General features: G+C 41.4%; 1 protein-coding gene across 4 annotated transcripts; it reads right to left on the bottom strand.

The window, feature by feature from the left end:
* Nucleotides 1-17,423: 17,423 nt before the first annotated feature.
* CTDSPL (CTD small phosphatase like) lies at nt 17,424-100,638 on the bottom strand. 4 transcript variants are annotated; one of them, XR_004588390.3, is made up of 9 exons: nt 99,261-100,230; nt 57,926-58,080; nt 55,502-55,534; nt 50,677-50,778; nt 45,495-45,551; nt 41,253-41,345; nt 37,660-37,845; nt 35,810-36,182; nt 21,883-22,319 (listed from the first exon to the last, which is right to left on the bottom strand). XR_004588390.3 is itself a non-coding variant. In XM_034401655.3 (8 exons), the coding sequence occupies exons 1-8, from the start codon at nt 99,334-99,336 to the stop codon at nt 22,194-22,196; spliced, it is 828 nt and encodes a 275-aa protein (XP_034257546.1). In that variant the 5' UTR covers nt 99,337-100,638; the 3' UTR covers nt 17,424-22,193. The 4 variants fall into 4 exon arrangements, 3 of the variants coding, with proteins under 3 accessions (XP_034257546.1, XP_034257547.1, XP_034257548.1); XM_034401655.3 differs by lacking the exon at nt 35,810-36,182 and having other exon boundaries at nt 17,424-22,319; nt 99,261-100,638; XM_034401657.3 differs by lacking the exons at nt 21,883-22,319; nt 35,810-36,182 and adding an exon at nt 23,479-24,399.
* Between the last annotated feature and the right edge of the window lie 26,374 nt (nt 100,639-127,012).

The following is a 127,012-nucleotide window of genomic DNA, read 5'->3' as shown; positions in this document are numbered from 1 at the left end:
GACAGAGATGATAGATAGATGATAGATAGAAGACAGAGATGATACATAGATAGATACTGCACAGATAGATTGTGGACCATATAGATTTTCTCCATGACAATTCTATGCAGGAGAAATATTGGAAATCAAGTTGTATGTTCCTTTCTATAGGGCAGAGAGAATTATAGATAGTCCATGACTTACAACTGTAATGGAGCTATTATAATTGTGATGGTCATAAAACAGGTCAGTCATGTGACCGGCTTGATTTTACCACCTTTTTTGCAGTGGTCACTAAGTGAACCACTGGAGCTCTTAAGAGAACAGTGCGTGGCCCAGCTGGTTGACTGGTTTCATGCCTAAGGCAGGACTAAAACTCACAGTCTCATGGTGATTGGTTCAAAGTAACCCTGCTGGCTTTCATGCCTAAAACGGGACTAGAACTCACAGTCTCCTGATTTCTAGTGCAGTACTTTCATTGGAATTGTTGCTATTTTTTTTTTAAAGAATCTGGCTCCTGACACATTATAATTTAGCATTCTTGAGGGATATTTTAAGGCTGTAATTTAGGGGTTGGGGTTTTAGAGTTGGGCAAGGCCCACAGACTAATCTCCCTCCCCCCCATTTCTTCTCTTCCCTTTTTCACTCTTCCCCCCCCCATCTCTTCTGTCTCTACCAGTCTATTGATGAGAAAAAGCCAATATTTCTTTTTTATTTATGTATAAAATTTAGAGTCTACCCATCCAGCTCCATAACGACATGGATGGCTTACAGTATTAAAAAGGCATAAAACAGGAAAGCAATTTTTAAAATTTAATTCAGTCGTGTCTGATTTATTTTTTAAGTTTATTTATTTATTATAATTATATGCTTCCTGTCGCACTCTGATCATTCATTCTGCTAAGATTCTGGTTCCTGGAGACTGCTTGGAGGTTTTTCAGAAGCGGTTTGGCATTGCCTGCTTCCTAGGGCTGAGAGGAAGTGACTGGCCCAAGATCACCCAGCAGCCTTTCATGCCTAAAGCATGACTAGAACTCACCGTCTCCTGGTGATTGGCCCAAAATCACCCAGCCGATTTTCATGCCTAAAGCATGACTAGAACTCACTATCTCCCAGTTTCTAGTCTGATACCCTAACTCTGTGACGGCGAACCTATGGCACGCGTGCCACAAGTGGCACATATAGTCATATCGGTGGGCACACGAGCTCAGCTCCGGTGTGCACGTGCACATTGGCTAGCTGATTTTTGGGCCTTTTGGGCCCACTGGAAGTCAGTGGATGGGCCTTTTCCGGTCTCTGGAGGGCCTCCAGGGGGGTGGGGAAGGCCGTTTTTGCCCTCCCCAGGCTCCTAGAAAGTCTCTAGAGCTGGGGAGAGAGAAAAATGAGCCTAGCGGGCCCACTGGGCCATCATGTGCCAAAAGCGGGGGTTTTGTGGGGGGTTGCACACATAGAATTATGGGTGTGGCACACATGTGACACACACCGCACACTCCCCCCAGGTTTGGCACGCGATGGCAAAAAGGTTAGCCATGACTGCCCAAATCGCTATACCAAAGTGGCTCCTAGTGCATGCATGGGAGTCTGTTTATAAAGAACAGGAGCTCAGGACTGTTTGTGACCCTGACTTTGATGGAACCACCAGGTTTTCAAAAAACATCTTAAGTGTGATCAAAGATGGGAGCCATATGAATCTTGGTGGAGATGCTGTTCCAGCTGTGACCGAGAAGATCTCCTTCTTAGGTTGCAATAGTTCAGGGGTCTCCAATCTTGGCCACTTTAAGCCTGGCGGACTTCAACTCCCAGAATTCTGGGAGTTGAAGTCCGCCAGGCTTAAAGTTGCCATGGTTGGAGACCCCTGCAATAGATGATATTGTTTTATCAAAGGACTTTTGAGTGGACCCAGCCTGATCATACATAAAGAATAGAATGGAATAACAGAGTTGGAAGGGACCTTGGAGGTCTTCTAGTCCAACCCTCTATCCAGGCAGGAAACCCTACACCACTTCAAGAGGCACAGAGCTCTTCCTTAAAATTACCTACCAACTATTACCCCCAATTTGAGGGCTTCCAGATATGTGAGAGCATCTCTGGTGAAGAACAGTTGCTCCGCCCTATTGATACCTTGGTGTCTCCTCCAGGAGTAGAGGTAGTCCTTGATTTACGATCGATCAACCATTCAAATTTCTGACAGACCAACCACAAAGATGATTAGAGGACTGATGGCTAAAACACCAGTTGCAGGAACAGGGTATGTCTAGTCTGTTAGATCCGGCGCAGGGAAAAGAAGACTGGACCAGCTCGATACATTAGCAACTTTTATTCATTACAAAGTAACGAGTCAAGACTGCTGGCGCGCTGCCGGAGCTCTCCTTATATTCGCTCCCGGCAGACGCACCGCCCCTTGACAGGGATTCAAATCTCCCGCCCGATGGCTGGCAGCCAATCAGGGCGGATGTCCTTATAAGGACATAACACTCCTCCCCCCTTAGTCCGAAATGTCAATCTCATTCACAAACGTTACGTAGTCGCGCAGGTACGCCGGACGCCTCGGCACCCTAGCTGACCTGCGCAGTCTCACTTCTCCTCCGTCTCCGGCCTGGAAGGACGGGGCTCTTTCGTCTCCTGGTTCCCTCTCCGGAACCGGGCTCGGTTCGGCTGTCGAGTGAGCGGGGCCACCCCCAGCGCCTCCGGCCAGACCGCAGACCTTGGATCACTGGTCCTGGTGGTCTTCCTCCTGTCCTGTGGATCTCTCGCCTCGCCTCGGCTGCTCGGTTCCGACCCGGGAAGAGCGTCTGAGTCTCGGTAAGTCCATTGCTTGCTCCTCCCTGGTCTCCCGGGCGCTGTGGTTCGGTCTCGGTCCGGCTTGCTGCTGCTCGGGTGGCGGTTCCGCTCGGTTCGGGTGGTGCTGGTTCTCGTTGTTGTTGTTGTGCCGTCCGACCTCGCAGGGGTGGCGTTGGTCCCCTCGGTTGGGCTGGTGTCGGTCTACCTTGTCTGGCTGGCGTCGGTCTACCTTGTCTGGCTGGCGGTGGTCGACCTGGTCGGGGTGTTGTTGCGGCGCTACCTCCGCGGGGCGGCGGAGGTCTCCCCTGCCGGGGTGGTGCAGGTCTCCCTGGCCGGGTTGTTGTCGGCTTCCCCTTCCCCCTAGTCCCTGGTCTACCGTTGGTTGGTGCCTGGGGCCATCCTGGTCGGGGTGTCGTTTCTTGGCTGTCTCTTGTGATGGGCGGGGGTCCCCCACGTCGGTGAGTTGTGTGCCACCCTCGCCCGTGGGTCGTAGGTTGCCCGTCTTGGCTGGGTCCCGGTCTACTCGCCTTGAACTGCAGTCTCCCTGGCTGGGCTGGCATGGGCTGCTGTAACTGGTGGGGTGCGTTGCTCCTCCTCTGGGCAGGTCCCGGTCTACCTGCGGGCTGGGTTGGTGGTCCCTGGCCTTGCTGTGCCCGGTGCCCATCTGGCTGGGTTGTTGTTGCCATCCTCTGTGCGGTTGGCCCCGGTCTACCTCGCTGGGCTGCCGGCGTGACAGCATCTGGTAGTGGGCTGGGCCGACCTTGACGGGGTGGTGCTGCTCTGCCTCGCAGGGGTGCGGTAGGCCTACCTCGTCGGGGTGTCGTAGGCCTACCTCGCCGGGTTGTTGTAGGCCTACCGGGTCTGGGTGTGGTAGGCCTACCCCGCTGGGGTGTTGGAGGTCTACCTCATCGGGGTGTTGTAGGCCTCCCTCGTCAGGCTGGTTTTCATGCGCTCCCCCCCACCTTTTTCGGAGTTGGTCGATGTGACGTCTCGCGAACTGTCCATCTTCCAACTCGACGATGTAGGATTTGGGGCCGGTTGTGCTGGCAATCTTCCCCTTCAGCCACTTAGGAGAGCCGCTGAAATTCAGCGCGAAAATTGAATCTCCGTTGCTGAAGGCGCGAAGCGGGCGGCTGGCGGTTGCGGTCACTTCCGGGCTGTATTGGGGATGCAGCCGGTCCAAGGGTGACCTCAACCTTCTGCCCATCAACAGTTCGGCCGGGCTCTTGTGGGTGGTGGCGTGTGGCGTGATGTGCTGGGTGAGGAGGAAATTGTCTATGCGCTCTTGCCAGTCCCCCGGGCCCATCTTGGTGAGGGCCTCTTTGGTCAGTCGGACCATGCGTTCCGCTTGTCCGTTTCCGGCCGGCCTGTAAGGGGCGGACAGGGCGTGGCGGATGCCCAGTCCCGCCAGGAAGGACTCCATGGCCAAGGATGTGAGCTGGGGGCCGTTGTCTGAGACCAGCACATCCGGTAGACCATGAGTGGCGAAGAGACGGCGCAGGGCTCGGATCGTCGCGTCCGTTGTGGTAGATGCCATGGGCACCACCTCGAGCCATTTGGAGAAGGCATCTACCACGATGAGGAGGTGTCACCCCTGCATCGGACCCGCGAAGTCAATGTGGACCCTCGACCAGGGGTTGCTGGGGGTCTCCCACTTCGCGACCTCGGATTGCGGCGGCGCTGGGCGAACTTCTTGGCACGGGTCACATCTGGAGACCCATTGTTCAATGTCTTTGTCCATGGAGGGCCACCAGACATAACTCCGTGCCAGTGCCTTCATGCGGACGATGCCCGGGTGCCCCTTGTGCAAGGTCTCCAACGTTTGCCGTTGCAGAGTGCTTGGAATCAGCACCCTGTCTCCCCATAGCAGACAGCCCTTCATGGTGGACAGCTCCTCCTGTTTCCTGGCGAACGGGCTGAACCTTTCCTCTGGCTTTCCCGATGGCCACCCTCTGAGGATCCAGGATTTCACTTTGCGGAGTGTGGGGTCCTTTTGGGTGTGGACGGCCACATCTGCGGATGACACCGGGCAGCTGGCGTCGTCATCAATGTGCAGTAGGTGGAGCGTGGGGGCTGGGTCTTCGACCGGCTTCTTCGACGGGCATCTGCTGAGGGCATCAGCGTTTCCAATGGCTGTGCCTGGCTGGTGCACGAGCCTATAGGAGTAGCCAGCTAGGAAGATTGCCCATCTCGTCATTCTTGGGGACATGAAGGTCGGGGTTGGTTGGTCGCCTGCGAGGAGTCCCAGGAGAGGCTTGTGGTCTGTGACTATGGTGAAGCTTCTTCCGTAGAGGTATTCGTGGAAGCGCTTCACTCCAGCCACGATGGCCAGGGCTTCTTTGTCCAGCTGGCTATAGTTCCGTTCTGCGCCGGACATAGTCTTTGAGAAGTACGCGATTGGGGCTTCCGAGCCATTGGGCAGTTCGTGGCTGAGGACTGCCCCCACCCCGTAAGGCGACGCGTCGCAGGTCAGTCTGATGGGGAGCGTCTCGCTGTACTGAATGAGGACGCTTTTGGACGTCAATAGTCCTTTGATGGCCCGGAATGCCGCTTCCTCTTCCTGGCCCCACTTCCAGGAAGCCGATTTTCCCAGCAGGCGGTGGAGTGGCTCAGCAACTGTGGCTTTCTGTTTTAAGAAAATGGCGTAAAAGTTGAGCAACCCAAGGAAAGCCTGAAGCTCCGTTTTGTTTTTTGGGCTTGGAGCTTCATGGATTGCTTCCACTTTTGATTTGGTGGGGTGGATGCCTGTGCTATCAATGAGGAAGCCCAGGAACTCGACTTCCTGTACCCCTATGATGCACTTGTCCCGCCTGACCCTCAAACCCTTGGCCTTGAACCGCTGCAGGACAAGCCTGAGCCTTTCAAGGAGTTGGGTTCTTGAGTCACCGGAGATGAGCACATCATCGAAGTAAGGCACCACCCCTGGAACGCCTTGGAGAAGGCGTTCCATCATGGATTGGAAGATGCCAGGGGCAGCGCTGACTCCAAATTGGAGGCGGTTGCATTTAAATGCCCCCCTGTGTGTGACAATTGTTTGAGCCTCCGCCGTTTTGTCATCCACTGGCAGTTGCTGGTAAGCCTGGGCCAGGTCCAGTTTCGCGAAAATTGCTCCAGATCCCAGGGAATGCAGCAGATGTTGCACCACTGGGACTGGGTATGCGCTCTGTGCCAACGCCTTGTTGATGGTACAACGGTAGTCAGCACAGATGCGCACAGACCCATCATGCTTCAGTGGGGTCACAATGGGGGTCTCCCATGAGGCATGATCGATCGGTTCCAGGACGCCCTGGGCGATCAGCTTATCCAGCTGCTCGTCTACTTTGGGCCGCAGGGCAAATGGAACTCGGCGGGGCTTGAGCCTGATTGGGGTGATTCCCTTGTCCAGATTAAAGGAGATTGGCCTCCCCACAAATTTCCCCAGCTTACCATCGAAGACTTCTTTGAACTCTTCGATGATGGAGTCGAGTTCGTCCCTGCGGATCTCGTGGATGCCCTGAAGTGAAAGTCCCAGCGGCTTGAACCACTCCACACCCAACAGGTTCGGTCGGCTGTGCTGTACAATGGTGATGGGTAGCTTTCCGTTGAAGTCGTTGTACTTCACCCGGATTGTGGCTCTGCCTAGGATTTCAATGGGATTCCCGTTGAAGTCCATGAGTCTCGCCTTCGGGTTTTTCAGCTGGGTCCTTTTGTATGCCGGGTTCAGCTGCTGTAGGTGCTGCCAGTCCATGATGGAGTAGGCGGATCCAGAGTCTACCTCCATCTTGCATGGTGACCCCTCTGCTAGCAGCGTCACGTGGAACTTCGTGGTTCCCTCGTCGCTTTTGTGAGCAATGGTGGTGGTCTGGTGCACCGTTCTGTTGCGGGGATATTCCTCCTCCCCGCGCCGGGACTGGTTTGAGGACCGTTTGGATGTCCTCTGGTTATCTTTGCGATTTTCCCGGAATCGTGGTCTGGGTGGTTCCGGGGCTGGATCTGTGGCTCTGCAGGCCTCTGCGATGTGGCCCCTCTTCAGGCATCGGCGGCAGGTCGCGTCCCTCCATCTGCAGTTTGCCCTGGGGTGGTCGCCTCTGCAGCTGCCGCATCGCTCTCCCCGGTCGCCATGCTGTGGGTTTTCCCACCTGGGGGGGCGGGACACCTTGTGGACGGCCATTTCCTCATCAGACTCGGATTGAGTGGTTGCCTCGTCTGATGAGGTCGGGCCCGACTTGTGGATCTTATGGATCCCCCTTGCTTTTACCATCGCGGCGGCTGCTTGCTCAGACGTTTCAGCCGCCGTTGCCTCGTCGAGGACATCTTTGAGCGGAATCCTCTTCCGGCTGAGGAACTTCTTCTGCAGCCCCACATCTCGCATTCCAAACACAATGCGGTCCCGGATGGCATTGTCCACATTGTCGAACTCGCAGTTGGCAGCGATTTGGCGAAGCGCTGCCACGAATTCCTTGATGGATTCACCTTCCCGCTGGTTTCTTTGCTGGAAGGTGAACCTGTTTGCGATGGGGGTGCCTGTAGGTGCGTAGTGCTCCTGTAGGACTTCTTGCAGGTCGTTCCAGGACATCTCCTCGATGTCCCTGGGTGCCACGAGGTCAATCGCCATCTCCAGAACGTCCGATCCGCAATGAGCCAGGAAAAGGGCTCTTTTTCTCTCCTCATCGAGGTTCTGGTATCCATTGCCTCTCAGGAACTGCCGGAATCGGACCATGTATGACCTCCACTTCTCCCGGGATGGGTCGAACGGGTTCAGCGCGGTCATCGGGGCTTGCGGGGTAGCCATTCTGTAAGATCGCTGTGGTGTGGTGATTTGTTCGGTGGGCGATCGTGCCAAGAGTCTTGTGAAGGTTCTTCTCTCTAGTCCTTCGTCGCCAGTGTTAGATCCGGCGCAGGGAAAAGAAGACTGGACCAGCTCGATACATTAGCAACTTTTATTCATTACAAAGTAACGAGTCAAGACTGCTGGCGCGCTGCCGGAGCTCTCCTTATATTCGCTCCCGGCAGACGCACCGCCCCTTGACAGGGATTCAAATCTCCCGCCCGATGGCTGGCAGCCAATCAGGGCGGATGTCCTTATAAGGACATAACAAGTCTAATGAAAATAAAGGCTAGAGATGACATGATAGCAGTCTTCCAGTATCTGAGGGGCTGCCCCAAAGAAGAGGGAGGTCAACCTATTCTCCAAAGCATCTGAAGGAAGGACAAGAAGCGAAGGATGGAAACTGATCAAGGAGAGAAGCAACCTTGAACTAAGGAGAAATTTCCTGACAGGCAGAACAATTAACCAGTGGAAGGTTATTATATGGCCTTCAGAAGTTCTACGTCAGTGATGGCTAATCTTTTTTGCCATTGTGTGCCAAAAGCTGGGGGAGTGCAGGATAATTGCGCGCGCACGTGCCCAAACCCATAATTCTATGTGCCCTGCCACTCCGTCCCCCATGCTCCCCTAGCTTTTGACATGTGATGGCACGGTGGGCACGGTAGGCCTGTTTTTTGCCCTGCCCAGCGGCTTTCTAGGAGTCTGGGGAGGGCGAAAACAGCCTTCCCCACCCCACCGGAGGCCCTCTTGAGGCTGGAAACAGCCCGTTTGCCGACTTCCGGTGGGCCCAGAAGGCCCAAAAATCAGCTGGCCAGCTTGCACATGTACGGTAGAGCTGAGCTAGGGCAACGCTCGCATGCCCACCAATATGGCTCCGCGTGCCACAGTGCCACAGGTTCGCCATTACGGTTCTAGGTGCTCCATCGTTGGAGATTTTAAAGAAAAGATTTGGGCGGCCATTTGCCCAGAATGCTATTGAGGCTCCTGCTTGAGCAATGGGTTGGACCAGAAGACCTCCAAGGTTCCTTCCAATGGTTATTCTGCTATACCACCGAGTAGGACCTTGATTCAAAGTTTCAATGGTTGAACTTCTCCCACAGTCATAAAACCACACTTTAGTGCTCAGGAATTAGGCCGTATTTATGGTCCGTTTGTGGGCCTGTGTGTCACCTGACCATGTTTGATGACAGTTTTGTTGAAAACTGGCGTTTGCTTCTAGTTGTGGGCAAAACAGTGTCCATAGAGAACTATTGGTTTGCTTAATAACCGTCACCAAATAGGCCATAACATCAGATTGGACACATATCTTGATAGTACAGTGGTTTAATGCACCGTTATTAACACAGCTGCCTGCAATTTCTGCTGGTTCGAATCTCTTCAAGGCTCAAGGTTGACTCAGCCTTCCATCCTTTCTAAGGTAGGTTAAATGAGGACCCAGTTTGTGGGGGCAATAAGCTTTGTATAAAATATACAAAAGGATGAAGGCTATTGCTTAACGCATTGTAAGCCGCCCTGAGTCTCCGGAGAAGGGCGGCATATAAATAAAATTAAATATATATATATATATATATATCTTCCCGCTTGGATTACTGCAATTCCCTCTACATGGGCCTGCCCCTGGGATGCACCCGGAGACTCCAGCTGATCCAGAATGCAGCTGCACGGGTTGTTACGGGAGCCCCTCGTTACTCCCATATAACACCCCTCCTGCGTGAGTGCACTGGTTACCAGTGGTTCTCCGGGTCCGCTTCAAGGTGCTAGTCCTCACCTATAAGGCCCTTCATGACTTAGGTCCAGGATATTTGCATGACCTTCTCCTGCCTGCCTCTCACCGTCCTGTTCGCTCACATAGGGCCGCTCTCCTCAGGGTTCCGACGGCGAGCCAACGTCACCTTGCTGTGCCCAGGGGTAGGGCGTTCTCTGTGGGTGCTCCCACCCTCTGGAATGAATTACCTACCGAGCTCCGGACGGCTCCTGATCTCCGCTCCTTCCATCAGGACTTGAAGACTTGGCTTTTCAAACAAATAGGCTGAGACTGATTCCGGGCTTTATTATTTACTATTAATTAATTATTTAGATTAAATTATGATTTTGTTGTACTTGTTTCTTAACTTGTGTTCGCCGCCGAGTCCTTCGGGAGAATGGCAGCATATAAATACATGTAATAAATAAATAAATATCTGATGAACTTTATGACCATTACGAGTTATCACCATGATGGGCAAGTTGTATTTCAGTCATAAATTGAGGACCACCCTCGATAATTTTTCTAGTGAGAGTTCTCACGATGGCCTTCTTATATTATCCTTTATATTATAGGATAATTAATAGGATAATATAATAGGATAATATATTATCCTATTATAATATATGTGTGAGTGCATTACAAAATGTCAGCTCTCAAATTTTATAATTATCATTTCAATTTATATGGACATCCAGCTCATCTAAGTGACCCTGGGTGGCCCACAGCTTTTCTTGCCACAGTTGTTAAGCAAATCACTGCAGTTGTTGAATTAGTAACATGGTCGTTAAGCGAATCTGGCTTCTCCATTGACTTTGCTTGTCAGGAGGTCGCAAAAGAGGATCACGTGACCCCTGGTCTCTGCATCTGTCATAAGTACCGTATTTCTCGGAGTATAAGACGCACCTTTTTCCCCCCTAAAAGGGAGTGAAAATTTAGGTGCGTCTTATACACCGAATGTAGCCCCACCCACCCACTGGCCCCCACCTTTTGGCCTCTGCCTCGCAGCAGTTACCTCCTTGCAAGCAAACAGCAAGAAAAAACAGCTCCTTTCAGCTTCAGCACAGCCTAATTAGCACAAGTTGATTGGATTGGCCTCCCGATTTTCAGCTGTTTTGCTCTCAGCTGTTTTGTGCAGGGCTCTGCTGCTTGCTGCAAGGAGGTAAATTGCTGGAGCTGATTTTTTTTTCCCTTATGCTAATCAAGCTATGCTGAAAACGAAAATGAAAGTATACTCCGAAAAATACGGTACATGCCAGTTGCCGAGCATCCGAATTTTGATCACGTGGCCATAGGGAGGCTGCAAGGATCATAAATGTGAAAAACAGTCATGTCACTTTTTCAGGTGCCATCGCAACTTTGAATGGTCACTAAATAATTGGTTGTAATTCAAGGACTACATGTACAACACATTGTTGACATTGATAAGATCTGTACAGATCGTTCTCAACTTACAACAGTTCATTTAGTGTCCATTCAAAGTTACGATGGCACTGAAAAAAGGGGTTTATGACCGTTGTTTCACACTTACGACCGTTGCAGCATCCCCAGGGTCACGTGATCAAAATTCAGGCGCTGATTCATATTTATGACGGTTGCAGTGTCTCAGGGTTACGTGATCATCTTTTGTGACAAGCAAAGTCAATGGGAAAACCAGATTCACTTAACAACTATTTTTACTCATTTAAGAATTGCAGTGATTAACTTAACTGTGGCAAGAAAGGTCGTAAAATGGAGCAAAATTCACGTAACCAATATCTCACTTAGCAACAGAAATGTTGGGCTCAATTGACATCGTAAGTCGAGAACTACCTATATAACCCTATGGACAAATCTCCTAGGGTTGAGAGCTGTGGTTAGAATGCAGTATTGCAGGCTAACTCTGCCCACTGCCAGCAGTTCGATCCTGACCGGCTCAAGGTTGACTCGGCCTTCCATCCTTCCAAGGTGGGTAAAATGAGGACCCAGATTGTTGGGGTCAATAGGCTGACTCTGTAAGCTGCTTAGAGAGGGCTGTGAAGCGGTATATAAGTCTAAGTGCTCTTGCTGTTTTTATTACTTCACATCTGTTTCCATTCTTTATTCAGGCCACGATTGGCACCTGGGGAAGGTCAAAGGTGAGATGGATTCTCAAGCCAGATCTCATCTTTTATTGTACGATGCTGGTTGTGGTCAGCTCTCTCACAATTAAGGACAATGCACATCATTATAAACCTTGGAATTTTTCCAGCAGGGTAGAATTGCAGATTTACCTGTTTGTCCTTCTTGGGTGGTGGCCTATTAAAAGCTGATAGTCTGTACAGGAAATGTTTACGAATCAATGGAGGGTGGAAAGAAAAGAAGGAGAAAAAAAAAAAACATTGGCAGGAACATTTACAAAAACCATGCCAAGTTTTTGCTAGAGATTTGGTTGCAGAAATGCTTCCTGGTTACTCTATTTACAAATAGGGTGGGGAAGGAAACAAGGCATTGAAGGAAAGAATTATGCTCAGGAGTGAAAAAGCCCTAGAACCAGCAGAAAGGGGGACGGGTAGAAAACTATTAGGTCTGCAAATACTGGGCTAAAAATAGAAAATTAAAGAAAGGCTTTGCATTATTTCGAGTCAACTTCAAGTGACTGATTTGAACGATCCAATCGGTGTAATATTCTAACCAAGCTGATGAATCAGATCGGACTTGAAGATAAGTTGGGTACGTGCAAAAAAAAATATATACCCCACCTCTGTGTTTCTCAAACCTGACAACTTTTAAGATGAATGGACTTCAATTCCCAGAATTCCAGCATCTAAAACATCCTTAAGGATCCAAAAGATTCAGCGACCAAAGATGACGAAACAGAAACCGCAGCTGGGATGTGTCCACAGATCTGAACTTAGGAAGGTTGTGGTTTTTCCTGCAACACTCAATGGAAGTAAAAGAATTGAAGAAGCAGGATGGAAAAACTTTTTAGACTCAGGTGCTGGAAGAAGACTCTTGAGAATACCATGGACAGCCAAGAAAACAAAACAAATGGCTCAACAGAACAACTCAGTTCAGGTTTTCTCCTCCAAGGACCATATGGACACGTCATGTAAAGAGCCAGCTTCCTGGAGAAGTCCCTAATAATGGAAAAAAAAGTGGAAGGGAAAGAAAAATGGCCAACAGCAAGGTAGATAAATCAGAGTGGCATTGGGGGCACTGCTGGAGCATCTGAAAGACCAATTTTGGGCCTGATCCAGAGGTGGGTTTCAGCAGGTTCTGACCAGTTCTGGAGAACCGGTAGCGGAAATTTTGAGTAATTTGGAGAACTGGTAGTAAAAATTCTGACTGGCTCTGCCCCCATCTATTCTCTGCCTCCCAAGTCCCAGCTGATCAGGAAGAAATGGGGATTTTGCAGTATCTTTCCCCTGGAGTGGGGAGGGAATGGAGATTTTGCAGTATCTTTCCCCTGCCACGCCCACCAAGCCACGCCCACAGGACCGGTAGTATAAATTTTTGAAACCCACAACTGGCCTGACCCTTCTAGAGAAGATTGTCACTTCCAGTTTAAGAAGACTTAACCAACGAGACCAAAAAATACATCAGATTCTGATGTTCAACCGGTTTAAGAAACCTTGCCACTTTTTGCTTAGTTGTATGGGGTTAAGTTCTACAAAGAGATCTTGCAGTTTAAAGACATGAGTCCAAAAAAGGCATGAGCCTTGGTGGCGCAGTGGACTAAAAACTGCTGTTAAAGTAGCAGTTAGCTGCCAGCTGCCTGCAATTACTGCGAGTTCAAATCTCACCAGGCTCAAGGTTGACTCAGCCTTCCATCCTTCCGAGGTAGGTAAAATGAGGACCCGGTTTGTGGGGGCAATAAGCTGACTTTGTATAAAATAGAATACTGCTCAGGGGGGGCCAAAAAATCCCTACTGAGCAGGTATAAACAAAAGTATGAAGGCTATTGCTTAACGCATTGTAAGCCGCCCTGAGTCTCCGGATAAGGGTGGCATATAAATAGAACAAATAAATAAATAAATAAATAAATAAATAAATAAATAAATAATAATAATAATAATAATAATAATAATAATAATAATAATAATAATAATAATAATAATAATAATAATTTTATTTCTATACCGCCCTTCTCCCGAAGGACTCAGGGCGGTGTACAGCCTATTTAAAAACACAAAAAACACGACAACAATTTAAAATTTAAAATCATTAAATAATTAGGCTCCAATTAAAATCCCAGAAATTTAAAATACCCCAATTTAAAACGTTATGTTAGTAACCCTGCCTGGCGGAACAACAGGGTCTTCAGAGCGCAGCGAAACACCCGGAGGTCGGAAATCTTTCGTATTTCGGGGGGCAGTTCATTCCACAGGGCTGGAGCTCCCACAGAGAAGGCCCTCCCCCTGGGTGTCGCCAGCCGACATAACTTGGCTGATGGCACCCGGAGGAGACCCTCTCTGTGGGAGCGGACTGGTCGGTGGGAGGCTATTGGTGGCAGAAGTCGGTCCCGAAGGTACCCGGGTCCTATGCCATGGAGCGCTTTAAAGGTGGTAACCAACACCTTGAATCGCACCCGGAAGACCACTGGGAGCCAGTGCAGCTCGCGCAGGAGGGGTGTCACGTGGGCGCAACGGGTTGCACCCATAACCACCCGCGCGGCCGCATTCTGGACCAGTTGGAGCCTCCGAGTGCTCTTCAAGGGGAACCCCATGTAGCCCCAGACAACATTTACCCCCAAATAAATGTTGTCTGACATAGAGGGTGCTGTCTTGAGACTTAAAAGTGAAGGGGATTACAGGTAGACTTTGGCATGACAACAATTGAGCCCAAAATTAATTAAGCAAGCAAGACAGTTGCTGAGTTTTGTCCCATTTTACAACTTTTGTTGTTGTTGTTAAGTGAATCACTGCAGTCGTTAAATTAGTAACACTAATTGCTAAGCGAATCTGGCTTCCCCATTGACTTTGCTTGTCAGAAGGTCACAAAAGGGGATTTCACGACCCTGGGATGTTGCAACCGTCATAAATATGGGTCAGTTGCCTGAATTTTGGTCACGTGGCCATGGGGATTTTGCAACGGTTGTTAAAATGTGAAAAACAGTCATGTCACTTTTTCAAGTGACGTAACTTTGAACGGTCACTAATCAGATAGTTATAAGTCAAGGACTACCTATAAAATAGAATTTAAATCAAAGTGAATTTGGAGGTACAAGGCAGGTGAAGGTTACTGCAAAATCCCCATTTCCTCCCGATCAACTGGGACTCGGGAGGCAGAGAATAGATGGGGGTGGGGCCAGTCAGAATTTTTACTACCGGTTCTTCAAACTACTCAAAATTTCCGCTACCGGTTCTCCAGAACTGGTCAGAACCTGCTGAAACCCACCTCTGCTTCCAGTCCTATGATTCTAAGTGCTACCTAATTCTTTTACCTGATTCTACTAAGCACCTAAGGTCAATCCAAGGCTAAATGTGGTATGTGATAATATTTCCAGAGGAAACCACCCAAATGTTTTAATATATTGCAATAAAAATAATTTTTAATTTTAATATTAATTTTATATGCCCCCTTTTATTTTCACTAATAAAGCGAATTCCATGCAAAAAACAGGAATAAGTCCAACACCAGGCTGCCTCTTGAAGCATTGTATGTTAAAATAGGCATTAATACATTTCTGTTAACATTTGAAATTATGTGCCAGAACAAGCTTGAGCTTGGCTACTTCCTGGTTTTCTTCTTTTTTTTTTTTGACTGGAATCAATTTATTTTTTTTAAGTGGCAGGTTTTCAGCATATCTGCTCGAATGCCTAGTGCAGTGATGGTGAACCTATGCCACGTGTGCTGGAAATGGCACACAGAGCCATCTCTCCGGGCACACCAGCCATTGTCTGTTGCTCCTTTGGGTTCTGGCATGCACATGCACACTGGTCAGCTGATTTTCGTGTGCGCAGAAGCACCAGAAACTGGAAGACCAGGTGACTGGCATGCATGCACATTCACACACTGGAAACCGGAAGCTCAGCTTTCTAGGACGCACAAGCGTGCCGGGGAACTGCTCTTCTGGTTTCAGGTGCTCCCACATGTGCGCACTGGGAAGCTGCTCTTCCAATTTTTGGTGTTCCCTCACGTGTGTGCATTCACTCCCGTTTCGGCATTCGGTTCCGAAAAAGTTTGCTAACACTAGCCTAGTGCGTATGCGCTGCATGCAACTCTACCATCCTGCGGTGGGCCCTGGGAAGAGATACAAGAGGGGAAGAAAAGGCGATCAGCCATTCCCACCACACATGAAAACCCCATCACATCCTGGATGGTCGGGAGGAAGATGGGGGAGGAAGGGGCTGCAGATACGGGAAGGGGGAGGGGTCAAAGCTTGTGCTTCCATTGGGGTCAGAGGTTAAAAGTAGTTGCTGCCATCCTCTGCCCAGACCATCTTTGGACGCTGCTTCTGGTGTTCCCTCCGGTCCTCGCGGGATTTGCGATGGTGGTGCTGCTGGCGTTGGCGACAATGGTGCCGCCGGGTTCTGTGGGACCATCTGGGTTTTGTGCAGAGGACTTTGGGGTTCTCCCACAGGCCGTTGACGTGACATTTGATGGTGGGCATATGTCTGGTTTTCTTCTGTTCTTAGTGCTTTCAAGAACAAAGGTTGCAGAAAGAGTAAGTTAAAGGCAAATACTTCACTAGAAAACTGTAGACTAGAGAGTGGCGACATATATACAGGGATGTCGTCATACAAGTTTAGCCATGGCTGGAAAAAAGCATAGATGGCTGCTAATCCAGTGGGTTTTTATCTTCAACCTTCTGATGTTGCATTTCCTGTTCAAAAATTACTAGCTCGACTCTGCCATCTTGTGGCCGGAAAAATTGGTACATTAATGAGAATTTAGTGATCTCATCAAGACTCTTTCTCCAACAAACCATTCCCCACCCTCTAACACAGAGGTCTCCAGACTTGGCAACTTTTAAGACTTGTGAACTTCAACTCCCAGAATTCCTCCCTGCTGGCTGAGGAATCCTGGGAGCTGAAGTCCACAAGTCTTAAAAGTTGACGGGTTTGAGCACCCTTGGTCTAATATAACCAGCGGTCGGTTTCACATATTCTTACCACCTGTTCACGTGCGTGCACGCTCGCTTCACGGACGTGTCTTCTGCGCATGTGCTTTGCTTGCGGGTGTGCCTTCCACGCATGTGCCTGGCCTCGAAAATGTAGCTAAATAGGATGGTATTATGCCGGGGCGTGGGCTGGCCCACCAGCAGTCGCAGCTACCGGTTTGCTTGAACCGGCTGAATACCACCTCTGAATATAACATAGGGGTATAGTTTTCTGGATTTTCCCCTCCGATATAAACAGGTTTGTTTCATTGCAACATTCCTTCTCTGGTGGATGCAAATTCTGGAGGATCCCTTTACAGGATGAAATCATATTTGAATGAAAAATTCCATGCAAATTAGGAATATACTGTGTTTTTTGTTTTTGATGTTTTTATTCACAATCCTTTTAGAAAGCTGACCTTTCTTTAGAATGTTATTTAGCCCATCCTGAATTAATCTAAGCACTCATTCAAAGGGTGCTCCAACTTAGCTTTTGCTAAGACACTGCTTTGCTTAAATAAGGAGCATTTTGGGCAAAATTGCCTTATGGTTTTAAGCAATAACTGTTAAAATTGTGGTTATGTCTAAAAAATCAGTAGCCTGATTTTTTTGTTTTGTTTCGTTGGTCTATTTCTGGGTGTTCAGGAAACATGTGGAATAGCCTAAGCACTTTCTGGATGTGGGCAGATTTTATCTCCCAGAATTCTTCAGTTAACATGCCTTTGCAGAGAATTCTGGGAGTTGAAGTTCACACATCGGGAAGTGGCCCAGTTTGGACAAACTTTGATTTAAACAGTGGGAAACTGTTTTGTCCTTTTAAAAAGGAAAGTGATTTTTTCAAAACTGCAGAACATTCCTCTCAATGCCTCCATACATAACTGTCCAGATTCCCTTTTTTTAAAAAACGTATTTTAATTTTTCACAGTAAAAAGCCTCAATACCCCACCCCCATTAAACCTGGTTATTAATTTCTTTGCTTCCCTCCCTAAATCCTCCCATGGTTAAATCTGTTTTTTTCAAGAACTATGGCATTGTTCAACGCAGAGAAGTGTGTAAACAGTTCCTTTATTAGATTAACAAACAGTTCACCCATTGCTTGTGATCTTTTCATAGTTCCCAGAAATAAAATAGAAAAAAAAATAGTCAGCTTTTATTTATTTTGCATAGGTAGCTGATAGGATTTCAAGCCATTTTTCAATCCCAACTTGCCTTCCCAAAGTAACTTTTGCAGCACATGTAAATCAGAGGCAAAAACATTCGATTTACAATAGGACTGTGCGGTTTGGTGTTTTATTATTATTTTAAAAAACAGATCTATAGAGCAATTTTTTTCATTTTGGAAAATATATATAGACTACAGCTTTTTTTTTTTTTACACTGATATTTCCAAGGTCTTTTGAGATTGGAATTTCCACATTTTCATCATCAATGATGCCAGGAATAGAGACTGCACACACCACAAATTAAACAACTCTAGAGGTGGAGCGATTTGTCAATTAAAAACTTTCCTTGCTGTTTTTTTTTTTTTAAGTTACAGTACAAAAAGTTGAGCAAGAAGGAACAACTGTGCACCTTATTTTCTTGACTGTTTCCCTCCCATCCCTTTCCAGTTTTGGTAAAATATATTGCTGGACACAGCCAGTATTTGTCGGTTTAACTATTGTGGATATTTATTTATTGGTATCCAGGGCATTCTGCTTTCCAATTTGAGATTAAAATTAGAAGGTTAAGTGAATTAGACTAAGTACAATGAAATACATAATGGATGTAACAACTCTGCAGAGCTGTCAGTGTTTAGAAGACGTGTGCCAGGCCTCTCATTCTGCCCTGTGTAAGTTACTCACTGAGTAACTTTATCAAGCAAGAGGAAAGACTGAGTGGATAAAATTCTCCCATGATACCCAATGACTCCGTGGTGTTTATGAGTGCAAAGAAAACTGAAGGGAAGGGAAAGGAAGGGAAGAAAAGGGGGAAAGGGAAGGGTGTGAGAGAGGAAAAGGGAGGGAGGAATAAAGGAGGGAAGAGGAAGGGAGGAGTGGGAAAGGAAAGGAAGAGTGTGAGAAGAAGGAAAATGGAGGGAGAGAGGAATAAAAGAGGGAAGGGGAAGGGAGGAGTGGAAAAGGAAAGGACGGGTGTGAGAGGAAGGAAGGAAGGAAGGAAGGAAGGAAGGAAGGAAGGAAGGAAGGAAGGAAGGAAGGGAATTTCATATTCTAGGAACCCTTCAAGTGCTGGTGCTGCATCATGCCCATTTCTAAATTCCCCCCCCCCCAAAAAAATCTCCCAACATACAACTGACAACAGAACTTCTCAAGAGGAAAGCAGAAGTTAAAGTTCAGGGTTCTGGATCAGGGATAAGGGATTAAAGATGGCCGCAACCGTAGGACTGAAGCCCTGCCCCTTTTTACTTGCATTATCAACTTTTTTTGACTCCGCCCCTACCTGCCTTGTGTAAAAGAGTTTGAAAGTAACTGATTGGACAGGTTAATGGATCACTGAAGTGGACAAAAGCTGGTTTTATTCCTCTTATGTGTAACTGATCACAGATCAGTCTCAAAACCAGGACAATAGTTCTGAGGAATTTCTAAGCACCTTGAATATGGCTGTAAGTTGCTTCATAAACAATTCCCCAAAATTGTATTGTCTCAGAAAATCCAGCGCAAACAGAAGTAGTGCCTACATTTTAAAACAGGTTTTCTTTGGCCTTCCATGAATAACATCCTGTATTCTCAGGACTATATGAATATGAGGAGCTTCAGAATGAAATTGTGCCCAAGTAAGGAAAAGGCACCAGATTGTTATAACTATGATTTTCCAAAAACTGATCAATTTCCACATCCCACAATTTATTAGAATTGGGACCCCCACTGGAAGTTCTGTTGTCTGTTGGATGTGGGATTCCCATCATGTTACAAGACATTTTTCATAATCAACATTCATTCACAGACATTTAAGGCAACTGGATAGAGAGGAAAAAAAAACCCACTGATTTTATAAAAAAGCGAAGTCAAACAAAACGGCCTGTGTTATGCACAAACTGATCGCATAAAACTGTCAAAGACACACATTATTAGTAAGGGCAAGATATGATGGAAACTGGTTGTTGGGAAGTTCAAAATATTCAAGATGAGCCAGAAAAAACACTGCAATTTTTCTTCAACTTAATACCAACCATTGCCATCGTATTTGCCCCTGTTACAACCTGAATTCTTTTTCCCTGCAGACTGTATCTGAGGCTCAGAAAGCCAGAAATACAGTAGAAAAAAAATACTGCTTAGAGAACACGCTTTGGCAGTATAAATGCTCCACTATTTTGAACTCAAATACCCAAATTAAAGATCTCACTAAAATTAAGCTCAAATAAAACTTCAAACAAACAAAAGAAAGAAGGAAAGAAAGAAAAAAGCAAAGGAAATCACCAACACTCCAGATGTTATTATTCTGAAAATATCAGATTCTTAGCAGACACGACGTACAATTAAAAGAAGAACCTTCAGTAAATCAAATGAAGATATATGCAGAGGCAATCCTTTGGGGTTCATATAGGACTGTCTTGCTTATACAATACTGGTAGAGCTCTCCAAACACTGATTAAAAATCCCTTCGATGATGTCAAATATCTGGTTTTTGGCTTTTTCGTTTTACTGTGCCTCCGATCACCTGTTTTCTGCCTATGGATGTTGGCCTGAATGCTCACTCCAAAAAGAGGGGCCCATCTATTTCTTAGCTGATTCTTTTTTGTTTGTTTGTTTTTTGTAACCTTTGTAACAAATTCAACTAAAACTAGGCAAAGGCAAGGAGCAAGAACCTGTAATTTCAGCATCTGAGAGGTGTTTTTTTTACTGGGATAAGCACCAAATGTTTTAAAGACAGTTCTTGTCCACTATGGCTAATTTGAGCATTTCAAAGGGCTTCGGTTGGTGTAAAAAAGAATAAAAATGAATTTACAAGGAAGATGGAAATATACGACTGAAATGCACCCTCTTATAGAGGTCCAAAAGAGAGAGAGAGAGAGAGAAACAAACAAACACAGAGAAGACCAACATTCTTGATATTTACACAATGTTTCCCTCCAAGGATGAAAAAAAAAATGCATACATCTAAACAATAGAGAATGATTTGATGACCTTGACCAAAAAAAAAAAATAAAAAATAAAAAAAAGAATACCCAGAATGGTGCAATTGTGCTTTCTCTCAGACCAATTTACTTAACAGGGTTGTGGTTTTTAGAAAAAGATCAACCCTTGTTCTATACTAAGAAATAAAATAAAAATACTAAAAAAATTTCACTCCAACAACCCAATTTTCCCTAAACGCTGTTAATTCTAAGGATCGCCACACAACAACTGTAGATCAGTTTAGAAAGAAAAAGAAGAATCAAATGTTCCATCATAGAAATAAAGTACAGAACTAACATCCCTATTTTTCTTTTTTTTTTTAACAAAAATGGAAGAAGCATGAAAGGAAGAAAAATTCCATTGTGGAAACACCGGTGACAACCCCGAATTAAATATATATATATATTAATTGATTAAGACGTGACTGCGTTGGCCAGAAACTAAGGATGTAAAGGGCTTTTGAAATTCCAGTAGCAGAGGCACAGCGGCAAAGAACAGTATAACAGCCAAAGTTCAGTTCCATTTGGTGAGCCTTCGTTAGCAGCAATTAAGAGGAAAAACAAAAATACAGGGCACAATAAAAATAAAAATATAAAGGGAAATGTCTCCCACCAGGGCCATGGAAAGGAAGGAGGGTTATGGGAAGAAACTTCGCTTTCCCTGGGACTTTAGAGCATCGTTTGCAATACCTCACTATAAATATTTCACGCTGAACAAATACACTCATTGTCTTCTATGCTTTCTCTCTATTTTATCCCTGACCTCAGAAACACCTGGCAGTTGTGCGTTAGCAAACACAATCAAAGACTCTTCTTGAAGGGAATGTGGACTTGCAAGGGAGGGCACTTCCCATTCCATTTTGCTATATTCCATTTAAAAAAAAAATGCAGATATGCCCTAATCTAAGTGCAAAACATCATCCAAATTAGTAAGGGAGCTGCATCTCCAACTTAGATATTACCCCATTTACTTCTACCTATTGGTATGGGGCTTCAAATGCGGTACAAAATATAGCCATTGATATTTTAAGGAAAGTAACAACCTTCCCCAAATTTCTTCTTTGATTCCGTAGTTTTAAGTTGCTCTATAAAAAAAAAAAAAAGTCTCCCAACTCTTTGTCTCTTTTTCTTCTTCAAGCATTTAAACAATACAAGACTGAAAGATTCTGGAAATACCTCTTGTACAAAAGTGATTTTTTTTTTTTGTTGTAAATCTTAAAACAACATTCAAAAAGGCACTTCATCCTGGAAGAAATTAAGTTCAGAGTCAGGTCAACTGCTCTAATGAAGCAGGGCAGGGTGGGAAAAAACACTCTGCATAGCAGGATGAGCTGGGAGCGGGGGGGGGGGGAATGAGGGGGAATGACTTGACTGAAGTTAACACCAAGCGTTCATATTTTTTTCTTTCTTTTTTTTTTTTTGGCATGTTTCAAGGGGAAAAAAAAAAAGCAGAATTTGTAAAACGCGCCTGTTTTACGAAATGCTTTAAGCGTCCCATTCAAAATAGCTTCTTTTTCATGATTTTTGTTTTGCGAAGTAATCCGTTCACCTCACGGAGCACTAGTCAATCTCATGATTTAGAAGCCCTGGGTCGCGATTGTCTTTTATGGCAGAGGGAAGGTCAGAAGCATTTTGAAGGTTTATCCAGAGCAGTCTCTGAGAGATGCTTCGGGTGATGCAACAGGACAGGTGTTCAGGGGACTAACTACCTGTTACACAGTTTATGGAGCATGGTGTAGACTTCCTCTTCTCTGCTTAACCCTTCGAAGAAAGGAATAAGGTCTAACAATTCTGTGTCTGTCATGTCGTCAAACCAGGATTGAACAGGCACCTGAAATTAAAAAAACAACAACACCCCAACATCTTAGTATTATTCATAAAGTAATAATTCTGCAGTTGTAGGTTACTTGAATCTTTAAGAAATCTTTAAGAAACGCCCTAGGACCGTGATGGCGAATCTGTGGCTCTGTGTGCCAAGCTGTCGCCCAGCTCAGCTTCACTGTGCACGTGTGCGCACCTCCTGCCAGCCAGCTGATTTTTGGGTCTCTGGCATGGGGGCGGGATGCATGCAGGAGACATGCACGCATGTGCAGGGGGTCGCATACACATGCGTGGGGACGGGGAGAGCGCAGGGGGAGCGGCAGCCCCCCCGTACCAAAATGGGCTGCAGGGGAAGGGGTGCGGCACGCCCCCGTGGCCCATTTTTGGTCCCAGAAGGCTTCAGGGAGGCCTGCTAGACCCAAAACAGGCCACGGGAGGTCGCACGCGTATGTGCAGATGGTGGTGGAGCATGGGGGAGTTGCACGCGCATGCGCGGGGGGAGAGTGGGGGGCCTTGCATTATGGGTGTGGGCACATGTGTGCATGACTCCCCCCCACACTCCCCGCTTTTGGCACCTGACAGCAAAAAGGTTAGCCATTACTGCCCTAGGAAAAGACTGATTGACTTATACAAGCCCAACTGAACATGGTATGGGGAGCCCTGGACTTACGACCATTTGTTTAGTGACCATGCGAAGTTACAATGGCACTGAAAAAAGCGACATGATCGTTTTTCACACTTAAGACTGTTGCAGCATCCTCATGGTCAGGTGATCAAAATTTGGATACTTGGGGGAGGAGGAGCTTGGCGTCGCGATGAAACGGATGGGAGATTCTGGTGCTCCAGGATTGCCGCCAAAAGCCCCACTGCTGGACAGTCCTTTTTGGACCCCCCAGTCTAGTTTTGACTGTGGTAGTGGAGGGCACATCCTGACGATCCCAGGGACACCGCAAAGTCCCTGGTTGATCCAGGAGAAGCCCTTTTTCTCGCAGCGGGGTGGCAGCCATTGCGGCTGCTGAAGTTGGGACAGCTCCGGAAGAGAAAGAAGGACAGTGAGCCAATGTGGTGAGAGAGCTTTAATTTAAATCAATACAAAGAACAACCTGATGAGAAGTGACAAGAGAATTGGAGACTAAAAGAAATTAAGTGGCGAATTTAACTGGGAATTGTTTTTTTTTTTTTTTACCCAAATCATTTAATTTGATGGACTTTAAAGTTTAGTTTTTTTATTGAAAGAGAATGATAAATTAAAAGGCTAATATTGGTAATCCTTTGTGCCTTTTCTTTTTAAAATAATTTTTTTGAGATTGAAGCCTTTCCTCTTTTTTCTGATGATTGTTTAAACCTTATATTTTAATATTTTTCTGACAAAGAAGCTTTGGATTATAAATTGTAGGAAAGACAGGGGAGTGTGTAGTGCTGCCATCTGCTGGAAAAGAAACTTTGTTGCTTATGTTTATATAAGTAACAAATTGAGAGATATATTGTTGCCATAATTTAAGGACTTTGAACTTCTTGGTTGATAAAGAGTGTTGTGAGAACATCTGAACAAGCTGGAACTATCTGTATTATTTACCCAGGTGTTCCTCGTGGATTCATTTGAAGTAGGAGTCTAGAAATATTACCGAAGAAATTGGAACTTCTTTTGGCAGTTTTTTTCTTTTGGCTTGGCTAAGTGATAACTCTCCACATGCTTTCCGTGCATAAATATGTTTGATGGATTTTCCTTTTTTTTTGTTATTTCTATATAACTGAGTTGGATTAAGGCATTTAAGAGCCTGAAGATTGACTGTCGATTTTTGATTTCGATTTTTTCTTTATTTTAGCTTTGGTTGACTTTTCTTTTCTTTTCATCCCTTTTTTCTTTTTTACTTTTTGCTCGTTAATGGATTAGGGTTTTGAAGAAACTGAAGAGTTGTTTTATCTTTTTTTCCTCTTTCTTCTTATTTTTTCTTATTTGTCACTTTTTTGGCTTGGTTTTGGTCTTTGCTGACCACCAGATAGAATAAGCAGAAGTCGCGACAGTGGGATCTTCTTCAACTATGCCCTCCTCATCACCATCTGGAGGTCAACGAACAATTCAGGCGATGCTTCAGCAAGAGAAAGAGAAAGAGAAAGATATGTCGATACAATTGATTCTTCAAACAGTCCAAAGGATGGAACAACAACTACTCAAGACAGATGAAAAAGTGGTCAACATTCAACAAACAATGCTGAAATATGAAGAAAGACCGCAAAAGCTAGAGAAAAAGGACGAGCAAAAGAAGGAAAAAATCAAAGATATAGATAATAGACTGGGAGAAATTGAACGAGATAGGAGTGAACTAATTGGATGGGAAATAGACAAATCAGAATTTTATCTTAGATTTCAAAATGTGGAAGAAGAAAAGGGAGAGAATCTGGCAGATATCATGACAGAAATGCTGGCTGAAGCATTAGAAATCACTAAGGAGAAGATGATGGATGGCATGGATGAGATATATCGAGTGTATACTAGATATGCAATGCGTAATAAACTGCCACGAGAAGTACATATAAGATTTACCAAGAAATCAATTAAAGCACAAATTCTCCAGGTGGTTAGAGAAAAACTGAAATATAAGGAGAAAGAAGTGGTGGTTTTGAAACAAATACCAAGAAAAGTGAGATAGATGAGAAGAGAATATCAATTTCTGACTAAAATATTACTTCAAAAAGGTGTAAATTACAGATGGTTGGTACCAGAAGGGTTAATTTTAATGTGGCAACTTCAAAGATATAGACTGGATACAATTGACAAAGCGCAAGCTTTCTATGAAAAATTTCTTAAAGAGAAGGAAGTCGAAATGGAAGCGGAAACTCAAACAACAGTAGTGCCAGTAGAATTTAGAGAAGAGGAGTTGGCAATGATTGAAGCAGCAGAAGGTGCAGTAGGAGGGATTGTGGAATACAAGGAACAACGTGAAGTAAGTTCAACTAGAACAATAAAACCTACATATAAAGTATGAATATGGAAGAAAGAAAATTAATTTCAATAAATATAAATGGACTTAACTCAGTTGTTAAAAGAAAGGTCTTTCACGGACTTTCGGTGGCTCCGCAGGCGCCAGCGGTCGCTCCTTTGGGAGCACTAGCCCCATGATTTCGTTAAGCCGCTAGAACAGCGAAAATCAGCTGTCTAGCAGCTTGGAAACTTTCCCCTCGGGAAAAGAGGGGAAAGAGAGCAGCTGGGTGCGGGTAGAGCTCCCCAAGAGCTCCAGGAAAAATCCTGGAGCTCGAAGGCTGAGAGCTCCCCAGGAACCTGGTAGAGCTCTGAATCCGGGACATGTCTGCTTTATGCAGAACAAGACGCCGCGACCATCCCTGCAAGCAACTTCTTAACAACATTTGGATTAAAAGCAGGCAGAGCAAAGACAGGAGACATTATAACTGCAAGTACCAAACTTTAACTCCAGCTGAATATTGTTTCTTTCTGGGTCTGATGAGAATGGGAAAAAGTTGAAAGAAAATGGCACCGGCTTGTTAAGGGCGTGGAAAGCGAAAGTTAAAGAAGAAAGTGCTTGTTAACTCGTTAAAGCTGTCAGCGCCGTTTAAATCTAATGGACATTGTTTTAAAGAATTGTTTTAAAGAATTAAGACTCTGGGACTAAAAGAATAAAGTATTGACTTACTAATAAACCATATTATTGGTTAAAAATCAAGATTAAAATATTTACTGACTTACTGGGTTGGTTGTTGAAAATTTGGGAATGGCTTCAAAGCAGACAAAAACAGGCATTCCAAAAAGTACTGGAAGTTCTCCTGCTCAAATCCCTAAATTGCAGTCTTTGTTGGCCCCAGTGGAAGGCCATACAAGCACAAGCACAAATGCAAACACAAGTATTGACACTGGAGGCTCTCCAAGGTGCCTTAAAGGTACAAGCCTCTGAATTGCAAGAAAAAATCACATCTGCATTTAAAGATGTCTCTGAGGAAATGGCAGCAATTAAGGACCTAATCCAAACCCATAATCAAGAAATAAGAGAAGACATTGTGGAAGCATTTCAGGGTTTGGTGGGTCCATTGTACATCGTTGGAGGAAAAGGTTGAAGAAATTAATCAATCTAATGTGAATTTGGAGGTTAAAGTGGATGAAGCTCAAATCAAGATCGACAAGACAGAGGCAGAACTTACAATGACACAATACAGGGCGATGGAATTTGCTTTGAGGGTAAGAGGTTTGAAAGAAAATAATCAGGAAAATTTGAAAGAGATTTTTGCAGAAACTCTTGCACAGTTAACTGGAGAGTCCAAAGCAGAGTGTGACTGGCAAATTGATAAAATTTATCATGTTAACTCATGGATTGCCAGGCAAAGACAACTACCAAGAGATATTGTGATCTACTTTGTTACCAGGAAGATAAGAAATGGAATCTTACAGGCTTCTTACAAAAACAAACTACAAGTGGCAGGACAGGAGGTTGCAGTATTCAAGGAAATTCCCCCTAAAATGTTGAGAGCTAAAAAAGACTATGCATTTTTAGTGGATGAATTGAGAAATCGTCAGATACAGTATAGATGGGAGGTTCCAGCCGGATTAGTGGTGAATTATTCAGGAGAACGATATCGTCTCAATACAATTTGGAAGGCAAGAGATTTTTATGTCAATGTATACAATGGATACCCACCATCTCCAGGAGCCAGAAAAAGAAAAGAAGCAGGAGACGCTAGAAAGGAAGGTTTGCAAGCACAAGCCCAGGGAGGGGCTTGGAGTACCCAAGAAGAATTAGTGCAACTTTCGGGGGCTGTGCAAGCCTTGGAGCTATTTGAAAAAACAGAAGAAGCCCAAGAACAAAGACAAACACGAGCGGCAACTAAACGAAAGGAACAAGAATTAAAGATGCAACAAACCCAGATAACAACCCAAGGACGTACAAACATAAATACAGAAGCCATGGGAGGGGCAAGACCGAAGAAGAAATTCCAGAAGGATTTCCAGTCGGTGCTCAAAAGGCTTCAGGGGGCCAAAGATGGCAACTAGATTTTTAACTTGGAATGTCAATGGCTTAAACTCACCGCAAAAAAGGAAGAAAATATTTCACTATTTGAAACAATTTAAAAATGATGTAATTTGTTTGCAAGAAACACATATTAAGGCAAATGACCAAAATATTTGATAAATGCGGGACTGGGAACACATTTTGTGGCATCTGCTCCAGAGAAGAAAAATGGTATAGTTATATATCTAAAGAAAGACTTAATGGCTAAATTAATTGAAGCAGACCTGCAAGGTAGATACATTGCAATTGAATTATTAATCGAAGGAAAGAAAGTACTTTTAGTGGGAGTATATGCACCCAATCAACAACAAGACAAATTTTATGTTGCTACATACAAAATTGATAAACTGGGACTATAAATCTTGTATAAAGTTGGGTGACTGGAACAGAGTATTGGACACTAGAATGGACAAGAAGAGACTTTTGCAAAATATTCAAATGCGAGCAAGATTGCCTAAATCCTTTTTTGACATGATGGAGGATATGGAGCTGAGAGACATTTGGCGTGAACAGAACTTTAAAGAACAAGACTTTACATTTTTTTCAGATAGGCACCAATCTTTTTCTAGAATTGATTTTATATTAATTACAAATGATTTCCTTTCTAGGGTGAAGAAGATGAAGATATGTCCAAGAACTCTAATAGATCATAATCTGGTGTGGATGGAATTGGAACATGGAGAAGTGTCTAGGAGATCTTGGCGATTAAATGAAAATTTATTTAGATACGAGGGAAATGTGATAGAATGTAAAAAATTAATGAAAGAATTCTTTGTTTTAAATATGCATAAGGAAACATCCATGGAAATGGTTTGGGATGCAAGCAAAGCATATATGAGAGGTGTCTTAATAAATTTGAATAATGCATATAGACGTAGACAGGGGAAAAAATGGAGGGAATTAGAAGAGGAAATAAAGAAGAAAGAGCAGGTGCTAATAAATAACCCAGATGATAAGAAAACAAAAGAAGCAATTACCTTACTGCGAGGGCAGTTTAATATGTTGATATCAGATCAGGTTACAACTAATTTGCAATTTGCTAAACATAATACCTTTTGTAATGCAAATAAGCCAGGTAGATGGTTAGCATATATGTTGAGGAAAAAACAAAAGTCTCGTACTATAGAGAAAATAGACTATAAAGATAAAGAGGTATCCCAACAGAATATGATTAAAAAGGCTTTTTTAGAGTTTTATACGAGATTGTACGCTGATGATAAAATACAAGGTATAGATATAGATAGATACCTGGAGAAGAATACTCTTACAGTTACAGATGAGCAAAGGGAAAGATTGAATCAACCGATATCCGAGGAGGAAATTCTACTGGCAATTAAGCAGTTAAAAGTTGGTAAGGCCCCTGGTACAGACGGATTGACAGTGGCTTATTCCAAAAATTTACAATTGGAAATGGTAGAACCCCTTAGGGAATTATTCACTAGAATACAATTGGGAGGAGGGGTACCACTATCTTGGAGAACAGCCTTTATTTCTCTGATTCTGAAGGAAGATCAAGACCATACCCAGCCAAAAAATTATAGGCCTATATCATTACTTAATACAGACCATAAGATTTTTTCTAAAATATTAGCAAATAGGTTAATGTCAGTTATGCAACAAATGATCCATAACAACCAATCTGGTTTTATACATGGGAGACAAATGAAAAATAATGTAAGGCAAATTGTTAATATATTGGAGTATTTGGAAAGGAACAATCAAGTCCCTGCGGTGCTTATATTTTTGGATGCAGAAAAAGCGTTTGATCGATTGAACTGGCAATTTTTATTGAAAATGGTACAGAAGTTGCAGTTTGGAGAATGTTTTATAAAATCTATTAAGGCAATATATCAGGAACAGACAGCGCAAATAATAATTAATGGTAGTTTAACAGAAACTTTTAAAATAGAAAAAGGAACAAGACAGGGTTGTCCCCTGTCCCCATTACTGTTTATTTTAATGTTGGAATTATTGTTGAACAAAATACGTGACTCTGATAAGATACGGGGAATTAAGATTAGGCATCATGACTACAGATTACGAGCATTTGCAGACGACTTGGTTGTAACCTTAACTCATCCAGTGAAATCAGATACAGGTTTAATGGAGATAATTAATCACTATGGTCAAGTATCTGGGTTTAAAATAAATATTGGGAAAACAAAGATGATAACTAAAAATATGACAATAAATCAAAAAGAAGAATTAGAAAGAGTAACAGGATGTGAGATAGTTAAAAAGGTTAATATTTAGGAGTTTATATTACACCTTCAAATGGGAAATTATATAAGTATAATTATGAATTGTTATGGCTTAAAATACAGAGAGAGATGGAAAATGGAAATGTAATTGGAAAAAATTACAACTGTCTTTGTTGGGTAGAATAGCAGTAGTAAAAATGAATGTTTTGCCTAAGTTTTTATTCCTTTTTCAAATGATACCAATACTTAAAAAGGATGCGAACTTGGAAGAATGGCAGAAGGGCATTAATAATTTTGTTTGGGCAGGGAAGAAACCAAGGATTAAATTAAAAATAATGCAAGACATACGTGAAAGAGGAGGTTTGAAAATGCCCAACTTAAAATTATACTATGAAGCAGCTGTTTTATCAGCAATTAGTGATTGGATTAATTTAACAAATGAAAGAATATTGAATATAGAAGGATATGATTTGGTTTACGGCTGGCATGCTTACTTAGTGTATGACAAGAAGGTTGATAGGACTTTTAAAAGTCATATATTAAGGAATGCTTTATTGCGTGTCTGGAAGAAATATAAATATAAATTAAATGACAAGATACCTATACGGACAGTACCCAGACACGCGATAGAGAATATAAGTATAGAACAAAGACAGGATGTAATTACATATAAAGAAATTCTTAATACAGAAAGAGGTATATTAAAGTTAAAGCCCTTGAGGGTATTAAAGGAAGAAAGGGTAATCCAAACTTGGTTTCAGTATGTACAATTACAAGCTAGATGGAGAAAAGATCAGAATATTGGTATCATACAAAGTGAAGAAAATTTGGTAAAACAAATTAGAGACCAGAGTCAAATGCATATAAAAAGGTTGTATAATATATTGATAGAAACAGACTCGGAAACAGAGATAGTTAAGGATTGTATGATAAATTGGGCACAAAACTTTGAACAATGATGGAAACATGGGAAAAGATATGAGTAAGAAATGTAAAATTTACACAAGCGCAAAACTTGAGAGAAAACTTTTACAAAATGTTTTATAGATGGCATTTAGATCCCAAAAAGTAAGCTTGTATGTATCCGAATTTACAAACTAAATGTTGGAGATGTGATTGTGATGACGCTACTTATTTTCATGTATGGTGGACTTGTAAAAAGGTTAAAGCATTCTGGATAAAAAATTGGTGGATTATTCAAAATATTCTTAAAAAGAGGATAAAGTTTACTCCACAGTTATTTTTGTTGGGTATAATCACGGATTGTACGGTTATAGAGACTAATTTGATCCTGAATTTAATAACTGCAGCAAGATTGTTGGTGGCGCAGTATTGGAAGAAGGACGATTTGCCTACTATTCAAGAATGGATATTAAAAGTAGCAAACTTAGCAGAGATGGCAAAGATCTCAGCGTATTTGAAGGACTATTCAAATGAGAAATATATGATAGAATGGAGAAGATGGATAGATTATATTCAAAGTAAATATCGGACTAAAAAATTTCAAATAGTTTATGAATAGAGAGATGTTATTATGTATTCAAATTTAGTTTGGTAAATGGGGAGTTAAAATATTAGAGGGATGTAAGAGGTTATAATTAATTAAACTATGTTAGATTATGATTGTTGAATGTTATACCCTGTATTTTGCTCTGGGAAGTAGGGAGGGGGGTGGGTGGGAGGGGGAGGGTTGGGGAGGGTGGAGGGAAGGGGGGGATAAATACGTAAACTTTTTAAAACTTTTCAATAAAAAAAAGGTTTTTCACAAATTAGAGAAATTAAAATTTGATATAATTTGTCTACAAGAAGTACACATTAAAAAGCAATATGAACAATTATTGATACAACCAAAACTTGGGAGAACCTTTTTATCACTGCCACAATGTAAAAAGAGAGGAGTGGTTTTATATATTAGAAATGCAATACCAGCTGAGCAAATATATGCAGATGCAGAAGGTAGAATTCTGATGGTGGAGATAATTGGTAATAATATGAAAATTCTTTTGGTAGCAATATATGCTCCAAACAACAATCAAAGTGACTGTTATAGAAAACTGCATATGAAAATAATTGAAATGGAATATGCCAATATATGTATGATGGGTGATTTTAATGGAATGGATGAAAACCTGGACTATAAAACACACAAAATAGTAAGACATAGTAGAAAGATATTACCGAATTCCTTTTTTAAGATGACAGAGGAAATAAATGTAAAAGATGCATGGAGAAATAGAAATGGAAAAAATAGACAATATACTTTCTATTCTGACAGGCATTCATCTTGGTCTAGGTTAGACATGATATGGACAACAATGGAATTGATTTTGAATATAGAACAAGCAGAAATAGAAACAAACATATGGGCAGACCACAATCCTGTGATAGCTACTTAGAAAGGATGAAAAAGAAAATCTAGATGGACTCTAAATAATACAATATTAAAAGAGAAAGACTTTGTACAGAAAATGGAGAGAGAGTTGGCTTTTTTTTTTCAAGGAGAATAAGAAAGAAGACACATTGGCACAAAATCTTTGGGACACAATGAAGGCCTATGCGAGAGGCTTAATAATGGATTATACAAGTAAAAGAAATTCGAAGAAAAGACACCTAAAATATTGACAGATGACTGTAAAAGATTTGAAAAGGAACTCCAGAAATGTCCACATAAGAAAGATGTAAAAGTGAAAATGGATATAATAAAGCATAAAATGGACTTACTGGAGAAAGAATTAGCCCAAAAAATTAGAAGCACTAAACAGAACTATTTTGAAAATGCGAATAAACCAGGAAGATGCCTAGCATATAAGTTGAAAAAAGAAAGAGAATCAAGAAAAATAACACAATTAATTGATGATCAAGGGCAAAGTAAATTTGGAAATAAAGAGATGGGAAAAATAATGCAGGAATATTATAGGCAACTTTATAAGAGAGAGAAGATAGAGGAGGAAAATGTGACAAGATACTTACAAAAAGCAAAATTACCTTGGATTCCCAAAGACATTGAGGAGATGTTAGAGGGGAATATAACGATGATGGAGTTAACAGAAGCAATTAAGAAACAAAAGAATGGAAAGGCACCAGGGCCAGATGGTCTACCTGCAAAATATTATAGGATACTACAAGAATCTTTAAGTCTCCCATTACTTGAAGTTATGAATGAAGTGATGATGAAGAAGAAAGTACCCAAGTCATGGACTGAGGTGTATATCACATTGATCCACAAAGAAGATACAGACCCACAACAAATCAAAAACTATAGGCCTATATCCCTACTAAATTCAGACTATAAAATTTTTGCTTCAATATTGGCAGAAAGACTTAAGAGATACTTAAATAATTTTATACACACAGATCAAAATGGATTTCTTCCAAAAAGACAGATTAGAGACAATATTAGAATAATTCTGGATACTTTAGAATACTATGAAGCGCATCCTGAAAAGCAGATGGTTTTGATATTCTTAGATGCACAAAAAGCTTTTGACAATGTAAATTGGCGATTTATGACGCTCCAAATGGAAGAGATGGGCTTTGGTAGGAAAATTATTCAAGCAATAGAAGTTATATATTATAAGCAAACGGCAAAAGTAATGATAAATGGAGAATTTACTGATTCTATTGAGATAGAAAAAGGTACTAGACAAGGATGCCCACTGTCCCCACTGTTGTTTATATTGACATTAGAAGTTTTAAATAGAAATATTAGAGCAGAAAACGACATAAAAGGCATCAAAATTCGAAAAGAAGAATATAAATTGCAAGCATTTGCAGATGGTGTGATTTTTATTATTGAAGAACCACTAATATCAATAAATAAACTGATAGAGAATATTGGAGAGTTTGGGAATGTAGCCGGTTTGAAAATTAATAAAGACAAAACAAAGATTTTGACTAAAAATATGTTGATAAAGCAAGAAGAACTGATGGAGATATCAAAGATGCAGGTCACAAACAAGGTAAAATATTTGGGGATATATTTGACTGCAAGATGTAGTACACTTAAAGAAAATAATTACAATAAGCTTAAGCAACAGATAGGGACAAACTTGGCGAAATGGGGAAATTTGCAGCTTTCTTTGATTGGTAGGATCTCAACTATTAAGATGAATATTTTGCCTAGAATTTTGTATCTATTCCAGACAATTCCAATTAGATTGGGTAAAGAATTTTTTGAAGATTTGAATAAAATGATGTTGAAATATATTTGGCAGGGAAAGAAGGTGAGGATAAAATTAAAGTTGTTACAAGATGCTAAAATGAGGGGAGGTTTTGGTTTACCTAATTGGGAACTTTATTATCAAGCAACAAGCCTGATGTGGATTAAAGAATGGATAACTTTGAGAAATACTAGATTATTGAATTTAGGAGGAGATGATTTGTTGATGGGATGGCATGCTTCTTTATGGTATAAAGGAATAAAAATACAAGGGTATTTTAGAAGACATCAGATACGGGAAGCTTTATTATTGAATTGGGAGAAGATTAAAAAACATTATTTGAAGATTCCAGTCTGGGTATCTACAATTGAAGCATTTTCATATTCCGTAGTATTTAAAAACGAACAAATTGTCAGATATAGTGAATTAATGGATGAAAAGGGTGAACTTAAATTAAAGCAAGAACTAGAAGAACAGGGTTGTAAAATGGATTCGTTTTCATATTTGCAAATACGTTCTAGATATGAAGAAGATCTTAAACAAGAAGGTTTCTACAATGTTTTGACTAATTTAGATAAAATTTTAATGGGTTCTAATGACTATGTAATTAAAAAATTATATGGTTAGAGGTAAAATTGGAAGAACAAGTTAAAGAATCAATGATAGCATGGGGAAAAATTTTGGTCATGGTATTGATTTAGAGAAATGGCAAAAATTGTGGTCGCAAAATTATAAAATGACAACATCTAGAGCATATAAGGAGAATTTGTATAAGATGTTTTACAGGTGGCACCTACTCCCGACGAGGATAGCCAGAATGTTCAAGAATAAATCGGAGAAATGTTGGAAGTGTCATCAGACTCCAGGATCATATTACCATATGTGGTGGACATGTGTAGAAGCTAAGAGATATTGGACTAAGATACACACGTGGTTGGAAAAAATGATAAAGAGACATATTGACTTTAAACCAGAGAAATTACAGGGATCTTACCAGAGACATACAATAGAGAATTGCAATATTTAATTGTGAATGTTTTAACAGCGGCTAGAATTGTATTTGCTAAAAATTGGAAAGGAGAGAAGATACCTACTGATGATGAAGTTATTAAGAAAATTATGGACTGTGCTGAAATGGGTAAATTGACATTTGAAATTGGAGAACAGGAAGATAAACAATATTATCTGATATGGGATTTGTTTTATCAGTGGATAGATAATAAAACATGGAGATGAAATATGAAATATGAAGTTGATGTAAAGATAAAATATGTGAAGTTCTTTTTTATGAGTAATAAGTTTTTATATATTGGTACTTTGAAGATGGGATTAAGCACAAAAGAATGCTAACCGATCGACACACTGTCTGTAATTGTTTGGAATGATGATGGTTTTATGTTTTGTTGGTTTTAAAATAAAAAAAAATTCAAAAAAAAATTGGATACTTGGGCATCTTACTCATATTTATGACCAATGCAGTGTCCTAGGGTCATCTGATCACCTTTTGTGATCTTCTGACAAGCAAAGTCAATGGGGAAGTCATTCATTTAACAATCCTGCTACTAGCTTAACAACTGCAGTGATTCACTTAACACCTGTCCTGTTTAACAGTGGAAAACATGGGCTGAATTGTGGTTGTATGTTGAGGAAAGTCTCTCTCTCACACACAGAAGCTCCAGTCATGATGTTCCAGACAAAGCTAAGGAGCCACTTGCATTATTCGAATTTTGTATTTTATTCATCTACTCCTTTCCCATTTTTATTAATTTTAGAAATAATTCAAGGTGACAAACGTATCCAGAACACCCTCCTGCTCTGAATTTCCTCACAACAACTCTGTGAGGTGGGTTGGGATGAGAGAAAGGGACTGGCCCAAAGTCATCCAGCCGGCTTTCATGCCTAAAGTGGGACTAGAACTCACCATCTCCTGATGATTGACCCAAAGTCACCCAGCTGATTTTCACACCTAAGGCAGGACTAGAACTTACCATCTCCTGGTGATTGGCCCAAAGTCACCCAGCTGATTTCACGCCTAAGGCAGGACTAGAACTCCCCATCTCCTGGTGATTGGCCCAAAGTCACCCAGCTGATTTTCATGCCTAAGGCGGGACTAGAACTTACCATCTCCTGTTGATTGAGGCTTTTGTGCATGAGGCGGGACTAGAACTCATTGTCTTCTGGTGATTGGCCAAAAGTTACCCAGCTGGCTTTCATGCCTAAGGTGGGACTAGAACTCATCGTCTTCTGCTTTGTAAACTGCTGTCTTAAACATAGACGAAACTGGCTCTCACGATGGAGTGTGCGTGTTTGCTCATTGCATAGGTTATTTTGGAAGAGGTCAGCCAAAGAGCGTGTTCTCGCTGAGTTTGGTTGTTTGCTTGCAGAGGTTTCATTACCCAATTAGGTAACAGCATCAACTATCTTATTCCTGTCCCTTTCTAGACAGATGCTTCTTTCAGGGTGGGCATCTACCCAGCATCACTGGATTTTCTTCCTTTGGTTAACAGATGTTTTGTTATGCTTTTTAGGGGTCACGTATATAATTTGGCATTTGAAGTTTTATTTTATTAAATTTTGAAACCACACCTATCTATATCACAGAAGGACTCTGGGCAGTGCAGAAATAAAATATTAAAAGATACAAAATTTAAAAAGGAGAGGATAAATTAAAAATAAATGTGTTTATTTTTAAGGGGGCTTTCAGGGTGCTAACCAGCTCTAGAGCTGTGTGCTCTCAAGACCCAAGCAAGGTCAAAGAGCCATGTTTTTACAGCTTCCCAGAATGTCAGGAGAGTGGAGGCCCACCTCACTTCTGGGGAGAGAATGTTCAACAGGGTGGGGGCAACAGCATAGAAGGCTCTCTTCTTTAATTCATGAATTTAATTCATGGTTTCTTTGGTAAATGACCAAAGGGTTATAATCCTCTAATGGCAGATTCCCAAATTTCTTACTAAACTAACACTCTGGCATCTATTCCCTCTTTGTAAAAAAAAAAAAAAAAAAAGTCAACAAATATCTCTCTAGACAAAACAAAAAGCAAAAATACTTCCATATATTGCAAATTGTTTAAAAAGACTCTTGAGAGTCCCTTGGATTACAAGGAGATCCAACCAGTCAATCCTAAAGGAAATAAATCTTGACTGCTCTTTAGAAAGACAGATCTTGAAACTGAAGCTCAAATACTTTGGCCACTAAAGTAGTCCATGATGTTTGGAAAAATAGAAGGCAAAAGGAGAAGGGAACAGTAGAGGATGAGATGGTTAGATAGTGTCATCAACACAATGAACACAAATTTGGGTAAACTCCAGGAGACAGAATAGAATAACAGAGTTGGAAGGGACATTACAGGTCATCTAATATAACCCACTGCTCAGACAGGAAATCCTATACCATTTCAGAGAAATGGCTGTCCAATCTCTTCTTAAAAATCTCTAGTGTTGGAGCATTTACTATTTCTGGAGGCAAGTTGTTCCACTGGTTAATTGTTCCCACCATTTGGAAATGTCTCCTTAGTCCTAGGTTGCTTCTCTCCTTGATTAATTTCCACCTGTTGCTTCTTGTCCTGCCTTTAGGTGCTTTGGAGAATAGCTTGGCTCCCTCTTCTTTGTGGCAGCCCCTCAGATATTGGAAGACTGCTATCATGTCACCCCTAGTCCGTCTTTTCATCCAACTAGACATACCCAGTTCCTGCAACCATTCTTTTATGTTTTTACCTCCAGCCCCCTGATCATCTTTGTTGCTCTTCTCCGCACTTTTTCTAGAGTCTCAACATCTTTTTTACATCGTGGTGACCAAAACTGGATGTTGTATTCCAAGTGTGGTCTTACCAAGGCCTTATAGAGTGGTATCAACACTTCATGTGTTAGTGGGAAGACAGTGAAGGACAAGGGGGACCTGGCATGCTGTGCTCCATGGAGTCAGACACAACTTAATGACTGAACCACCACAAAATTGAGATCAAAATTACTTACAGCATTTTCAGGATGGAAGATGTAAGATGCAGGAGAATTGTCTACGATGACGACTTTGCTCAATTCTCGTCCAAGCCGGCTAAGATCTTTCACATAATTTCCTCTGTGGAAAACACAGGATTCCCGGAAGAGTCGAGCCGTAAACACACCCCAACGGTCCAACAAATCTGCCACTGGATCCGCGTACTTTTGAATATTTTTTTTTTTTTAATAAAAGAAAAGGGGTTACGGTTAAGAAATGAGAGAACGTTTCTGTCCCCGTGAAAACTAAATGAATACTTTTATATACAAATATTAAATAAGCCCCAATGAAGAAGTAAAGATAAAACCATGATGACAGTGTGGCTAACTGCTTTCCTTGGATGTGACGTAAAGCTTCCAGAAGTCAAAAATGATGGCAGGCTTTGGGTTAAAGAGTTCTGTTTAGTCTGGTGGAAATGGTTCAAGCTTAGGGTAAGAGGTCTTCCTAGGAACTAAGCACTAAGAGAAGCCCCAGAAAATTGAGGATTAAACACACAAAAATACAAGTCGTCCTCAACTTGCGACCAAAATTCAGCCCAAAATTTCTGTTGTTAAATGAGACATTTGTTAAGTGAGTTTTGCCCCATTTTAGAATCTTTCTTGCCACATTTGTTAAGTGAATCCCTGCAGTTGTTAACTTAGTAACACGTTTGTTAAGTGAATCTGGCTTCCCCCTTGACTTTGCTTGTCAGAAGGTTGCAAAAGGGGATCACATGGCCCCAGGACACTGTGAACGTCATAAATATGAACCAGTTGCCAAGGGTCTGAATTTTGATCACATCATTATGGGGATGCTGCAAAGGTTGTTTTTTTTTTTCACCCTTTGAAAATGTTTGCTTCTTTTCCAACTGCAGAGGCTTCTTAAATGAGAAGCAAAACGTTTTTAAAGGAAAAAAAAAGAAACCAAGGCAGTCTAGTTGCTTTTTGAAAAAGCATCTTTGGGATTTGGTTCAAGTCTAATTCCAAAGACATCATCAAAAGGAACCAGCTTCGTCTAGATCAAAATCAAAATGGCATTTTGTCTGTGTGATATGAAGTACAATTGGAAAGTCTCATTTTTGGAAAGTGCAGGTAACCGTGACAAAAGTAGCAAGTATGCTTTAGAACAGTGATGGCTAACCTTTTTGCCATCGCGTGCCAGGAGCTGGGGGAGTGAGAGGGGGGAGGGTGTTGCACGTGTGCCCATACCCATAATTCTATGCACCCCGCCCCTGTGCGCACGACCCTCCCACCCCCAGCTCCGGGCATGTGATGGCGCGGTGGGCCCGTTTTTCTCTCTCCCCAGGCTTCAGAGCCTTCCTAGGAGTCTGGGGAGGGCGAAAACAGCCTCCCCACCCCCCAGAAGCCCTCCGGAGGCTGAAAACAGCCTGTTTGGCGACTTCTGGTGGGACCGGAAGGTCTGTTTTTTTGCTCTCCACAGGCCCCAGAACCTTTCTAGGATCTGGGGAGGGCGAAAACGGCCTTCCCCACATCCCCAGAGTCTCTCTAGAGGCCAAAAACAGCCCGTTTGCCAACTTCCAGTCCCACTGGAGCTGAGCTCGCGTGCCCATAGGTTCGCCATCACGGCTTTAGTGTTTAAATCAATTCTTCATGAAGGAACACAGTATATGAAGTTGTAAATTTCCTAAATATATTCTGCTATAAAAATAGTCCTTGATTTACAACAGTTTGTTTAGTGACTATGCAAAGTTACAATGGCACTGAAAAAAAGTGACTTATGACCATTTTGCACATTGTGGTATCCCCATGGTCCATGACCAAAATTCATATGCCGGACAACTGACATATATGGCTGTAGTGTCTGGGGTGTGTGTGTGTCATGTGATCCCTTTTGCAACCTTCTGACAAAAAATGTTAATGGGGAAGCCAGATTCACTTAACAGTCGTGTTACTAACTTAACAACCCGTGATTCTTCACTTAACAACTGTGGCAAGAAAAATGGAGCACTCTCTTAACAAATGTCTCACTTAGCATCAGAAAGTTTGGGCTCAATTGTGGTCGTAAATTGAGGACTACCTGTATTAGACTAGAAATTGAACAAACCAAGACTTAAACTATTGTAATTTTATAATAATCCTGTTTTAATTTGAAAACTGTGTATCTTGTAATTTTCTGCACTGCACAGAATTTCAGAGCACAGATTAGACAAAGTTCTAATTTCACTGCAATGCCAAAGTACGATGGTTTCAAACGGCACAGAAATTTTTCAATGAAAATGTGGAAGGCTAATGAACTTGTCTTGATTTTTTGTCTTCCTTCTCAAGCCTGCTGAATCTCCCTGGAAAAAGGAAGAATATTAAAGCTGCTTTAATGCTGAAGCTCGGGGTTTTGTTGCCACCTGAAATATTTGAACTCTGGATTCTCTGCCAGCACCACTCCTGGTGTGAACTAAATATCATATTTAGATGAAAAATTTGTAAAAAGGCCTCCTGCAAAGTTTCTTGCAGCTGCTCGGAAAGTTATCTCTGGATATATGCACAGCTGTTTTGCCTAGTTGGTGATCTGTTCTGTGTAGGCACAGCCTTGCTTGTAATGTTTTTTAAAAATCCAGAATAGGAATAATTTTGATGAAGCGTCCTTGTATGGAAGCCCCTCTTGTAAACAAGAGCCACTTGTCAACTTATTTGTGAGGATATTCTATTCCACTGGCTTAATGCACCTTCCTAATTTCTCCACTGCTATCCAAGTGTGTGCACAATAATGATTTTATCCTTTGCAAAAGCAGACAGAGCTTTTCTGCTATCACAGGTACAGACAACACTGGAAACACCACAAGACTAAAACATTTATGGTGGAAGTCACTAAAAGCACTACGACTTCTAATTCAAGGATACAACGAAGTATTGGTCCCCTTCCTTCCTGTTTAGGAACATCCCAAGTCCACAAAGACAGATAACGTCAGCAGAATTTGCATTATATATACATATATACATATATATATATAAAATTTGCTGTGTACGTTTTGACCTGCTTGAAGACTCTACTATTAATTGCCCATACATCGATCTAACAGTGCAGCAGATCTGCTTAATCTGTCCCAGTTTAAGGATAATACATTATGTAATAAGCTATTTTTCTCTCTAACACCCCCCCCCATACATACATAACCATGGTAACTAAAAAAAGCCTCCCATATTGGCATCAGGAGCAATCCAGGAAGGCTGAGTTATGAGACGAGCCCATATGTGATACGGTTACCATGGGAACACTTACCCACACATTAGCAGGCAAAAGTACACGTTGCCAGATAAAGAAAGCAGAAGGGAAAAAAAGGGGTGGGAAGGAGATGAAGATGAAGATAATTATTTTCTCCTTATTTGATATGCCAAAAAAAAAGAAAGAAAGAAAGAAAAAGGACCCCAACTTTCCTTCTAGGAGATTTGGGTAAAGGAAGAAAACTCAATTATTAATGTTCACCAAATGCCCGTTTCTTCAGAAATGCTGGACAGCTGACCCAGCTAAGCCAATGTAACAAAATTAACCAGGGTGAGTGTGTGTTGTGTCCAACTTTGGAATACCTGAAATGAGACAAGATTGTGAGAATAAGAGACGCACAGATTGCACAACTTACTTTTGCTAGGCTGGCTGTGAATAGCACACATTCAAAAAGGTCTCCCATTCTCTGAAGAAATTTGTCCACATGTGGCCGTTTTAACACATAAACCTGGAGGTAGAGAAAGAAGGCAGGCACTGAGATTCAAGAATGAGCAAACAGCTGAACTTCATGATCCTGGAGAATCAATTTATATTTTGATAAAAACAAGAAGTGAAGTGAAGTCTAGCTGGATCGTTACAAAGACCTAGCTAGTGCAGTTTTGTTCCTGTATAAATTGGTGAGGCAGTCCAGGAAAGACAGTATAAACTTAAAGGAATGCAATTTTAAAATTAAAGGATTGTTATCAGGTATATGTTACCTATGATACTAACTTAAGAACTTTTATTCGTCTGCAAAAAGAATGAATGGATTCAATGCTCTCTTTTTCCTCTACAAAAAGAGGAAGGATTCTGTTCTGTTCTGAAAATGAAAAGGGACTCCTATTTTATTTTGTTTAGTTTTCAAAATGGCAAAATCCCTGATTTGTGAATGGAATGGATTTTCATGGATTTTACTAGTAAAGCTGTTGGTAGGATTGTAGCTAAGATACTTAAGTAAATAATTATAGCTAATGCAATAAAACCTATCCATACTAACTCAAGAAATGTTGTTCCTGCCACATAATTATTGAACACAGAAATACAGCTAGTCCTCAACTTACAACCTTAACTGGGCTGAAAAGTTTTTGTTCCTAAGCAAGGCAGTTGGTTAGGTGACTTTTGCCCCATTTTATGACCTTTTTTTGCCACAATTGTCACGTGAATCCCTGCAGCTGTTAAAGTGAATCCTATGGCAATTTAGCAAATCCAGCTTCCTGCACTGACTTTGCTTGTTGGAAGCTGGTTGGGAAGTTTACAGATGATGATCACATGACCCTGGGACACTGCAACTGTCATAAACACATCCGTTGTGAAGTGTCTGAATTTTGATCATGTGACCATGGGGATGTTGCAGCAGTCATTAAGTAAGAAAAGGTCATAAGTCACATCTTTCCATGCTGGTGTAACTTCAAAGAGTCACTAAACGAATGGTTGCAAGCAGTGGTGCCATTCAGCCGGTTCTATCCAGTTCGGGTGAACCGGTAGTGGCGGCTACGAGAGGCTCCACCCACCCACCGGATCATTTTTGACGCTCTGTGGATGCCATTTGCAAACCGGTAGCGAAGGTAAATGAATACCAGCCCTGGTTGTAAGTCAAGGTCTACCTGTACTGACTCAAGGCAGAGGTAGAATAGAATAGAATAGAAATAGAAGAATAGAAATAGAAGAATAGAATAGAATAGAATAGAATAGAATAGAATGGAATGGAATGGAAGGGAAGGGAAGGGAAGGGAAGGGAAGAGAAGAAGAAAAGAGGAAGGGGAAGGGGAAGGGGAAGGGAAGAGAAGAAACGAGGAAAGGGAAGGGAAGAAGAAAAGAGAAGAAGAGAGGAAGGGGAAGGGAAGGGAAAGGAAGAGAAGAGAAGAAAAGAGAAGAAAAGAGGAAGGGAAGGGAAGGGAAGAGAAGAAAAGCGGAAGGGGAAGGGGAAGACAAGAGAAGAGAAGAGAAGAGAAGAGAAGAGAAGAGAAGAGAAGAGAAGAGAAGAGAAGAGAAAGGGAAGAGAAGAGAAGAGAAGAGAAGAGAAGAGAAGAGAAGAGAAGAGAAGAGAAGAGAAGGGGAAGGGAAAACAAGACAATATTGTTACTAAATTGTACAATAGAAGAGAGAGACAAACATTGTAAGTATTGTGTCAGCATGTAGTTTGGTTTTGTATGTGTTTAATTGACTTTTTTAACTGGAGGTAATCTACTCTTGAATTACGACATCTTTGGTTGCAGGCCGTCTTTTTAGAAATGTGCGAAGAAGACATGTGGACTTGGGACTTCCCAGCATCCTCTTTATCGTGTTGTGGCTACGTCCCGGTGCAAGTACTCAAGGATAGGCCATTGAGATTGTACACAGCCTATCCTGGATTACTTGAACCGGGTCGCAGCCCCTCCTGGAAAGGCACGCCAAGAAGGCTGTTCTTTAGAAAAAGAATAGATTAGATGCAAAACATCATCACCTACTAAAACCATGCGCAACTGTTCACAGTTTATCATAGTTTTACACACACTCTTAGCTATTTCTAAACGAGAAAAAAAGTTAAAACAGTTTGCAAGTACAGATAGTCCTCAATTTACAACAGTTCATTTAGCGACCATTCAAAGTTACAACTGCACTGAAAAAATTAATTTAGGACTGTTTTTCTCAGTTACGGCCTTTGCAGCATCCCCATTATCATGTGATCAAAATTTGGACGCTTGGCAACTGACTCATATTTATGACAGTTGCAGTGTCCAGGGATTACGTGATTGCCTTTTGTGACCTGACAAGCAAAGTCAATGGAGAAACCAGATTCACTTAACAAATGTGTTACTAAGTTAACAACTGCAGTGATTCACTTAACAACTATGGCGAGAAAGGTTGTAAAATGGGGCAAAACTCATTTAACAAATGTCTCACTTAACAACAGAAATTTTGGGCTCAATTTTGGTTGCAAGTTGAGGACTACTTTCCTTCATAAGTTGTTGCAGTCATTTGAGTAAACGTGACCTGGTCCGATTTTACGACAGTGGTTAAGCGAATTCAGATTCTCCAAAAGGTTTTTTTCTGGGTATATTTTGCTGGAAACAAAGAATCACATGATTGCAGGATGCTGCAACTGGTTGTAAATGCGAACCAGTTGCCAAGTGCCCAAATTGAGATCACATGACCATGGCAGTTATGAGACTGTGATCGTTTCAAGTGCAAAATCAGGTCATAAGTGAGTTATTTTGTGTGGCTGTTGGAACTTCAAACTGTCATTAAAGGTCATAAATTGAGGATTTTCTTTTTCACCACTTTTTCAATATTTTCTTTTTTTCACCATCTATATTAAATATAAGATAATACACATATGTATTTGCATGTTCAATTAAGTGCAACTCTCATTCAAGTGATGAAACTGTAGCAGTTTCTCCTGCTTAAGCAGGGGGCTGGACTAGAAGACCTCCAAGGTCCCTTCCAGCTCATTCATTCTATTCTGTTTCTCTTCTATAATGTAGTTTATTATCTTATATATACTCCTTGCTCCAAATTAGAATCTCAAAGCATTTTCAATCAGAAGGATGCTCTGTCCGAATACAATTTTTAATGGTAACTAAATATATTCAATGCATTGTCCTTGAGGAAGCTAATTTTTTCTTTTATTTCTCATAGAGTTAAAAAGACTAGTTTTAGATAGAATACTATGTGCTTGGTACTGAATTTTGATTTTTAAAAATCAAGATTCATCTTTGACCCTCTATTTAAAGACACCCATCATGGTTGTTGAAAAGAAGGGTTAAGAATTTTGGATTGTACCACCCAAAAATATTTAATGGAGCAAGAAGGAAAGGAGATTTTTGAACTGAACTGAAATCCATAATTGTCCTATACTTCAGAAGGCTGTCAGAAAGCCATACAGGAAGTCCTCAACTTACAATTACAACTGAGCCCAAAATTCATGTTACTTAAAAAAACGTTTGTGAAGGGAATTTTGCCCCATTTTACAACCTTTCTTGCCACAGTTGTTATGTGAATCACTGCACTTTTTAAGTTAGTAACACGGTTGTGAAGTGCACCATTGATTTTGGTTGCCAGAAGATCACAAAAAGGGATCACATGACCTTGGCACACTGCAACCATCACAAAAATGAACCAGTTACCAAAGTCTCCAAATGTTGACCATGTGACCATGGTTGTAAGTGCGAAAAATGGTAATAAATCATTTTTTTCAGTGTTGTTGTAACTTTGAATGGTCACTAAATGAACTGTTGTAAGTTGGAGACTACCTATATATAAATTCATCCTTTTTTGATGCATGTATCTGAAAAATTGGACTTTTAGCACGTAGAACTGACATCTGACCCTCCGGAAGTTATCATGGACAGCAGGTAAGTTATCTGGATAAGACTATCACAAGAAGACTAGGCAACAAAATATCCTTATGTGTTGAACCAATTATTGTTACCGTTTAAAGTAACACTTTTTACTATCTTATTGTCAGTTTGAACTGAAATAGCTTTCAAGTTGAAACTCTGCAGTCCCCCAATCTCACTAATTTTAATCTGTCCGTTAACTCCAAAACTTCATCTTTTGCCAAGCTAATCTGACCATGGTAGACAGGTGCAAAGCTATTTGCCACCTCCATCTAAAAAATGCAAATAGTACTTCTTACCTGATGTATAGTTCCATCAATTTCAACAGGAACGATGAAATCAGCATTACTAATTGGCTAGAAAAGTGAAAACAAAATGATCTTTAAAAAAAGAATCATTTGTAGTCTGCAGTGTGAAGAAACGTAACAAAATCACAACATAGCCCACCTGGCATTAATCTGCATCAACTGGCAGGAATAGGTTCTTTTACACTTACCAAAGAGATTGGGATTATCCTATTCATACATTGAAGAGAGGCATTCCAATGTTTTGCTAAGATGTATTTGTATAATACAGGAATTATACAGATTTCTACAATACAGACATAACAGTTGGCAACATAGGAGCCTGGATAGCTCAACAGACAGACCTCTGTAATTTAACACCAGCTGTCTGCAATTAAAGTAAGATCGAATCTCCCCAGGCTCAAGGTTGACTCAGCCTTCCATCCTTTCTAAGGTAGGTAAATTGAGGACCCAGTTTGTGGGGGCAATAAGCTGACTGTATAAATATACAAAAGTATTTAAGGCTATTGCTTAACGCACTGTAAGCCGCCCTGAGTCCCCCGAGAAGTGCGGCATATAAATCAAATATAAATCAAATATAAATAAAAAACATGTTTTTTTGAAAAAAAAACCCAACAAAGAAGGGTTATTAAAAGTTGGAGCAGACTGTACCTTCCTTCAAGCAAAAGAGAGATCCCCCCCCCGAATAAACTGAGAAAAGGCATATCCCACACCTGTCACACTCCCAACAGAATTAGTTACTAGGAAAAAAACCCAATTCTTTGCTATAGGACCATGATAGCAAACCTATGGTACGTGTGCCATAGGTGGCACGTGTAGCCATATCGGTGGGCACGCGAGCTCAGCTATGGCACGCATGTCAGCATGCCACTTGATTTTCGGGCCTTCTGGGCCCACCAGAAGTAGGGAAACAGTCCGCTTCCTTCCACCGGAGGCTCTTGAGGAGTGGTGGTGAAGGCCCGTTTTTCTCTCTCCCCAGGCTCCAGAGCCTTTCTAGGACAACTTCCGGTGGGAGCGGAGGCCAGTAAACAGGCCATTTCCAGCTTCCGGAGGGCCTCGGGGGGGGGGGGAATGGGAAAGGCCGGTTTCACCTTCCCCAAGCTCCTAGAAAGGCTCTGGAGCCCGGGGAGAGAGAAAAACGGGCCTACCGCGCCATCGTGTGCCAGGAGCGGGGGAGTGGGAGGGTCGCATGTGCAGGGCGCATAGAATTATGGGTGTGGGCATGCATGTGCGTGACCCCCCTCTCCCCCCTTCGCTCCTGGCACGCGATGGCAAAAAGGTTAGCCATGACTGCTATAGGAAATCCTGGCGTTAAGAGAAAGACTCCAGCCTCTAGTAGTTCAATGTGAGCTAATGGATCTCTTTGGGGTTAATGTCTTTAAAAAAAAAAAAAAAAATCTCCGCCAAGGACTCCTTTCCCTTTTCAAAAAGGGAATTCTGAGCAGGCAGCCCTCACTGGCAACATTACCAGGGAAAAAAAAAAAAAGCAGATTGCATCAGCTCTTCCTGGGACTTGTCCAGAGAAAAAGCAGCTGGCGGATAGGCAGCCTTTGACTGAATGTGTTCCTTTTCTCCAAGAGTACAAGGGTATTTTGGAAACAATCTCAAAAGATTTCCCCCCTGAATTTTAAAGGGGAATACAACCCTTTTCCCACAGGAGGATTTTTAACAACTCTGACATTCATCTGTTAAAAAAGATGGCGAGTCTAAAATGAAATTCCCAGGCTGGTACAAACAGTCCTTGACTTACGACCACAATTGAGCCCGGAGTTTCCGTAGCTAAGCGAAACAGCTGTAAAGTGAGTTTTGTCCCATTTTGCAATCTTTCTTGCCACAGTTGTTAAGTGAATCACTGCGGTTGCTAAGTTAGTAAAACGGTTGTTAAGTGAATCTGGCTTTCCCTCATTGACTTTGCTTGTAAGGTCGCAAAAGGGGATCACGTGACCCGGTGGACACTGCGACCGTCATACATAGGAACCAGTTGCCAAGCTTCTGAATTTTGATCACGTGACAATGGGAATGCCGCAATGGTCGTTAAGTGTGAAAACGGTCATAGGTCACTTTTTGTCAGTGCTGCTGTAACTTTGAACGGTCACTAAACGAACTGTTGTAAGTCAAGGACCACCTGTACTTACATACAACAAAATGCAGCAAGAATGGTTTGCAACACCTTTGAGAATACAACAGGAGAATGTCGTTTTCAAATTTTTCCTTAAGAACTTAGGAGACGGAAGAAAAGAGAAACCTAAAATGTTTCCTGCCCTCTTAATGGTTTTATCAACAGACATGTTGTTTCACTATCCAAAGTCTGAAGAAATCGCCTCTCTTATCTAGTTGTAGCCTGCCTTTATTGTGTTTACAAATAACTCAAGGTAGCAAACATATCCAACAACAATCCTTTGAGGTGGGCTGGGCTGAGAGAGAGAGATTGGCCCAAAGACACCCAGTAGGAGTTCATGGCTAAGGTGGGACTGGAACTCACCGTCTCCTATTGATTGGCCCAAAGTCACCCAACTAGCTTTCATACTTAAAGCGGGACCAGAACTCCCAATCTCCCATTTCTATCCTGGTGCCTTAACCACTGGACCAAAATATCTCTCAATGGAAGACCAGGCCGAAAAGCTGTTTCAGAACAGCCTTGCTTGGGGTTATGCACCAATCACCTCATGCACCTCATTTAACAATACTAACTGGGGTGGGAAACTATTTTATCAGTAGGACATACATGAAGCTGTGATGATACGCATTATCAAAGATTGCAGACATTCAGAAAATTTAAATGGGGGTGGTTGGAAAAGGGCATACTGCTTTTCACTGGCATATATGCCATAATATGCAACCTGATAGGATTTGCATTTATTTATTTATTTATTTATTTATTTATTTATTTATTTATTTATTTATTTATTTATTTATTTATTTATTTATTTATTTATTTATTTATTTATTTATTTAAAATTTGATTTATATGCTGCCCTTCTCCGGAGACTCAGGGCGGCGTACAATGCGTTAAGCAATAGCCTTCATTCTTTTGTATAAGTCAGCTTATTGCCCCCACAAACTGGTCCTCAATTTATCTACCTTAGAAAGGATGGAAGGCTGAGTCAACCTTGAGCCTTGGAGAGATTCGAACCAGCAGTAATTGCAGGCAGCTGTGTTAATAACAGGGTGCTTAGACCACTGTACTATCAAGGCTTAATATTTTGGCAACTTAATATCCTACAGATAGTCCTTTGACATCCATTTATTTAGTGTTCAAAGTTATAACAGCACTGAATGAGGGGGGACTTAACAAAATAACAAGAGTTGGAAGGGACCTTGGAGATCTTCTAGTCTAACCCCCTGCTCAGGCAGGAAACCCTATACCCGTGGTGGCAAACCTATGGAACACATGCCACAGGTGGCACATGGAGCCATATCTGTGGGCACGCAAGCGTTGCCCTAGCTTAACTCCAGTGCGCATGTGCGTGCCAGCCAACTGATTTTCGGGCCTTCCTGATCCACCAGAAGTCAGGAAACGGGCTGTTTCCAGCCTCCAGTGGGATGGGGAAGGCTGTTTTCGCCCTCCCCAGGCTCCTAGAAAGCCTCTGGAGCCTGGGGAGGGTGAAAAACGGGCCTACCGGGCCCGTGTGCCAAAAGCAGGGGGAGTGCAGGGGGGTTGCGCGCACATGCTTTGGGGGGGCGGGGTGCATTGAATTATGGGTGTGGGCACGCAGGTGCGCTCCCCCCGCTTTTGGCACGCGACGACAAAATGGTTAGCCATCACTGCCCTATACCATTCAGACAAGTGGCTGTCCAATTTCTTTTTGAAAGCCTCCAGTATTGGAGCAGCCACAACTTCTGGTGGCAGGTTGTTCCAGTGGTTAATTGTCCACATTGTTAGGAATGTTCTCCTTAGTTTCCAGGTTGCTTCTCTCCTTGATTAGTTTCCATCCATTATTCCTTCTTCTGGCCTTCAGGTGCTTTGGAGAATAGTTTGACTCCCTTCTTCTTCTCCCTCCCCTGAGATATTGGAAGACTGCTATCATGTCACCCCAGTCCTTCTTTTCATTAAACTACACACATTCAATTCCAGCAACTGTTCTTTGTATGTTTTAGCTTCCAGTCTACTAATCATTTCTGTTCATTTTCATTTTCATGAGGACAACCAGTCCAGTGGGGGGTTGCTACTGGTTCGCCCCGGATCGTGTGAACCGGTAGCGGCGGTGGCAGGAGGCTCCCCCAACCCACCCGGATGCTTCTGCGCATAAGCTTCTGTACATGCACAGAAGTGTCAGCTGCGGGTCCGTGAGCGAATCGGTAGCAACGGGTTTTGAAACCCGCCCCTCAACCAGTCCTCATAGTTGTGGCCACTGCAGTTCCCCTGAGGTCATACAGTATGATCACAATTCAGATGCTTAGCAACTGATTTGGAATTATGACAATGCTATGTCGTGCAGTCATGTGACTGCCATTTGCAATCTTCACTGCCGGCTTCTAACAAGCAAAATCAAAGGGGGAAGGAAGTTGCAATTGGCCCTTGATTATGTGATGATATAACCCTGTGTGATTTGCCTAATGAAACTGCTACATTTTGCGGCTACGTCGCTTAGTGACAGAATTCCTCATCCCAATTACCGCTGATAAGCGAGAACTACATGAATTTAAATTAACCCCCTGTAATAAACTTATTTTGTTACTTATTTAAACTCTTGTTTCCACTGTTGGTGAATCGGATACATAAATTATATTATACTGTTACAAAGAAATTAATTCAAGATGAGTATTTTTTCAATAAGAATTGTAACTGGCAGTAGCTAAATTGTTTTAGGAAAGAAGGAAATAAGTACATGTAATGTTTTATACAGTGTGAAGTACTACACCCAAATATTCCACTTAATCAAAGCTGTTTCTGCTGCCCTCCTTGGAAATTAACACGTGCACACATATTGCTTGGATTCTTAATTAACGTTTCTTTCATTTGATTAAGAGAAAGCAACATGTTTTGAGGCGGTCTTATGGATATTTATATACATGGCTATATAAACCACTAACTATCATGGCCATTCATGAGCAAGGTTACCATGACAGCAAAGACATTCTAAGATTTAGAAAGGACATCGGAAAAAGAAGATATGCCTGTTCTCTTTCATGTATTTATCAGAAGGTTATAAGAAATAATGAACAGCATACATACCTTAAAGGAACTATGCACTAATGTTTCATCAAGATCAATGACCACGCATTTCTTCCCGTAATCAGATATTGTCATTTCTGGCAAGAGGTATTTAGCTGGTGGCTAAACAGAGGGGGGAAAAAAAGAGCACCTTCAAAATGTTAGGAATTTCCAAGATAAACCTAACGATTGGGGAAAACTAATATAGTCATAATTAAATTATTTATGCCTTGCTGGACAAATACCTGGAACCACATTTTCTTTTGCATGGATTATAAAGGATTTCAATGATATAGGTAGTCCTTGATTTACAACAGTTCATTTAGTGACTGTTTGAAGTTACAACAGCACTGAAAAAAAGTGACTTATGACCGTTTTTCACACTTAATGGCCATTGCAGCATCCCCATAATCATGTGAACAAAATTCAGATGCTTGGCACCTGACTCGTATTTATGACGGTTGCAGTGTCCTGGTGTGTGTGTGTGTGTGTGTGTGTGTGTGTGTCACATGATCACCTTTCTTACAATATGGAACCCAGATTCACCTAACAACTATGTGACTAACTTAACAACTGCAGTGATTCACTTAGCAATAGGAAGATCATAAAATGGGGCAAAATTCACTTAATAACTAACTCAGAAATCTGGAGCTCAGTTGTGGTCATAAGTCAGGGACTGCCTGCATTCCCCCAAATTAGCATTTCTGTCTACTATGAAAGATCCCTGGAATAAACAGAGGGAGAGATCTGAAATGGAAGAGCAAAATCTTTCCACAATAGTCTCAAGATAAGGCATTCTTTTAAAATCTAGCAGACTTGTATTGTAAATAATTAAAATACTAAAACAGAAGTTCATGATGGTTTTTCCCCCTCACAATTTGACTGAATTGGCAATCCTGTGTGTGTGTGTGTCATTTGAGAGAGCAATATCAGTAATTGACAAAATGGCTTCCGTGTGGTTATGGCCAATCACAAAACAATAATTTTACAGGCAAGAGATCCAAGCAGGTTCAGAGATCAAGGCACTTGATTAATAAATTCAGTGCAAAGCAAAAGTGAGGTCTGAACCAAGACAGATGTCACAAATTTTCCCTCATGTGAGAGCCAGTTAACAAAAATACAGACTGACAAATGTCAGGAAAACACAGTAATGTAGCAGCCACTCACGGACTGCCTGTACCACAATTGAGCACCAAAATTTATGTTATTAAATGAGAAATTTGTTAAGTCAATTTTGCCCCATTTGTTAAGTGAATCACTGTGGTTGTTGAATAAGTGACACGGTTGTTAAGTGAATAGGGTTTCCACACTGACTTTGCTTGTCAGAAAGTCTCAAAAGGGGATGACATGACTCCAGGACACTGCAACCGTCATAAATGTGAGTCAGTTGTCAAGCATCCGAATGTAAATTATGTGACCATGGGGATGCTGCAACGGGCATAAGCATGAAAAATGGTTATGTCACTTTTTTTTGGTACCGTTGTAACTTCAAACGTCACTAAACGAACTGTTGTAAGTAGAAGACTATCTGTATATTCTGCTCAACATACTGTATGTTCAAGAAAACCAAAACAAAAAATAAAAGAACAAAATACACAGAACATAAAACAAAAAAAGAATTTTACTTTAGTAATGTATGTCCTGGCCTGCTTCCTTATTTTAAGACTGGACTGGGAAAACCCACAATTCTTGTTTTTTTAAGAATCCTTCTGGCTCAAATGAAGCAATCTTATGAACCCAGATGGTTCTGGATATTGAACCCACCAGATTCCCAGAAAGAAAATATTTTTAAGTGAGGAGGAGGGGCCATCAAGAGATCATACTATGCACACACATTTGGAACTCCCCTAAATTGAAATCATATAGGTTGGTAATATTAGCCATACAGGGTATAACAGAGACTCTCATTAAATTATTTGTTTCTTTAAAAAACATGGTCACGTCTGATTTTGACAAGGAGACCAATATCATAGATTGTGACTACATTGTTTTATTTTGTTTTTCACATACAGACTAGGGAGTAGTCCTTGACTTATGGCCGGTTGCTTAGCAACCATTCAAAGTTCTGACTGACCTACCTTGGGGGGTTACTTATGACCCGGTTTCAAAATTCTGACAGTTGCCCGCATGGTCATGTGACAGCACTTACAGCTGCTTGCAGCATCCTGTAGTCACATAACCGTGTTTTATGACAGTTTTGTTAAAAACCAGCATTTATTTCTGGTTTTCAGCAAAACGTCCCCCCTAGAGAACCAATGATTCATTTAGAACTGAGGATTTGCCTAACCACCACAAAAAAGGTCATTAAAATCATAACATAACCTGTTTTACGACCATCCCAAGTTATGACTGTGAAAGCCAGGCTCTACTGCAGTCACAACTCGAGGATTACCTGTAATTACAGTATCTATAGGATCTATTAATTATAGTCCTAGGCTGCATTAACAGAGGGATAGAATCAAGATTGAAATGTTAATACTGCTTCATAATGCTTTGGCAAGACCACCCTTGGAATACTGCACCCAATTTATAAAAAAGATGTTGAGACTCTGGAAAAGAATGCAGAGAAGAGCAACAAAGATGTTTGGGGGCTGGAGGCTAAAACGTATGAAGAAGAGTTTCAGGAATTGGGTATGTCTAGTCTTAATGAAAAGAAGGACCAACCAACGGTGACATAATAGCAATCTTCCAATATTTGAGGAACTGCCACATAGAACTTATTCTCCAAAGCACCTGAAGGCAGGACAAGAAGCAATGGGTGGAAACCAATCAAGGAGAGAAGTCACCTAGAACTAAAAAGAAATTTCCTAACAGTCAGAACAATTAATCAGTGGAACAACTTGCCTCCAGAAGTTATAAATACTCCAACACTGGAAGTTTTTAAGAAGAGACTGGACAAACATTGTCTGAAATGGTATAGGGTTTCCTGCCTGAGCACGGGGTTGAACTAGAAGACCTCCAAGGAGCATTCCAACTCTATTGTTCTGTTATTTGTAGCCTTGTAGACTACCAATAAACTGGCACTGCAGACTTCTCTGAGCAATATTTTTATTCCTGTTTTCGTGCCTCAACATTGTCAGTCCCTAAACATTGCTGGGTATAACAGGCTTCTTTGTCCTGTAAAAACCCTTTGACTTTTAAACAGAGTATACAAAAACAGGAACATGCCAATGAGGTCAGTTGATCAAATGAGAAATATAAACAGAGACACAGACACAAAATCACACTAAGTATTATTACCGCTTTATAAATTCCACACCTGGAATACTGCATCCAGTTTTGGTCACCATACTACAAAAAAGATGTTGAGACTTTGGAAAACGTGCAAAGAGGAGCAACTAAGATGATTAAGGGCCTGGAGACTAAAAGTTGCAGGAACTGAGTTTGGCCAGTCTAGAGAAAAGAAGGACTAGGGGTGACATGATAGCAGTCTTCCAGTATTTGAGGGGCTGCCACAAAGAAGACGGGGTCAAGTTCTTTTCCAAAGCACCAGAAGGCAAGAGAAGAAACAATGGATGGAAGCTAATCAAGGAAAGAATAATCTAGAACTAAGGAGAAATTTCCTGACAGTGAGAACAATTAATCACTTGAATGATTTGCCTTCAGAAGTTGTGAGTGCTTCAACATCGGAAGACTTTAAGAAGAGACCGAACAGCCACTTTTCTCAAATGGTATAACGATTCTTGCCTTGAGCAGGGGGTTGGACTAGAAGACCTCCAATGTCCCTTCCAGTTCTATTCTGATTGACTGATATACTGATCACTTTCTTAACCTTCCTTTGGCTTTCTCATGATTTTGCAAGAGGGTTACTTACTTCTACTCTGGGGTGACCATTTTTGTATGGGGAATGAAATCCATGAAAACGTAAATTGCTGCATTACACATCATGGAATTAAAATGATATGTAAGTTAAAAGACACAGAGAGCTTGTGTATGATGTAATGATTAAGAGCCTGGTTTGATCCTGGTATGATCCAAATTCTAATCCACTTTAACCCCATCTGTGATTATGGGCCACCCACTCTCTCTCAGTCTAACCTATTTTGCAAGGTTGCGGTGGGGGAGAAAAAAAATAGATTTTTTTTGTATGCCACTTCGAACTCCTGAGGCAAATCTGATGAATAAGTATCCCCTTAATAAACGTAGGTGCAGACTCCATATTCCTCTTATTACAATTATGTACAGGTAGTCCTCGACATACGACCACAATTGAGCCCCAAATTTCTGTTTTTAAGTGAGACATTTGTTAGGTGAGTTTCGCCCCATTTTACAACCTTTCTTGCCACAGTTGCTATGTGAATCAGTGCAGTTGTTCAGTTAGTAACACAGTTGTGAAGTGACTCTGGCTTCCCTGTTGACTTTGCTTGTCAGAAGGTTGCAAAAGGAGATCACATGATCCTGGGACACTGCAACTGTCATAAATATGAGCCAGTTGTCAAGCATCTGAATTGACGCCTAAAAATGACAGGAATGAGTGGGAATGAAAACCCTAACTTTTTAAACATGTTCCAATGATTAAAAGGAAAAAAAGAAAGTACACTTTCCTACTCCACTTTCTTTTTTGTGGGGTGTTGAACTGATGATAAAAATGGTTGTTTCACAAAAATCTACCATGAACTCAAGTATTGCCAGCTCGTGAAAGTGAATCAACAAATAGTGGAATATATGCTTTCTGTGGGTTGTGGTTACTAAGATATGGTTTTGTGAGGTGCCCAACTCTATCGTAGTTCCACATTTCTAAGATCTTGTCAGAAGGCAACACGCACACACACAAATACAGACCATCTGAACCCAAATCAAGAACATTAAAAGAAACTGAACATAAAAAGAATAAAAAAATACATACACTTGGAATGGGAATGACCTGCATCTGGTCACCCTGGGGGGAAAAAAATCGTTGTAAGAGTGTAATATTTCAAAACAGTAGAACATAAAATAAACCGACATGTCAGATTTAATAAATAAAGACGTTCCAACTCAAACTCGAAAAAGAATTTAAGAAATTGGTTAAATTAAGAAAAGTAAATACTGTGTCAACAAAAATTATCAAGGAACTGTTACTAGAAATTTTGATATTTTCAACAGATATTACAAAAAGGGGCACAAAGCTTTTTTTTCAGCCTTGATGTGATGGTATTGCCATGCTGGACAATTTTGCTCTGCTGCTTATTCAATATAAATATTGTTCTGGTATGATATCATTACCAGAACAATATTTATCTATAAATTATTATTGTAATTAGCAATGAAATTCTAAGCTTTCCTTAGGTTCAGTACTAAGCTTAAATTTTTATTTTATTTATTTATTAATTTATCCAATTTATTGGCCGCCCATCTTATCACAATAGGACTTGGATCCAGTTATAGTCATACTTAAGAGAACATCCACTGCAGCCAATCCTTGTATTTCAAATCAATAGATTTTACTTGCATGATTTAATACATTAATACAATAATATATTATTAAATTCAGGGAGAACCAATTACGTATTTCAAAGTGAAGTGATGACTGCTTATTTTAATAGCCAGATAGAGATAGGTTAAAAATATAGTGATTATCTTTATGTACCATCGAATCAATCTACCTCATGGTAGTTTACAATGGAAATAAAACCAAGAATACAATAAAATCAATTTCCATTTAAAATTAATAAAGCAATAAAGCAATCTCAGCAGGATAATAAAATAATAACTTTAATATACATGGCAGCAAATTATACTGTAACTCTTAGCCATCTTCTGGAAGGAGGCTAACAGAAGTGACGACTAGGTTTTTGGGGGTATGTTGTTCCACAGGATGAGGTACATGAGAGAGATATGGGTCATTTTGGGGAGGGGGGGGGACACTGTTATCTTCAATGGGGAACACTAAACATCTTCATCTGAGATAAGGGTCAGTTCTACTTGGAGAAAGCAATCCAGAAGGTACCTAGCACTCACAATACAAGTGTAATAAAACTGGAACAGCTCTTACCCACTGGCATGTGGGAAGCTGTGTTTTGCACCAACTGCAAATTTCTACATAGTTTTCAAGGGCAGCCCTGTGCTACAGTAGTCTAACCTAGTAGTGAGGAAGGAATGACTTAGGACTTCCTGCTGCAGATAGGATCATAGCTAGCATACCCAAAGATGCTTTTTCAAAAGGCAACAGGACTTTACTTTCCCTTGAAGACATTTCACTTCTCATCCAAGAAGCTTGTTCAGTTCTGAATGAATGAATGGTAGAGGATGAAAGGATTTATATTCCTTGCAGTCTTCTAGTCAACATTAGTACTCTTTCTGAGAGTCATTGAGGTCACTTTCGTTCTCCACCATTCAATCAGAACTGAAGAAGCTTCTTGGATGAGAAGCAAAATGTCTTCAAGGAAAAACAAAGAAAGTCCAGTTGCCTCTTGAAAAAGCACCTTTGGGACAACTGTGGCCTGAATGACTGAGAATCTCCATTGACATATAGCTAGCATACATGCCCTAACAATGACATCTATGGCAAATACAGTAAATTCTCAAGCTGTGGATTTGATCCTTCAGAGAAATTGCTACCATAAGAAGAGTCAGAACTGGAATAGCGAGAAAACCAGATGACAAGATGATTTCTCTCGGAGGTTTCATGGAAATATTAAAAAAGTAGGAATGATGGAACTATGGACCACACAAAGGGGCATCCATAGGGCAGATCTTCCACCCACCACCACCCCCGGTACAGTCCAAGTGGTGAAACCACTGTAAAAATGCATCTCCAGAATTGAGAAAGATACCATGATGGTATCAAACACCGATAGGAGAGGAAGTGGCACCATTGAGGGGCTTACAATTTCATTCAGAAAATGGCAAAGGTCATCCAATAGAGTTACCAGTGGCGTTTTCATTCCATGCCAAGCTTAAAACTCAATGGAAAAGTGTCTTCTGCTTCCCCCAGAGAACTGTCATTGAAGTTGAAATGAAATTCCAGGCTGCATTAGTAGAGGGATAGAATCAAGTTCCACCATCTTGTCAACAATAAAGAGGAGGTTTGGGATGGCGTGGTGTCTTACGTAACTTTCCAGGGAAAGCGTTTTCAGAGGATACACTATACCAATGCTTTGACCGTTTTTCAGATTTATTTAAGGCCATTAAGAGGAAAAGAATTAAGTCTTGTTTCCAGTGATTCTCAATAGGGGTTCGGTACCTTATCTGATATGAACTAGGTGGCAATTTATAACTGCGGATTTACTCATATAAGGCTGCACCTTCCCACCCAAAATTCACCCTATTAAAAAAAAAAAAACCTTACCTTTTGAAGCCCGCCATTTTCTTCCACCAATGGAGGAAGGACACTGGTGCTGTTAGGAGATGGCGTCTCAACATTGTAGTCACGAAAGCAGCAGAATAAAGTGCTGAAGATGCTTCTGCTCCTCTGCTTTTTCAAACTGAGATTACATTGGGACACTGTAAAGAAATGAAATATTGCGTTGTAAATGGATTTTTTTAAAAAAATGCCTGTTGTTTCACACAGAACACAGGTAGGTAACTCTAATGTTATAGTATTGACTTTTTTTTTTTAAAAAAAAATCCTCCATTATTTCTAGCAAATTACTATACAAGTAGTCCTCAACTTACGACTGGTTGCTTAGAGACCGTTCAAAGTTCTAACGGACATTCCCAAAAGTACTTATGATCCAATTCAAAGTTCCAACATGGTTTCACATAGTCACTTGGCCACATTTTGGGTGCTCAACAACTGGCCCATGTTTACGGCCGTTTGCAGTGTCACGTGATCGTGATTTATATTTTTGTCAAAAACCAGCATTTACTTCTCTTGGATCCTCCTAACGACCATGGTATTCGCTTAACCACCCCTGCAAAAAATGGTATCAAAACCTGGTCATGTGGGCGACCCACATTATGACTATCATGACTTACGACCGTAATAAGCAGGCTCCATTACAGTCATAAATGGGGGACTTAGCTGTGTTTTAGTCTGAAAACAGATCTTCTGTAAATTTGATGTCTCTATTTGTAAGCAAGTGAATTATTTCCAGTTTATGATGTTGAATATTTCCAGAGAATGAATGAAATGGTATGCCAGAGTGTTACATGTAATGGAATTTGTTAATCCATATTGTTTTTATTGCAGCAAACAACTGCACAGATCACATCCATATTTTACGCTAAGGTATAAAGGATTCATCAGGCTATGTCCACAGAAATAAGAACCATCTGCTCCTACAGCAAACGATATAACAATGTTTTATTTAGATCCATTTGGACAAGGCCTTTGAGAAAGCACTAGTAAAAACATGAAAGGTAGCTGTTAAAAACAAAAACAAATTCGCTAGCAAACACATTTTGAGGTTTGTCGGAAATGTGTGATCAAAAGGTCTTTTCAGGACAATGGGAAAAAAACTAATATATTGCAGTAAGAATCTAAGTAATAGTTGTAATTAGTCTGTGATCCAAAAAGAGAGCATTATGACCTGAGTTTCCTCAAACATATGCATTCTCTGCCCCAGTTTTCCCATGGCAAATGATTTCTGTAGAGGAATATGAAAAACATATATGAAGGAGGCATTTCCATCGCCACTAGGAGACCACTTAAACACAAGCCAGGAGTGTGCGGCAGCAGCCAAAAAAGCTAATCCAGTCCTTGGTTGTATAAACAGAAGCATAGAATCAAAATCATGTGAAGTATTAGTACCGCTTTATAAAGCCTTACTAAGGCCACACCTGGAATACTGCATGCAGTTTTGGTCACCACGTTACAAAAAAAGATGTTGAGACTTTGGAAGAAATGCAAAGAAAAACTAAGATGATTAAAGGCCTGGAGACAAAAACATATGAAGAACAGTTGCAGGAACTGAGTATGGCCGGTCTAGAGAAAAGAAAGACTAGGGGGGTGACATAATAGCAGTATTCCAATATTTGAGGAGCTGCCACAAAGAAGAGGCGGTCAACTTATTTTCCAAAGCACCAGAAGGCCAGATAAGAAACAATGGATGGAAATTAATCAAGGAGAGAAGCAACCTGGAACGAAAGAGAAACTTTCTAACAGGGAGAACAACTAACCAGCCGAACAGCTTGCCTTTAGAAGTTATTGGTGCTTCATCACTTGAGGTTTTTAAGAAGAGACTGTCTGAAATGGTATAAGGGCTCCTACTTGAGCAGGGGGTTGGACTACAAGACCTTGAAAGTCCCTTCCAGCTCTATTCTGATTGATTGACCACATTTTGAATTCAACTACCCCATTTGCAACATTACAGCTGACTTCCGAATTCAGAGCATGTAAAGGAGCATCCTGCAGGACTGGAAGTAAGGTCATTGTTTTGCAAACCATTTTGCAATACAAGTAGTCCTCGACTTATGACCATTTATATAGCGATTGTTCAAAATTACGATGGTGCTAAAAAAAGTTACTTATAACCACTGTCACGACAGTTACGACATTCATGCAATTATGTGATCAAAATTCAGGCAACTTGCATGTATTAATGGCAGTTGCGGTGTCCCGGGGTCATGTGATCATCATTTACAACCTTCCCAGGGATCTTCCAACAAGCAAAGACAACTGGGTAATCCAAATTTGCTTAATGATGGCATGATTCATTTAACCACTGCTGCAGCAAAAAACAAACAAACCGTAAAATCAGGCACAATTCTCTTGACGACTGCAATGGTTAGTACTGTAACTGAATCCAAAGGTGCTTTTCTGAAAGGCAACTGGACTTTCTGGTTTTTCTTTGAAGGTGTTTCGCTTCTCATCCAAGAAGCTTCTTCAGCTCTCCATAGACATTTACTGAAACTGAAGTTCTGGTCCCCAATGATGGTCAGAAATGAAGGCCTGTCTGCATTTCCTTACACTGTATGAATGTAGGGCCAAACACATTGGGGGGGGGAGGCTTCCTGCTGCCACTTGTGTGAATTTAACCTTTATTTTCTCACTCTTAAATTGAACCACTGAATAATCTGGATCAGACATGAAAATGGGGAGTTATACACCTCCTTCACAGACCTACAAAACTGCTTAGCCTCAACCTGGCATTTCATTGCAATTTGAATATTGTGTGATGTAGGTTTTTGTGTCTGGTGGAGCAATGCTGCTCCTGAAAAACACTATTTTTAAAGTGTTTTTTAAATTCGAGAATACTGAATATCATTGTCTTGCATAGAGCATATTTTCCTCTCCACTATTTTTGAACTCAAGCTAGGTAGCTTAGTGACTAAAACACTAAGCTGGTTGATCAGAAAGGTCGGCAGTTCGAATCATCTAGTGTGAGCATTAGATGACTTCCAAGGTCCCTTCCAACTCTTGTTACTGTTAAACCTGTTAAACTCTCTTGGCTTCTCCAGAAGTTTTTCAATTGCAAACTTCTACAAAGAGGCTGCAATAATTAAAAAAAAAAAAGTTTCAGCCATGTTTCAGTTCAAAATGAAGAAGCAAGTAAGTGAACAAAAGAGGCCTGATAAAAGATTTGGAGTCAAATTTAAGTGCTTTTTGTTCACCTTTGTCTTTTATAAAACCACCACCTGGACAGCTTCTCTAATAATAAAGTAAGGCATTAACTACAAATATTTCGAGGTTAAAACTTGCAAAGAAGTTGAGCTTATGTAGTTTGTTCTGCTTGAAAAGAACTTCATGTTGTATTGCAATAAAAGAATAGGTTTGTCTGTAAAACAATATCTTGCAGTCCAAGCTATTGAACTGTGATTGTAAAATAAGGAATGTTTCCCATTGCTTCAATAGGATGAGAATAATACAAATTTCTGCAAGTCTTTGGCTGAATAATTCCTAAGAAAAATGGAAGCACTCATGTGAACATCTCATTAAAGTCCATGTCAGGACTTTTGTTATCATTAAACAGAAGTGTTAAGTGTTTTTTTTTTCTGTAGTTAAATATTTAAGATCCTCTCAGAATGTCAGCCAAGGGTTTGTCTTTCACCTAAAATCACCAATTGTTGTTGGCTTTACTGGTACTTAAATTAGGGTTGTGATTTAAAGTAATTCATTCTCTTCTACGCTACGAATTGCCAACTACAGGGAATCCTCAAGTTACAACTATTCATTAAGTGACCATTTGAAGTTACAATAGCACTGAAAAAGAGGATTTATAGCACTAGCACTTAGACTTATATACTGCTTCATAGCACTCTATAAGGTTTACAGAGTCAGCCTATTCCCTCCAACAATCTGGGTCCTCATTTACTGAACTCAGAAAGACGGAAGGCTGAGTCAACCTTGAGCCCATCATGATCGAACTCCAGACAGTGGGCAAAGTCAGCCTGCAATACTGCATTCTAATCACTGCGCCACCACAATCTATGACCGTTTTTCACACTTATCACCACTGCAGCATGGTTGATCAAAATTTGGACACTCGGGACAGCACTGAAAAAAGTGACATGACCACTTTTCACAGTTACGATACCTGCAGTATCCCCACAATCATGTGATCAAAATTCAGAATGCTTGGCCACTGGTTCATAGCTATAACGCTTGTAACGCTGGGGTCATGTAATCCCCATTTGTGATCTTCTAGCAAGCAAAGTCAATGGAGAAGCCAGATTCACTTAATGTTCACATATTACTAACTTAACAATTGCAGTGATTCACTTAACAGCTGTGGCAAAGGTTGTAAAATGGGGCAAAATTCACTTAGTAACAGGTATTTGGGACTCAAATGTCATGTCACTGTATAGAAATAGTGGCAAGTAACTTGATGAGCTAGATCTAACCAATATACTTTTCCCACCCTTTTATTTCCTTGCTCTTATTACTTGTGGAAATATGGCTGGGAATAACAAAAATGTTTTTCTTCTAAGACAAAAAAAAAAGATGCAGATTTATTAAACTGATTCATGGGAAACAACTACCTATTGTATTTTTTTTCTTGAAATGGTAACTTTGTAAGAAGTTTGATAACTTGTAAAGGCAAACACTATTCAGTTGTCCCGTTTCAATTAATACAGCTTCAGGACTGCACCACTATAGTGAGAGAATATGGATAATTTAAAGCAGCCTTCGAATGAACTGGATTATAGTTACCATCAGCAGCAGATATATTTTTATTATGGAAAATGATGAGAGGTATACTCTTAACAGGTTTGGATGACACTAACATACAAAGGTCTCATTCACTAAGGCAGTGTTGTCCAACCTTGGCAACTTTTAAGACCCTGTGGACTTCAACTCCCAGAATTTGCCATCTAGCCATGCTGGCCGAGGAATTCTGGAAGCAGAAGTCCACAAGTCTTGAAGTTGCCAAGGGTAGATACCCCTGCACTAAGGCTTAACAAAAAGGTTACTAACCACAGGTAGTCTTTTTGTGGCCATTCGTTCGGAGGCTATTCAAAGTTACAGCGGTGCTGAATGGACTTATGAACATTCATGGCCACGGCAGTGACCCTGCGGTCATGTGATAAAAATTCAGGAACTTAGTAGCCTGTCCATGACAAAACCACAAAGGGGCACTTTATCTGCCTCACTCATCTTTCTCTTCCCTCATTTATACATTTTGACACACACATACATCCCGCCACTTCCTGTCCTAACGGATCTTTGCTATTTGGTCAGCAGCCTCGCAAAGGACCAGGGTGGACATGCCACATCAACAGCAGGAACAAAGTGGTGACAGAGATCAGCCGCGGCAGTGGACTGCAGACTGGTGAGGGCGACTATGCCTGGGACTGTATTGTGTTATCTGTGGCTTTGTGCTATGCTGCTGAGCCAGCTCCACAGCCATGGCACGCAAGTAAGCCACTGGGCCACCGCGTGGCAAGCAGCCATTCTGCAATGGTTTCAAAGCTTCCTCGAAAGCTAAACCGAGTTAGCTTTAGACCACAGTCTATTGCAGCATGGATAGCTCTCTGAAGCTGGTCTAACGCTACCTTGATTTAGTTTTCAAGCGAGGTTTGAAACCCTTTCTTTTTCCTATGGTTCTTGCAAACAGCTGACCTAGATACTTTTCACTCTTCTTTGCGTTAGAGCAGATGGTTTAAAAATATTCCTTCTATTATTGTTGCCCGTTTTGAGCGGAGAAGCAGAAAAGACTCATTTAAATTACACAAATACCGGTATATCGTGTCATAAAACGATGTGTGAAGGTTCAGAGAAGAAAATATAAAAGACAATGCAGGGTTTCTATGCCAGGGGATACATGGTGATGGGGTTCCGCTGTTAAGGCATTCCTGTAAGTCGACAAGGAAAAGACAGTGTAATAAATCATAGGTGAGCAACACACAATCCCAGGGGGAACAAGTAAGGCTTGACCTCATTTCATGCAGTGCTCAGACTAATTTCACCAGGGCTCCAAGAATAAGAAGTTCAGACTCTAATAAGGAACATCCTTCAGCCTGCTGCACAGGAAAGCAATTAGGAAGGAAGGAAGGAAGGAAGGAAGGAAGGAAGGAAGGAAGGAAGGGCACCAACTAGAAATGAATATTTTTTTATTTCTAATTAGCCTTTATTTTTTTTTATAAATAAGTGGCAAATGTATCCAACACACACCTTCCTCCTCCTATTTTCCCCACAACCACCCTGTGAAGTGGGTTGGGCTGAAAGAGAGGGACTCGTCCTAGGTCACCCAGCTGCAGCGGCTTTCATAGCTAAGGCAGAACTTGAACTCATGGTCTCTTGTGTTCTAGCCTGGTGCCTTAACCGCTAGACCAAACTGTTTTTGGCTTGGTCTCAACCAATGAGTGCTTCATAGCCTACCTATCATACCTGAGAATATTGATTTCACTAGAAAAATGGTTGATGGTTTGTAAAATGAATGAGTTACGACCAGAATGTGTAGGCTGCATTATGGTCATAACCTGAGGAATACCTGTAAGACAAAGCTCGTTTCAGTCAAGTCTAAATCAGAGAGGATCTGCTCTGGGGATTTTTGGATCTACTCTGAGCTTAGATACAGGTAGTCCTCAACCTACAACCACAATTGAGCCCCAAATTTCTGTTGCTAATCAAGACAGTTGTTTCGTTTTATGACCTGTCTTGCCACAGTTGTTAAGTGAATCATAGCAGTTGTTAAGTTAGCAACACGGCTGTTAACTGAATATGGCTTCCTGCTTATCAGGTCACCAAAAACTATCACATGACACTGGGACATTGCAATTTTCATAAATATGAGCCAGTTGCCAAGGGCCCGAATATTTATCTTGTGACAATGAGGGTGCTGCAACTGTTAAAGAGTGAAAACTGGTCAGGAAGTCACTTTTTTTCAGTGTCACTTTAAATTCGGTCTCTAAAGGAATAATCTGTACTACCTTGAGCATAGTGTCATTAAGTCTACCATGTTCCTCCAGAATGGAATTTCTTTTGGAAGGGAAAGTTGGACTTCCTTTTCTGGAAGTCTACATTTGAAAGAAGCCGTAAATAGAAAAGACTGCTGTAGGACGGAGAGTTTGGTTTTGCCAGATTCTCAAAAGGACATTTAAAAAGTAAGTTCATGTAGTGACAATCACAAGGCTGAAGAAGGCCGCATTCAGCCTAACAGACTTTCAAGCCTGGGAAATACAAGTCAACAGAACAGAATAACAGAATTGGGACTCTGGAGGTTTCTCCAACCCCCTGCTCAAGCAGGAAATCTTATACCATGTCAGACAAGTGGCTGTCCAGGCTCTGCTTAAAAGCTTCTGATAATGGAGCATTCACAACTTCTGAAGGAAAGCTGTTCCACTAGTTAATTGTTCTCACTGTTAGGAAGTTTCTCCTTATTTCTAGGCTTGTTCTCTCCTTGATTAATTTCCATCCGTTGCTCCGTTGTTTGGAGAATAGGTCAACTCCCTCCTCTTTGTAGGAGCTCTTCAAATATTGGAAGACTGCTATCATGTCACCCCCTAGTCCTTCTTTTCATTAGACTTTTCAATACCCAATTCCTGCAACTGTTCTTCGTGTGTTTTAGTCTCCAGGCCCTTAACCATCTTAGTTGCTCTTCTCTGCACTCTTTTTTAGAGCCTCAATGTCTTTTTTATAATGTGGTGACCAACATCAGACAGGACAGCGTCAAATGCCATCTATTGATCAGACAACTTCTGTAATTGAAAATGCTAAAAATACAAGATAAGAAATTTGTGAAGCCAGATTTCTTTTGCCTTTGGTACTGAACAAGAGACAAGCAAAATCAATTCAAAAAATCAGAACATTTGTACAATGTAAAGGACTAGGCTTTGTAAATGCCACAGATTATATTAAGTATCTACAGTCTTATATTCCTAAAAAATATTTCTAAATATGTGGAATGAAGTATGTTAAATGTTTCAGAGAACAGAGTTAATAATAAATGGAATAAAAACCCATTAAATTAGCAGGGTAAAATGAATGCCATTAAAATGAATATTGCCCCAGAATTAATTTATGTATTAAGAGGGTTTGTTTTTTTTAAATTAGATTTATATGCCGCCCTTCTCTGGAGACTCAGGGTGGCTTACAATGCGTTAAGCAATAGCCTTCATACTTTTGTATATTTATACAAAGTCAGCTTATTGCCCCCACAAACTGGGTCCTCAATTTACCTACCTTAGAAAGGATGGAAGGCTGAGTCAACCTTGAGCCTGGGGAGATTCGAACTTGCAATAATTGCAGACAGCTGAATGTTAATAACAGGCTTTTAGTCTGTTGAGCTATCCAGGCTCCTTCCAATATTAATGTCAAATGAACATTTTCTTTGGGTGGGTAAGTTATGGAGGAAACTTTATATGGGAAAATAGGATCTCATTATTTAGAGGAAGGTTTACATAGGGTTTAAGAATTTATATTATTTACAGGAAGGTTATCTATTGACGGTGATATTTTTAATTAACTAGATTAAAAAAAATAATGTTGGGCTTATATTATCTCAACAACATCTATGTGGAATAAATACAGAGAATCCCTGCTTCCTGGCTGCCTTGTTAAAAACCATGTTAAATATCATGTTATGATGATATACTGTTAAAAACGAATAGCTTTGAACCAAATTTAAAATTGTCCACATTACCTCTATTCACATGTTTCCCAACTGGCTTGTAACAAGCAAAATTAATGGAAAATACATAGATTGAATTGCAAATCATGGTCATGTGATGTTTCACTTAATACAACCACAGTGATTTGCTTAAAAACCAAATGGAAAGTGATGTCATAAGTCCATTGTAGTAATATGATTTTCCACTTAGTAACTATGGCACTTAGCAACGGAACCGCTATTCCCAACTCTGGTCACTAAGTAAAGATTATCTATAGAATATTAACCGCTGTGGACTCTTTTGGAAAGTTTTTCTGTATTCATTAAGATTATAGCAATTGCTAGGGTCGATATATAATAAAAAGGGTATTTTGTTCCCTGATTTACAAGCAGTCAAACATATTTTAGTCTTGTTAGTCATAAATTGGAATTTTATGTTGTGTCTTATGAATATTTAACTTTATGAAAAATCTCTTATCTTAAAAATAGGGAGCCAAATATTCTATTGGAAGCTGTAAGTGGAATCTGGAATATGTACTTTAAGGCAATTTCTTTGTAATAACTATTTTAAAGACTTTTCTTGACTTCGAATGGAATGTTGTCATCCTAATTCACAACAGCCGCAAATATAATCAACTCAAGCATGTTTTAATTCCTCAGCATAGACTGGATGCTTTGGCTCAATCTGAGAAACCCAAGATGTCAATTTATTTGATGATGTCAGTGTTTGAAATGAAACACACAACCCTTTTATATCAAACAGTTAGAAAATAAAGGAAATATTAAGGACATTGCTGGCTTATGAATTAAAGAATGAAACATGAATGGTTGCAGGTCTTAAAAATCTGCTTCTCTGGATTTAATGTTAAAACTGCTTCATCAAAAGATCTCAAAACTGGACACCCCAAAGTATGTGCAGGAAATAAACAGCACCTCAGAAATCCCATTTTCAGTTTTAGTTTCAGGGTGACTGAACAAGTCTTTTATATCTTGATTGCCATAAACCTTCCATTTTAATTAAAACTAAAACACAGAAACCAGATCTTATTTCCCTCTGTGTAATATTGGTATTTCAGTTCCCTTAGCAAAATAATCCTTTCCACCAATTTTTATATATAGGCCTAATATGATTCCATCTGCTCTCGGTTTCTTTTCCCTGTCAGCTCCCAGATTACGTAATATATTTCCAAGACTAACGAAAGCAGACAAGCAGCAATAGAAAAGGCTATTGAATTCGATACACCTCTGTTCCCCATTAAGAAATATTGAGGCAAAGGCTATTCCAAGTCCTTGAGAAAAAAAGAAAAGTAATTGAAGTAATTGGAATAGACAGCATCACCACCAGATGGATTTGCAGTTGGCTGACCACTGCACTCAACATGTAGTCCTCAATGGAGCTACATCTACATGGAGGGAAGCATGCAGTAGGATACCCCAAGGTTTTGTCTTGGGCCAAGAACTCTTCAAACATTCTTCATAAATGATCTAGATCAAGGGATAGAACAAGAACTCATCAAATTAGCAGATGACACCAAAGTGGGACGAATTGCTAACACTCTGGAAGATAAGACTCAAGATTCAAAAGGATCTTGACAGATTTGAGCCTTGGGCCCTATCCAAGATGCAGCTGAATGGTGAGAAGAGTAAAATCTTACACTTAGGCAGGAAAAACCATAGGCAAAGTATGGAATAGGCAGTAGCTGGTTCAACTGTAGTAACTGTGAGGGGAATCTAGATGTCCTAATGGATCACTACTTAACTATGAGCCAGCAGTGTACAGCAGCTGCCAAAAAAGCCAAGTCAGTCCTGGATTACATTAACAGAAGGACAGAATCAAGATCACGAGAAGTGATAATACTGCTTTATGTCACACTAATGGGGCAACATTCAGAATACTGTGTCCATTCTGGTCATCACAATATTGGGGAAAAAATGCTGAGATCCTAGAAAACGTGCAGAGAAGAGCAACAAGGGATGATAAGGGGTCTGGAGGCTAAATTATATGATGAACAATTTAGGTAGCATATCTAGCCTATCAAAGAGAAGGAACAGAGGCGACATGATAGCTGTCTTCCCTTACTTCAGAGGCTGTCACAGAGAAGAGGGAATCGACTTATTCTCCAAAGCAGCAGGAGGCAAGACAAAAAGTGGATGGAAGCTTGTTAAAGAGAGATTCAACCTAGAACTAAGGACAAATTTTCTGACAAGTGAGAAACAATAATCAATGGAATGGCTTGCCTCCTGGATTTGTGGTGCTCCATCACTGGAGGTTTTCAAGAATAGACAGGACACCCATTTGACGGGATGGTATAAGCTCTCCTGCCTTGAGCAGAGGGTTGGACTAGTTGACCTTCGAGGTCTGATCCAACTTTCTGAGTTCTACGTTCTATGCCCTTTGCTTACTCCAGAAAAATATTTAACTCAGGGATGAAAATTCATGATGTCAACAATCATTAAATTTGAGGTGTGAAAAACATTTCTAGGTAAAGGATGAAAGTGGACAACAAGGCCCCATCATCCCTACACCACTACCTGGTGGTACAGAAAACCGAAGAAGATGGGTCGGTACTCTTATCTCACGTTTAATATTCCTAATGGCTCTATAGAAACTTTTCATATTTGAATCTGTGCCAAACTTTGGACTTCAAAGAAGCACGAAGAAGAGCTGTTAAAATTAGTATATACTCACGGAAGAGATAGGTCATGAACGCTCATGAATTAAGCAAAACCCCTGTGCTGAATTGAATGCCCCCTATCACATTATGAGCCCATGCAAACAGGAAAACTGAGAGATTCTAAATTTGCTAAGTGTTGAAAATTACGCACATTTTGTCCGATCCTTCTCCACCTTAGTTCTTAAATACTCTGGGTACACAATGTCCCTTATTACTTACTAGCAAGTGTGTCATTGTGGAGTCTCTTCACAGCGAGCATCTGGGGAGGGAGGGAGGGGATCTCACTAAATAAAGTCGATATCTACTTGCCGCATGGTTTGGCTTCTTTTATTGTTAAACCGAGCAAGCTGAATTCTCTTCTTCAGCAGAAAAGGATGTTTGGATTCTATGGTGCATCCGCTGTTGAACTCTCTTTTTTCCGAAAGAAAGCTTTGTTAGCTAGACCTCTCTCAGGGCGGGAAAGGAATGTAATGCATGTACAGACTCTGTAGTATTTCCTGTTACGCTCCTGTTCCAAACCAATGTAAGGGGGGGGGAGGAATTCAGGGAGTGCAATCCAATCCTTGATCTATGAAAGATTCAAGCTCAAGATTTTAATCATGAACATAGGCTGAGAAATGATCTACCTATGGAACGGCCAGCTGTAAATTAATACCGAACATATCTAGCTTTTTTTTTTTTTCAAGCAAACCCGAGCAAACATTTAATGACCTAAGAATGTTAACGTACAGTTAAATGGCCGAGCTAGAGAAAGATTAACAATTTGCTTTTATCTTTTAGCATAAGCAGATCAGTCTTTTTTTCTGAATCCTCCTTCAAAGAAAAGGTTGACATTCTACATGAAATCTTGAGAACCTTGGAGTAAAGATAGAATAAAGTCACTTGTCACATCAACCTCTCCCTGTTCCTTCTGATCTCCCTATACACGGATCAGATGAGAGGGGAGTGAATTTTAAATGCCACTAACCTCTCCTATTGCTTAATTCAGAAGGACCTTTTTTTTTTTTGGCAAACTAGAGGCAAAGTAGGGAAAATAATAATATCAGAACAAGAGAAATTTTCAGGAAAGAAATGGTTGAAATTTCCAGGGGGTGGAAGGTTCCCTAGAGTACATTTATCTGAGGTATATATAGTCCTTGACTTACAACCAGAGTGAATCTCTGCAAATTATAACTCTGCCTGTCCGCCCGTTCATCCATCTATCTGAATCTAAATGAGGACCTAGGTTGTTGGGGCAATTGCTGACTCTGTAAACCATTTAAAGAGGGCTGTAAAGCATTGTGAAATGGTATTATAAAGCCTAACTGCTATCTCTCTCTCTCTCCCTCCCTCTCCCACTCTCTCATCTACCTATAATCATCTATCACCATCCATCCATCCATCATTATCCATCCCTTAACTCTTTCATTGGAAACAGAATTGTGAATTCCAATAGAATAGTTTTATTTATCTAGTTCTTAAAAAGTAAACTAAGAGTTCAAAATCTTATTGGTCCTATCAAACTAATAAAGTGAAAGATTAACTGTACAGGTTTCCTGGAGAATGTAAACATTAATTTTCAGGAATACTGACTGATCCACAATTGCAGCACAAGTTTGCATCTGTTAGATTCAAAAGGTAAAAAAGTAAATTATAAAAACAAGACTGTCAGATATTAGAGTTGACCAGTATTTTAGTCTTCAAATTTAAATACAGGCAGACCTCAATTTACAACCATTTGTTCAGTGAACATTTGAAGTTGTAACATCATTGAAAAAAGTGACTTATGATCATTTTTCACACTTATGACTGTTGCAGCAACTGGCATGTATTTATAACAATTGCAGTGTCCTGGGGTCATGTGATGCATTTGTAACCTTCCCAGCTGGCTTCCAACAAGCAAAGTCAGTGGGAGAAGCCTGATTTGCTTAATGGCTGCATGATTCACTTAACAACTGCAGTGATTTGCCTAACAAATGTGGCATAGAAAGTCATAAAATGGGACAAAATTCGCTTAACAACTGCCTTGCTTAGCAACATAAATTTGGGGCTCAATTGTGGTTGCAAGTCAAGCACCACCTGTAGTTCCCACAATCAACCAAATATAGGCTTTGTTCCAGTCGGTCCACTATCTCATTAGGCATGGTTTCATACATCCATGAGAAACAGCCTAGATCTGGTCTTTCAAACGAGGCCCTCGTTAGTTTAGTTCAGCTACCAGCTGAGATAATAGCTCTATAGGAGAACATTTGGTTAAATATTATTCTAAACCAAATGGTGGCACATTCGCTTGGCAGGTTTCAAAGATTTTGTTCTGTTTTAAAGACTATGTTACGCTGATTGCTTAAGCCTCTCAAGAGCTTGTAGGAACTGAACAGCATTGAAATAAAATAAAACAATGAGCAGAACGTACCATGCATATTAAGGCGTTCAGGTATTTCATTTTCTTTTATTACAGGTAAGTCCTCACAACCACAATGGAGTCCAAAATTTATGTCAATAAGCGAGTTTTGCTCCTACTTTACGACTTTGCTTGCCACAAGATTTAAGCAAATCCCTGCATTATTAGCAACCCTGTTGCTAGTAACAGGGTTGTTAAGCGAATCTGGCTTCCGCGTTCACTCTGCTTGGTCAGGTGGCAAAAGAGGATCACATGACACTGCAACCGTCATAAATAGGAACCAGTTGCCAAGCGTCCAAATTATGATCATATGACCATGGGGAGGCTGCAACGGTCGTTAAGTGTGAAAAACAGTCATAAGTCACTTTTTTCAGGGACCTTGTTAAATTTGAACGGTCACTAAATGAATTGTTGTAGGTCAACGACTATCTATATTTTGCACATGCGCAAGATGAAGAATGTAGTTCTCTACATGCATAAAGCATACTTTTTTTTAAAGAGTAAAGTTAGGTTGAGTAGGGTTAGGTTGTCCACACAAAGAATTTATTCCTTCATATTTGGATTTGCAAGGACTTTATTAGTCATGGTCAGAGTTTTCAAAGTAGAGACACAAGTACAAGTAGTCCTAGAATTACGACCACAATTGAGTCCAAAATTTCTGTTGCTAAGCGAGATATTTGTTAAGTGAGTTTTGCCCCATTTTACGACTTTCCTTGCCAGTTGTTAAGTATGCAGTGATTAAGTAACTAACACAGCTGTTAAGTAAGACAGCTTTCCCCCTATCTTTGGTTGTTAGAAGGTCACAAAAGGGGATCATATGACCTGGGGGCATTGCAATCGTCAAATTTATGAGTCAGTTGCCAAGTAACTGAATTTCGAACACAAGACCATGGGGATGCTGCAACAGTCGTGTAAAAAATGGACTTGTCACTTTTTTCAGTGCCACTGTAACTTTGAACAGTCGCTAAACGAACTGTTGTAAGTTGAGGACTATCTGTACATGATCGCTGGATATAAAGGTGATGGGATTTTCCTGAAATTGTAAAAAAGCTGTGGCAGCAGAGAAGCTAGGGGTGCGTGAGTGGCAAAATCTATCATCAGCTCATTGATTGCTCCGAAGAAAACAATCTAGCACAAAGATGCCACCTTAAACCAGATGGCTCGGCTGACCAGGGAAATCTTGCAAGACCAAAGGAACAAATGCAATTATATTACATAGAAAATGTTTATGGGAGGAAGGCAAAGGAACTTTTTAAGGGAGAAATGTAAGAGTTCTGGGCTCTGGAACTTAATATCCAATATCCATGGACTGAAATGTTTATTATTCGTATTTTAGTTATTCATGGTATCAGACAAATGATGATAGCCACCTGCACATACTTTCTAACATGGTGCAGATATTTTAATAACCGCATAACACTGCTCACTGCATCTAATATAAATCTGACAGATTTAATGTATCCTTGACTGGAAAAAGAACTTTAAATAATTTTTTGAAAGTACGCTTTTTTTTAATACTATGGGAAGCACACACAGTTCAATATAGGTAGTCCTCAATGGATTACCACAATTGAGGCCAAAATTTGTTACCAAGCGAGGCTGTTGTTAAATAAGTTTTGCCCCATTTTACAACCTTTCTTGCCACAGTTAAGTGAATCGCTGCAGTTGTTAAGTTAGTAACAGGGTTGTGGCTTCCAATCTGGCTTCCCCATTGACTTTTTGCTTATCAGAAGGTCGCAAAAGCAGATCACAGGACCTGTCAGGACACTGCAACCGTCATAAATATGAGTCAGTTGCCAAGGGTCTGAATTTTGAATACATGACCATGGGGATGTTGTTAAGTCACTTTTTTCAGTGCTGTTGCATCTTTGAACGGTCACTAAATGAATTGTTGTAAATTGAGGACTACCTGTAACATTCTCCAAATGGTACAAATAATTAATGCAAGGAAACCTCATCTTCCTGCTCCTAACACTCCTGCAGCGTAATGTCTGTGATCCTGGAGCTCACACACAACTGCTGTAGATGGGAATCACAATTTTTGTGTCTCCATGCATGTGGGTATTTTAAAAAAAATTCTAAATGGTTAGTGGTGCAAATACTAAAAAACTTTTTTTTAAAACAAAGTATGTTCCATTTTTATAACTGTTCTTTTTAATCATACTTTCCATAAATCTACTCAAAACAAATGTTATGCCAACAGTCTTGTAACTACTTGTTTTGTTTTTTTTAATTGGCACTATAATGACAACGCTGTTGTTTTCCGGTAATGAGGCCAGTTTAAGGGACATTATATGTTTTGGGAGAAAACCAGCAGTTTGTATTTGAGTTTGTAAAACCTCTTGGAGAGATACCATCTGGATTTAGTGATCTGTTTGTTTTCAATAAATCAAAAAGTTCTAGAACTTCCCTCAATAGAAGATTAACAATAACAACAACAATCTCGGTTAGCTATAATAATTAATGCCAGAATTTTAATCAAAGAAAAGGATAAAAAAAAATAATAATAATGCAGGAAAACCTCAGCATGGTTTGGGAAACAACTAGGCAAGTACTTCTGTAAATGTTAAAAGGCTGAGATCATACCATTAAAAAGTACAGATGATTTGTTTTCAGCCTGCTAATCAAGAGAAGAACAGAAGAGTAATGCAGCTGCTGTTTGGACTGAAAAACAAATGTATTAGTTAAAAACGATGCACTTTTTGCTGAATAACAGAGCTAAAACAGCTTTGTGTGCATTAAAGAAAAACGTAAGTAAAATATTTTGATGGCTACAAAATATTCAAGCAATAAATAAATAAAGCCAAAGGAAGAAAAATTGTAACAAATAGCCAACATTTTACAGTTACAAGGTTTTGTTTCTGGGTGGGTCGGAACGTGCATTTGGACATAAACTACAGAAAATAAACTTGAAAAGTCAAATGAAACTTATGCAAAGAAGACTTATGGGGGAGAAATCTGTATAAAAAACACAAGAAATGTTGCTTTGTAAGAACTGATCACAAACATCTTTCAAAAAAAAAGGACAGATGAAGGGAGGGATCAGTAATAAAATAAAAATAATGGGAGTGTAGGTGAGGAGGACTGGGAAACAGGAATAGAAATTGCAAAAGCCCACAGATTTATCATGAAAACTCAGCCTGTGAGACATTTTTCTCCAATTTATGAAGAAAGGAAGAACAGCGCTGTTGCATGTTCCTGACTGGGAAAAGAAGAAAATAAAATTGCAACTACAGGGGGGGAAAGGAGGCTTAAACTATAAATGAAAAGTTATGAAAATATATAGGGGTCTTGTGCCCAATCCAAGAACAAGAGTGAAATTATCACAATAATATGCTGGGTAGTGATTAAGTCAGGGATGGACAACAATGGCCCCTTTACAATCTGTGGATTTCCACTCCCAGAATCCCTGAGAAAATATGGCTGGCTCAAGAGTTCTGGGAGTGGAAGTCCACAGGTTATGAAGAGGCCATTGTTGTCCACCTGTGGACTAACTGAAGAATGACAAGGGGGCTGGGGGTGGGTGGGAATATCTTAATTATTCGAACAGCTTCGTTAAAGGAAGCAAGAACAGTTGAAAACAGAAGAATGAGAGGGAGAGAAAATAGGTAAAAATCCCAAGAGATTCACAATTAGTCAAATAAGAAACGTGGTGGCACAATGGTTGGAATGCAGTATTGCGAGCTAGTTCACTGCCCACTGTCAGCAGTTCGATCCTGACTGGCTCAAGGTTGACTCAGCCTTCCATCCTTCTGAGGTCGGCAAAATGAGGACCCAGATTGTTGGTGGGGGGGAGAGGGAGGCTGACTCTGTAAACCGCTTAGAGAGGGCTGTCCCGAAGGTGCTTTTTCAGGAGGCAACTGGACTTTCTTGTTTTTTCTTTTGAAGACATTTCGCTTCTCATCCAAGAAGCTTCTTCAGCTCCAACAGGATAGTGGGGAATGGAAGGATTTATATTGAAAAGTTGCCTCCTGAAAAAGCAGCTTTGGGGCAATCATGACCTGGATGACTGAGAATCTCTACAGACTCTTAGAGAGGGCTGTCAAGCACTGTGAAGCAGTTTTTAAGTCCTATTGCTATTGCTGAATGTAAGTTGAGGCTGAATGAAAAAAATCAAGAAGACTGAAAACAAATCATAGCAATACAAAGAATACAATGATATACTATCAGTATAATCCAATTGACCAAATAAGCAGGACAGAAGAAATACTGTTGAATTTTGGTACTGCGGAAGACTCCAAAGGATATTATGGAAAGCCAAGAAAACAAACCAAATGGATCATTAAGCAAATCAACTCAGTTTTCACTTGGTTTAAATTTTCATACTTGGACACATTCTGAAAAGGCTAGTTCTCTGCAGAAGTCTCTAATGCTGGGGAAAGTAGACGGAAAGAGGTAGAAGGAAAGTAGGAAGTTGGAAAAAAATCTAAAAAGTGGGGTTGTTAACACCAACTGGATGACCCATAGTCACAATCAATTTATACCAATTTGCCATCTGAATGTACCACTTCAAGCTGTAGGCAAGGAATTAAGCTAATGCATTCATTACTTAACTTTTCCCTGAAGCTTCCTAACCCTCGTACGAAGTATGATCGCCAACATTGAAGAATAATTCCCGGAGAACATCAATGGTTGCAACAGTAAAGAGAAGAAGATTGGATTAGCCCCAGTCCTGCTGACTTTTCATAGCAATTTGGTCTGTCAACAGACACAAGGGTTGGTACATAGTCTGTACATAGCAAAGTCTGTGGGGTGGTGTGGTGATGGGTGTCATTTTTTTTAACCTTGGCTGCCAATCTGTATTTATTCTGATATTGTTATATTATATTTTTTAAATTTGTTAACAATCCAGAATTATGGTGTTGACATGGGCAGCCATATACATTGAAATAAATATATAAATAAATAAGAAAGAGACATGACCATGTGCTAATATTTGAATGAATAGAATTACCAAATAATGTTTGACTACTTGTTCTTAAAATCTTGACAGCTACTCTGTCAGAATTCTGCTTCTCTGCCTAATTCTCTGATTTGTTATTTCTCTATATAATGGATTTCTATTAAGTATATAAATATAGAAATCAATGCTAGGACTTCATCTCAACTCAGGAAGAAACCTTTACCACTTGTTGAGTGTATACATTAAAGCAAGATAAAATTTACTAAATAGATTAGAAACAGATTATGTTATGGAAGGATATTTGTTCTTCATATAATATAATTTAAAAGGTTTGTTTCTAGTACAACTGACTTCTACAGAGTCAGGCACTTTCAAAATGTGGTGTAAAACAACCTGTAAAACAGATTTTTAGACAGTCCTTTTCTATTTTCTAAATGGTCTACCCAACCTGGTGCTCACCATCTGAATTGCAACTTCCAGAATTTTCCACTGGTATCTAACGAGTACCCGAATGACAAAGGCTACATAAAGCAATATACTGAAACACTGCAAGTATTTGTTCACTGTGTGAACACAACATAATCCCCACATAAATAATGTGGGAATTATGTATGCTTTATGGTAATAATTATAAAAAACACATTATGATGTACATCAACATTTTGCTGGAATGCTTTTCAAAGCAATAGATATAAGAAACAGCAGCCATGCTACATTAAGCTCAAGTACAACTTATAAAGTGAGCAGTATTGAAACATTGGCCTCCTCAAACAACTCAAGCAGAATATGGTTGTGACAGCTATCACACACTGCTGCTTCCCAGCACCCCTACAGAGGTACTCATCTCAGGACAATTTTGGACCTTTTTCTGCATATACAAATCCTTATAATTACCAAACTATCTAGGTGTGCTACAATGCACACTAAATTTAGCAATAACAACAACAACAGCAAAGTGTTTTGACCTCAACATAATGTTCCTTACACTTAGCCTATGAATAAAGGCAGCCTGTTTATTTTTATTTTAACCTTTAAGATACATTTGTTTATTTTGTGCATTTTACACAGAATACCATGTTTGATTGAACTGGCCAGCTGACCACCATAATCCAATTAATTTTATTTAACTCATATACTTTAATGCTTGCTGAAATATTCTAAAGTAGAGCATAACATGAAATCCTCTGGTTTCCCAAATTTCTTAGTTTGGGAGCCTAGAAATAGTAATTTTCTATCACTTTTATATTTTAGATCCCCAACTAAGATCCAAAATATTCCTACTTTAGTCACTTTTCAGAAAGCAATCAGAAGATGGCCTTTCCAACTGTCCTTGGGAGACTACCATCTGTGCTTACCTTCTTATCTGATGGGCAATAGACTTTCTTTAACTTCATTAACATTTTAAGAAAATTATTTTGAAGTTTTATTGGTTGATTTTTAATCAGTCTGCAGATTGTATCAGCATATAAATGTCATAAATACATACTGTATGAAAAAATGTATGTGGTGCTTTGCAATATATTCAGAACGTAAGGCTATGGGTTTTTCAGCATGTTAAAGCAAAAGTACAAATGTCTACACAGCCTCTACAAAATTATCTAAGTTACAGTATATGGATCAAAACTGTCTGGCCACACACACACACACAACTAAATGATATAAGGATTTATGTGTTCACATTTATATAATTCATACAGGTAGAAGATGCTTTTATTGGCAGTGGAAGAATTTTTGCCAGCATTCTGCTAAAATATCAGCCCATTTTAATCTCTAAAGCTCTGGAGCTGGTTACAAGATGTCCAGAGATACCAAAATATCTATTGCTTTCCAAGATGCAAAAATAAATTTGTTTAGAAATTGTTTTTTCATGTAACAGATCTCACAAAACCATGGGTTTTTTTATTTGAAATTGAAAGTTAACAACACTTTCTGGTGAGATTTGGGGCAATTATTTTTGATCCCTAAGACATCACGTAAGACCATATGACTGTCAGGAACAGTTCTTGAATGGCAAGTGGCAAAGCGAAAACAGAGTGCAAACACAGAAATGTCAAGAGCTGCACTTTGATACAGATAGAGATGCTAAACTCCAATGTTTCAGCTTCTAAAAATGTCAGCTGCTGGTGGCATTTCTCCTTACAAAGCAAAAATCCTTTGAAAAATACTGGAAAAAGAACAATATCCTTAGTCATACTATCTGGAAATGCAAATTAAAGTAATGTCCACTCCGCCTGACCCCCACCCCCCCACCCCCACCCCCCACCCCCATCCTTCCCATACCAACTGGCAGGGCAAGCTATATAAACAGGGAGCAAACCCCACACTCACTAATACTGATGACATTATCGAATCAGGTAATGAAACGTCTGCAAATAAACAATCAAGCTCAGAGAGCAGCCAAGGGCTCCACCAGAAAAACTCTTTATTAATATAAGCAGATGCATGTTCTAAAAAAGATTGTTCAGTATCAGGAATGGAAAGCAGTGAAGCTTTTAGACATGAAACGGCAATCGAATCTCAGGTAACTAACACCAACAGTACAAGGAAACAGAATAAAAAGCTAATTTTGTGTGGAACAGAAAATGAACACAGCCAAGTAATTCTGGAGAATAGTTTCAATTGTGTATTTAATTTCCTCCCGAAGACAGAAAACAACACAATTCGGAATCATACAAAATGGCTCCAACTGAAGCCAAGGACTATAATCTTCTTGCCACTGTTCCAAAATGTATCCAGTTCCTTTGATCTATATTACTTATTTTCTTCACATAAAAAAACCCCTTCCTTTATACATCAAATAGAGGTTGTCAAGATTTATATGCAAAACTTCCACCCACATTCTCACTCTCTCTTTTTACACTAATAAAAGCAAATTGCTTTTGGAAAAATAAGCTTAGAAACATTATTACCTGAGCTCAATCAAACCATAACTCTACAGACACAAGACAAGCCTGCTTGTATCTCAGGAAATCTACTCAGCCCATACCTGGTCAACAGTCCAGGGAATTTTGTGAGTCCAATTACTCTCTTTCCTTTTTGCTTCCTTTGCTATTCACAAACATACAGTTCAATCTTGTTTACTGAAAAACTGCCATAGTTGGAGCAAGAATCGATACAACCACTACATCACATATATAATGTGGTGTGATGATGAAAGTATTGGTCTAGGACAGTGGTTCTCAACCTGTGGGTCGCGACCCCTTTGGGGGTCGAATGACCCTTTCACAGGGGTCGCCTAAGACCATCAGAAAATACATATTTTTGATGGTTTTAGGAATAATTTTATGGTTGGGAGTCACCACAACATGAGGAACTGTATTAAAGGGTCGCGGCATTAGGAAGGTTGAGAACCACTGGTCTAGCACCTATAACACCAATCTCAACCATGGAAGATCTTGAGAAAACTTTGTGATGAGATTCACTTCCAGGTTTGTTGGAGTGGGGTAAAAACAAGAGGAGGTCTCTACAACTCCTGTTAAAAAGGTTTTTAAATTTAATAATGTAGAAAAATATATTAGGTTACATCTAGATAGATTAGCTGCAAATAGGCCTCATCAGTTCAAAGAATTTAACTCCATCTCCTTCACCTAGAACAAATACATTTGTTTGTGTGTGTGTGTATCCATACCCTTTATTATTTTTACATATAATTCAAGGCGGCCAACACATCCAACACATCTCCCTCCTATTTTCAACCCTGTGAGGTATTGAGTTGAGAGAGGGACTGGCCCAGCTGGCTTTCATGGCTAAGGTGGGACGTGAACCACTTTCTATCCCATGTCTTAACCACTTACACCAGATTGTCTCTCTTATTAATAGCTACAATGTGATTGACTGATTTGAACAACCAATTCATATAGCCATCATCATCATCATCATCATCGTCTATCCAAAGCACAACAAAAGGCCTCTGCCACATGTTTCCAACCCACACGGTCCTGAGCTTTCTTCTGCCAACTGGGCCCGCAATACTTGCTGATGTCGTTGATACATCTTGTTTTAGGTCACTTTCGTGGGCGCTTTTTATCAAGTGGGATCCATTTTATGACTGCCTTGGCCTACCTGCCATTAGTCCTTCTCGCTATGTGACCAGCCCATTTCCATTTCAATTCTTTTACTCTCTCTTGTATTTTCGTTTGTTCTCTAGTCCGTGTGCAGATCTTTCTATCTTGTCTTGTGATGCTGAGCATGTCTCTTTGAGCCGCTCGTAGCTTTTGTATCGGTTGTGAGGGTAATGCCCATGTTTCGCTGGCATATGTTAGAGCAGGTAGCACACACGGATCGAAAACTTTTATCTTCAGGCATAGGGGGAAGTTGTTCCTGAAAATTAAGCTTAGCTTGCATATAGTAGAATTGCGCAAATCCTTCAAAAGAAGTTCTCTGCCTAAGATTACGTGGGAAGTATTTCTTCTCAACTATCCAAAGTTACTACATCACCCTACAAAAAAGAGGGTCTATGTACAGTACGTAGTATATATTCCACACATCTGTATTAAAAGACCTGAATTATTTTAACCAGACCACACAGCAGGGCTAATTATCTTGAAGAACAACTAGTTTGATCTCACATTCATCTACTTTTCACTGTTCATGCAAAGTCAAGAGAGAGAAAAAACCCTCCCCTTTGCTGCCCTCTACCCCCGCTAAATAATATTTAGCAGGAGAATTTTAGTTTTGTTATGTAGCCATACGGAGAGCCTTCCTTGAACTTTGAATTTTGATATAGTATTAAATAGGATCTCAAGTTAAACGGGGTTTTTTTGTGATTTTTTTTTTAAACAGAATTTTTCTTCCCCAATTTATAGCAATACCACTTCCCTAAATAGACCTAAAGGTCAGTTCAGCTATTTCAGTTATTTCCATCAATTAGATTTTTCCCTGAATCATCAGGTTTTATATGAGTTTCCTTCTCTCTTTCTAAAAATTAACCCTTGGTACTTCAGTAATTGCAATATTTTGCATTATGTTGATTGTCTTACTTGGATGGAGCAGAGGCATAATCCCATCTCTGTTGATGAATGAATTTAAATCTTCAGCATTTGAGATGAATTTAAGTCTTAAGCACCGTTACTAAAAATCTGACTTAGATCAAAGCATCTATAGCCATCTCTATAGATATCTTAAGAAAAATACATAGGATCAAAATCATTAATATTCACAATGCTTATTTAACTGGCATTGTCAGATTGGCAGTAGGAAAAGATCTATAAGTGGTAAACTAAAGACCTTCTCCCATTATCACCCATTTAAAAAAACATACATTTTAGAAAGTTCTAAACAGCTGATAGCCATCAAAGTGAATGAGGATTTTAGAGTTTCTCACTAGCATTTCATGCTGGTACCAATGAAGCCTGCATATTTATTTATCCCACTTCCAGGTTTCTTTGTAGATACCCTGTTTCCCCCAAAATAAGACATCCCCTGATAATAAGCCCAATGGGGCTTTTGAGCACATGGTAATAAGGCCAAGCACTTATTTCAGGGTTCAAAAAAAATATAAGACAGGGTCTTATTTTCGGGGAAACACGAATAGATTTCTACAAACAAGCCAAATTATAGTAGATGTCCTCTGCAGTGCATCCCACTGCCAAATCATGTGCCAATAGAGGATACAAGTTCAGTGAAAATTTTTAAAACAAATTGATTCCGAAAACTACTCATATCAAATCATAATTGCACGGAGGAAGCCAACTTTCTTGGACAATCCAGCATAAACAGATATAGATTTGAAATACTAACACCTATTGCTCAATGATACTACACCAAAGAAAAACGTGTTGGTTACTAAAGATATACCTCACTGAAATCAAATCACAGCACATCAGATTACAATTTATGCATGCATGTGACTTGAAAACAACAGGAATAATATTGTCAAAAGAGTCATCTAAATATCTAAGATATCTAAATTGTTTCCCCCACAAAGGGCTCACAAAACTAGTATTCTACTTCCCTCCTGTTGCATTCACTTCTATTACCCAACGATAAGCCCTGAGCACTGTTTTACTTAATTGCAATATAATATTGTTAAAGAAAATAGGTTCTGGAGTTCTGAGTGTGACCCAGAATTCATACATTCAAGTGATACTAACACATTTGTTTTCCATTGATAGCCCAATTTTAACCTTTGCTTCAAGATATTCTATATATATGTTTTGAACAGAGCACAATTATTTCCAGGTGGTAATTCCAGCAACAGCCCTGAGCAAGCATTTTGGCAATCATTTATCTTTATGAGGTCCCGATTTAACCCATCAATTTTCTACAGAGGCAATTTGGCCAGCGAAGCAAAGTTTATGGAATACAATATTCATAAGCAACTAGTGAAAACATTTTTAAACAGTTAAACCATCAGCAAACCATAGTGGTGCTTAAAATCTTGTGACTCTTTTGAATGTTCAATATTTCTGTATTAATATGATCTAAAATATATTGTTGTCCACACAATTCCTAAAAATAGACAGGGAAGCCAATGAAATAAATGAGTCAAAAACATTATGTGTTCTTTTATTTATTGAGAAAAATGTTCTAAAGCTACATATTTGTGTGGGGAAAAAGTATGCTAGTCTTTGCTTTGGGTAACTGTTCCTCTTGGGCAGTCCCAGGGTGCATTAACAAAGGCATAGTATCAAGATCTTGTGAAGTGTTAATATCACTTTATAATGCCCTGGCAAGACCAAACTTGGAATATTATATCTAGCTTTGGTTGTCATGATATAAAAAAGATGTTGAGACTCTAGAAAGAGTGCAGAGAAGAGCAACAAAGATGATTAGAGGACTGGAGGTTAAAACATATGAAAAATGGTTGCTGGAACTGGGTATGTTTAGTTTAATGAAAAGAAGGAATAGGGGTGACATGATAGCAGTCTTCCAATATCTAAAGGGCTGCCACAAAGAAGAGGGGGTCAACCTATTCTCCAAAGCATCTGAAGGCAGGACAAGAAGCAATGGATGGAAAGTAATCAAGGAGAGAAGCAACCTAGAACTCAGGAGAAATTTCATGACAGTGAGAACAATTCATCACTTGCCTCCAGAAGTTGTGGGTACTCCAACATTGGATGTTTTTAAGAGACTGGACAGCCACTTGTCTGAAATTATGTAGGATGTCTTGCTTGAGCAGGGGGTTGGACTAGAAGACCTCCAAGGCCCTTTCCTACTTTATTATTCTGTTAAGTCATAGTTACAACTAGCAGTTTTTGATAATTGTTGATCAGTCCTGCATCTCAACTTGGAAGGTTTATTTATTTATTTACATAAATACAGGGGATCTCCAGGGGATTATAAATGCTTCATTGGGTGAGGGTGTCTTCCCCGCCGCCCTTAAGGAGGCGGTGGTGAGGCCCCTCCTCAAGAAGCCTTCCCTGGACCTGGCAATATTGGCTAATTATCGTCCAGTCTCCAACCTTCGTTTTGTGGCGAAGGTTGTTGAGAGTGTGGTTGCGGGACAGCTTCCCCAGTACCTGGATGAAGCGTCGTATCTGGATCCGTTCCAGTCGGGTTTCAGGCCTGGATACAGCACGGAAACGGCATTGGTCGCGTTGGTTGATGATCTCTGGAGGGCTCGGGACAGGGGCTGCTCCTCTGTCCTGGTCCTGTTAGATCTCTCAGCGGCTTTTGATACCATCGACCATGGTATCATGCTGCACCGGTTGGAAGAGTTGGGGGTGGGAGGCACCGTACTAAGGTGGTTCTCCTCCTTTCTCTCCGACCGGTCGCAGTCTGTGTTGACAGGGGGGCAGAGGTCGACCCCGAGGCCCCTCATATGTGGGGTGCCGCAGGGATCGATCCTCTCGCCCCTTTTGTTCAACATTTATGTAAAGCCGCTGGGCGAGATCATCCGTGGTTTTGGGGTGAAGCACCATCAGTACGCGGATGACACCCAGCTGTACATCTCCACCCCGGACCACCCCAACGATGCCCTTGAAGTGATGTCCCAGTGCCTGGAGGCCGTACGGATCTGGATGGGGAGGAACAGGCTCAGGCTCAACCCATCCAAGACCGAGTGGCTGTGGTTTCCGACGTCCCGATATAGTCAGCTAATGCCATCGCTGACTATTGGGGGCGAATCATTGGCCCCCACGGATGGGGCTCGCAACTTGGGTGTCCTCCTGGATTCACGGCTGTCGTTAGAAGAGCATGTGACGGCCGTGTCCGGGAGGATTTTTCATCAGGTTTGCCTGATCCGCCAGTTGCGTCCCTATCTAGATCGGGACTCCTTACACACAGTCACTCATGCCCTCGTTACTTCTCGTCTGGATTACTGCAACGCTCTCTACATGGGGCTCCCCTTGAGGTGCACTCGGAGGCTCCAACTGGCGCAGAGTGCGGCCGCGCGGGTGGTGATGGGAGCGACATGGAGTTCCCATGTGACACCTCTCCTGCGCGAGCTGCACTGGCTCCCGGTGGTCTTCCGAGTGCGCTTCAAGGTTCTGGTTATCACCTTCAAAGCGCTCCATGGCTTAGGACCTGGTTATTTACGGGACCGCCTGCTACCACCAATAGCCTCCCACCGGCCAGTACGCTCCCATAGAGAGGGGCTCCTCCGGGTGCCGTCGGCCAAACAATGTCGGCTGTCGGCCCCTAGGGGGAGAGCCTTCTCTGTGGGGGCACCTACGATTTGGAACGAGCTCCCCCCGGAGATACGTAGGATCCCGGATCTGCGCACCTTCCGCCGCGCGCTTAAGACCTTTCTATTTTATCAAGCTGGCCTGGCCTAAATCTTCCCCCTTTTTAAATGTGGAAATTTTAAATTTTTAAATTTTAAATTCGTCTTTTTATAGGGGTATGGGTAAGGCATTTTAAATTGGGGAGCCATTTTAGATTTAATTCTGTTTTAAACGTATTTTAATTGTTTATATTGTATGTTTTTAACTTTGGCTGTTCACCGCCCCGAGTCCTTCGGGAGAGGGGGCGGTATAAAAATCTAATAAATAAATAAATAAATAAATATATGCATACATACTGTATCCCACCTTTATTAACTTTACAAATAACTCAGGGTGGCGACATATTCAACACACCTTGCTCCTATTTTCCCCACAACAACAACTTTAGCCATTCCTTGCAGAACCATTTTAACTGAGGGATATTTTCATTTATTTAATTGGGTTCTCTTTATTTAGTTTTAGGGCAGATCACACTTTAAGTCATATTTATGAACATTCAAAAGGGTTTATGAACTTCTGAGCATCACTGTACCATCATTTCCTCAAGGAAAGATATGAAGAAAAGATCAGTGTTAATGGAGCAGATTCTGTTAATAAGCATTCCTTCCATGGCTTTTAGGTTAAAGAAAACAATTAGAGTCAGAATGAAAGATACAAAGAATTCTAGGTCACCTTCTGGTCAACTAAGGAAAAATGAAACCTTTGAAAAGGTAGCACCCATGATGTAAATTGCACGTAAAAGAATCTGATGGTATCTGGAAAAATGAAACAACAACACAGCCTAAAGTTGTGTAGAGATTTTTCTATCTATTGAAAGAGCCTTTTTTCCTTTCCAGAGTGCTGCTTTGCAGGTATTTATTCACAACTCACTTTGTTCTGCAGCCTTACATTAATGAATACAAGATAGTATCCCCTGTATTTATGGTCTATCACGGGCTGTAGTCTGGTATAATTGCACAAATGGAAACAATTTTGAAGGTTATGTGTGCTTTATCATTTGTGGAGATTGTGGAGGAATATTCTGCAGCTGCAATTCTGGGATAAATCATACATACCATTGAAACTTTGGGAGTAGGGCTGGTTGTGAGGGAAGCTGTTATATTCATGTCTGTGTGCCAATGTAGTGCAGGTTAAAATTTAGCCTTCCGCCCACCAGTATAAAACCAGCCTCTCACCATGACCAAGATGGAGAAACTACAGTACAAGACTGTTGCGAATGTTCTGCTTACGAGCGCTTTCTCCCTGCTTTAAGTCAAAATCTCTCTCCAAATGTTGCAGAGCTAGTTCTACAACTTGAAAGACTTTCTCACAAGTATGGGTTACAATACCAATAAACTGGAAAAGGCATTAATTCAGCTGCATGTGGAAATCATGTTCAATTTTCGATGGAAATGTCTATGTCCTATTAAGGGTAAAACGGTGTCACATACCAGATATCTAAGCAAGACTTTCGCAAAGTCAAGAAGGAAAAAAAAATCTAATGCAAATTGCGTAGGATCAGACTTGTCTCTTTAGAGGTTTTGTGCGTGTCTCTGTATGTGTGTGTAGATAGGTACTGTAGATAAGGCATTTAATATCTGTATTAATCAAACATCTAGAGCCATGCTACCTTGAAAAGGCCTGATTTCTTCTATTCTAGGAAGTTAAGCAGCAGGGTAAGCACCTGGATGGGAGATCACTTGGGAATACTGTATGCTTTGCTGGCTGGGGAATTCTGGGAATTGAAGTCCGCCAGGCTTAAAGTTGGCAAGATTGGAGACCCCTGCTTAGATTGAGAGAGCCAGTTTGGTATAGTGGTTAAAGGTACCAGGCTAAAAACAGGGAGATCTATTACTTCTAGTCCTGCCTTCTTGGACACAGAGTCAGCTATGTGACCTTGGGCCAGTCACTTTCTCTCAGCCCTAGGAAGGAAGCAACAGCAAACCATTTCCAAAAATCCTTGCCAAGATAACTGCAGAGACTTGCCTCTGAGAATCAAGGCATGAATGAATGTAGAAGAAAAAAATTAACCGAACATGGAAAGGCTCCGGAATGCAGTATGTACCGTATATCCAGACTCCAAGCCTTGCTATCAAGAAAGTTATGACTATATTGAATGTAATAAATAAATAAAGTATCTTGTGGCAACACGCCAAACCTTCACAATGTTTGAACATTTTCAGCAAATGGAAAACTGATCAGGTAGAATATACAGACCTTATGGTTTTGAATCAGCAATTGCACAACAGTTTTACAGATCACAACCAGAATATTCTATCGTTTGGGACACCACTCCCTCACTGAATTAAAGTCTATGTTATAGATAGCAATCACAATTTTAAGCCTATCCCTTCATAACCAATCATACTAAGTATTAAATAATTATAACACTTCCACAACTACTTTACATACCAACTATACTCACAGGTGTTATGATTACTGCTGATATCATCTAAATATTTAAATACTTGGAAACCCAACGAAACGATTCTATACAACGAAAGCAAGCAGGCATACAGTCTGTATTAATTGCACAACCGTAAGATCACATATAAATGTACACAAAGCACAGTGATTATGAGTATTTCCACAATAATCAGAACAGAAACCTTGGGCATTAAATAGAATTGTCTGTTCTCATCATCTTCCTGGAGACCTACTTTTGAAGATATTATCAGATTTGGCTATTATGCCATTAGATTGAGATTAATACCCTGCCTATATAGGCCTACAGTTGTGCCGTGATACTCAACTGCTTTGAAACTCATCTAATTTGGTACTCAACGCGTTTTGACACTAAATTTTGTCACGGTACTCATTGTATGTTTGGTGCTCAATGCACAAGCTAGAACTTGTTGACTGCCTTGTGACTCACTACCTTACACATAAATTTCTTTGGTACTCATCATTTTTGATACTCATCGTGCCACCCAGAACCAATTAACGTGTACCAAGGTGCCACTGTATTTATACAAAGCTCACCTTCAGAACACAGAGTTGCAGAGAAAGGGACATCGAGATTTTTCAGATTGCCTGAGTAATGTGAACTTTTCTGCTGGACATACATTTCTCATCTGAAACTGAGCATGATGTTTTAAGATCCTGCACTTGTGCTAAATTGAACTAAAATAGCCGAGTCCGTCAAAGAAAGCAAATTTGCTCTGATAGAAAATTGTCTATGTGCCCAAACTCAACCAAGTTTAACGTGTGATTAGCTCCAATTAAAACTTTTTTCACATTAGACATACTTTGAGTGATTTAGATTTATTATTTTTTTAAAAATGTATAATTATTGGCTTTGGGTTAAAATCTCTTTGCAACTGAGGGAAATACATTTACTTATTGAGTCACTGATATTTTATTAGAAACATTATTGGATGCACATGCTTCCTTTTCTACTTAAGAATCATTTAATAAATAATTTAATGATTATTATAGTGATAGCATTTCTTTATAAGATGATATATCTGCAATTTCAGTGTAGTTGAACATGTACAAAGAAAGACTCTCAATATGATTAAACTGTGTTTGAGTCAGACTTTTAAACTCACCTAGTCCATTCTCTCTGGTCCTGTGGGGCAATTTTGCCACTGCATGAAGGAACAACTCCTTCTACTAGGGGTGAGAACCACACAGCTATCTAAAACATAGCTTGTGCATTTTAGGTATTATTTTCTCAAAAAGAAACAGAAATACTAATTCAGAGTTCAAGCTGCAGAGAACAGAACATTAGCAAGAACATCAACAGGCAAGTATTAGATACAGCACAAATAGCCACAATTCATCAAGAAACTTGGAAATTACAATCGGAAATAATAATGAACAAAGACTAATAATATTTTAAAGACCTGTTGTAGTCATTTCATGCAATCTAATAAACTGTTCTCATGAGGTGAAGGTTCAGTGAAATACATACAGCTCAATACTGTAAATTGAAGAGGTTTTTTTTTTAGTATTTATTTATTATTTATTTATATGCATGCTTACTTCTCTTCTGCCATGTTTTCATCATACACTAAATAAATAAATATTTTTTGTAAATAACTCAAGGTAGCAAGTGTAACCAATCCTCTTTCCTTCTCCTTATTTTCCCTACAACAACCCTATGGGATGATTCCGGCTGAGAGGGAGTAACTGACCCAAAGCCACCAAGCCAGCATTTGTGCCTAAGACACGACTAGAACTCTCCGTCTCCTGGTGATAGGCCCAAAGTCTCCCAGTTGTCTTTCATGCCTAAGGTGGGACTAGTGGTCCCCTTTTGCAAGGGTCTGACAAGCAAAGTCAATGGGGAAGCCAGATTCGTTTAACAACTGTGTTACTAATTGAACAACTGCAGTGATTCACTTAACAAATGTGACAAGAAAGGTCGTAAAATGGGGCAAAACTCACTTAACAACTGTCTCACTTAAGAACAGAAATTTTGGGCCCAATTGTGGTCTTAAGTGGAGGACTACCTGTACCACTCATTACACTGGATCTGTACTACAGGTAATCCTCGAATTTACCATCACAATTGGGCCCAAATATTCCATTGCTAAGCAAGACACTTAACTGAGTTTTGCAATCTTTCTTGCCACAGTTGTTGAAAGAATGACTGCTGTTGTAAAGTTAGTAACACGATTAAGTGAATCTGCTTCCCCACTGACTCCCCATTGACTATGATCACCTGACCCACACACACACCCCAGAAGCTGCAGCCGTCATAAATATGAGGCAGTTGCCAAGTGTCTGAATTCTGATCACCTGACCATGGGGATGCTGCAATGGTCCTTAGGTCTGAAAAATAGTCATCAGTTTCTTTTTTCAGTGCTGTTGTAACTTCAAACAGTCACTAAAAAAATGGTTGTTAAGGTGAGGATTACCTGTGTAGCATCCAAACAATTTTTGCTTCTGATAACAATCTCTACTTCTTGACCTCAGCAGGAGTGTTTTTCCCTATAAAGTCTCACAGAGGCTTTTGCCCTCTATAAAGGGCATGGTACGGTTCATCGCTACCCATAAAAATGTTAAGGGGGGAAAAAACAACAGGAAAGAAGAAAAAAAACCTGTGCTCATTTTCTAAAATAAAAAGCGCAGGTAACTGGGAAGAGCAAATTAAGTCTTACAATATGTCTTGTAAATCATTACTTTATATGCTGGTATGTGATGAATTATCACCATGTTTGTTAAATGGAGAAACTATTAGAGTAAGAAAGCAATGTTTAGTGGAAAATATCCAACTGCAATCTTAAAATAAGAGATTTGAATTCATTTTTTTCAAGAGAATAGTTAACAAGTTATCATCTTAAAAACATTTTGCCTAGAGATTCTGTCCTGAACGACGACCTGGGACTGTCCACCAATATTGATTCTGCTTCATTCAAGGAAAAATCTTGAAACACAGATATCTAAATAAAGAAAATAGATTTTTATCCTTCCGATTCAGCTCCTGAAATTTAAGTTTTTCCTGCCTGGATGTACAAGAGGCTAAGCCTTGCTGCAGGGGGCAAAGGACCTTCCTTTTAAGCTATGTTGGCATTAGCCTTCATTCTTCTTCTCCAACACAAAATAAAAGGAAATTACAGTGTGTAGCCTATAGTCATTTAACTATACTGTAGCACAGGGAAAACACTATCAGCCTCCTTCCTGGGAGATTGAAAGGAAAACAGATAATCAATATGGTCAGGAGATCTAGAGGCATCTCCTGCTGGGCTTATATTACATTCTGCTGCTGTGTATACATTAAGCTGAAAGCATTTCTCAGTACCGTTTAATCCATTTCACACTCTTGAAAAAGTGGCATAACTAGATGAAAAAGATAGCTGGAAAATGCACGAGACTGGAGAAACCATACTTTCTTTCTCCCAAAGCATGCCAAATACTATGGCAAATGTATAGAAAATGAGGTAAGAATATTCTTAAATTCATTAAACAGGTAACAACTGCTCTTGAGTACAGGTAGCCCTTAACTTTAGGTGGCAATTGGGATCGGAATTTCCATCACTAAGTGATGCAATCATAATAAAGTGGCAATTCCTGCAGTCCCAACTGCCATTGTTAACAAATCCCACTGTTGTCAAGTAAGGCAACTTCCTGCCAGCTTACCATAACCAGTGGTCAGTGGGGGAGCCAACAGAAAACTGCAAATCCCAGGGTGGCAGATAGGTAAATGGCTGCTGTTGGCTGGGGCAATGAGTGATGATGACATATGCAGGGGAGGCACTATAAGAGTACAAGGGCACAGCACAGGTCGGAAAGGGTGTGGGTGCACTGGAGTGCAACGCAGATTGGAGAGGATGCGTGAACACATGAGGGGCTGGGGGAGGGCAGCAGGTAAGGAAGACTTATCCCAGCAACTTGTGGTCACCATCTATTTTCTGGAGAAGCCAGTAGGGAAGATTGCAAATGGAGATCACGTGATCAGGGGGCACTGCAACTGGTCATAAATGTGAATAGATTGCGAAGGGCCCAGATCGTGACCACACGACTTGTTGGGGGTGGGGGGGAGATTGCTGGGACAACCAGAACTCGGGACTGGTTGTAACCACCATTTGACAGTGCTGTCGTAACTTTGAATGATTGCTAAATGAATGGCCATGGGTCAAAGACTACCTGAACTTAACTGTTCTTAGCAAGAATTCTTCATCTTTTAAGATGGAAACCACATCAAAAAGACCCCATTACTGCTGGCTACCTTTCCTCCTTCAGTATTAGTCCTGGTGAGTAGTACCTGCCACTAGCTGAGTAGTAGTAGTTGTTAATAACACCATAAAAGTACATCGTTCAAATTATAGCTTTAAAAATTACCCCTTGCACAATCGAGGCAGGGAAAACAACCATCCATTTCTCCAGGCACGTGTAGCTTTGGCTGGTTATTTCAGGATTCAAAAAAAGGAAAGACTTCACCAGATTTTACCTACCAAATTAGATGCCTAAGGGAGAAGTTGAAAGCAAGGAAACAACACAATTTCCCCATCCTTTAATCTGTAAAGGAGAGAGGTCAGAGTGCCACCACTTGTTAGATGCCTGGGAACAACAATTCATGGTCTATTAAGCATCTTTTAACTTGCTTCCTTGTATTTCTGAGCATACTGGAGCATAAAAGGATTCTAAAACTTTATTCCTGCTTTCAAAATCAGGCTTATAAACAAGAAAAAAGAAATCATACATGTGCAGAGCATAAATCTACAAGGCTATTGATAGGAAAAATGACTGAGAAGAATTTGAAGACCTCAATAGCATTGCTTCACAAGTTCCATCTACTGTAAATATTTCCACATCACTGCTGCTATACAATAATTCAGTGCCACTGGATTAACTCTGTATTTAGTTTATATTCACCTAATTGTATCATCTCAGCTACATATGGATTATATAATATCAACATGCCAACCAAAAAATAGGCTATGCTTAAAGTCCTAGCACCCAATCACTCTTCAAAGCACTTAATTATAGCAACATGAATCTGGAAGGAAATTATGATTAAGCATGCTTAAACTTCAGGATGAATTACAAATATTAATCTAAAATGACTATTACTAGAAGAAAAATGACTTTTCACTAATTTTACCATTAACCAGAATCATTACTTTTACTGAACGGAAACCACAAGCATTGTTTCAAATGAAAAATAAAAATGACCTCAGCTTGCATCACTGTATTAAAAGACCATTATACGAACGTTAATAAAGTCAGGTTAGAGAAAAATTCTACATAAATTTGGTTACAATTTTTTAAACATTTCAAAGCTTCCATGTATCTTACAACATTTATGTTTTTTTCCCCCCAAAAGTCAACACTACAGAAAATTTATTTAGACAGCTACTCAGCTTACCTGCATGTTAACTCCAGGCAGGTCACAAAACAACACAAAGGAACATCTACACCCCCGTTAATATATTAGTAGCTGAGGATGAATTGCGGGGTCCTTGATGCAGCCATTTCAAGAAAACAACCAAGCTCAGAGACCACCAGGAATCCCACCATAATACAGGTAGTTCCCAACTTACAACCACAATTTGGGACCAGAATTTCTGTTATTAAGCAAGGCAGTTGTTAAGTAAGTTCCCCTTGTTTTTATGACCATTTTTTGCTACAGTTGTTAAGCCAACCACTGCAAATGTTAAGTGAATTGTGGGGTTGTTAAATGAATCCAGCTTCTCCCATTGACTATGCTTGTTGGAAGCCAGCTGAGGTGGTTACAAATGGTGATCACATGAGCCGGGACAATGCAACTGTCATAAATACGTGCCAGTTGCCAAGTGCTCAAATTTAGATCATGTGACCAAGGGGATGCTGCAACAGTTGTTAGGTGTGAAAACAGGTTGTAAGTCTGCTGTACTAACTTTGAACAGTCATTAAACGAATGGTTGTTAGGTCGAGGACTACTTGTACTTTAACTATTCCTCCTTATACCAACATTCAATTTGAAGGTTAGGAGCCAGCCAGAATCTGAGACAATAGAAGAATACTTTGAAAATTCTGTTTGATCAGCAGCATCAAAACACCCCAAATGCAATTTATTGGTACTTCCTTATTTGTGGAAAATTACCTTAAACATTTCTTCTTTTTGTCTTTTTATGCTTGACTACTCCCAAAAATCATACAATTACAATATATCCTTATATGGCTGTTTAGAAATCATCCTTTTTAGATAAAATACAGGTAAGATCAACATAGGTGGAGGATTTATATACTGCTAGGCTGCATTTTTATACTGAACAAATTATAATACATAGTTTGGAGCCACTGAATTTCATTGCAAAACCAATGTAAATATAGAGCAGCAAAGAACCAGAAAATGCATACAAAACTTTATTTTATTTCTTAGTAGATTGCAACCTCTTGTTTATTGAAGATAAGATTCCTGTGGTTACAAAATAGTTTGTGTGGGATTGACTGGATTAATGAAAAAAAAGAAAAATAATATTGTTTTAGCTGTATATTTTGATCTTGGCAGTGCACCAATTCAGATAAAGGATGGAATCTATGTTGTTTCACTTTGTGGGCCATTGCTTCTCAACTGAAAACTAGTTGCCAAAGAAACATTTACAAAGCTAAGGCTTCCTCAGGGAGCACCAGACCAGTTTGTCCAACTTGCTATGATGGTCCATAGAACTTTCTCTATTTGAGTGCCCAACACGTAAGCCAGGACCTTGCTTACCAACCGCTCACTCAGTAACCATTTATAGTTGCGACAATACTGAAGGAATGGCACTTCAATCTTCGAAGTTCTGGCTGTCAGAGTGTTCCTATGGTCAAGTGATTATAATCTGGGTGCTTGCAACTGGCTCACACTTATGACAGAACAAGTGTCTCGCAGTTACATGATCATCATTTGCTACTTTCCCTGCCAGCTTCCCCAGAAGCAAAGTCATTGGGAAAAAAGGCAGAGAAAGTTGCATGCCACCCATTCTCGTGCTGTACCACCCCCACAGGCTTTTCTGGGCTTATGCTGCACCATCTGTGATCTTTCTGTACAGGTAGTCCTCAATTTACAACAGTTCATTTAGAGACCATTCAAAATTACAATGGCACCGAAAAGTGATTTATGACTGTTTTTCAGTTAATGATCTTTCCAGCATCCCCATGATCAAAATTCAGATGTTTGGCAACTGGTTCATACGTAACTGATTCATATTTTGACCATCCATGTCTCAGAGTCATGTGATCCCCTTTTGTGATCTTCTGACAAACAAAGCCAGATTCACTTAATAACCAGATTACTATTGATTGCAATGATTCACTTAGCAACTGAGGCAAGAAAGGTCATAAAATCAGACAAAATTCACTTAACGAATGTCCTCACTTTGCAACAGAAATTTTGGGCTCAATTGTGGTTGTAAGTCGAGGATTACCTGTATTTATGTGTGGCCGATACATGCCTTCTAAATCTCTCCCAGCCTACTTCAATTCATGGCCCCCCCTGGCTACCTCCTGCAGCATCCCCACACCCCTTTCCTTCCAACACTTCCTGCTTAATGGCCTGCATGTCGTAGGATTACAATGGCAACAGGGACGGTTAATACTAAGTGATGCAGTCATGTGATATTGTGCTTTCTGACTGCAATGCTTAACGACAGCAATCCTAATGCCAACTGCTGTCATAACCCAACTACCTTTTTCAGTTAGAACAAATCTTTTGTTCTAGCATCCTTAGACAACATCTGGTTGGAGAAAGCTGGGCTAATGTCCTCAGATTTGGGGAAAAACACATTCATATCTTTGTTTACTGATAAAACTCATAGTCTCCTGTTTTAGTAAGCCCCCTCAGAGCCGTTATGGGCAAATATTTGTTGAGTTTTGCCCCATTTTATGATCTTTCTTGCTATAGTTGTTAAGTGAAATCGTTGCACTTGTTAAATTAGTAACAGTTATTAAGTGAATCTGGCTTTCCCATTGACTTTGCTTAGCGGGAGGTTGCAAAAGGGGATCACATGACCCTGGGGCACTGCAACCATCATAAATATGACTCAGTTGCCAAGCACCTGAATTTTGATCACGACAATGGGGATACTGTATTGATTGTAAGTGTGAAAAATGGTGGTAAATCACCTTTTTCAGTAATGTTGTAACTTTGAATGGTCACAAAACAAACTGTTATAAGTCGAGGTCTACCTGTATAACACGTTTAAAAAACAGCAAAGAAATAAGGTCCCTAATGTTTATTCTGTAGCCCCTTATTTCTTGAGGACACTTAACAGTGTTTCCTCAGCCAACCCATTTTCTGGGATCAAACAGAGGTAGATTTGTATATGTCTTACTCTGCTGTATTGAAAAAAAGTAATAAAGTCTTTCCCTTTCCAAACTGAAACACAAGTGATAATTCTAAGAGAATTTCCTATGCATTTGGCATCTTGCCCACCAAAGGACATGGGCATTCCCAACTTAACGTGTAAGTTCATTTCACCATGAGCAACAAAATGGGCTTTGTAATTTAGCCTAATCTCCCAACCACGGCATCCTAGGTCAAGAGAAGGCCCTTCAAGCGAAGGCATGCAGTGACGGCAGCTGGCTCAAATTTTATAGGAGAGGGGGTTACAAGAGAAGACTATCATGCCAGTTCCAGAGTAACAGCTAAATTTTATTATTGTAAAGCAGGCCAGAAAAAAAAAAAAACATTTTTCATGGGCTGGCATATTACTGTACATAGAAAGGACTACAACCCAGCTCAAAACCTATTATACTCATGTGAAAATAAACTCTGACAAACAAAATGGGATTTGAATACACTAGACGAAAAAAGAAGGATCTTGAGATCTGTTTAACCCAAGAATCTCAAATTCTGGATCCCCAACCAAGGGGTCTTTGAGTTGAGATGATTCCTTGTCACTTTACAGACACATAGTTTTCTTAGCATATTATGGAAAAGGTTAGGCACTGCCTTCTTTGAATTTTTTTTTTACTTCCCAGTTTAACAGCCTAGTGCCATGATGGCAAACCTATGGCATGTGTGCCACCTATAGCACACGGAGCCATATCTGTGGGCACGTGAGCATTGCCCTAGCTCAGTTCCAGCATGCATGCATGTGCCGGCCAGCTGATTTTCGGGCCCTCCAGTCCCACCAGAAGTTGGGAAACAGGTCATTTCCAGCCTCCAGAGGGGTGAGGAAGGCCGTTTCACTCTCCCCAGGCTTCAAGAAAGCCTTTGGAGCCTGGGGAGGGCGAAAAAAGGGCCTACTGAGCCCACCGGTAACCTTTTTGCCATCGCATGCCAAAAGCACGGGGAGCGTGGGGGGGTCACGCACATGCGCGGGGCATTGAATTATGGGTATGGGCAGCACATGTGTGATTCCCCCCCCCCCGTGCTTCCCCTACTTTTGGCATGCAACGGCAAAAAGGTTAGCCATCACTGGCTTAGTGATTTCCCACTGAAATCTAACTAAGCCCAAAGATACTTAGTTTCCAAGCCCATCAACTTCAGCCATGTAATGACACTAGCAGTGGTCTCCAGAGTTATTTATTTGTATTTCATATTTATTGTAATGCAATTACAATTGTAGTTAATCAAGCCAAAGGCTAATGTCCCATCTTATAAACCTGGACATATGTAACTGTTTTATAAGCCTGTGGGCATATATGGAAAGATACAAAATAAAGAAACTTTAAGCGAAGAATAGCCCTCTCTCCCCCCCCTCCTCCCTCCCACTCTCTCTCTCTCTCTCTCACACACACACAGCATGAAATCAAATTATATCCAGTATCAGGAGCTGAAAGATGACTTCTTCTCTAATTCCTTAATAACTTTACAGTTAAATCCTCATCAACAGTTGACAGTTTCGTCTAAGTTGGTTTTGGTGTCTTTTTTAAAATGTAAACCCAATAGTGATCCATGGCACTCACCCCAATTTATTAACTATAGTTTAGAAATCAGGAGCAATCTCTCTAATTTTAATCATGAAAGCTGTCATTTTCTAATCGAGTATCAATTAAAAGAGAATTGTAGTTAATAGGACAACTGTTAACCTTTTTTTTTTTTGTTCAGGAACAACATTTTTGAGAGAGGGGAGGGAACTTGGCTTGCTCCATTTCAATCATGGATTTAAAAAGGTTAAAGAACATTATCAATCTGAGCCACTGGTATACAAAAGCTTTATCTCCAAAATGATAACTATTTTGTATTTCTATTTCTCAGAAAATATCCTATTATGAAAATAGCCAATAATTTCTCAAGTTTTGTGAACTTACCATTTTACCACTTACATCTGGAATTATATACTAAATGCAATAACTCTTCACCATATATGTTTTATATATAGATAATCAGATTTCCACATATAAGTACCACAAGCAAGATTTTTAAAATATCGGAATCTCAAAATATTCCTTGCATATGGAGGGATTGAGAGAAGGAACCACAACTATTTTAAAAAATTAAATTCCGGTAAGCTATAGAGAAATTTAAACCTGCAGTAAAAAGTACCTTTCTCCATTATTTACACTATCAGCAGATATGGTAATTAAAAGGAAAAACCACAGAATTAAAGAGCAGAGAAACCAGAAAAATAAAATGTAGAATTCCAATCCCCTGCAGGATGCTCCAGCCTTCACCAGAATATTACTGGCTATTAACCTGTACAATCCCAGATCAAACAAGTACAGAACTGGAACAGACATACAGCATATTAAGCACAGCTCCAAAACTCAGTAAAAACTTCTCTTGTATAAGGGGAAAAAAACATTTTTAGCCTCTGGATTATTTTAATTTTTTTTTCCAGGTAACTGCTCATATACATCCGATTTTTTTCATCTCTTTATTTTTTTTCCACGGCTCCTATTCTCATAACGTATCTACATCTGCAATCTAAATCAATTGCAATACATTTCATATTTTAAAGGTTTAGGACAGTCCTTATTTCTAAAGTTTTGCTCCATCAACCCTCCGAAGTCTTAATCGAAGCCTTCCATCTGTTTAAGGGAAAAAAAACATTAAAATAGCCTGTCCAGGTTTCCCACCAGAGGGAGGCTGCAAGGCACCTTCTATTTATTTTGGGATGAGATCTTAAAACAGCATGCATAGCGACCCGTTCCGTTTTGCTTGTCTTTTTGGGATGTCAAATGCCCCCTCCATTCTTCAATGACAGATTCGGCATGTACCCTAAACAAAATGTCTCCATTCCTGACCCCCATTTTGAAGGGATCCTTAAAAACTGCCTCTCCCACCAAAACCCCAAATATCACACACTCGCGCCCTCACACGCGCGCACACACATGGCAAGATTTCAAAAGTCACCCTAATAAGCTCAATGAAGGTCTGGTCTGCTTGGCCAGAGCCTGGGGTTTAAACCCCGGGCTGCCCAAGCCGAAGCAAACAAGCCAGTTTACCAGAGTTGTACTTCAGCCTACAAAGGAGTTGAGACAAACACAGGCGGAAAAAGCATGTTGTTATTATTATTATTATTTTTCAAGAGCTGCGTTTAATTAATTCATCTGTTAGGGATGCAAACCATTATTCCCGCAACGGGATGGGGAGGCAAAGCATTAATTCCCCCCAAAACAGTCCGCTTCACCACCAACCAACCCTACCCAAAACCCCAACCCAACCCAACCAGGATGGTGGTGGCTTGATCTCGGTTTAAGGTGACCCACCGAGAGAAACCAACTTCTCACCTTTATCCTGAGAGCAAGACAGGATTTCTTCTTCTTTGGGGTTTGTCACCTGGGTGATAATGGACGGGTTGTCCATGGAAACTGAGTGCGCTTTTTCACCTGGCTATTTCCCTCCCAGAGGCAGCTTTTGGTGGGCACTTTTTAATTTTAAGCTTTCCTTTTAGGAAGCCGAGAGGCGGATTTATAAATGGGGCGAGGGTGGGTGGGGAGGGGGGTGTGAAAGGGGAGGGGAGAAAAAAAAAAAACAACCACTCCTCCAAAGCGAGCAAGCCACCCCCCCTCAAAAAAAAGGGAGGGAGGGAGGAAGGAGTGGAGTAGACACACACACACACACACACACACAGGTCTCTTCGGGGCGGAGGGAGTCAAAAAAAAACACGCCCCTCCCCGCAGGAAAAAAAAAGAAAAGAAATAAAAGAGGGGGAGGGGTTTCTGAAAGTGCCCCCCCCTCCCTGAGGCGAAAGGAGCGGCTAAAGGCGCAAAAACGCCCGCGTGGAGACGGAAGGCCGGCGGAGCATCTCCCTTCGTCTTCCGCGGCCCAGCAGAGCCGCCGCCGCCGCCGCCGCTAGTTACGGCTGGGCTCGGACGCCGGCGGGGCTTGAGGAAAGGCGGGCGACCCCCGGGCAGCCCCCGGGCGCGCTCATGGCACCGTCAGGCGGCCTGGATGGCCCTGAGGAGGAGGAGGAGGAGGAGGAAGCGGCCCCCTCACGTGCCGCCCCCCATTACCTCATCCCGCCCCCGCCGGCTCTTCCCCGCGGCCGCTGCCGCTGCGCCACAGCCGCCCTCAGCGCCCCGGATGCTCCGCCCGCCGTCCGCCCCGCGGCCCCGACCAGGTGGAAGGGAACGGCAAGGACCCCGCCGCCGCCGCCGCCTCCTCTACCGCCGCCTCAGGCATCACCAGGGAGGCGGGAAGCCGCGCGGCGCCTGCTCACTCGGCCGCCTCACGGCAGCCAGCCGTCCCCGGCGGACCAGTAAACAACGGGGCGGGGCCTCTCCGCCGCCATCTGTCAATCCCAGAGGAGGGCGGGGATTCTCCGCCGCGATCAGTCAATCCGGAGGGAGGGAGAGGGCGGGGCCTGCCCGCCTCGCCCTGTCAGAGAGCGGGAGGGAGAGCGCGCGGCCTGTCTGTCTGTCTGCCTGTCTGCCTGTCTGTCTGTCTATCTCCCGCCCTCCCACCACCGCTGTCAATCCAGCCGAGCGAAGGCTTTCTTCGCCGCGGCCTGGTATCCATCCAATGGAAGAAGCGAAGCGAAAGGAGGGAGGGAGGGATTTTTTTTTCCTCCCGCCGTGGCTGTCAATCTCAGAGGCTGGAAGGAGGACTCTGAAGAAGGGGCGGAGTTTCTCCCCTCCGCACCCAGGGAAGGCTCTCCGCAGAGGGGGCGGGGTTTCCCCGCCGCGGCCTGCCAATCCGGTGGAGGGGGAGGAGAGAGGGGGCGGAGTGGCCAGCTTTAGGGGGCGGGGTCTCGCTGGCGGCGGTGGAAACGGCGGCGGCAAAAGGAGCGATTCGCTTAATGACCGTGGCAAGAAAGGTTGTAAAACGGGACAAAACTCACTTTACAAAGGTCTCGTTTAACCACAGCAATTTTGGCCTCCGTTGTGGTGGTAAGAAGGGGCTGCTTCTCTTTAGCTAGCTTGTGGAAAGACACAGGGTAGTCCTCAACTTACAACCGCTCTTTTAGTGACGGTTCGAAGTCAAACCAACCCTGAAAAAAAAAGCGAGGGGACTGTTTTTCACACAACTGTTGCAGCATTCCCAATGGTCACGGGATCGAAATTCAGCCGTTTGGCAACTGGCATGGATTTATGATGGTTACAATGACAAAGCAAAATCAATGGGGAAGTCAAATTCACTTAACAACCATGTTACTAACTTAACAACTGCGGTGGTTTACTTAACAATTGTAGCAAGAAAGGTTGTAAAATGAGGCAAAACTCACTTAACAACTGTCTTAGCAACAGAAATTATGGGTTCGATTGAGGTCATAAGTCAAGGACTCCCGGCAGCCCTGTTCAGGTACGGAAAGGAGAGTCATGATCCGCAGCCCCTCCATAACCTCACAAACCTAGGACCAGAAATACAGATAATCCTCGACCTAACAACCATTCATGTAGTGACCATTTGAAATGACAACAGCACTGGAAAAAATTGATTATTATTTTTCATATAACCGTAGCAGCATCCCTGTAGTCACGTGATCAGAATTCACCCCCCCCCTCCTTGGCAACTGGCATGTATTTATAGTGGTTGTAATGTCCTGAGGTCATGTGATCCCCTTCTGCAACCTTCTGACAAGCAAAGTCAATGGGGAAGCCAGATTCACTTAACAAACGTGTTACCAATTTAACAACTGAGGTGATTCACTTAACAAACGTGGCAAGAAAAGTCGTAAAGGCAAAACCTAACAACTGTCTTGCTCACCAACGGAAATATCCTTTGTAATGGAAGCGAAAGTTGGATTTTAAAGAAGCAAGGCCGGCCAAGTATAGTCACCTTTGAACTGTGGCGTTAGGGAAGAGACCTAAAAATAGCATGGATAGTTAAGAAAACAAAACGGATGGGTCATTGAGCAAATAAATCTAGAGTTCTCAATTCCAGGCACACATGACCCAGGTCAAATTATCCTAGTTTGGACACATGATGTGAACATCCAACTCTCTGGAAAACCCTGTAACGCTGGGAAAGATGGAAGGAAAGACAAGAGATTGTCCAGCTCCCTCAAAAAATCCACAATGGTGGAAAATGTTGAAGGAAAGAGAAGACGAGGATGGGAAGGTGGATGGACTCAGTGACAGAGGCGATGGGGAATCATTGGAAGACGTGAAGAACCAGGCTGAGGACAGTTGCTCTTGGAGAAGATCAACCCATGTGGTCACTAGAAGTCAACACTGACTTGAAGACACACAATCAATTGTCTAGTTCCCTTGCAAAGTCCATAATGATGGAAGGAAAGGGAAAACTAGTGGTGGGATTCAGCCAGTTCACACCTATTCGGGAGAACCGGTTGTTAACTTTCTAAGCAGTTTGGAGAACTGGTTGTTGGAAGAAATCTTAGTTTCTTTTTTTCCACTTTACAGAGCTAATCCTGTAAGGAAGGCAGAGAGGAAACATTCTGGTGGTGTTTCTAGCGTAATCTTTATTGCCCTGCTTACAGAAACTGCCTCTCTGGTTAACCCTTATTACATTGTAACAGCTAAGGCAAAGCGCCCATCGAGGTGAGTGACGTTGAGTTGGCCATGCCCACACGGTCACATGACCACTGAGCCACGCCTACCCAACTGGTCATTAGGGCAGAGAACCGGTTGTTAAATTATTTGAATCCCACCATGGGGGAAAACTACCATCAACACAGATGGTGGCATTGTTGGGTCACATCATCATCTTCTTCACCCAAGAAGGAGAAGAAAATGACCAATAGGAAGGTGGATAGACTCAGTTACATAGTGATGTGGAAGCATTGTTGCAAGACCTGAAGGATTCCCCGGATGGATAGATTGTCGTAGAGAAAAATCTATTTAACAGAATAACAAGAGTTGGAAGGGATCTTGGAGATATCACCAATTGCTTAATGACCATTCAAAATTACGATGGGCCCCAAAGAAAGAGATTCCAGAACTCAAATTTGAAGTTCTGTCCTCTGCGGTCCTCCAATAGTCACATTCCCACATTTTGGGTGCTCACCAACCAGCCTGCATTTACAGCTGTTTGTAGCATCCCATAATCACATGACCACAATTGACTCTCTCTTTTTTTGCTCCTGAAACTGGCACTTATTTTTTGGTTTCCGGCAAAAAAATGCCCCATAACAAACAATGTATTTGCTTAGCGACAGATGCAAAAAGCCTTCCATTCTGGTGACTTAAGACTGCAGTTGCCACCTCAGTTACAATCATAAGTTGAGGACGACTAGGAATGAACATTGATCTGATGGCATACAGGTAGTCCTCAATTTATGACCACCATTGATTGAGCCCAAAATTTCTGTGGTTAAGTAAGACATTTGTTAGCCCCATGAGTTTTGCCCCATTTTACGACCTTTCTGGACACAGTTAAGTGGATCACCGCAGTTGATAAGTTAGCAACCTGATTGTTAAGTGAATCTGGCTTCTCCTTTGATTTTGCTGGTCAAAAGCAGATCACATGATCCCGGGAAACAGCAAAGGTTGTAAGTATGAGTCAGTTGCCAAGGATTTGAATTTTGATGCCATGATCATAGGGATGCTGCAAAGATTGTTAAGTGTGAAAAACGGTCATATGTCACTTTTTTCAGTGCCGTTGTAACTTTGAACGGACACTAAATGAACTGTCAGGGACTACCTGTAATTTCTCCAATTGGCAAATGTCAAATACTCCTGTATGAGTGCAGTTATTCCCTTCCCAGAAAATAAAAGTATAATTATGGATTATGGTTCAGAGGACTGGTTCAAACAGTACAGGATAATAAAAACAAGGACAAATAGGCTGAAAAACAGCTTCTAGATCAGGGCAGTAACTATACTGAATTCTATTGTATAGTGCAATACTAATGCAATATCAGGTTTTCAATTCAATTGTATAGAATGTGAAGGATGTGTGTTTGTGTTTTATTTTTATAATGTACACGGAAGGTGGCGTTTGATTTCGTTGTACGAGGTGCAATGACAATAAAGTAAATTAAACTAAAAATCAGAAACTCGACTAGCTACATTCAGCAGGAGAATCTACTCTGTAGCCCAAATAGAGGCCTCATTTCTACCTGTTGCCAGGTGTTTTAAAAAAGGAGGGTTGGTGGGGATTAGAAGCGGGATGCTTTTTGTTTTTCCAAGACAGAGCCACAACATATTATTCTGTTGCCTTTCTCTAAAAATAGATGAAAAGGAATATGTTTAGAAAACACAGAGCAAAAGGCAGTTGTGGCTCCTGTTTGCTTAGAGTAGGTTTTATCCTCCGGTGAACCCATAGCAGCGAAAAAGCCTCAAAACAGCTGGTTTTTGCAGCGTGCCCTTCAAAACCTTCCCCAATCCTGGTTTAACTGTCGGAAAGCTGGCTTTGGCAATGTGCTTCAACTTGCTCCAGGGGAGATATGTACCTGCACACCTTTGCACAGTTGTGTACAGAAAACAGCCGGTTGCAAGGGTGTGGCAAGACAGAGGATGCTTTCTGCACTTGGGGGAATTAAAAATTGGTCTGGAACGCTTGGCCACTGCTTCCATACAAACCAGGTCAAAATTCATGACACAGGTATAGTCCTCGGCTTACGACTGTAATGGAGCCCAAAATTTCTGTTGCTAAGCGAGACAGTTGTTACGTGAATTTGGCCCCACTGTACTACCCTTCTTGCTAAAAATTGTAAAGTGGAATCACTGCGGTTGCTAAGTTAGTAGCATGGTTGGTAAGTGAATCTGACTTCCCCAGTCGACTTTGGTTCTCAGAAGGTGCAAAAGTGGATCCTTGGGACAGTACAACCGTCATAAAAATGAGTCAGTGGCCAAGCATCTTAATTTGTGAACATGCAATGATCGTAAGTGTGAAATATGGTCATAATTTACTTTTTCCAGTGCCGTTGTGACTTCAAGAGGTCACTAAATTATTCGTATGGGTTGCCCTCTACTTACAACTGTTACATTTAGCAACTGCTCAAGGTTACAAAAATGATTCAAAATTCCACTGGCCAGTCAATCCCCACCCCAGTGAAGGAGAAATTTTCTAACAGTGAGACCAATGGTGAAATCCAATTTTTTTTTTACTACCGGTTCTGTGGGCGTGGCTTGGTGGGCGTGGCAGGGGAAGGATACTGCAAAATCTCCATTCCTATCCCACTCTGGGGCCAGCTAGAGGTAGTATTTGAACTACTCAAAATTTCTACTACCGGTTCTCTGAATTGCTGAAAATTTCCGCTACTGGTTCTCCAGAACCTGTCAGAACTTGCTGGATTTCACCCCTGAATGAGACCAATTAATCGGTGGAACAGCTTGCCTCCAGAAATTGTGGGTGCGCCAACAACTGGAGACTTTTAAGAAAAGGCTGTCTGGAATGGTATAATGTCTCTTGCTTGAGCAATGGCTGTAGTAGAAGACCTCCAAGATCCTTTCCAACTCTGTTATTCTGTATTTATTATTCTGTTATCACGGTTCTGGGCTGCATAAACAGAGGGATAGAATCAAGATCGCATGAAGTATTAATTACCACTTTATAATGCCTTGGTAAGGCCACACTTGGAATCCTGCATCCAGTTTCAATGTAAAAAAGACGCGGAGATTCTAGAAAGAGTGCAGAGAAGAGCAACAAAGATGATTATGGGGCTGGAGGATAAAACATATGAAGAACGGTTGCAGGAATTCGGTATAGGAAGGACTAGGGGTGACATGATAGCAGTGTTCCAATATCTCAGGGGCTGCAACAAAGAAGAGGGAGTCAAGCTATTCTCCAAAGCACCTGAAGGCAGGACAAGAAGCAATGGGTGGAAACTAATCAAAGGAGAGAAGCAACCTAGGACTAAGGAGACATATCCTGACAGTGAGAACAATTAACCAGTGGAACAACTTGCCTCCAGAAGTTGTAAATGCTCCAACACTGGAAGTTTTTAAGAAGAGATTGGATATATGGTATATAGGGTTTCCTGCCTAACTAGGAGGTTGGACTAGAAGACCTCCAAAGTCCCTTCCAACTCTCTTATTCTGTTCTATTCATTCTTTTTTCTCCCTCCCCAACATCTCTCACGGTGACCTACCGACATGTCAAATGCAGATATCAGTGTTTTTCAACCTAGGGGATTTCCAGGAATGTGGACTTCAACTCCCAGAGTTCTTATCAGTGGTCAGGTCCACCTCATCTGAGCATCCTGATGAGAGGCAGATAAACGATGCAGTGTCTTCTTTATGTCCCTGCCAAAAAACGATGGAGGCCGCGCCGAGCTTTTCACTGAAACAGATCAGATTTTCCGATGCCTTCCTCCCACAACGCTCTATCCGTTTTCTGAAGTTAGAGGAACGTTTGCCAGGACTTAATTGGCTATTATAAAATGCCTTTTCTCGGGGACGTTTTAATTAAAGAGGCTACCCTTTCAGGAAGTGGAGGCGCAAGGCAGAATGCTGAACGTAAGGAGGAGACGATTGGCATGGTGGGAACCGAGAAAAGGAAGAGGATGGAGAAAGGTAATAAGAGCAAAGGAGGAGAAGGAATGGAATTCAAGATGAAAGCATCCAAATGCAGCTGCGGATTCTTCTACACCCCAAAAAGCAACAAGGGCATAAATCAATCCGTTCGGTTCGAGTTAACTGCCCTTCTTAATTTGCTGGGTTTTATTGTAATCACTGTAGGAATTTTACCAATTATATGGTTCAGTCTTCGTAGTCACAATCCTTCCAACAACTGTAATTCAAGGATTTTTAGATACAGGGAACAAAGACAGTCCTTCATCGATTTCGGTGTTTGTCACCCCAGCAACTTTTTTTGGAATAACAATTGAAAGGGTCCTTGGAGGTTTTCTAGTCCAACCCTTTGCTCAAGCAGGAAATCCAAAGAGCTGTTCAATCTCTTCTTGGAAACTTCCATGGCTTCTGTTCCACTGATTAATTGTTCTCACTGCCAGGAGATTTCTAGATTGGTTCTCTCCTTGATGAGTTTCCATCCGTTGTTGTTTCTTCTCCTGACTTCAGGTGCTTTGGAGAATAGGTTGACCCCCCCTCTTCTCTGAGACAGACCGTCATGTCACCCTAGACTAGACATACCCAATTCCTGTATTCCCAATTTATTTCCAAATTCACAGTCCTTTTAACAACTGTAATTGAAGGATTTTAGATCAAGGGAACAAAGCAAATCCATCATCTATAAAGAACATAACTATAAAGTTATTTGGAAGTGGTATTTGACCCCAATAAGACTTTTTCAAATGGATAATAAAGTGGATAAAATGTGTTGGAGATGTAAAGTGGAACTCGGGACATATGTTCATATGTGGTGTAAATGTAATGGGGTTGAACTTTTTTGGTCTAGGATAGAAAATGAAATATTTGAAATGATTAAGAAGAGGGTCAAATTGAAATTGGAAACCATATTATTATTAATATTGAATGAAACAACATTAACAACTGGAGAAAGAATTGGTGAGGATTTTGGTTATGATGGGGAGAATTATAATTGCTAGATATTGGAAATTAAATGTTGACTTAAAATTAGAAGAATGGTATAATGAAACATGGAAATCTGCATTAAATGATAAATTGACTTGTGATATTAAAACTAGAAGTGGTATATATAAAGAAAATGTTTTTTGGAACACTTGGCAACCATTTGTGGACTTTGCACTTGGGAGATTGGATGAATCGGCACCAGTACCTTATCAAAGAGATTTCTGGAAGAATTGAAGACTTCAATTTCCTAAAACTTCCTTTCCGTTTGTATAGCACGTTGGGGGGGGGGGGAATTTATTTCCTTACTATTGATTTTTGTATTGATTTTTTTTTCTTTTTGTTATTCTTTATCAATAAAAATATAATAAAAATTTTTTTAAAAAAATCCATCATCTATATTGTTTGTCAACCTCAGTAACTTTAACTCCTAGAATTCCCCAGCCTGAATTCTGGGAGTTGCAGTGCTCTTGTGTTACTGTAGTTGAGAAACACTGCTCTGTCTCCATAGGGATTCACCTGGGTGCATACTGATTATTTGAAATATGTCCTCGGATGATGTCCTTCAACACCAGGGAGAAGCCCATCAGACGCTGCATTGTAGAACGATCAAGCCACCATTCTTAGTCAAAGACATCCTGTACTATTGGAAACTGGCAATGTTCTAACAAGAGATGGAATCCAAGGACTACCATCATGACCCGAGATTCACTTGTAGATTACCATGGTTGTGAAGAAATATACTAGGAACTGCTGGGTGTGTCCGAAAGCTAGGGACTTTTGGCATCAGACAAAATGATGGCTGGAAGAGATGCTAAATCAAAACATAGATCTAAAGCAGGGGTGAAATGCTCCCGATTTGGACCGGATCGCCCGATCTGGTAGCGATGGCGATGGGTGGTTCGGAGAATCGGTAGCAAAAATCCCTGCGCTTCCCCCCACCATGCCCAGCTGAGCCGCACAATTATCAGAGGCTTTTTTTAATTATTATTTTTAAAAGCATTTTTTTCTACAATCTCTTCCGACGAAAAAATACTTTTAAAAGTAAAAAAAAAAAGCCTCTGATGATCGCGCGGCTTAGCTGGGATGGTCAGAGGCTTTTCAAAGCATTTTTTTCTGCAACCTCTTGGCCGAAGAGGTGGTAAAAAAAATGCTTTGAAAAGTCTCTGACGATCCCAGCTGAGTTGCCTGATCGGCAGAGGCTTTACAAAGCATTAGAAAAAATGCTTTGAAAAGTTAAAAAAAAAAAAAAAGTTGGCCACGCCTACCCAGTCACATTACCCCCCCACACCAAGCCACGCCCACAGAACCGGCAGTAACAAATTTTACATTTCACCCCTGATCTAAAGCCAGAACTCTTTCTATTGGGCATCACAAAGGAAAAATATAATAAAGGAACAATATACCTAATGCTGCATATATTAACGGCAGCGAGATTGGTCTTTGCACAAAATTGGAAAAGTAAAAAAAAAAAAAACAACCCCTGAAGAAGAGATAATAAATAAGATACTGACTTGTGCAGAAATGGGCAGGCTGACACTGGAGCTCAAGGACAAGGGTGAAATGGAATATCATGAAATCTGGAATAAAATGTATCAATGGTTGGAGAGGAAGAGAAATGTCGGGATAGAGAAATATGAATAAATCAAGAGTTGGAGAATTATTATGTTAGTATTATGTGATAGGTAGGAAATGTATTGGTATTGAATGTAATTTTCACAGACGAAGAGATTTATGTTGATTTAATTTTGATAGATTGTACTAAGGTATATACTGAGTATGAATTGTAGTTGTTATAAGGAAAAAATGGATGGAAATGTATGAATCAGAGAAGTCTTACTATGTCCAATGTTTTAAACTGTATATTTAATAAAAAAAACCTTTTAATAATAATAATAATAGTAAAAGAAATATACTAGGAACTTTAGCAATAGCATTAGCAGTAGCACTTATGTACCACTCCACAGTGTTTTTACAGCCCTCTCTAAGCGATTTTATAGAATCAGCCTATCACCTCCAACAATCTGGGTCCTCATTTTACCCACCTTGGAAGGATGGAAGGCCGAATCAACCTTGAACCTGGTGAGATTTGAACTGCCAAATTGCAGGCAGCTGGCAGCAGAAGTAGCCTGCAGTACTGCACTCTAACCAATCCCTTGCTTAGGCAGAAACCCTATACAGTTTCAGACAAATGGTTATCCAATCTCTTCTTTAAAACTTCCAGTGTTGGAGCATTCACAACTTCTGCAGGCAAGTTGTTCCACTGATTAATTGTTCTCACTATCAGAAAATTTCTCCTTAGTTCTAAGTTGCTTCTCTCCTTGATTAGTTTCCACCCATTGCTTCTTGTCCTGCCCTCAGGGGCTTTGGAGAATAGGTGGATTCTCTCTTCTTTTTGGCAGCTCCTGAGATATTGGAACACTGCTATCATGTCATCCCTACTCCTTCTTTTCATTAAACTAGACATACCCAGTTCCTGCAACCGTTCTTTGTATGTTTTAGCCTCCAGTCCCCTAATCATCTTTGTTGCTCTTCTCTGCACTCTTTCTACAGTCTCAACATCTTTTTTTATAGTGTGGTGACCAAAACTGGATGCAGTACTCTAGGTGTGGTTTTACTAAGGCTTTATAGAGTGGTATTAGTGGCTCACTTGATCTTGATTGTATCCCTCTGTTAAGGCAATTTAGGATTGCATTGGGTTTTTCAGCTGCCTCTTGAGAAAGCACCTTTAGAAGTCTTGTCCAACCCCCTGTTCAAACAGGAAACCCTATACCATGTCAGACAAATAGCTGTCCAATCTCTCCTTGAAAACTTCCAGTGATGGAGAACCCACAATTTCTGGAGGCAAACCATTTCATTGATTAATTATTCTCACTGTTAGGAAATTTCTCCTTCCTTCTGAGTTGGTTGTCTCCTTGATTAGTTTCAAAGCAGTTGAGTACCAAGGTAGCATTGGATATCAGACCAAACAACTCTGTCCCCTTGTACCACCTTAGCAAATCCCTTGGGACAAATTCCTTGTGAGTCTAATCACACTTGGCCAAATAATGTATTCAATTCAATTCAGTTCAATTAACTTAGTCCTTCCACTTTACTGCTGACCATCATGTCCAAAGTCACATTGTAGGGACTATAGGAAGTTAGCACCCACCCCTTTCCTAGAGGAATAAAATATTTTGGGAAATATTAAAAAAGCAGAATATTATGTTTCCCTGGATGAGAAATAGAAAAGCATGTTTTAAAGACGAAGCAGCTCCCATCTTCCTGCCCCCACCCTTTGTCAAGGGGCCAGAGGCAGAAACTCAATCTTTGTCAATGGACCTTCATCTGCAACACAATAGGACCCATCTAGCAACAGAAACTAACACAATAGGACCCATCTAGCAACAGAAACTAACACAATAGGACCCATCTAGCAACAGAAACTCACCAAATGGCACCTGGGAAGATTACATCAGCCAGCAAGGCTAGCTAAGACCCCCACCCCCTGGGAGTCTGACAACCAATCAGGATACTCTTTCTGGGCCCCAGGAAGTTCAAAGCCAGAGAGGGCATAAAACCCAGGGACTTGCAGCATCTCTGCCCCTTTTCTGTTCAGGACCTCAAACCATGTGATCCTGTCCACCATTAAACCATCTTTCTAAGCAGTCTCCATGTTTCCAGTGTCTTTTTCCCCACTTGGAGCTGAACCCAGAAGGATATTTCTTCTAACAGAACAATGCATAAACATTTTAATAAATAAAAGTAAGCAAATAAATAAATAAAACCTATCCTTTTGTTTCCTTCTTCATTTCCTAGCATCAGTCTTCTCTAGAATGCTAGGTCTTTGCATAATGTGTCCAGGATACAGGAAGTCCTCAACTTACAACAATATGGTTAGCAGAATTACAATGACACTGTAAAACTTTGACTTGTGGTTGGCTCTTATGCTTATAATACTGCTTGGCCCTAGTCCTAGGATCAGAATCTGGGCACTTGGTAACTGGCATGTATTTATGGTTGCTGCATCCTAGAGTCTTGTGATTGTCGTTTGCTACCTTCCCAGCTGATGTCTGACAGGCAAAGTCAATGGCGATAGGCCACATTTGCTTAACAACCATGTGATTGGCTTAATAGCGGCAGTGTTTCGCTTAACAATTGTGGCAAACAAGGATTATAAAAGTGGGAGTGACTCAGTGGTGAAATCAATTTTTTTTCACTACCAGTTCTGTGGGCGTGGCTTGGTGGGCATGGTGTGGCTTGGTGGGTGTGGCGGGGGAAAGATACTGCAAAATCCCCATTCCCTTCCCACTCCTGGGGGAAGGATACTGCAAAATCCCCATTCCCTCCCCACTCTGGGACCAGCCAAAGGTGGTATTTGCCAGTTCTTCGAACTGCTCAAAATTTCCACTTCCGGTTCTCCAAACTGCTCAAAATTTCCGCTATCGGTTCTCCAGAACCTGTCAGAACCTGCTGGATTTCACCTGTGACTCCTTTAACAACTATCTTGCTTAGCAATGGAAATTCTGGTTCCAATTCGTGTTTGTAATTCAAGGGCTACCTGTAATCTGAGGCAGGTCCTTTTTGGCTTGAACGAAACATGGACAATCTTCTTTGTGATCGATCTCAGCCCTGAATCCATTCCAGTTTAAATGAAAATTCATTGATACAGTCTACGACGAGGCTGCCCATCTCATGGCACGCTTGCTCCTGGTAGAAACTGACACTGTGTTGTTTAGGAAAAGATGGAATTTTGTCCAGCAGCAGATGCAAAATTTTTTTTAAAAAATTCCCCGTCTCGTTGCTATGTGATAAAACCGCAGGGCCTGGTGAGTTCAAGGCAGGGAAAGCAGAACACAGAAAGCTGATAGAAGAAAATATCTGTAGTTCAGGGTTGAACTTGTGGGGTCTTGATGCTCTCTCAGTTTGGTTGTTTGCTTGCAAATATTTCATTATTTGACTAGGTAACATCACCTGTGCCAACAGGGAGTGTGGGGGGGGGTTGCTCTCTGTTTATACACTAGAAAAGTTTGTGGCATTGACCTCAAGGTTCAGCCACACAAATCTGAATTCCCAGAACGAGAAACTATAGCATGCACTGGAATCGGAAGCAATAATACAGTTGAGATACAATTATGGGAATAAGTGTTTCAAAGAAACTCCACCTTAACTCATGAATGTAAACTGCTTGGGATTTTTCTCATAGGCATCAATTCCAAAGTAGTATAGGTAATCGTCGATTTATGGCCACAATAGACCAGGTTTGGCCAGGGAACCATGGGATCAGGGTGGATAAAAATCAATGATTTTTTAAAAAAAAAAAAAAAAAATCAGATCTTTTTGATTTAAATTGGATTTTTTTTATTTTTATCGAATTTATTTTAATAAAAAACTTGGGGTAAAAATCTGTCGTAAGATAGTTTTCTATTTAAGATACATAAATAATTTAGTTTATTCAGCATGAAATGGAGCTTAGTTATGTAGCATGAGGCTGTATATTCTGCAACACTGGGACTATCGGTGAGTCAACAGTGGGTCAAAGGAGTAGCAGAGATGACAGTTGCTCTTTAAAAATTATGATTTAAATCGAGTTGATTTAAATCAAGCCTTTTTACTAGGGATTTAAATCATGATTTAAATCGTGATTTAAATCAACTCGATTTAAATCAAATCCACCCTGCATGGGATGCTGCAAACTGCCATAAATTCAGACCAATTGGCAAATGCCCAAAATGCAGTCATGTGACCACAGGTGGGGATGTCACAGGTGGACCACAGGTGACCACATGAGTGGCTTTTGGAGGTCCATTGTAACTTTGAATGGTTGCTAAGAGACTCATCATAAATAGTCTTCAATCTACAACCACAATAAAGCCCCAAATTTCTATTGCTAACCAAGGCTATTGGTTTTTAAGGGAGCTTTGCCCCCATTTTATGACTTTTCTTGCCACCATTGTTAAGTGAATCACTACTGTTGGTTAAATTAGTAACATGGTTGTTAAGTGAATCTGGCTTCCCCATTGACTTTGCTAGTCAGGAGGTCGCAAAAGAGGATCACAACATGACTCTAGGACGGCTGCAACCCGTCGTTGAGTATGAATCAGTTGCCCCCCCCCAAAAAAGGACTTTGGATCACGTGACCATCGGGATGCTGCTGCTGTGGGGTTGTAAATCTTAAAAATGGTCCTAAGTCACATTTTTTTCAGTGCCGTTGTAAAATTTGAACAATTACTAAATGAACTGTTTTAAGTCGAGGGCTATCTGTATGGGCATACTTTGCGGGTGTTATTCGCTGAAGCTGCGTCTTTCTAGCATTTCTTGCTTCCTTGCAATTTACCTGTTTGAAATCCAGTCCTTGCTGGCTTGCAATGGATGAGTGCGAATGCTATCAGGAGACCATAACCTTTGCAAAGCAGGAGATTTACAGCCATCAGGTCCAGGGGTGGGTTCTACTTACCTTTACTACCGGTTTGCAATGGGGCTTTCGCGCACACGCCTGATGATGTCGGGATCGGTGGGTCGAGCCTCCCGCCAGTTTTACTACCGGTTCTATAGAACTGGTCCGAACCAGGGACAACCCACTACTGATCAGGTCTCTTAAAGGAGGTGTCTCCACTTGAGAACTTTAAGACTTGTGGACGAGGAACTCTGGGAGTTGAAGTCCACAAGTCTTAAAGTTCCCAAGATTGGAGACCTCTGCCTTAAAGTCCCTGCGCTCAGGCCATTAAAAGCTGGATGAAAAGGGTCCCAGCGGGGCCACAATGCCGTCCCAAAGGAGACCTATATTTCTCAGTGGTTCTTCTGCAGGATTGAATGGGGCAGGTCTTTTAGGAAGGACCTTTCAGGACATTCTCTTTTTCTTTTTTTAACCTATAGGACAGCCACCTGCCCGGTTTGTTTGCATTTTCAAAATAATATTGTTTGGTTCGTTTCATTTTGTACGCCAATTCCTCTTGATCTATTACGTTTAATTTGTGCCATATAACCATCCAATTTTCTTTAACATCCTTAATACACGAAATACACGTAACATCCAATACACGAAAGGAGTGAGTTTTTTGCCTCCTCTTGAGGGGCGTCTACAAAGTCTACATCAAAGTCAAGGTGAAAGGTCCCTCTGTTTGTGTATGTGGCAGATGCCCTGGGAAGCCTCAATGTGAATCAAAAAATAAAAGCTAAGACATAGTTCAGTAAAAATAGCAAATCCCATGATTTGATTTGATTTGGTATTCTATTCTATTCTATTCTATTCTATTCTATTCTAGTCTAGTCTAGTCTAGTCTAGTCTAGTCTAGTCTAGTCTAGTCTACTCTACTCTACTCTACTCTACTCACCTCTACTCTACTCTACTCTACTCTACTCTACTCTACTCTACTCTACTCTATTTCTATTCCAGAGTTGGAAGGGACCTTGGAGATCTTCTAGTCCAATCCCCTGCTTAGGCAGAAACCCTATACAGTTTCAGACAAATGGTTATCCAATCTCTTCTTTAAAACTTCCAGTGTTGGAGCATTCACAACTTCTGCATTCTGCATTGATTAATTGTTCTCACTATCAGAAAATTTCTCCTTAGTTCTAAGTTGCTTCTCTCCTTGATTCCACCCATCGCTTCTTTTCCTGCCCTCAGGTGCTTTGGAGAATAGCTTGACTCCCTCTTCTTTGGGGCAGCCCCTGAGATATTGGAAGACTGCTATCATGTTACCCCTAGTCCTTCTTTTCATTAAACTAGACATACCCAGTTCCTGCAACCGTTCTTTGTATGTTTCAGCCTCCAGTCCCCTAATCATCTTTGTTGCTCTTCTCTGCACTCTTTCTAGAATCTCAAGATATTTTTATAGTATGAAAGTATGAAGGCTATTGCTTAACGCACTGTAAGCCGCCCTGAGTCTCCGGAGAAGGGCGGCATATAAATCAAATTAAAAAATAAATATATATATATATATATCATAGTTACCAAAACTATGGATGCAGTATTCCAAGTGTGATCTTAGCAAGACATTATAAAGTGGTATTAACACTTCACATGCTCTTGATGTTACCCCTCTGTTAATGGAGCCTAGGATTATGTTGGCCTTTTTGGCAGCTTCAGTACATGGCTGGCTCATCTTTGTGGTTGTCCTCATTTTATGGACCATGGAAGGATGAAAGTCTGAGCCGGTCAGGATCAAATTTTCCTCAACAATTAGCCCTGCAGTACCGCATTCTAGACCTAGATAAATCTTCTAGATAAATAAACATTGAATACTCACTAAAAATGATTGCAAATTGCGGGCTGTCTGTATAGATCAAGATATACAGTTAGTCCTCAATTTATAGCCTTTCATTTAATGACCGAAGTGGCACTGAAATCACATGACGGTTGCAGTATCCTGATTGGTCACATGATCAAAATTTGGCCATTCGGCAACTGGCATGTATTTACGACGGTCACCGTGTCCCTGGGGTCACGTGATCCCCCTTTTGCAACCTTCTGACAAGCCAAATCAGTGGGGAAGCCAGATTCACTTAACAACCCTGTGACTAAGTTAACAACTGCCTTGCTTGACAGCAGAAATTCTGGACTCAGTTCAGTGGTGGGTTTCAAAATTTTTTACTATTGGTTCTGTGAGTATGGTTTGGTGGGCGTGGCATGGCAAAACAAAAAAACAAACAAACAAACAAACAAACAAACTTGCAGCTGTTTCGATCAATTTATAGCCTTTTTAAAATATCTTTTCCTCCTTGACTATCCTAATTATCCTGATTATTTGATTTCATCTCTTCCACCTGGATGCTCCACTTTTGCTTTTTTCGACCTTATCTTCGGATTTTTGCTGGTATCAGAAAGGGAGGAAGCATAGACATCGAGAGTCTTGAACAATTTATTTGTAATATTTATACAAGTGGATGGGACGGACCATCTTCTCCTTTGTTTCTGTAACTCTGGACTGGTCGCCGTGAGAGGGCGGTCATTGTAACTCTCATCCCCTTTTTATGACTAACTTATTTTAATCACAAGACTTTCCCATCATTGTAAGAGGGAGATGGTATTCCGATGTTCTATTATATTAGCTTCCTTTTACAATTATCTACTTTACCCTTTTTGTCTTAACCATCTGTTTTAAACCATCTTTAACACCTTAAGAAGAAAATGGCCTTTCATCGCCTCCAATTCTATCTCACCTCCGATGTATTCAATAACAGAACTCCTAGCACTGCGAGATTCCCCCCTCTCGCAAGTTTGGCCCTCCCAGTTATCTAGGGCCGCCCTCAAGGACGGGTTTTGGAACCCCGAGAGGTGGTATGCTAAGAACCGGAAGCTTTGGGGTTTTTTAGATAGTTTTTCAAATTCTATTTTAAGGGGATCTGGGAGGAAAGTGGTTTCCAATGTAAATAATGAGGCTGGGGAGCCTCCCGGGAGGGGGGTGGGTTGTATGGGTTCAGGGATTAACCCGCGAGGGATGGGGTCTAGTCCATCTGAAGAGCACGGCGGAGGAGATGCAGAATCTGGGGCCAAGGAGAGGGTTAGAACTTGTGCTGTTGATAGACATTACATCAGTACTGTAGGTGGGAGGGGCAGATATGGTGGGAGTAGGGGGCCACATCAAGTTACGGGAGTGCGCGCTCGCTGTCTTCAAGCGGTGGCACGCTCCGGCCCCCAATGCTCTTCTCGTTCCCCAGGTGGCACAGACCCTCAGGCCCTGGGCCTTCGGCTGATGCTATGCAATGCCAGGTCTGTGGTAAATAAAGCCCCCCTCATTTGTGATCTTGTTCAGGAGGGGGGAGCGGACCTGGTGGGTATTACGGAGACCTGGTTGGGCCAGGAGGGGGGAGTCCCTCTCATAGAGATGTGCCCACCCGGTTTCCGGGCATTTCATCAGCCAAGGTCACAGGGAAGGGGCGGGGGGGTGGCAGTTATCATTAAAGAGGGTCTTAGTCTGAGGGAGGCCACTGTTCCTCAGACGGCCGGATGTGAATCCCTCCTTGTGAAGTGGGGTCATGGGGTGCAGATGGGCCTGCTGGTTACGTACCTGGCTCCCTGCCACGTGGCAGCGGCCTTGCCTGAACTACTCAACGTTATAGCCGCGGTGGCGATTGATACCCCTAGACTTATGGTCATGGGGGACTTCAACCTGCCATCCGTCGGTGAGGCGTCTGAGGTGGCTCAGGAGTTCATGGCTTCCATGACGGCCATGGACCTGACCCAGTTAGTTCATGGCCCTACTCACACGGGGGGAAACACGCTGGACCTGGTTTTTGTCTCTGGTCAGTGGCTGAGTGGTCTCGAGATAGGGGATATAGCGATCGAGCCCTTGTCATGGTCAGATCACTCCCTCCTTCGCTTTGACCTTCGAACTGCCACACCCCGCTGCAGGGAGGCGGAACCGATGAGGTGGTTCCGCCCCAGGCGCCTGATGGACCCGGATAGGTTCCAGACGGAGCTTGGGCCATTTCCTGAGGCTCTGGCACACGGCTCGACTGAAGACCTAGTGGCTATCTGGGATAGGGTGGCCGCTGGAGCTTTGGACCGGGTCGTGCCTTTGCGGCCTCTGACCCGGCGTCGATCTCACCTGGCTCCCTGGTTCACCGAGGAGCTGAGGGAGATGAAACGCCGGAAAAGACGCCTGGAGAGCAGTTGGAGGGCCAGCCGTTCTGAATCTGACCGAACACTGGTAAGGTCTCATATTAAGACCTACCTGGTGGCAATAAAAGCGGCAAAATGTAACTATTTTTCCGCTCTTATTGCGTCATCAGATAATCGCCCGGCCACCCTGTTTAGGGTGACCCGCTCCCTGCTCCACCAGGAAGCGCGGAAGGACCCCTTGGAGGGTAGAGCCGAGGACTTTGTACAATATTTGTATGACAAAATCGCTCAGATTCGGGAAAATTTGGACTCTGACTGGGTAGATTCGGGAGGGAGGATGGAGGCAAGTCTTGAGAATATTATCTGGGAAGAGTTTGATTCTGTGACTCTGGAAAACGTGGACAAGATACTGGGCAGACTAAGCGCGGCCACATGTTTATTGGACCCGTGTCCCTCCTGGCTGGTGCTGGCCTCTCGGGAGGTTACACGAGGCTGGCTCCAGGGGATTATAAATGCTTCCTTGAGAGAGGGTGTCTTCCCTGCTGCCTTGAAGGAGGCGGTGGTGAGGCCTCTCCTCAAGAAGCCTTCTCTGGACCCAGCAGTGTTGGCTAATTACCGTCCAGTCTCCAACCTTCGCTTCATTGCGAAGGTTGTTGAGAGTGTGGTAGCGCGACAGCTTCCTCAGTACTTGGATGAATCGGCTTATCTAGATCCGTTCCAGTCGGGCTTCAGGCCTGGATACAGCACGGAAACGGCATTGGTCGCATTGGTAGATGATCTCTGGAGGGCCCGGGACAGGGGTTGCTCCTCTATCCTGGTCCTATTAGACCTCTCAGCAGCTTTTGATACCATCGACCATGGTATCATGCTGCACCGGTTGGAGGAGTTAGGGGTGGGAGGCACCGTGTTGCGGTGGTTCTCCTCCTTTCTATCTGATCGGTCGCAGTCTGTGTTGACAGGGGGGCAGAGGTCGACCCCGAGGCCCCTTATATGTGGGGTGCCACAGGGGTCGGTTCTCTCACCCCTTCTGTTCAACATTTATGTGAAGCCGCTGGGTGAGATCATCCGTGGTTTTGGGGTGAAGTATCATCAGTATGCTGATGATACTCAGCTATACATCTCCACCCCGGACCACCCCAATGATGCCCTTAAAGTGATGTCCCAGTGCCTGGAGGCTGTACGGATCTGGATGGGGAGGAACAGACTCAGGCTCAACCCATCCAAGACCGAGTGGCTGTGGTTTCCGACGTCCCGATATAGTCAATTGGTGCCATCACTGACTATTGGGGATGAGTCATTGCCCCCCACGGAGAGGGTTCGCAACTTAGGCGTCCTCTTGGACTCACGGCTGTCTTTAGAAGAACACTTGACAGCTGTGGCCGGGAGGTCTTTTTATCAGGTTCGCCTGATTCGCCAGTTGCGTCCCTTTCTGGATCGGGACTCGTTAAAAACGGTCACTCATGCCCTCGTCACTTCACGCCTGGACTACTGTAATGCTCTCTACATGGGGCTCCCCTTGAAGAGCACCCGGAGGCTCCAGCTGGTCCAGAATGCGGCCGCGCGGGTAGTTATGGGAGCAGCATGGCGCTCCCATGTGGCTCCCCTCCTGCGCGAGCTGCACTGGCTCCCTGTGGTCTTCCGGGTGCGCTTCAAGGTCTTAGTTACCACCTTTAGAGCGCTCCATGGCTTAGGACCGGGGTACTTACGAGACCGCCTTCTGCCACCAATAGCCTCTCACCGCCCAGTACGCTCCCATAGAGAGGGGCTTCTCAGGGTGCCGTCAGCCAAACAATGTCGACTGGCGGCCCCCAGGGGGAGAGCCTTTTCTGTGGGGGCACCCACCATCTGGAACGAACTCCCCCCAGAGATACAGAAGATTCCGGATCTGCGCACTTTCCGCCGTGCCCTCAAAACATTCCTCTTTCAGCAGGCCGGCCTGGGCTAACTTTCCCTTTATATTGCTTTTTGATTTTATTTTAAACTGGGATGTCTTGAATTATCTAGGACCAGAATGTTTAGTATATTTTAATTGGTTTTTTATTATTAACGTTTGTATTACATGTATTTTTATCGTTCGCTGTTCACCGCCCTGAGTCCCTTAGGAATAGGGCGGTATATAAATTTAATAAATAAATAAATAAATAAATAAATAAATGGCTTGGTGGGCGTGGCAGGGGAAAGTTACTGTAAAATCTCCATTCCCACCCCAATACAGGGGTAGGATACTGCAAAATCCCCATTTCCTCCCGATCAGCTGGGACTTGGGAGGCAGAGAATAGATGGGGGCAGGGCCAGTCAGAATTTTTACTACTGGTTCTCTGAACTACTCAAAATTTCCGCTACCGGTTCTCCAGAACTGGTCAGAACCTGCTGAAACCCACCTCTGGCTCAGTTGTGGTCCTAAGTCGATAACTTCCTGCATTGTATTGCAAGGCTCTAGCCGCACATCAGATTCTGTGTGTGTGGTAGGCATATCTCTCGCATGAGACTTTTTCTCTCTGCAAAGTGACTCTTAGCTGGAAGCCTTGGATAAACAAGAGATTAGACGGTTTTGCTTTGTTTTAGGGATTTAATTTTCCTTTTTTTAAAATAAAAAGTATCTTGGTTTTGCACAGCTGCTGTTGCCACTGTTATTAAGATAGCAACAATCCGGACGACTGATTGCAGGAGAATATGTAAAGGTTTCCAAAGCTATCTATCCCAAATAGGCCATTAATAAAATATCTTGTTATGCAATTTTTAATTATTTTCTCAGGGCACCTTAACAGATCATTAACTTGATTCTGGGTGGCACAGAAGGAAAGACACAGTTAACAGATGCCTTTTGCCACCAGCTTTTCTTGCGTTAATCCGTGCTGGAAAACTCAGTAATTAGTGATTTCTGCACACCGTGTCAGCTTAATTGTTTGTTTCATGCTCATAAACTGCTGGCATTGTTTGCTCTCGGATCTCTTGGGTTTGGGCCACGGGAAAAATAAGAAATGTAATTCTGCCGTCAAGCAAACAGGATGCTCCCTGTTTGAGTTCTTAACCGGCGTTTCTATAATTTAGACCGGCTTGTATCACCCAAATGTTGGTGCCAGGACAATGGGAAGGTTGAAAATCAAAATTTTAATTTTCAGCTTAAATATTTGGATTTGGCCATCAGCAGGTATTCTTTGTTATTGTTAGTTGGAAAGTCATGTCCGACCCTTCGCAACCCCATGGACAACATTCCTCCAGGCCTTCCTGTCTTCTACCATCCTCTGGAGTCCATTTAAGCTCACGCCAACTGCCTCAGTGACGCCATCCATCCACCTCGTTCTCTGCCGTCCCCTTCTTCTTTTTCCCTCAATCGTTCCCAGCATGAGGCTCTTCTCCAGGGAGTCCTTCCTTCTCATTAGGTGGCCAAAGTATTTGAGTTTCATCTTCAGGATCTGGCCTTCTAAAGAGCAGTCAGGGTTGATCTCCTCTAGGATTGACTGCTTTGATCGCCTTTGCAGTCCAAGGGACTCGCGGGAGTCTTCTCCAGCACCAGAGTTCAAAGGCCTCCATTCTTTGGCCTTCTCAGCCTTTCTTATGGTTCAACTTTCCCAGCCATACATTGCAATTGGGAAAACCATCGCCTTGACTATACGCACTTTTGTTGGCAGGGTGAGGTCTCTGCTAGGTGTTCTTTACTTTTCCATTTTTTTTAAATAAATAAATAAATAATACAAGTTAGAAAGTCACTCAGGATGAAAACCATGAAGAATAAAATGGATTTCTCTTTCTGAACTGTTCGTGAATTTCCTTACACTTTTTATCCTGTGCTGGGGGTCAGTGGGTGGCAGGATTATAGATACTGTAACTGAACAAATTGTTTCATTTTTTCAAATTGCTTAATATTTTATATATTTTTTTTACAGGCGACGCTCATAAAAAAGCAGGTGAAGCTTTGTCTGTAATGTTGTGACTTCCACCTTCACTTTTTTTAAAGTTAAAGTTTTTTTGAAGTTGAGGCCACAACTTCACTTCTTCCTTTACCATTGAAACAACAACCCTAGGAAATATGAAATATAGATTGTCCTTGATTTACAACCTTTTAGTTAGTGACCGGAGTTACAATGGCACCGAAAAAAGTGACTTACGAACTTTTTTCACACTTTTTTTTTTTAATTTGATTTCTATGCCGCCCTTCTCTGGAGACTCAGGGCGGCTTACAATGCGCTAAGCAATTGCCTTCATCCTTTTGTATATTTATACAAAGTCCGCTTATTGCCCCCACAAACTGGGTCCTCATTTCACCTACCTTTGAAAGGATGGAAGGCTGAGTCAACCTTGAGCCTGGTGAGATTCGAACCTGCAGTAATTGCAGGCAGCTGTGTTAACAGGGTGCTTTAAACCATTGTACTACCAAAGCTCTTACAACCATTGCAGCATCCCCGTGGTCATATGATCAAAATTGAAACACTTGGAAACTGACTCGTATTTATGACTGTGGCAATGTCCTGGAGTCATGTGATCCCCTTGTGCAACCTCCTTACAAGCAAAGTCAACAGGGAAGCCAGATTCACTTAACAACCCTGTGACTAACTTAACAACTGCGTTGATTCACTCAACATCTGTGGCAAGAAAGGTTGTAAAATGGGACAAAATTCATTTAACAACTGCCTCGCTTGGCAATAGAAATTTTGAGCTCAATTATGGCGATAAGTTGAAGAGTTCCTATATACAATTAGTTCCTTAGCAAACATTCAAAGTTATGACGGACCTCCAAAAGCTACTTATGACCCCGTTTAGAAGTTCTGACATCCCCACCAGTGGTCACTTGACTGCATTTGAAGCTCTGGCCAACTGGTCTGAGTTTACGGTGGTTTGCGGCAGGGATGGGTTCTATCTACCTTTACTACCGGTTCGCAACGGGGCCGTGAAGAAACTTTATAATGATGTCAGGGTTGATGGGTGGAGCCTCCTGCTACTTTTACTACCGGTTCTATAGAATCGGTCCGAACTGGTAGCAACCCACCACTGGTTTGTGGCATCCCAGGGTTCATACTCAAACTTGACCATTTGCAAACCATGGGTTTACTTAATGTGTCAACTTGCAAAGCTTTCAAGTTGCCATGAGCAGGAGGGAGGGAGAACTGAAGTGAATTCCATACATTCTTCCTGACCGAAGGAGGGTGTTAGGTTTCACAGCCAGCCAAAGTGGTTAATTGGAGAATGTGATTTATGACATGGCCAGAGAGGAGGGGAGAGACAGGGTCATAGGAGAACGTAAATCTACGTGGGATCAGCCCTAACTGCATCCGAGTATTGCCAGAATGTTGCTCCTAATAAATGACTGTATTTCCTTTGAAGTTTGGATCATGGCTCATGAATTGATTAGGGCATCTTTTGGAAAGTTGACATAATGGTTGTTGCGTTTGATATGGCCCAAGAGCAAATAAACAAATAAACAAACAAACAAACAAATAATGGTTGTTGTGTTTGCTTAACAACCACCATGTTCACTTAATGACTGTTGTAAAGGTCATGATACCCTGTTTCCCTCAAAATAAGACATCCCCTGATAATAAGCCCAATTGGGCTTTTGAGCGCATGGCAATAAGGCCAAGCGCTTATTTCAGGGTTCAAAAAAAATATAAGACAGGGTCTTATTTTCGGGGAAACACAGTAGTGAGCTACTCACACTGTGAGTTGCTTTATGACCATAATTGCCAGGCTTAATTACAGTTATAAGTTGAAGGGGTATCTATAGATTAGACAGAGATGAAATGTTGGGCTGAAAAAAGCCCAGAAATTCTGCATTTAAGCAGAAACCTGTACAGGTAGTTCACAACTTATAACCTCAATTGAACCCAAAATTTCTGTTGCTCAGTGAGACATTTGTTAAATGAATTTGCTCCACTTTACAACCTTAACTTGCCACAGCTGTTAAGTGAATCACTGCAGTTGTTGAGTTAGTAAAACGGTTGTTAAGAGAATCTGGCTTCCCTCATTGACTTTGCTTGTCAGAAGGTCGCAAAAGGGGATCATGTGACCCCGTGACACTGCAACCGTCATAAATACGAGTCAGTTGCCAAACGGCTGAATTTTGATCCTGTGACCATGGGGAGGCTGCAACAGTCGTAATTGTGAAAAGTGGTCATAAGTCAGTTTTTTCAGTGCCATTGTAACCTTGAATGGTAACTAAATAAGCTGTTGTAATTAATCAGTGAAACGACTTTCCTCCAGAACTTATGGGTGCTCCAACACTCTTTTAAGAAGAGACTGGACAGCCATTTGTGTGAAATGTTACAGGGTTTCCTGTTGAGCAGGGGGTTGGACTAGAAGACCTCCAAGGTCCCTTCCAACTCTGCTATTCTGTGTTCTGTATAAATATGTGGGGGTGGGGGGTGTCTGTCATAATGTTCTGCCCCAGCTACGGACCCCAAAGAACGCAGCACACACAAAGTCTGTACAAACCTTAGTTTACTAAATTAAATCAGTCTTTTTCAAACAAAGGCTGTTAATTAACTTTCTTAGCAGCCTACAAGAATCCAAAGAATAAATCATCGTAATCTTACTAGGATTGGCAGAGAGCCCAGAAGCAATTTGCAGAGAACTAAGATCAAGATACGAAGGAGAGTGAACAAAGTTGTTCCCTGCAAATTGCTTCAGTCGGTGTTCCTCCTTAAATAGGCTAAGGGAGTGGCCAATTAGCCCCAAGCCTTACTCTCGAGGAGACCTCCTGAAGAGTCACTCCTGCATTTTGACAGCTCTGCGCGCCCCTGCATCGAGAAGAGGCTCCTCCTCTTTGTCCTCTTCATTTAAGGGAGCTTCTGGAGGTTCTGAAGGCCTTGGCTGAATCCCTGCCTCTGGCACCACATCCTCTCCAGCCTCCTCACTGTCCAACTCGAGTGCCAGCTGCACAGGCTGCTGGTGCAGCACCACACCAGCCTCCTCGCTGTCGGAATCAGCTACTAGCTGCACAGACTGCTGACGGACCACAACACGTAAATTCAAATGGTCACTAAGCAATCAATTGTAAATTGGGGACTATTTTACTTGTAGGCTGGAGTGTCAAAAGGCATTTTCTACCCGTCTGCTATCTCAACATATTTTTTTTCCAGAAAAATTAAATAAACCTGTATAGGACAAGTAGCCAGGAGATGAGTGCAAATCTAAAATCATTAAAAGTATCAGTCACAGTGCTGGACTTGAAATCATGACAATGAGAAAGTTGGAAAGAATTCCAGAAACAGGAAATGAAGAATGCTAACCTGTTGTCACTTTAATGAGCCAAAAATTTCCCCCCAAATTTCTGCAGAAGGGGCTTTATGATTTCCTCAAACAGATGTAGAAACATCTGGGAAGATATGAGAGGAAAAAAAGATATTTGCAGTTATGGGTTTTTTTCCCTCCTCCTGTCCTGTTGCCTGTGTCATAATTTGAAAATAGGTGAAAGGAAATTAACAAACAGGAAAAAAAAGAACAAGAAGAGGTAATTTTTGCCGTGCGTTGCCAGAAAAGAATGGAAAAACTAATTCGGACTCCTCCAATGGCATGGATTTTTTTTGCTTATTTTTTTTACCACCATCGGATTTTTTGGAGGCCCTTGGGAAGTTGAACCGCACAAGTCCTGGAATGAGATCCTAAACTGGTTTCTTCTGGAAAAGAAAATGACAACACCGTACAGTACTGTGTTTTGCAGGATTAACTCTTTTCCAAAGCAATTGCATTGTCAGCTTCATGGAAAAATTTGACGTATGCTCATTGCAAAATGCGCAAAGCTTAAAAGATATAAATCACAGGTCAGGGAGGATTAACCCATTGTTTCCCTTTGGGTCCTGCAGAAATTCAGCCAAATTGGTTTTTGCATCCAGCAGGAAAATTCAACGGGGGAAGTTTTTGAAAGTTTCCTTTTCCTGCTTTCCCTACACTCTGCCCCATCATTACTACTTTTTTAAAAAAAGTTCCCTGTTGAGCTTCATGGTTTTTTTGCAGATGTTTCATTATCCAAAGTAGATAATCAGTGCTAGAAGAGAGTAGAGTTTGCAGGGTGGAGGAGGGGGAGGAGGAAGAGGAGGGGGATGGGGAGGGGGAATGAAGAGTCCTCCATTCCTCTAACCGCAATAAAATATCTTAGGCCACCAGACAACAAATTTTGGGTTTAGACAACTTAGAACTATGCCGACTTCAGTCTGACCTAAACCAGTGTGGGATTCACCCGGTTCGCACCACTTCGGGAGAACCGGTTGTTAACTTTCTGAGCAGTTTGGCAAACTGGTTGTTGGAAGAAATCATTAGGGTAGAGAACCGGTTGTTAAATTACTTGAATCCCACCACTGACCTAAGCATAGTACATAAAATTATCTGCCACAATGTCCTTCCTGTCAATGACTATTTCAGCTTCAACCACAACAATACACGAGAAAATAATAGATACAAACTCCAGGTAAACCGTTCCAAACTCGATTGCAGAAAATATGACTTCAGCAACAGAGTGGTCAATGCCTGGAATGCACTACCTGACTCTGTGGTTTCTTCCCCAAATCCCCAAAACTTTAACCTTAAACTTTCTACTATTGACCTCACCCCATTCCTAAGAGGTCTGTAAGGGGCGTGCATAAGTGCACCAGTGTGCCTACCATCCCTGACCTAATATTCCTTTTTACTTACTCTTTTCATGTATTCAAATTATGTTTATACTTTTACCTGTTATATATGCTTGACAAATAAAACTTAGATGATGATGATGATGATGATGAGGAGGAGGAGGAGGAGGAGGAGGAGGAGGAGGAGGAGGAGGAGGAGGAGGAGGAGGAGGAGAACTGCGGGCTCCTTTGTGTTCTTTCAGTTGGTTGTTTTCTTGCAAACCTTTCATGATCCAACATCATCAGTGCTAGAAGTGCAAATCCCATTTCTTACTAGCACTGATAATGTTACCTAGTTGAGTCATGAAACGTCTGCAAAAAAACAACCAAGCTCAGAGAGCACCAAGGATCCCTCCTTTGAACCCTGAGTACAGATATTCTCCTTTGCTGAGTGTCATCCTGATGTAGGTTTTAGAGAAGTAGGTTCTCAGATCTAATGGATTTACAGGTAGTCCTCAACTTACAACCATTCGTTTAGTGATCGTTCGAAGTTATAACAGCAT

The sequence above is a fragment of the Pantherophis guttatus genome, chromosome 4 (genome assembly GCF_059756535.1).
Source record: "Pantherophis guttatus breed Tessera chromosome 4, ASM5975653v1, whole genome shotgun sequence".
In the NCBI taxonomy this organism is placed as follows: Eukaryota; Metazoa; Chordata; class Lepidosauria; order Squamata; family Colubridae; genus Pantherophis; species Pantherophis guttatus.
This window is presented reverse-complemented; position numbering and strand designations above follow the sequence as displayed.

Bases quoted from the DNA above. Each gene is read 5' to 3' on its own strand.
- CTDSPL (XM_034401655.3), bottom strand. From the start codon at position 99,336: ATGGACAACCCGTCCATTATCACCCAGGTGACAAACCCCAAAGAAGAA. The intron at 55,535-57,925 runs GTAAGGTTTTTT...TTTTCCCCCCAG, and splicing joins AAAATGGCGGGCTTCAAAAG to GGTGACCAGATGCAGGTCAT. The intron at 22,320-37,659 runs GTAAGTAATTTT...TTTTAATTTCAG, and splicing joins TCTTCCATCCTGAAAATGCT to GTGCCTGTTCAATCCTGGTT.